This window comes from Gossypium arboreum, chromosome 5 (genome assembly GCF_025698485.1).
Source record: "Gossypium arboreum isolate Shixiya-1 chromosome 5, ASM2569848v2, whole genome shotgun sequence".
NCBI lineage: Eukaryota > Viridiplantae > Streptophyta > Magnoliopsida > Malvales > Malvaceae > Gossypium > Gossypium arboreum.
The window spans coordinates 17147910-17291098 of record NC_069074.1 but is presented as its reverse complement, the minus strand read 5'-3'; the positions used below and the strand labels follow the sequence as shown (position 1 = coordinate 17291098).

The 143189-nt window shown below is 32.5% G+C and overlaps 12 protein-coding genes, 1 long non-coding RNA gene, 1 other non-coding gene and 1 pseudogene across 46 annotated transcripts; 6 read left to right on the top strand and 9 right to left on the bottom strand.

Annotated features, from left to right (window-relative positions):
• Positions 1-49278: 49278 nt before the first annotated feature.
• Positions 49279-51228, top strand: LOC108484807 (uncharacterized). The gene is made up of 3 exons (XM_017788704.2): positions 49279-49722; positions 49832-50170; positions 50256-51228. The coding sequence occupies exons 1-3, from the start codon at positions 49426-49428 to the stop codon at positions 50736-50738; spliced, it is 1119 nt and encodes a 372-aa protein (XP_017644193.2). The 5' UTR covers positions 49279-49425; the 3' UTR covers positions 50739-51228.
• A 1539-nt stretch (positions 51229-52767) lies between these two features.
• Positions 52768-54200, top strand: LOC108485398 (uncharacterized). The gene is made up of 3 exons (XM_017789230.2): positions 52768-53181; positions 53263-53478; positions 53913-54200. The coding sequence occupies exons 1-3, from the start codon at positions 52915-52917 to the stop codon at positions 53976-53978; spliced, it is 549 nt and encodes a 182-aa protein (XP_017644719.1). The 5' UTR covers positions 52768-52914; the 3' UTR covers positions 53979-54200.
• A 4068-nt stretch (positions 54201-58268) lies between these two features.
• On the top strand, positions 58269-59507 carry LOC108486723 (deoxyuridine 5'-triphosphate nucleotidohydrolase). Its single transcript, XM_017790922.2, has 3 exons — positions 58269-58654; positions 58746-58837; positions 58962-59507. The coding sequence occupies exons 1-3, from the start codon at positions 58302-58304 to the stop codon at positions 59204-59206; spliced, it is 690 nt and encodes a 229-aa protein (XP_017646411.1). The 5' UTR covers positions 58269-58301; the 3' UTR covers positions 59207-59507.
• LOC108486725 (uncharacterized) lies at positions 59081-63959 on the bottom strand. Of its 4 annotated transcripts, XR_008283287.1 has the most exons (11): positions 63469-63959; positions 63197-63295; positions 62965-63060; positions 62805-62847; positions 62464-62536; positions 61155-61230; positions 60918-61031; positions 60288-60350; positions 60126-60180; positions 59930-59983; positions 59081-59854 (listed from the first exon to the last, which is right to left on the bottom strand). It is a non-coding gene; the product is annotated as an uncharacterized LOC108486725 (long non-coding RNA). The 4 variants fall into 4 exon arrangements; XR_008283286.1 differs by having other exon boundaries at positions 59081-59983; XR_008283289.1 differs by lacking the exon at positions 60288-60350 and having other exon boundaries at positions 59081-59983.
• Positions 63960-64134: 175 nt separating this feature from the next.
• TRNAE-UUC (transfer RNA glutamic acid (anticodon UUC)) lies at positions 64135-64206 on the bottom strand. Its single transcript has one exon. It is a non-coding gene; the product is annotated as a tRNA-Glu (tRNA).
• Positions 64207-68369: 4163 nt separating this feature from the next.
• LOC108484129 (glucan endo-1,3-beta-glucosidase 7-like) lies at positions 68370-70860 on the bottom strand. Of its 2 annotated transcripts, XM_017787802.2 has the most exons (5): positions 70652-70858; positions 69685-70349; positions 69248-69583; positions 68839-69151; positions 68370-68750 (listed from the first exon to the last, which is right to left on the bottom strand). In XM_017787802.2, the coding sequence occupies exons 1-5, from the start codon at positions 70716-70718 to the stop codon at positions 68713-68715; spliced, it is 1419 nt and encodes a 472-aa protein (XP_017643291.1). In that variant the 5' UTR covers positions 70719-70858; the 3' UTR covers positions 68370-68712. The 2 variants fall into 2 exon arrangements, with proteins under 2 accessions (XP_017643291.1, XP_017643290.1); XM_017787801.2 differs by having other exon boundaries at positions 68370-69151; positions 70652-70860.
• Positions 70861-79338: 8478 nt separating this feature from the next.
• Positions 79339-86728, bottom strand: LOC108484809 (uncharacterized). The gene is made up of 10 exons (XM_053027486.1): positions 85709-86728; positions 84984-85045; positions 83681-84913; positions 83140-83523; positions 82669-83037; positions 82474-82585; positions 81925-82058; positions 81289-81369; positions 80484-80558; positions 79339-79988 (listed from the first exon to the last, which is right to left on the bottom strand). The coding sequence occupies exons 1-10, from the start codon at positions 85851-85853 to the stop codon at positions 79449-79451; spliced, it is 3135 nt and encodes a 1044-aa protein (XP_052883446.1). The 5' UTR covers positions 85854-86728; the 3' UTR covers positions 79339-79448.
• On the bottom strand, positions 80235-83583 carry LOC108484777 (uncharacterized). The gene is made up of 3 exons (XM_017788679.2): positions 82669-83583; positions 82474-82585; positions 80235-82058 (listed from the first exon to the last, which is right to left on the bottom strand). Exons 1-3 carry the CDS (start codon positions 82945-82947, stop codon positions 81883-81885), a joined length of 567 nt encoding a protein of 188 aa, XP_017644168.1. The 5' UTR covers positions 82948-83583; the 3' UTR covers positions 80235-81882.
• A 4306-nt stretch (positions 86729-91034) lies between the features above and the next one.
• On the top strand, positions 91035-94607 carry LOC108486482 (uncharacterized). Of its 23 annotated transcripts, none has more exons than XM_053028095.1 (9): positions 91035-91244; positions 92250-92317; positions 92465-92509; positions 92611-92694; positions 92831-92922; positions 93064-93240; positions 93368-93466; positions 93536-93781; positions 94062-94607. In XM_053028095.1, the coding sequence occupies exons 5-9, from the start codon at positions 92857-92859 to the stop codon at positions 94359-94361; spliced, it is 888 nt and encodes a 295-aa protein (XP_052884055.1). In that variant the 5' UTR covers positions 91035-91244; positions 92250-92317; positions 92465-92509; positions 92611-92694; positions 92831-92856; the 3' UTR covers positions 94362-94607. The 23 variants fall into 23 exon arrangements, with proteins under 23 accessions (XP_052884055.1, XP_052884058.1, XP_052884057.1 ...); XM_053028098.1 differs by having other exon boundaries at positions 92434-92509; XM_053028097.1 differs by having other exon boundaries at positions 92428-92509.
• A 9280-nt stretch (positions 94608-103887) lies between these two features.
• Positions 103888-108369, bottom strand: LOC108485611 (respiratory burst oxidase homolog protein D-like). Its single transcript, XM_017789470.2, has 12 exons — positions 107515-108369; positions 107272-107431; positions 107136-107184; positions 106884-106997; positions 106366-106791; positions 105859-106245; positions 105671-105766; positions 105434-105549; positions 105244-105346; positions 105084-105145; positions 104442-104971; positions 103888-104346 (listed from the first exon to the last, which is right to left on the bottom strand). Exons 1-12 carry the CDS (start codon positions 108161-108163, stop codon positions 104237-104239), a joined length of 2802 nt encoding a protein of 933 aa, XP_017644959.1. The 5' UTR covers positions 108164-108369; the 3' UTR covers positions 103888-104236.
• Positions 108370-121658: 13289 nt separating this feature from the next.
• On the bottom strand, positions 121659-125900 carry LOC108486277 (uncharacterized protein At1g01500). Of its 5 annotated transcripts, none has more exons than XM_053028130.1 (4): positions 125746-125900; positions 124981-125007; positions 123597-124397; positions 121659-122198 (listed from the first exon to the last, which is right to left on the bottom strand). In XM_053028130.1, exons 3-4 carry the CDS (start codon positions 124296-124298, stop codon positions 121965-121967), a joined length of 936 nt encoding a protein of 311 aa, XP_052884090.1. In that variant the 5' UTR covers positions 124299-124397; positions 124981-125007; positions 125746-125900; the 3' UTR covers positions 121659-121964. The 5 variants fall into 5 exon arrangements, with proteins under 5 accessions (XP_052884090.1, XP_052884087.1, XP_017645732.1 ...); XM_053028127.1 differs by having other exon boundaries at positions 124981-125119; positions 125746-125899; XM_017790243.2 differs by lacking the exon at positions 125746-125900 and adding an exon at positions 125293-125706 and having other exon boundaries at positions 124981-125119.
• A 124-nt stretch (positions 125901-126024) lies between these two features.
• LOC108484515 (phosphopantothenoylcysteine decarboxylase-like) lies at positions 126025-127982 on the top strand. Of its 3 annotated transcripts, none has more exons than XM_053028131.1 (3): positions 126025-126375; positions 126665-127037; positions 127445-127982. In XM_053028131.1, the coding sequence occupies exons 2-3, from the start codon at positions 126693-126695 to the stop codon at positions 127724-127726; spliced, it is 627 nt and encodes a 208-aa protein (XP_052884091.1). In that variant the 5' UTR covers positions 126025-126375; positions 126665-126692; the 3' UTR covers positions 127727-127982. The 3 variants fall into 3 exon arrangements, with proteins under 3 accessions (XP_052884091.1, XP_017643818.1, XP_017643816.1); XM_017788329.2 differs by having other exon boundaries at positions 126026-126375; positions 126690-127037; XM_017788327.2 differs by having other exon boundaries at positions 126031-126375; positions 126680-127037.
• Positions 127983-129082: 1100 nt separating this feature from the next.
• On the top strand, positions 129083-129986 carry LOC108485523 (uncharacterized). The gene has a single exon (XM_017789375.2). The coding sequence runs from the start codon at positions 129288-129290 to the stop codon at positions 129702-129704; it is 417 nt and encodes a 138-aa protein (XP_017644864.1). The 5' UTR covers positions 129083-129287; the 3' UTR covers positions 129705-129986.
• A 1767-nt stretch (positions 129987-131753) lies between these two features.
• Positions 131754-134587, bottom strand: LOC108484810 (S-adenosyl-L-methionine-dependent tRNA 4-demethylwyosine synthase-like; annotated as a pseudogene).
• Positions 134588-135292: 705 nt separating this feature from the next.
• Positions 135293-139908, bottom strand: LOC108486721 (probable methyltransferase PMT28). Its single transcript, XM_017790919.2, has 8 exons — positions 138631-139908; positions 138398-138547; positions 137442-137712; positions 137247-137339; positions 136664-136838; positions 136226-136468; positions 135924-136118; positions 135293-135804 (listed from the first exon to the last, which is right to left on the bottom strand). The coding sequence occupies exons 1-8, from the start codon at positions 139480-139482 to the stop codon at positions 135606-135608; spliced, it is 2178 nt and encodes a 725-aa protein (XP_017646408.1). The 5' UTR covers positions 139483-139908; the 3' UTR covers positions 135293-135605.
• Between the last annotated feature and the right edge of the window lie 3281 nt (positions 139909-143189).

Genomic DNA, 143189 nt, shown 5'->3' with positions numbered 1-143189 from the left:
ATATTATGTTTTGTAAGCATTACTTTTAACCTATGAACTTACTAAGCTTCAATAAGCTTACTTGTGTGTGTTTAATATTTTATGTAGATTGACTTGAAGTGAAGTGGGTAGATCGGATCAACACAACAAAGCACACTATCCAGATCAATTCGGTAGCTTTTGTTTTATGTTTGAAGATTTATATGGCATGTATAGAGTTTGAATGAATTGAAGTAAAGATGTTATAAACTAGTTAACAATATTTGTACTAAAATAGTTTTCAGTAAGTAGCAGTAGTTTGACTTTGAAAAATCACTAAAAATAGTAGAAATGGAATTAAATAATGAATAAATTATGAATCGAATCTCGATGAGTCTATTTTCATATGGAAGAAGCAAAACAGGTATATGAGCTATATTTTATGAGATGTTTAAATTTTTGTGAAACAGGGCCAGAGCAATTTCTGGATCCCCTGTTCTGACTTTGGAAATTCACCATAAATTTTACAAAGATAATTAGAAGTCATACTTTATATGTACAGATTCCTTATTGAGTCTAGTTTTATTAGAGACAAACGGCATAGTCATTGAAGCTCTGTACAGAGAGATATCTGATTCGTAATACACAAAGGTCAGAGTAGTCAAACCCTGAAACAGGGAGATTTTAAATAATAAACTGTACTAATTGGCTTGACCAAAATTCTAGAAAAAATTGGTAAGTAGATATATGAGTATAAATTCATAGAAAATTTACGGATTTGGATTTCGAGTTTTATAACTCGAGATATGAATTATTTAGCAACTATGACACAGTTGGACAGCTTGTCTGGAAAGTGTGATATAAATTGTTTGAATTTGTTTAAGTGCTCAAATAAGTTTAGTAATGCCTCGTGCTCGACTCCGGCGACGGTCTCGGGTAAAGGGGGTGTTACATTTTCCTCTCTACAACTTTTTCTGAATTCAAGTGTGTGAAAATAATAACCTAGACTCTCTTTGTATAGGAAGGGTTTAGAAAAAGTTCAACTAAGATTGAAAGAGTCCCACCAAGAGTATAATTTTTCTACTGCATTACTGTAACAGCCAAATTTTTCAGTGGTGTCGGAAACAGTGATTCAAGATCACTAAATTCGACGAGTAAGTTGAGAAATTTTAACAAATAATAATTATAGGCCAAGCGCGAACTTAAAAGAATTATTTTTAATTAGTGAATTTTGCGATTTTAAAAGAATTAATCAGGTAAATTTGGTTGAAAACGAGGTGTCGAGACCTCGGATGTAACGGCCTAATTTTCAGTGGTGTCGGAAATGGTGATTTGAGATCACTAAATTCGACAAATAAGATTGAACAAGATAGTAATTTAATATTTATGAGTCAAGTAAGAATTTAGAAGAATTTGTGAAATGGTGAAATTAGTGAATTAAAAGAATTTATTAGGTCAAACGGGTCAAAAATGAGGTATCGAGACCTCAAAGTTGAAAATCGAGCTATAAATATTTTTATAAATATTTATGGAGTGTCATTGAGTTAGTATTAAAGTTTCGTTAGAAAATTTTAACGTTTGGATGGCTAATTAATTAAAAAGGACTAAATTGAAAATAGCGCAAAATTTGTTAAATTGTGAGTAAATAGCTTAAGTATTTAAAAGATGGATTTAAAGAGCAATTAGACCCAAAGGTTAATGGCTGGACAGTTTGGGTATGAAATAAGCAAGAAAACAATGTGAACAAGGGCAAAATTGGAAATAGCATAAAAGTTAATAGTTAAATAATGATGTAATTGAAAAATCTAGACATTTCTTCATATTTTCTCAGCTAAAACGCCATAGAAGGTCCGGAGAAAGCTGTTTTTCATATTTTACATCATGTGAGTTTAATTCTTACTTTTCTTGATAATTTTATGTTTTTATGACTTTTACAATTAGGTCCACTTGTAGAATTCATTAGTTTTTGATTTTATGGGTGAAATTGGAAGTTACCCTGGATGGATAAGGAATTTTATGATGAATTATTATGAAATTTAAGTTCTAATTTTATATTAAGGTGGTTTTATTAAGTGATTTTGATAGGAAATGATATTTAGGACCTAATTGTGAAAAAGTTGTGAATTGAAGGTTTCTGTTGAAATTAAGAATATAAAAGGTTTTGAAATAGTTTATAATGATAAAATAAAGTGTTAATTGAGAAAATTAGTTCAATTGATGGGTGAATTGAGAAGGGACTAAATTGTGAAAATTGTAAATTTTGGGGTAAAAGTGCAATTTCGAAATTTGAACAGCATAAATTGTGAAGTGAAATAGAATTGAAATGGATGCTAATGAAGGAATGATTTTATAATTATAGATCAAGAAAACGAATCGAATCGTGGAAAGGAGAAAATTCAAGAATAGTCCACGAATTTCTCGACTTTTACAAATTAGTCCAGTAAGTTCATATGGCAAAGTTTAATGTTTTGATATGAAAATATTATGATTGTTAAAGTATTTTATTGTTGATGAATACTATCAATTTGCATTAACTAATGAATAATGTGTAACTAAAAGTACAAATTAGTAGGAACAATGGATTTGAGTGCTTCTATTCATGACCTCGATGAGTTGATGAAACATATGTGACAAGCTGTGCCCGTTTAAGACCATAGCTGGGCTATGGCATCGGTGCAATGTGATAATGTGACTCAGTATAAGACCATAGTTGGGCTATGGCATCAGTATAATGTGATAATGTGATTAGTATAAGACCATGTCCAGGATATGGCTTCGGTATGATATGTGAACTGTAAGACCATGGCAAGGCTATGGCTTCGTGTGTGATGCGTATCAATGTGAAAGTCCATGGTTTACTATGGCAATGTGATAACGAAGCACTCAATTCCTTATTGTTCCCTAATTTGACAATGAAGTAAATGAGAAATGGGCCTAAGGGAGTTAAATTGTGAGTTGCCATATGGAAATTATTCCAATGAGTTATTAATGAAATTGTGATTTGGAGGATGAAATAGTTAAACTAATAGATATATGATTGTGTACGATATTTGATATGATTTGTGTTTATATGCCTATGAGCTTACTAAGCTTCAATAAGCTTACTTGTGTGTGTTTAATATTTTATGTAGATTGACTTGAAGTGAAGTGGGTAGATCGGATCAACACAACAGGGCACACTATTCAGATCAATTCGGTAGTTTTGTTTTATGTTTAAAGATTTATATGGCATGTATAGAGTTTGAATGAATTGAAGTAAAGATGTTATAAACTAGTTAACAATATTTGTACTAAAACAGTTTTCGGTAAGTAGCAGTAGTTTGACTTTGAAAAATCACTAAAAATAGTAGAAATGAAATTAAATAATGAATAAATTATGGAATTGAATCTTGATGAGTCTATTTTCATATGGAAGAAGCAAAACAGGTACATGAGCTATATTTTATGAGATGTTTAAATTTTTGTGAAACAGGGCCAGAGCGATTTCTGGATCCCCTGTTCTGACTTTGGAAATTCACCATAAATTTTACAAAGATAATTAGAAGTCATACTTTATATGTACAGATTCCTTATTGAGTCTAGTTTTATTAGAGACAAACGACATAGTCATTGAAGCTCTGTACAGAGAGATATCTGATTCGTAATACACAAAGGTCAGAGTAGTCAAACCCTGAAACAGGGGAGATTTTAAATAATAAACTGTACTAATTGGCTTGACCAAAAATTCTAGAAAAAAATTGGTAAGTAGATATATGAGTATAAATTCAGAGAAAATTTACGGATTTGGATTTCGAGTTTTATAACTCGAGATATGAATTATTTAGAAACTATGACACAGTTGGACAGCTTGTCTGAAAAGTATTATATAAATTATCTAAATTTGGTTAAGTGCTCAAATAAGTTTAGTAGTGCCTTGTGCTCGACTCCGGCAATGGTCTCGGGTAAGGGGCGTTACATTTATTGGTATCAGAGCTTCGGTTTAGCCGATTCTCGGAATATGTATGATGTGAAAAGTGTCTAGAATTACATGCCATATAAATCGTGATAGTGTGTGTGTATGATCCGATCTAATCCTTGTTTTTATTATAGATTATCTTGATTTGAAAAGATATCGATAGACCAGAACAAACCGAGCAAGAAGAAGTTAATAGCGAGTACAAATCTCTGAACAAGGAACAAGTAGTGAAGCTCGATTTCATTGATGTGAGAACAAGAACTCAAAAATATGATTTATGGATTCATGAATCGGTGGTATAATGAGAATGTGCGAGAAAGAAATCAGACTCATAACCTCCTCCCCTATCTCAACATCTGTAGTACCCCGGTTGCTCCTCCACCTCCTCCGACAACTGAATCGCAAATGTTCTCCATTTGAAAAGCTCGAAAACATGGGGTGAAGAATTTGGGGAAGAACAGACGATGACCCCGTTAAAGTGAATATTGGTTACAAAGTATAATGAGGGTTTTAAGCAAATGGCGACTTACCAGATGATTACTTAATATGTGCCGTGTCATTATTGAAAGAAGAAGCTTATAACGGTGGGAAACAATAGAAGCTGTTGTAAAATTTGAGAAGATCACTTGGGAATTTTTCAAAATGAATTTAAGAAGAAATATGTCGGTAGAAGATATCTGGATAAGAAGAAAAGAGAATTTCTCGACTTGCGACAGGGAAACAAGTTAGTGGCTGAATATGAAAGAGAATTTGTTTATTTGAGCAAATATGCTCGAGATATAGTACCATGAAGAAGAAATGTGTATCGATTTGAAGAAGGGCTTAATGATGAGATTAAAATGATGATAGGGGCATTGAGATACGAGAACTTGTTGTTCTATCGGATCGTGCTCGAAGCTTGAAGAAGTATATAATAAAAGATGCAACGAGATAGAAGAAGTAAAGAATCTTTCAAAAGAAGTGCATCTAAGTCATTTTCGCTTTACCGGTGAAGAAATCTAAAGAGGAATTCAATCGAGCCACTTCAGATCGGAAAGATCGGGAAAAAGTAGGCCAAGACAATCTGATTACAAAGCATCCGACAGACCTTTGTTAGTGTGGGTAGTGTACAAAATACCCAAAGGCCCAAGTGTCAACATTGTGGAAGAAGTCACCCGGTGAATGTAGAAGTAAATTAGGGCTTGTTATAAATGTGGGGCCACTTGATCACTTTATTCGTGATTGTCCCCAATTACAAGTAGAAGAAGTGGAGCAGAGGAGAAACCGAAAATTCTTCCTCAAAAGGAAGACGCCCGTCGAGAGAAGCGCGTACTGAGGGCTACTCGTTCGGGTATGAAAGATCTGCTAGCCGATCGAAGTTAGGGCTCTGCTCGTACTTATGCCATTCGAGCGAGAGAAGAAGCAAGCAGACTCGGATGTAATTCTTTGGTACTTTCTATCTTTATGATGTTCCTGTATGCTTTAATAGACTCGGGTCTACTTATTCATATATTTGCACTATGTTAGCATCTGAAAAGAACTTATTTGTTGAGCCTCACGATTATGATGTACAAGTTACAAATCCGTTAGGTCAAAGTGTGGTAGTTAATTTAATATGTCATAACCGCCCTTTGAAAGTTAAAGGTCGTGATTTCCCATTGATTTGATGCTGCTACCCTTTCGGGAATTTGATGTTATCTTGGGCATGGACTAGTTAATGAAACATGACGCAATAGTGAATTGTCGAGAAAAACGAATTAGTTTGAAATGTCAAACAGGAGACATTATTTTGGTTGAGTCTGGAAATTTGGATGACATGGTTAGAATAATTTCCTTTATGTCTGCTCAGAAATTGTTGCGTAAAGGAAATGAGGCTTATTTAGCCTATATTCTTGATACTCGAAGTTCTGAATCAAAGTTAGAGCAACTATCTATTGTAAATGAATTCATGGATGTATTTCCTGAAGAATTACCAGGGTTACCACCGATAGAGAAGTTGAGTTCGTGATAGATGTGCTTAGAACAGCTCCCATATCGGTGACACCGTATAGAATGGCTCTAGCGAATTAAGAGAGTTAAAACGCAATTGCAAGAGCTGTTAGACAAAGGGTTTATCGACCGAGTATGTCGCCGTGGGTGCACTGTCTTATTTGTGAAAAGAAGGATGGTTCATTGAGGTCGTGCATAGATTACTGAGCAAATTGAATAAGGTAACAATTAAAATAAATATCCTTTGCCTCGTATTGATGATTTATTCGATCAGCTTAAGGATGTTACTGTGTTTTCAAAAATAGATCTCAGATCCGGTATTATCGATTAAAGGTAAAGGAATGTGATGTACCGAAATGACTTTTAGAACTCGGTATGGTCATTATGAGTTCTTAGTTATGCCATTCGGTTTGACAAATGCTCCCGCCGCTTTTATGGATTTAATGAATTGAATTTTCCATCTTACCTAGATAGATTTGTGGTTGTGTTTATTGACGATATCTTGATCTATTCAAAGACGAATCCGAGCATGCTCAAGACTTGAGAATTGTACTACGATATTAAGGAAAAACAGTTATATGCAAAATTTAGTAAATGTGAATTTTGGCTTCATGAAGTGGGATTCTTGGGTCACATTGTGTGGAGTTGATGGTATACGGGTAGATCCGAGTAAGGTGTCAGCGGTGATTAATTGGAAAACTCCAAAGAATGTTACGGAAGTGCGAAGTTTCCTTGGATTAGCTGGTTACTATCGTCAATTTGTGAAAGATTTTTCACTGATTGCTTCACCGATAACTAAATTATTACAGAAGAATGTTGAGTTTGTATGGTCTGATGAGTGCCAACAAAGTTTTTGTGACAGCCCAAAATTGACCCTAGTCGGAAAGTGGTTTCGGGACCACGAAACCGAGTCTTATAAATAATTAATTGTTATATTCTATGTTTATGATGTTAATAAATGCATGTATGAAAGTTTCATGCATTAATTTGATCATTTCTATGTGAATTTATTAAAATGGACTTATATGAAACATTGTAGAAATGTGATAGGCTAATCTATGAGGACCTATTGAAGCATGTAGTGAAAATAGTGGTTTTGCATGTCAAATACTCCTTTTCTTATGCATAGTGGCCGCCATGATGGAGCATATATTACAATATGTGGTAAATTTCCATGAAGTGGTCATTATTTTATGTAAAAGAAAGGAAATAATAAAAGAAATAGAAAAGAAAAAAAAGGCTTCATTCCTTTGTTTCTTCTTGACCGAAAATGAAGAGTGGATGAAGGGGGAGTATTCGCCATCCTAGGGTGATAATGAGGTAAGTAGTCTAGACTAGTTCTTGAAATTTTAGTTGATCTTAGGTGAGATATCAAGCTATTTTGTAGCCCATGTGGAAATTTTGATATTGGAATGAGTAAGGTTTTCGGCTATGGTGATTGATAAGGGTGATAGTTGTTGTTTCATACTAAATCTAGATGAACAAGGGTAGTTGCTTACATCTTAATAATTATGAGTTCCTTTCTTGAATCTACCTTAAACCCATGAAGCATTCGGCCATGGTTGATAGTGAAGGGGGTTGATTTATTTTCTTTATGTTAAATGAATAAGTGTGGATGGGTGAAGCTTGAATTAGTTAAATGTTCAAATAGGTTGTTTGGATGCTAATGCAGTATATGAGGATGTTGAACTTGATTAAACAATATTCGCTAGCATAATAAGTATGAAATGTTAAGTAAATGATAAAATTGAAGGGTGAAGTGGCTAATAGGGACTTTTAATGAAATTATGCCAAGGCGAATGTATCATGAAATAAATAAAAAATGCTAAATTGTGCTTGTATGTGTATTCGCCAAGGAAGTGTGATATGAAGCTTTGATAGGCTTGAAAGATGAATGACCGAATGAGCTATAGGTCATGTATGGGTTAATTTTATGCATATGTGTGTGTGGCATTAGTAGTTAATGGCATTCGGCATTGTTTAACTAAAATTAGAAATGAATCTTAAAAGTTAAATAGGTTGCCCTAGTGGCGAATGTGTTAAAAGCTAATGTATGGACAAATGATACTGAATGAATTGGTTTCGAAATGTGTATGGTTGCCGTATGTATGTGTTAGATTGAGAAGTAAATTTGTTTGATTTAGCTCAAGAGCAAAGGGAACTAGATTGGATAAAGGAAAGGAGAAAGCAAACGAGTAGCCGATTTGGAACCGTTCTACCCCAAACAAGGTAAGTCATTAAGCACGTATTTGATATTGCTTAAATGATTGTAAAATTTATGCAATTGTGTTTAATGGGATGATATATATATATAAATGAAAATGTATGTGTATGGAGTGATGACATTTGTTGAATGTAAAAGAAATAGTGAAATGTGTAGAAAGTTTGCTTTCGGCACTAAGTGTGCGGGCAATACGTGTGTACGGTGACGAGATCGGCACTAAGTGTGCGTGCTGGAAATATATGGCACTAAGTGTGCGTGCTGGAAATATAAGGCACTAAGTGTGCATGCTGGAAAAATATGACACTATGTGTGCAAGCTGGAAAAATACTGACCTTTGGGTGTGCGAGCTCGGAGGGTATGGCACTGTGTGTGCGGGCTTAAATTACGTGGCACTAAGTGTGCGAAATCGAGTAGTAGCACTGTGTGTGCGTACTCTATATATATGGAGGGTGTGTCTCCATTGAATTGAGTATGGACAGCCGATAGGGTAAGTACCTCGAGCTCATGACGAATAGAGAATACGTTCATGCTTGGGGTTGAATTTGATAAGCCTTAAATCTATGTGATGATTGAAATTGTATGGTTGTGCTGGAAAATGAGTTAATGTGTAAAAATGCTTGATTATCTTGTTGTGTAAAATATGAAATGTGGATGTATGATTTGAGTACGAGATTGGACCGAAAGGTCCAAGGTATTATGGTATAGATTCGATATGGATGAGTACCTAGCCTCGTTTGTTGTACATGTTGTAGTAACTTTATCAGTGGATTGATGAATGCTTATGACTTACTGAGTTGTAAACTCACTCGGTGTTTTTCTTGTCACCCATTTTAGGTCTCTCGGACTCGTATTGTTTGCGTGATCGGGACCGTCGCTGAAGTCATCACAACGGTTGAAATCTTGTGGTATTGTTTTTGTTGTTGAAGAACATTTGGCATGTATAGGTTATTATATTTTGTCGAATTGTGGGTTGTAAACTTTAAGCCATGTGAAAATGGCCTATGTGGTCGTCGAGTGGGATGCTAGAACCTATAGCCACGAGTCTTAGAAACTCTAATTTTGATAAGGTGGCCATAATTTGTGTCATGTATGATGGATGATTAAGGCCAAGGAAAATTCATGAAATTGGCATAGTCTCTGCAGTAACTGTTGCGGACAGCAGCAGTGAGATGAGATTGAAAAATCACTAAAAATAGTAGAAGTAGAATTAAATAGTGAGTAAATTATGGAACTGAACCTTGATGAATCTATTTTATATGGACGAAACGAAACGACCATATGAGCAGTATACTGAGAAATATTAAAGTTCTCGTGAGACAGGGCCAGAACGGTTTCTGGGTCCCCTGTCGCGACTTTGAAAATTTACCATAAATTATCCAGAAAGAATTAGGAGTCATGCCTTATATGTACAGATTCCATTTTGAGTCTAGTTTCATTAGAAAAAACGGCACCAGTATTCAAGCCCTGTACAGAGAGATATCCAAGTTGTAACGCGCGAAGGTCAGAGCAGTCGATCCCTGTAACATGGGTGACTTTAACTAATAAACTGTACCAATTGGCCCAACCAAAAATTCTAAAAATAAATCCATGGATGGGTATATGAGTCTAAATTCAGGGAAAATTTACGAAACCAGTTTCCGAGTTTTGAAACTCGAGATATGATTTTTAAGGCGACGGTGACGCAGTTTTCCAGCCTGACTGGTAATGTCAAATTGGTTGGTATCTTGAGAGGATTTGGCCGTTAACCCCTCGTGTCCGACACCGGCGTCGGTCACGAGTTAGGGGTGTTACAGTTTTTATCAATTAAAGAAAATGTTGACAGAGGCTCCGGTGTTAACTCAGCCTGAATCAGGTGTGCCATATGTAGTATATAGTGATGCGTCTCTGAATGGTTTAGGTTGTGTATTGATGCGATCAGGAAAAGTTGTAGCATATGCTTCTACGCTTGAAACCACATGAGAGGAACTACCCTACACATGATCTTGAGTTAGCTGCCATAGTATTTGCTTTAAAAATTTGGAGACACTACCTATATGGAGAGAAATGTTATGTGTATGAGACCATAAAAGTTTGAAATATTTAATGTCGCAGAAAGAGTGAATTTGAGACAGAGGCGATGGTTAAAGTGTTGAAAGATTACGATCTTATCATTGATTATCATCCGGTAAGGCAAATGTAGTGGTAGATGCACTTAGTCGAAAATCATCATTATTTGCTCTTGAGCGTTAAATGCTCATTTGTCTCATTAATGAAAATGGTTCTATATTAGTTGAATTAAAGACAAAACCAGATTCTTTCAACGAATTCGGAATTGCAAGATGAAGATCCAAAGTTGGTGTTGAAACGACAAATGGTTTGGGATAATTTGAACTTAGATTACTCTATTGATAATAGTGGTATGTTATACCATCGTAATAGAATTTGTGTCCCGAATAATCTAGAATTGAAGAAGGATATCTTATCGAGGCTCATAGTAGTATGTACTCGATTCATCCGGGTAGTCTGAAGATGTTTTGTGATTTGAAAAAATGTATTGGTGGCCTGGTATGAAACGGAAATTTGTGAATTTGTGGCAAAATGTTTAATCATCAACAGTAAAAGCTGAACATCAAGTGCCTCTGGGTTTGTTACAACCCGTAATGATTCCGAATGGAAGTGGGAACATGTGACGATGGATTTTGTATCTGGATTGCCGGTGACTCAAGAAAAAGATTCGATTTGGGTGATAGTAGCAGATTAACTAAATCGGTGCATTTTATTCCGTCGTAATGATTTTTCACTTGATAAGTTAGCGAATTATATGTGTCGAAATTGTGAGATTACATGGGGTGCCGACATCAATTATTTCGATCGAGATCTCGAGGTTTACTTGAGATTTTGGAATAAACTACAGGAAGCTTTAGGTACTAAGTTAAAATTTAGTATGACTTTTCACCCTCGCACGGATGGACAATCGAGCGAGTGATTGATTTTGGAAGATATGTTAAGGTGTTGTATACTCGAGTTCGATGGGTACTGGAAAGGTAGTTACCTTTAGCTGAATTTGCTTATAATAACAGTTATCAAGCTAGTATCAAAATGGCACCGTTTGAAGCTCTGTATGGAAGGAAGTGCAGAACCCCGTTGTATTGGTCAGAATTAAGTGAATCGAAATTAGTCGCAGTGGATTTAATTCGGGAAACTAAAGAGAAAGTTCAGATTATTCGGGAAAGTTTGAAAGCTGCTTCCGATCGTCAAAAGTCGTATGCAGATTTGAAAAGAAGAGATATAGAGTTCAATGTGGGTGATCGTGTGTTCTTGAAAGTTTCTCCGTGGAAGAAAGTTTTACGGTTTAGTAGAAAAGGAAAGCTTAGTCCACGATTTATCGGACCATACGAAATCATTGAGAGGATCGGTCTGGTAGCTTATAGATTGGCGTTGCCTCCAGAACTTGAGAAGATCCATAATGTATTTCATGTATCTATGTTGAGACGATATAGATCGGACCCTTCACATGTGATTCCTCATCTTCGAGATAGAGCTACAATCGATATGACTTATTCGGAGGAACCGGTGAAAGTATTAGCTCGGGAAGTTAAAGAACTACGGAATAAACGAAGTACCGTTAGTAAAAGTGTTATGGCATCGACATGGATTGGAGGAGGCAACCTGGGAAACAGAGGAGTCAATGAGATCACAATATCCAAATCATGTTGTGTAACAAATTTCGAGGACGAAATTTTTAAAGGGGAGAGTTGTAACGGCCTAATTTTCAAGTGGTGTCGGAAATGGTGATTTGAGATCACTAAATTCGACAAATAAGATTGAACAAGATAGTAATTTAATATTTATGAGTCAAGTAAGAATTTAGAAGAATTTGTGAAATGGTGAAATTAGTGAATTAAAAGAATTTATTAGGTCAAACGGGTCAAAAATGAGGTATCGAGACCTCAAAGTTGAAAATCGAGCTATAAATATTTTTATAAATATTTATTTATGGAGTGTCATTGAGTTAGTATTAAAGTTTCGTTAGAAAATTTTAACGTTTGGATGGCTAATTAATTAAAAAGGACTAAATTGAAAATGGCGCAAAATTTGTTAAATTGTGAGTAAATAGCTTAAGTATTTAAAAAGATGGATTTAAAGAGCAATTAGACCCAAAGGTTAATGGCTGGACAGTTTGGGTATGAAATAAGCAAGAAAACAATGTGAACAAGGGGCAAAATTGGAAATAGCATAAAAGTTAATAGTTAAATAATGATGTAATTGAAAAATCTAGACATTTCTTCATATTTTCTCAGCTAAAACGCCATAGAAGGTCTGGAGAAAGCTGGTTTTCATATTTTACATCATGTGAGTTTAATTCTTACTTTTCTTGATAATTTTATGTTTTATGACTTTTACAATTAGGTCCACTTGTAGAATTCATTAGTTTTTGATTTTATGGGTGAAATTGGAAGTTACCCTGGATGGATGAGGGAATTTTATGATGAATTATTATGAAATTTAAGTTCTAATTTTATATTAAGGTGGTTTTATTAAGTGATTTTGATAGGAAATGATATTTAGGACCTAATTGTGAAAAAGTTGTGAATTGAAGGTTTCTGTTGAAATTAAGAATATAAAAGGTTTTGAAATAGTTTATAATGATAAAATAAAGTGTTAATTGAGAAAAATTAGTTCAATTGATGGGTGAATTGAGAAGGACTAAATTGTGAAAATTGTAAATTTTGGGGTAAAAGTGCAATTTCGAAATTTGAACAGCATAAATTGTGAAGTGAAATAGAATTGAAATGGATGCTAATGAAGGAATGATTTTATAATTATAGATCAAGAAAACGAATCGAATCGTGGAAAGGAGAAAATTCAAGAATAGTCCCTCAATTTCTACGACTTTTACAAATTAGTCTAGGTAAGTTCATATGGCAAAGTTTAATGTTTTGATATGAAAATATTATGATTGTTAAAGTATTTTATTGTTGATGAATACTATCAATTTGCATTAACTAATGAATAATGTGTAACTAAAAGTACAAATTAGTAGGAACAATGGATTTGAGTGCTTCTATTCTCGTGACCACGATGAGTTGATGAAACATATGTGACAAGTGTGCCCGTTTAAGACCATAGCTGGGCTATGGCATCGGTGCAATGTGATAATGTGACTCAGATAAGACCATAGGTGGGCTATGGCATCGGTATAATGTGATAATGTGATTAGTATAAGACCATGTCGGGATATGGCTTCGGTATGATATGTGAACTGTAAGACCATGGCAAGGCTATGGCTTCGTGTGTGATGCGTATCAATGTGAAAGTCCATGGTTTACTATGGCAATGTGATAACGAAGCACTCAATTCCTTATTGTTCCCTAATTTGACAATGAAGTAAATGAGAAATGGGCCTAAGGGAGTTAAATTGTGAGTTGCCATATGGAAATTATTCCAATGAGTTATTAATGAAATTGTGATTTGGAGGATGAAATAGTTAAACTAATAGATATATGATTGTGTACGATATTTGATATGATTTGTGTTTATATGCCTATGAGCTTACTAAGCTTCAATAAGCTTACTTGTGTGTGTTTAATATTTTATGTAGATTGACTTGAAATGATGTGGGTAGATCGGATCAACACAACAGGGCACACTATTCAGATCAATTCGGTAGTTTTGTTTTATGTTTAAAGATTTATATGGCATGTATAGAGTTTGAATGAATTGAAGTAAAGATGTTATAAACTAGTTAACAATATTTGTACTAAAACAGTTTTTGGTAAGTAGCAGTAGTTTGACTTTGAAAAATCACTAAAAATAGTAGAAATGGAATTAAATAATGAATAAATTATGGAATCGAATCTTGATGAGTCTATTTTCATATGGAAGAAGCAAAACAGGTATATGAGCTATATTTTATGAGATGTTTAAATTTTTGTGAAACAGGGCCAGAGCGATTTCTGGATCCCTGTTCTGACTTTGGAAATTCACCATAAATTTTACAAAGATAATTAGAAGTCATAATTTATATGTACAGATTCCTTATTGAGTCTAGTTTTATTAGAGACAAACGGCATAGTCATTGAAGCTCTGTACAGAGAGATATCTGATTCGTAATACACAAAGGTCAGAGTAGTCAAACCCTGAAACAGGGAGATTTTAAATAATAAACTGTACTAATTGGCTTGACCAAAATTCTAGAAAAAATTGGTAAGTAGATATATGAGTATAAATTCAGAGAAAATTTACGGATTTGGATTTCGAGTTTTATAACTCGAGATATGAATTATTTAGCAACTATGACACAGTTGGACAGCTTGTCTGAAAAGTATTATATAAATTATCTAAATTTGGTTAAGTGCTCAAATAAGTTTAGTAGTGCCTTGTGCTCGACTCCGGCAACGGTCTCGGGTAAGGGGCGTTACATCGGATTTATAAACCGAGCCATAAATATTTTTATAAATATTTATGGAGTGTTATTAAGTTAGTATTAAAGTTTCGTTAGAAAATTTTAACGTTTGGTTAGTCAATTAATTAAAAAGGACTAAAGTGAAAATAGTGCGAAATTTATTAAATTGTGATTAAATAGTTTAAGTGATTAAAAAGGAGGGACTTAAAAGGCAATTGGACCCAAATTGTATGGGCTGGACGGTTGGGCAAGAAAATCAGCAAAAAAAGACAAGGAGAAACAAGGGCAAAATGGGAAATTTTGCAAATTAAACATATAAAACAAGACAAATTTGAAAAATCTAGAGATATCATCATTTTTCTTCAGCAAAAACGCCATGGGAGGTCTGAAAGCTGCTGATTTTTCATACTTTGACATATATCCAGAAGATTCAAATACGAAGCTACATCGAGGAAAGGAAAAAGTTCGGGATTAATAGATTTTTACTGTTTACAAACAAGTATCAAGTGTTAAGAGCTCGGAGGTTGGATTTGGTCGGAGACACATCACACTGTCAACCTCAGGATTTCGGTATATAAAGAAACTTTATTTTGGAAATCAATGGCATGTATAAGCTAACAAAATAAATGTTAACGTGAAATGAATGTAAAGTTAGCCATTAGTATGGTTAACAAACCTGGTTATAGATATGTGATGACGTTATCTTATATAAATGCATGAATCTATCATGAAAATATGTTGAATTGAAAAAAAAAATTAATTCGTAAACTCCGGTAATGCCTCGTACCCTATTCCGGCAATGAATACGGGTAGGGGTATTACAATTACCACCAAAGAACCATCGTCCTCGACCATCTACTGATTGTCAGACCGCCACAGTCGCAGTTGTAACACCCCTAACCCGTATCCGTCATCAGAATGGGGTTACGAGGCATTACTGGAAAAGATACAACTTTTATACATTCACACAATTACTCAGATCATATTCGAAGGTATACCTTATTTGTAACTTCAGTTTATCAATTCTTGAATCATTAATACACAAAGCATAAAACAATTTTATTAAACTCACATATAACCATTTTGTTATCTTATAACATGAATTACTATTCATATGGTCAATTTCAATACAATAACTGAATATTAATACATACTAAATATATATACATTATTCAATGTCAACTTTCATTTTTCTCTATTACTATACACGCATATAACATTTCATATAACCAAACCAATATGTCAATCATAATTTACTTTTCTCATCAAACACATCACAAGTTTGTATTTATACATATAACATAACATACTCTTGTCTAATGCTATAAAGTGTCAAGGCCGAATTTAAACATGATAATATCACTTAATACACAAGCTAAATAGCATGTCTAACCATCATATTATCAAACAATCTACGAACCATTTCTAAGCATAATTATCAAATCTAAACATACCAAAATTTATATACTAAGATCATGACAAAATTACACATACATAATCAATTCATTTGCTCACCTATTCGGCTATTAAAAATTAACCATTAAAGTCATACCAATTCCACCATTCAATCTTAAGTTAAAATTTACCATTTGCATATTCGAATACAAATATTAACTTGTCACTTAATGACTATCCGTTTAGCTAACAAAACATACCTCATACATATTCTTTATTTACTGATAAGTACCGAATCAAAATTGTGACAGCCCTAATTTGACCCTAGTCGGAATGTGGTTTCGGGACCACAAAATCGAGTCATAAAAATTTATTAAAAATTTATTTAAATATATTCAATGTGTGATAGTGCATGTGTGAAAATTTGGTGTTTTAATTTAGTCCTATGAATGTGAATTTTACTTGAAAGGACTTAGTTGAGAAACTTAGAAAATATGATAGGTAAATATTGTAAGGACTAAATAACTACAAAGTGTGAAAGCTTGGGTTTGCATGTCAAAATGCCCAAAAATCTAATAAGTGGCCGGCCAAGTAATGATGCCCCTCCACTAAGTTTAATTAATTATAATATTTTGTTATAAAAAAAAAGATGAATAAAGAAGAAATGGAAGGAGAGAGAGGGTGTTCATCTTCTTCTTCTTCCAAAGCCGAAATAAAAGAAAGAAACCAAGGCAATTCGGCATTTTCTTCTTGCTAGTAGGAGGTAAGTTTGAAGTGTTGGGTTAAATCTTTTTATATGTTTAAGTTAGTTTGTAAAGTGCATTTTGGCAATGTTAAAAAATAATAATAATAATAATTCAAACTTCTATGGTGGTTTGGGCACTAAGCCGTATATCAAGTGCTAGAATTTGGGGTTGTTTTAATGTGGTATTGAATAGGTAGATGATGGATTGGATTTGAACTTGTTGAACTAGTAGTTGGGAAATTCTTTGTGCATTCGGCCATAAGGGGGTTTAAATGGAAGGTCCATTTTAATTGTTATGTCCTTGTATGAAAAATGGTTTATTATTAAGGCCGAATGAATCATGATAGATGAGTTGAAATGCAAAAAAAAAAAAAAAATCATGTCATGAGATAATTTGAGTAATTGACCGAAACATGGGAGAGGGGGTAAGACTTATATTTTCATGTTTTAGGAGTGAAAGATATAATGAAAATGTACTAGGTTTAAGGTGCATATTTTAGTCTAGGTGTTGTGGAGAATTCGGTTAAAATAGTTGGTATATGAATGCCGAATTTAAATTATGATCATGGGAGTGATTATAATGGGCATTAAGATATTGAATGTATGAAATTAGAAGTATACGGTCAAAGTTTCTATAAGGATAAACCATGTGTTAAATGACAAAATGATGAATAATTGTTATTTTGGTAGTGATAATATATTCGGCCTTGAGGCATTAGATGAACATTAGTTGAAGTTTTAATGTCTTGAACAATGACGGTTGTAAGACGTAGTGAGAATCATTAATATTATTGGATATAAATAGCTAGCAAGGCGATTAAACTAGTTACTTTATTTATTTTTAGCTCAAGAACTTAAAGGAGGGGAATCAAGCAAGGGCAAAGCGAAGAGTATCGAGTAGCCGATTGGAACTGTTTTATCCAACACAAGGTAAGTCTATAAGCAATTAAGGTTGGTTATTCTATACATGATTGGTATATACATATCATGAAGAAATTACTCTCGTTTACATATTCTTTTGATTGAAAGGTGGGTGGCCGATTATATTTAGTCAATTAAATCAATCACTTTGTTATAACGAAATGACCTTGGCACTATGTGTGCGGATTTGAATGGCACTATGTGTTTGGATTTGAATCGTCGATATGTGTATGGATTATTAAGGCACTATGTGTGTGGGTTAACATGGCACTATAGGTGCAAATTTCCTTGATGGAGCACTGCGTGTGCGAAATCGGTTGTTGATAAAATAAATACAGGAACTAAATGAAAAAAAAAAAACTATTGTTAAAATAAGAAATGAGAGACATGAAAATTGAAACATATATGCGTGAATGCATCTATTTCATCATATTTAAATATGAGAGGAAAGAATTAAGGTATTCGGTTATATAATACTTTGATTTAATAGTAATAGTTGACTAGTAGTTGAATTGATGATTTAGATAATATATGGACCTTTTTAGTTTCTATTCCGGCACACTAAGTTAATTGTTGCATTTTATTGCTTATGACTTACTGAGTTGAAAACTCATTTGGTGCTTTTACTTGTCTCTTATTTAGATTTCTTTGACCCATTTTGCGTGCTTGGAACCATCGTCGAAGTCATCACACCAGCTTGCAACATTTTGGTACCCTCTTCTTAGTTGATCTAAATGAACATTTCGGCATGTATAGGCTAATATGTATTTTGTTTGAACTTTGATATGTATACTTCCAGCCATGCGAATATGGCTTAAATACTAAGTTTGAATTTGGTTATGTTTAATCATGGTATAATTCGTCTTGGTTATGAGATGAATTATATATATATACATATGTTTGAGTGTTGAAAATGCTAAGAAATATTGATTATGTGTTTTTTGGGGTGGTTCGATTATGACACATTTATATAGGTGATTAATTGTAATTTGGCTATTGTATTTGATCTTAGTATTTAATTTGAGATAGCATAATGGTTCGTCTGGTTATGTCTGAACATAATATAAAATCGTATGATATGGTTGTTATAAGATGAACTTAATGAAATGAAGATGATAGAAGTAGATGCATGAAAATTTTTGAATAAGTATTCGGTTCGGTAATATATCGTAACCCATTCCAGCGATGGAAACGGGTTAAGGATGTTACAAAAATAGCCATATTATTTCTATAATTTGCCATTAACTCTTTATACATATAACAAGTGTAACACCCCCTACCCGTATCCATTGCCGAAATAGGGTACGAGGCATTACCGGAGTTTACTGAACATTTTCAGATAATTTTGATTCATTTATTATTCATATTTTGAAAATAATCATAACGTCTCTCTATTGGGCCCTCGAAGTCTAAAACATACATTAGAAACCAACCAGGATAAAATCGGGACCATAAAAAAAATTTCGCAAAATCTTAAATTATATTTTCATTTAAGTACTTACCATTTCAATGCTCCTTATAATTAAACATGTTACCATTCAATCAATAGCTTGGCACTTGTCTAATCGTCAAACAACAACATTGTTAGTATACTTGCATATATTTCATATAAATTCAACATTGATATACCTATTTTCTCAACATATCATACTTGAGTTTAATAATAGTCTCAACTTACATAATTTCCTTGTATCAACATATCAAAGATAATTATATATGTACATGTCACAAAATATGTTATTCTCTTACTGTTTCTTCATAAGCATATATCATTCATTTCGTTATATCAATATTTCATGCACCATCATTTCCTTATATTTTATGTATATTTATTTGGTAATAGTTCGAATTAAACTTAACATAAATTAAATTCCATTTACCTATACTTATTTCATTTATCTATCTTCTTAATCATTTCATACAACTATTTTGTACATATATTTCCATATGACCAATTCTTGTAAACATTTCACACAACCATTTTGTATAACCAATTCATATAATCATTTGTCATCTGGTACATATTACCTGAATATTAGTCGCTCAACAGAGATCTTGGCGTCTCTCTTCCACGATCTTATTTATCTTCGACATGATGCCATAATATCTTTCAACTATGGTTTTACTCACTTTCTGTCATGTTGCCATGGTATCTTTCAACCATGGTCTTATTCATTTCATGTCACGTTGCCATGGTATCTTTCAACCATGGTCTTACACATTTTATATCATGTTGCCATGGTATCTTTCAACCATGGTCTTACACATTTCATATCAGGTTGCCATGGTATCTTTCAACCATGGTCTTACACATTTCATTTCAAAGAGCACACTCCCGCGAACCTCATCCTTACAGTGGGATTACCAGTCCAAGCTAAATCCCCTGTAATATAAACTCATAGAGTATTGTTGGGATTACCAGTCCAGGCTAAATCCCCTGCAACGACAATTACTCTAATGAGCTTGGATCTGAATTACCAGTTCAGGCTAAATTCAGACCCTAATTCGGATTACCCGTCCTGGCTAAATCCATTTTCCACATATTCTTTGGGAGGGCTATATCAGGATAGGATCACTCGTCCAGGATCTACCGTCAATTCCTTTTCAGAGATCCATCGAATTTTCCTTTCATTCAACCGGGATTTCTTTCCCTTTTATCAAATATATCAATGTTTCATAAATTTCCATATAATGAACATTCAAATCATATTCATCTAAAAAACATGCATCTCAAGCATTTAAGAATATAATTCAAGTTACATGAACTTACCTAGCGAAATTGCAGAAATATCAAAATTCAGGGGCATTTTGGTAATTTACCATTTTCCTGATTTTCATTCAATCTTAAATTGACAATTTCATTCAATTTATTAATTTAGATAATAAAAAATTTCATTCCCTTAAATTTGGTCATTTTTAACATTTTTTACAAAATTACCCCCTAGAGTTTTACTTTTATTCAATTTAGTCCTTAAACCTAAAACATGCAAATTAGCCATACTAGTTGGATATTCATATATATTTTCCTCCTCCTCCTCTCCATTCCACATCCTTAAAGTATATAACACACTTGTAAGTAACATTATCTATAATTTTTATTATTTATTTTTATGAATATTCAAGCTGTCCATCTGTGTTATAGTCACTAAATTATTTATATCTGGAGCTATAGAACTCAAAATTAAGATCCTATAATTTTCCCTGAAACTAGACTCATATATATTCTTACCATAAAATTTTCATAATTTTTGGTTTAGCCAATAAGTACAGTTTATTCTTTAAATTTACCCCTGTTCTGCTGTCTGAAAGCTCTGACCCTTCTTCACTAAAATTAATTATTTCCTCGTAAAGAATTCGAATGATATTTCCGTTTATTTCTATTGAAACTAGACTCATTCAGTATTCTAAACATATAAATTAAAGCCCCTAATTATTTTTATCCAATTTTTTATGATTTTCCAAAGTCAGAAAAAGGGAACCCGAATTCATTCTGACCTTGTTTCACAAAATTTGTTATTTCTCATTATTTACAAATCCATTGTTTACACCGTTTCTTCTATGAGAAACTAGATTCAATAAGATTTAATTTCATATTTTTTTTATCTTCTAGTTCGATTTATACAATTTATGGTGATTTTTCAAAGTTAGTATAATGCTGCTGTCCAATATTGTTTTAGTGCAAGTTGTTTATTACCATTCTTCCCCCGAACTTTAATAAATAACAATTTCATCCATACTCAATTAGCCTCTCAATTGAGCTGATTTTTCTCAATTAATACTTTATTATATCACCTTAAACTACTTTACAACTTTTGTAAATCATAATTTCGGTACTAGACTTTAATTCCAAACATTTTCACAATTAGGTCCTAAAATAAATTTCTGTCAATTTTACTTAATAAAATTATCTTATATCAAAACTAAAGCTTCAATTATATGTTTATTCATCATATACTTCCAGCACTCATCCATAATAACTTTAAAGATTATCCCTTCAACATAAAACTTATGAATTACTTTACAATTCAATCCTTATTTCATTTCTAACTTGAATTTCTAACAATTAAACCCTTATTTCATCATTTTACTCAATATAAACATTATCTAGAAATCTAATAACTTTCAAAATATCAACTTAATTTTATCAAAATCTTGTTCCAAAGCTTCCAAAATATCAAAATTAAGTAAAAAGGGCTAAATTGACTTACCTATTAAACTTCCAAGCTTCACACCTTAAATTTTCCCTTTTCTTCTTTCTTTTCTCTTTTTCTTTCTTTCCTTCCCCTGCTCTCTGTTTCGTTTGCTTTGTTTCTTCCTTTCTATTCTTTTTTTCTTTCTTTTATTCCTTTTTTATATATATACACATATGTATTTATACTTAAATAATAAGTATTATTTATTTATTCATGTGTATATTATTAGTACATTTGTATTCATTTATAACCATACATTTGTCATTATTTAATATATTTATCATATAAAATCTTATAAAATAATTATTTAATGAATAAATATCTTTTATAAAATAATAAATATTTATTTAATATCTAATACATGTATTACAAATGTATGTATTTTTATCCATACACTTGTATATTTTATTTACTAATTTATTTATCATATAAATATCTTATAATATAATTATAATAATTTAATTTAATATCATTTATTATTAATAAATATATATATATATATATATATTATAATTAAAATCTAAGTGAAAATCTTAGGTTTTTTTACTTTATATGTCGCCTCACTTATGCTAAATGGCATAATTGACATTTTGGTCCTTTTATTTTCTTTTAATCTATAATTAAACTTTCACATTTTATTCAATTTAATCCTTTTATCCAATTATCCTTAATTAAGCTAAATTCACTTAATTAAACTCTAATTAACCACTCAATTAACTTTTTAAATATTTTTGATAAATATTTACGGACCCATTTTTTAGTAACGGATACTTGAAAATACACTTTTCCGATAATCGTAAAATTCGGGTTATTACAACAAGAATCAAACATTAAACTGATCATCTTGACCTTTAAATATCAAACCACAAACAAACATGTTACATACACACATATTTAATTTATCTATCATTATTCGAATATGAATGCACATCATTTATAACTAATGATTAAAACTTATAATCATTATCCATATTTACTTCATCACATAACCAAATACCAATAATTCAAATCATAACCATTTACCTAATACATCCCACTTATATATCATACATATCACTCAACAAAAATATCCAACCACAATTTCACATCATACTAAATTTTCCATACGCATATACTTTGGCATAACTTCATCACCATTAGCAAATATATCAACCATGATTCACATATAAACATATAATGACCGAAACATCAAAATCACAACTAAAACATATCCATCAACCATATTAACCTCACTTAAGCCAAATTTTATAATCAACCACCTCACAAAATATACCAAAAATCATACATCCAAAATGAGCTACTTTCATGGCCGATTATGATTCATCATTAACACATCTCATTTTCGAATCATATAATCAGCATCACAAACATTTCACCAAAATACAAATCATACATATCATGTAATATACATACCAAAATAAACTCAAACCATATCAAATATAACCAAAATTCGATCAAACCTTAAAGCAGAACCTAATAAAATAAACAAGCCATTTTCGCATTACTTTAATATATACACATACCAAAGTCCAACATTTCCAAATATTATCTAGCCTATACATGCCATAGGTTCAAAATTTAGCTTATAAAGTACCAAAAACAACCGATAATGTGATAGACTTTGCAGACGATTCCCAAGCTCGTAACTTGACTCCAAAATCTATAAACAGAGACAAACATACACACACAATAAGCTATCATAGCTTTGTAAGTCATAAGCAAATAAATAACTCAATTTAACCAAACTTATACATACTATTATAATCACATTTAATTTCAAACTTACAATTTCATATACAACTTAAACTTTCATTTAGCCGAATATACATATATCCTATACCAAAATATCATTAAATATCAAAACCATAATCTCGTTATTTAACCGAATATATATAAACTCATATACCTATAATCATGAATCATTTCATAAATATTCACATTATATATATTCATAAGGCGAATATATTCATTCATATATGTTTGCACATAGATCACAATAATGATACTACTATACATAACCTTTAGCCAAATGTACTATTCACATACACATATATTTTCACTTACATCATATATAAATTGCATTACTTATTAACTAACAAACTTACCTTATTTTTAAATAGGTAATAACTAACTCATACCTAATCACTTTAGCTTGATTTATACATTCGATCACAACTTATCGTTGCCTGTTGAACTATTCGGAATTGAATAGGATACTCAGATAATCACACATATCGTGTAACATCCTAATTTTTTGTGGTGTTGGAAACAGTGATTCAAGATCACTAAATTCGATGAGTGAGTTGAAAATTTAATAAATTAATACCTATGAGTCAAGTGTGATTATAGAAGTATTTTTTGTAATTAGTGAATTTTGTGATTTAAAAGAATTAAGTAGGTAAATCGGGTTGAAAACGAGGTATCGAGACCTCAGATTCATAAACCGAGACATAAATATTTTTATAAATATTTATGGAGTGTTATTGAGTTAATATTAAAGTTTCGTTAGAAAATTTTAACGTTTGGTTAGTCAATTAATTAAAAAGGACTAAATTGAAAATAGTGTAAAATTTGGTAAAGTGATTAAATAGTTTAAGTGACTAATAAGGAGGGATTCAAAAGGAATTAGACCAAAATTATATGGGCTGGACGGTTTGGGCAAGAAAATCAGCAAAAAGACAAGGAGAAATAAGGGCAAAATTGGAAATTTTGCAAATTAAACATATTAAATGAAGACAAAATTGAAAAATCTAGAGATATCGTCATTTTTCTTCAGCAAAAACGCTATGGGAGGTCTGGAAGTTTCTGTTTTTTCATATTTTTACATATGTGAGTTCAATTTTTACTTTTTCTTAGTAATTTTTATGTTTTTGTAACTTTTACAATTAGGTCCAATAATCTAATTCATTAGTTTTTGATTTTATGGGTGACTTTAAAGTTACCATGAATAAGTGCTACATGATTATGGTGAATTATTATGGAATTGAAGTTCTTATTTTATTATATGATGATTTTATTAAGTAATTTTGATAGAAATTGATTTTAGGACCTAATTGTGATGAATTAAGGTTTGGTGCTGAAATTATGATCTTCAACGGTTTTTTAGTAGTTTAGAATGAATAAATAAAGTGTTAATTTAGAAAAGTTAGCTCAATTGATGGGTTAATTAAGCAGAGACTAAATTATAAAAATTATAAAATTTGGGGCAAAAGTGTAATTTTTGGAATTAAAGAGTATAAACTGTAAAGTAGAGTAAAATTGAAATGAATGCTAATAAATGAATGATTTTACAATTATAGATCAAAAACAGGAAGTGAATTGTGGAAAAGAGAAATTAGCCGATTAGTGCCTGAACTTGTATGACTTTTGCGAATTTTCCCAGGTAAGTTCGTACGGTTAAATTACTAAATTTCAATATCATTTTATGAATGGTGATTAATATTTATGTATGTTAATTGTTGAAAATAAGTAAATTATGTACAAAAGTTACGAAATTGAACTAAGTATTTCAGAGGAACGGAACGCAAAAAATGAGTACGATCGTTCAGTGAAAAAGATGAATTGACGGTAAATCACCCAAGTAAAGCGAGGTTCAGTATTTTTTTCGAATTCTCGTGTTTGCTTTTCATTTAGCTCTTACGAGTTTCTGTTAACTCGTATGAGTTTCAGTTAACCCTTTTGGGGTTTCAGTTCAACTCTGATGAGCTTCAGTTAGCCTTTGGGCTTCCGTTTAGCACTTGTGTGCTTCAGTTAGCCTTCGGGCTTCCGTTTAGCACTTATATGCTTCAGCTAGACTTCGGGCTTCAAATCATGATGTACTCAAATCTGCAAGCCGTTCCTTGAATGGACAAATTGGTAAGTCGTAAATGTAATATGTGGAAAAAGAAATGTAAATAATGTTATCATTATTATTATTGAGCTCAATTTAGTAAAAAAAAATTTAAATGAGATTATGACTTACAGGATGAAAGTAACTTATTTGAAACGTCCATATGATTTGAATTTTGGAAAACTAATATTCGGTAAGATTTATTTTTCTATGCCTATGAGCTTACTAAGCTTTCATAAGCCTACTCTTGTGTTTTAAATGTTCTTTGTAGATTGACGTGAAATCAGTGGATCGGATCAACACATCAGGACACACTATCCAGATTACTTTGGTAAATTTTATTGTGCATTTTAAGGTTTATATAGCTTGTATAGGGTTTAATTGAAAAGAAGTGAATGTGTTATAAACTTAGTTATCAACATTTTTCACTAAAACAGTTTTTGGACAGCAGCAATAGTCCAACTTTGAAAAATCACCAAAGATTGTGGAAATTGACTTAGAGGTTGAATAGAATATGAAATTAAATCCAATTGAGTCTAGTTTTACATATTGAATCTTATTTTATGAGATATTTGAATTTTTGTGAGACAGAGTCAGAATGATTTTGAAATTCCCTGTTTTGAATTTGGAAAATTATTAAAAATGAGATAAAAATATTTACGGGTTATAATTTATATGTTTAAAATTTTTAATGAGTCTATTTTAAAAAGAAACAAACAGAAATATCATCCGAATCCCGTATGAGGAGATAATTAATTTTTAGTAAAGAAAGGTCGAAGTTGTCAAACAGCAAAACAGAGGTAACTTTGAAAAATAAACTGTACTTATTGGCTAGTCCAAAAATTCTGGAAATTTTATGGTAAGAAAATATGTGAGTCTAGTTTCAGGGAAAATTAGTAGATCTTAATTTGAAGTTTCATAGCTCCAAATATAAATAATTTAGTAACTATAACTCAAGAAGATAGCTTGACTGGAATATGAGCAAATAGTGGAATTATGTGTAATTATTCTGTAAACTCCGGTAATATCCTGTAACCCTGTTTTGGCGACGAATGTGGGTTAGGGGTGTTACATATCATACAATGCCAACGTCTCAAACATGGTCTTACATGTAATCACATATTGATGCCACTGTCCCAGACAGGGTCTTACTCGCACACATAAATCGGAATCACATATCGATGCCAACGTATTAAATGTGCTCTTACTCGCACACATATATCGGAATCACATATCGATGCCAACGTATTAAACGTGGTCTTACTCACACATATATATCGATGCCATGGTCTTACTCGCACATCACATATCGGAATCCTATGTCATGACATATGTATCCTAGCTATTCCTAAGGTTCGTACGGGGCTTTCGGACGTCGTAACTCAATTGAATCAAACTCGTACACATAGATTCCAAGCTTATACATATTCAGCTTCCATATATATACTATCACATTATTCATTTCAGCATATATAGTTTGTATTTAATCAAATAAATAACAGCTATTTGCTTATAAACTTACCTCGGACAACAGTAATCGAAACAGGACGACTATTCGACAACTTTGGTTTTTTCCCGATCCAAATCTGATTTCTTCTCTTCTTGATCTAAACATATTCAAATTAAACTCATTCAAACATAATTCTATTCAATTTAGTCCAAAAACACATAAATGAGTAAATTACCATTTTACCCCTGACATTTTACACTTTTTACAATTTAGTCCAAATTGCACAAAACACAAAACATGCAAAATTTGCAAACACCATACTTAGTTCGAATGTTAATCATGTTCATACAAGCCCATACATTTCATTTATTTCACATTTTAGTCCCTCAATTTATTATTTTTGCAATTTAGCCCTAATTACTCAAAATCATCAAAAATTCTAATACAAAACATATTAATCTAAAACATATCCTTCATAATTCATCAACTAATATTACAAAACTCAAATATTCATCAATGCAATAACTCAAAATATTCATCAAAATCAGAAATTCAAGCATGGGCTTTGTACATTACACTGCAATGATCTCAAAAACGTAAAATTATCAAAAACCGAGCTAGTTACATACCTTGATTAAGCTTAACAATGGTTGAACCTTTGAAAGCTTTTTTCTTTCTCTTTTATTTTGACACTCGGTCATGAAGAAATAAAAGACAAATGCATGATGAATTTTATTATAATACATATTACTATAATAACATTTTATTATTCATTTACTAATATAACCTTAATGGTTTAATATAACAACTTAATAATGCATGCCATTATCGTCTATTCATTTATTCAATGTCATAAATGCAACATCAATACTTCAAATTATAAAGACACATTCAATTCGGTCCTTACACATTAAACCATCAAATTTTCATTTTACGCGATTAAGCCCTTTTATTAAATCGGGCACTCAAACGACAAAATTAAAATACGAAAATTTCACAGATATTAATTCGCACATAATAAAAACAGAAAATATTTTTTAAATATTTTTCTGACTAGGATTCGTGGTCCCAAAACTACCATTCTGGATAGGGTCTAAATTAGGTTGTTACAGCAGTCACCATGCCCGGTGGTGTCATTGCTGGCGCAACTTCCCTTTGGCACCCCGAACCATCGCCATTTTTTGTTGAATGTGTAACACCCCTAACCCGTATCCGTCGTCAAAACAGGGTTACAAGTGTTACAAGTTACCAGTTGCAACGCCCCCACACCCGAGACCGTCGCCGGAGTCGAGTATGAGGTGTTACTAAGCTTAGTTTAACATTTTTAGAACTTTGAATTATTTGTTTCTACATTCACGACTTTTAAGCTACTTGCATCACAAATCACAAGAAAATTATATCTCGAGTTACTGAAACTCGAAATTAAGATCCGTAAATTTTCCTGAATCTAGACTCATAAACTATCTACTAATTTTTTCTAGAATTTTGGTTGGGCCAATTAGTACAGTTTATTAGTTAAAGTTACCCCTGTTTCAGGACTCGACTGGTCTGACCTCTGTTTACTACGAACCACATTTCTCTCTGTACAAAATTCATATGACTATGAGGTTTGTTTATACTAAAACTAGACTCAATAAGGATTCTGAGGATATAAAATACACCACCTAATTATATCTTTACAATTTATGGTGAATTTCTAAAGTAGGAACAGGGGATTCAGAAACTGCTATGACTCTGTTTCACTAAAATTCAAATATCTTCTAACATATACTTCCTTTACTTGTTTCATTTGTTTCATGTGAAACTAGACATAATAAGCTTCAATTTGATATGTATTTCACCACCAAATTCAATTTCTATGATTTTTAGTAAATTTTCAAACTCGCGTTAGTGTTATTTCATCCTTTTTATGAGTTTTTATGCACTAAGTATCTTAATAGTTTTCCTTAACATCAAACATAATCTAAACTAACCATTTTCATAATTTATCACTATCAAGCATTTCCTCAACCATTTCACAACCATACCATAAGATCATTTACACAAAATGGGTATATTGCTATACATGCCATACTTAAATTTACAAGCCATTTACCAAAAATCTTACGGATAGTGTGGTGAGCCTTCGACCTATCCCGACTCGAAATGGCTTGTCCAAAACTACAATGAGTAAGAAGGAGGAGTAAGCATAAATGCTTAGTAAGTTCATATGCAAATAATAAGTAACATAACAAGCAGTTATACCGGTCAACATTAGCATACATCACTAAAACACATATCACATTTTAATCATTCTTCATCATCTTATTACCTTATCGTGGTTGTATCAATACTCAACCCGAGGGTTAAATACATACCTGTCCAAAATATCCATTTCATATCACTTACCAATACGTCTCTTTACATATCGAAATTTTCCTCCATTTGAGTAGAACTTTACCGTTGAACACATCGGAATATAATTGGATACATGGATAACTTGCACATAAGTGCCACATATTCAATCAAGCAATCATGTAACCGCCCATAAGCGAACTCGGACTCAACTCAACGAGCTCAAGGCGTTCGCATCCATAAGTGAACTCGGACTCAACTCAACGAGTTCGGATGCCTAGTTACATCTCACGAACTCGGACTCAACTCAACGAGTTCGGACATTCGCATCCATAAGTGAACTCAGACTCAACTCAACGAGTTCGGATGCTCAACCATCCTAGTGACATGTCACTTGTATCCTAATCTATTCCTAAGGTTCAAACGGGCTTTTCCTCGAACACTTATCCTTGCCGTCTTCCGTAGAATGCGAAATCAATACTCGGTAACAATTATATTTAACAAGTAGTTCACATAATTTACATATTATTTGAAATTAACCACAAAGCATACATTTCATAATAAAATTCAGCATAACACATAATTAATATCAATAACTTAAAAATAACAATTATGCTACATTATTTACACATGAACTTACCTTGGTACCAAAATACAAAGATTTTGCAATTTAGTCCACAATCTTTTCTTTTCCTCGATTGAGGTCGATTCCACGTCTTTCTTGATTATGGAGCTTGGAAGCTTGAAACAAACCCTAGCTATGGAGAACCCTTGAAATTTCGGCCTAATGAAGAAGATGGACAAAAATTGGCTTTTAATTTTGTTTTTAATTCATTTTAATAACTAAATGACCAAAATACCCTTACTACTAAACTTTCCAAAATTCCTTCCATGTCCTAATTTTGTCCATGAACTTAAAATTGGTCAAATTGCTATTTAAGACCTCCTCATTAATATTCCAAAACAATTTCATACTAAAAAATTCTAGAATGCAAGTTTTGCAACTTATTCGATTTAGTCCCTACTTTCAATTTAAGCACTTTAGGCATAGAATTTCATCACGAAATTTTCACACAATCATGCAATCATATCATAAACATCAAAATCATTGTAAAATAATTATTTCTATCTCGGATTTGTGGTCACAAAACCACTATTCGATTAAGCCCTAATTTAGGATATTACAACTCTCCCCCTTTTAAAGATTTTCGTCCTCGAAAATCTTACAAATAAACAGTGTGGGTATTGGTTTCTCATAGTTTCTTCAGTTTCCCATGTAGTCTCTTCTACCCCATGCTTTTGCCACAACACTTTCACAAGTGCAACACTTTTATTTCTTAGTTGTTTGACTTCTCGAGCTAAAATCTTAATCGGTTCTTCTTCATAAGTCATATCCGTTGCAGTTCAATTTCGCGGTGAAATTATATGTGAAGGATCCGAACGATACCGACGTAACATAGATACGTGAAACACATCATGAATCTTTTCTAATTGGTGGTAACGCTAGCCGATATGCTACCTGGTCCAACTTTTTCAATTATTTCATACGGTCCAATAAAACGTGGACTTAACTTGCCCTTTCGTCCAAATCTAAGGACTTTCTTCCATGGAGACACTTTCAAAATACCTTATCACCAACTTGAAACTCAATGTCCTTTCGCTTTAGGAGTGCATAAGATTTACATCTATCAAGCGACTTTCAAACAATCTCAATTATCTTCACTTTTCTTGATTTCTTTTATTAAATCAACTCCAACCATCTTCGTTGTCTCAAATTCAAGTCTTTTGTGACATCAAGTACTTAAGACTTTTGTGGTCGGTATATACCGACATTTTTCACCATACAAATAATGTCGCCAAATTTTCAAAGCAAACACCACCATGACCAATTCCAAATCGTGAGTAGGATAATTCCTCTCATGAGGTTTTAATCGCCTCAAGCATATGCCACCACTTTTCCTTCTTGCATGAGCACACACCCCAAACCATTTAGAGAAGCATCACTATACACCACAAATTCTTTACGATTCGGGTTGTACTAACACCGGTGCCTCTGTTAATAACTTTTCAATTCTTCAAAACTCGTTGACATTCTTCCGTCCATTCAAATTTAACATCCTTTTGAGTAATCTAGTTATAGGAGCAGCAATTATAGAAAATCCATTTACAAACCGCCGATAATACCCAGCTAGCCCCAAGAAACTTCTAACTTCGATTCACGTTTTGGTGGTTTCCAATCAACAATGGCTGAAATTTTACTAGGATCAACCCAGTATACCATCACGAAACAATATGACCCAAAAATCCAACTTCCCGGAGCCAAATTCACTTTTACTAAACTTAGCATACAGCTGCTTATCTCTCAAAGTTTGCAAAACTATCCTCAAATGCTCAGCATGCTCTGTCTCATCTTTTGAATAAATTAAAATATCATCTATAAACACCACAACAAATTTGTCCAAGTATGGCCGAAATATGCGATTCATTAAATCCATAAACACAGCAGGAGCATTTGTCAATCCGAATGGCATAACTAAAAATTCATAATGACCATACCTTGTTCTAAAAGCAGTTTTAGGTACATCCGACTCCTTTACCCGCAGTTGGTAATACCCAGATCTCAAGTCAATCTTTGAAAACCATGTCGCTCCTTTTAGCTGATCAAACAAATTATCAATTCTAAACAGCGGATACTTGTTTTTGATTGTCACCTTGTTTAACGCCGATAATCAACACATAATCTCATAGAACCATCCTTCTTTTCACAAATAACACGGAGCACCCCAAGGTGAAAAACTTCGGTCTCACAAAGCCTTTATCACCAACACTTGCAATGCGACTTTAATTCTTTCAACTCTGTTGGTGCCATTCTATATGGAGCAATCGAGATCGAGCTATTCGGTATCAAATCAATACCAAATTCTACTTCCCCGACCGGAGGCAAACCGGCAATTTTTCCGAAATCGTCGCAAATTCACACACAACCCAAGACCGATTCAACTTTCTTTTCAACTTCTTTTGTATTAATTACATACGCCAAATAAGCTTCATAACCCTTTCTCGGATATCTTTGAGCCGACATTGAAGAAATCACACTAGGCAATGCCTCGATTTATCCGATTCAACCCAGAGTTTCACCATTTCCACACTTTAATTCTATAACATTTTCTTTGCAATTACTATAGCATCATGCAATGTCAACCAATCCATACCCAAAATAACATCAAATTCATCAAGCGGCAACAACATCAAGTCGGTAGGAAAGTAATGATCCCGAATCATTAAAGGACATTTCTTACATACTTTATCAACAATCACACATTTGCCTAACGGATTCGACACTCTAATCATAAATTCGTATTCTCAACGGTATATTCATACTAGACACCAATTTCATGCACACATATGAATGAGTAGAACCGGGATCAATCAAAGCAATAACACTAACATTATAGAGAGAAAATGTACCAGTAATCACATCAGGTGAGGAAGCATCTTCACGCGCTTTAATAGCATAAGTTCTTGTAACATTCCGAAATAGGGCCTAAACGGAACAGTGGTTGCGAAACCACAAATTCAGGGTAAAAAAAATAAAATAAAAAATATTTTATAATTATTTTGAGGTTCATGGTATGATTACATGATTGTGTGAAAATTTCGTGATAAAATTCTATGCATAAAGTGCTTAAATTGAGGTTAGGGACTAAATCGAATAGTTTGCAAAACTTGCATTCTAGAACTTTTTAGTATGAAATTATTTTGGAATATTAATTAGGAGATCTTAAATGGTAATTTGACCAATTTTAAGTTCATGGACAAAATTAGGACATGGAAGGAATTTTTGAAAGTTTAGTAAGGAGGGCATTTTGGTCATTTGGTTATTAACATTAATAAAAGGTAAAAAGATGATAAAATTGTATCATCTTCTTCAAGTTACCAGCAGAACCTTACCTCTCTCCATAGCTGGGGTTTCTTCAACTTTCAAGCTTCATAGTAAGTGATTCTAAGCCCCGTTTTTAATGATCTTTACATTTTGAAGTCCCTTAGCTCGATAAAGCTTATGCTAGCAATAATTTAAGTTAGGAATCAAATTTGGAAAAATATCCATAGGTGAAATTTGTGTATTTTGATGTTTTATGATGGAATATGAGGTTTTAAATTATGTTAGACAACTTGTGCTACTTGGTTTTAAGTGAAAACGAGTAAAAGGCTTAATCGGTAAAAATACCTAATAGTCATAAGTACATGTTAGTGTGTGAATTTGATGTTGCCATAGAAGGAAAAATGATCAGCATGTCATAAAACATAAGAAAATAGGATGAAGTTTAATTTACGAGCCTTGGGGCAAAAGTGCAAATATGTGAAAGTTTAGGGGCAAAATGTAATTTTTCCAAAGTTTGAGTAAAGGGTTGTTTTGATAAATGTTGATATTAAATAAGCTAAATTTGCTATTATAGATCAAGAAGAGCGAAATTCGAGAGTAGATCGGGAAAAGAAAAAGTAAAGGACTAAATTGTAAAGTTTAGTCACATTTTGTATCGAGGTAAGTTTACAGTAAATAAATGCAATATTCTTTTATTTTACATTATTATTGTCAATTTCAGCATTTATATATTATGTTATGAAAATATTTAAAGTCGAAGTTAAGGTGAAGTGACGGAGGAAAAGTGTTAGAAAGCCGGTTGAACCCTAGGAATGTTAGGATATTAGGGTTGTGAGACGAGCGAAATGAGCCATGTAAGTCCATATTAGAAATATGGCTTTGGACACAGGATTGAGCCATGTAAGTCCATATTATATATGGCATTGGAGCAGGAATAATTCATGTAAGTCCATGTCAAAGACATGGCATTGGCGAGATATTGATAGCGAGAAGCGACCCTAGTATCCTTAGTATTCCATTGGTTCAACGGGTCAGGATACGAGTTAAATTACAGTGAATTAACAGCAAAGGAAAAGTAGATTATACTTATGAAAAGGAAAGGTCGGGTAAGAAAGAAGGTAAGGGAATAAAGAAGAAGATAGAAATTGAGAAGTAAAGAAATTTATGATGTGAGATGATATTATGCATAATTATCCATTATGTTGAATGTTGTGATTTATTTGCTTGTAAGCTTACTAAGCCTAGTGCTTAATCTCTTTATTTTCTTCTTCTTATAGTACTTATCTAGTCACTCGGGATCGAAGGAAATGTCGGAGGCCGATCACACTATCAAAGAAATAACTCGGTATAATTAGACGTTTTGTTTTGTGTATGGCATGTATAGAAACTTAGCCACTTTTGGTATAATATGAACAATGAATGATGTGTAAATACTTGCTAGTGATTAGCTAATAAAAATGGCTGATGATATGCATGTTTATTAATATGTATGATTGAATGGTGATTATCACATGAAAATTATGAAAAATGTGAAAGTAACCTAAAAACAGATTCAAGTAACAGCAATGACGTAACTTTGAAAAATCACTAAAAATTGTATAAACATAGTTTGAAGATGAATAATATATGAAATTAAATCTGATTATGTCTATTTTCTTATGGAATAAGAAAAATAGGTAAAGGTATTATATTTCATGATATATCTGAGTTTTAGTGAAACAAGGTTAGAGCGATTTCTAGAACCCCTGTTTCAACTTTGGAAATTCACCATAAATTGTAAAAAACTAATTAGAAGGTATACTTTATATGGTTATAATCCTTGTTGAGTCTAGTTTTAATAGAAACAAACGGCTTAGTGATATGAATTTTGTACAGGAAGAAACATGGTTTGTAGTAACAAGAGGTTAGTGCAGTCGAGTTTTGAAACAGGGGAAACTTTAACTAATAAAATATACTAATTTACTAAGTCAAAAATTCTAGAAAAAAATTAGTAGATATATATATGAGTCTAGTTTCACGAAAAATTTACGGATCTTAATTTCGAGTTTTGAAACTAGAGAAATGAATTTTTAAGTAACCATGACGCAGAAAAACAGTTTATTCTGAAAATTAAAATAAGTGATTTAGAGTTGTTTAAAAGGTAAGATAAGTTTAGTAACACCTCAAGCTTGAATCCGGTGATGGTTTCGGGCGTGGGGGCTTTACATTTATTGGTAGTATTATATTTCATGATATATCTGAGTTTTAGTGAAACAAGGTCAGAGCGATTTCTAGAACCCCTGTTTCAACTTTGGAAATTCACCATAAATTGTACAAAACTAATTAGAAGGTATACTTTATATGGTTATAATCCTTGTTGAGTCTAGTTTTAAGAGAAACAAACGGCTTAGTGATATGAATTTTGTACAGGAAGAAACATGGTTCGTAGTAACAAGAGGTTAGTGTAGTCGAGTTTTGAAACAGGGGAAACTTTAACTAATAAACTGTACTAATTGGCTAAGTCAAAATTCTAGAAAAAATTAGTAGATATATATATGAGTCTAGTTTCATGAAAAATTTACGGATCTTAATTTGAGTTTTGAAACTCGAGAAATGAATTTTAAGTAACCATGACGCAGAAAAACAATTTATTCTAAAAATTAAAATAAGTGATTTAGAGTTGTTTAAAAGGTAAGATAAGTTTAGTAACACCTCAAGCTTGACTCGGTGATGGTTTGGGCGTGGGGCGTTACATTTATTGGTATCGAGAGCAGGTTTAGTCGGTTCTCGGAGCAGTTTGTGTGAGAAAAGTCTAGCTATACATGCCATACTTGTATTTTGATAGTGTGACGACTCCGACGATTTTAAATATTTTGTTTTATTGTAATGGATCCCGAGTGAGCTGGTGATGATGATGTAGAAAGTAATCGCCTGCTCCGTAGAAAGGGTAGCGCCATCTGAGAATAGGCCAGTAACAGTTAATCAGGGAGGAGTGACTCGAGAAGCTCTCTTTGAAGCTTTGAATGATTTGTTTGCCGAGTTTGTTCGTACGAATCCGGCAGTTAGACCTCCACCCCCTCATGATTCTCAGGCTACCCATGTAGCTCAAGCTCCCGAATCACAGTGCAGTGATAAGAGAAAAGCCACGGTTGATAGAATCAGAAACAAAGGCGAAGAGTTCGAGCAACAAAAGATGATGATGCGAGAAAGAGCATAATTTTGGTTAGAAAATACTATCGAGTCTTTGATGAGTTATCTTGTACACCGAGGAATGTATGGAATGTGTAGTATCACTTCTTAGAGACTCGACCTACTACTGGTGGAAGACACTTGTATCGGTTGTACCAAAGGAGAGGGTCACTTGGGATTTCTTTCGGGAGGAATTTCGTAAAAAGTACATCATCGAGGTTTATTGACCGAAGAGAAAGGAATTCTGGAATTGAAACAAGGTAATATGACGGATCGATAAGATTGTGCTTAAATTATCGGCAACTTAACAAGGTAACAGAAAGAACAAGTATCCATTGCTAGAATTGATGATCTGTTTGATCAATTGAAGGAGCTCTGTGTTTTTCAAGATAGATTTGAGATCCGGATATTATCGGTTGTGAGTTAAAGAGTCGATGTTTTGAAGCGCTTTCCGGACTAGGTATGGTCATTATGAGTTCCTTGTGATGCCATTTGACTTGACTAATGCTCCTGCCATTTTCATGGACTTAATGAACCGAATTTTCAGACCGTACTTGGATAAGTTTGTAGTTTTGTTTATTGATGATATCTTGATTTATTCTCATGATGAGACCGAGCATGCGAGCATTTGAGAACGATTTCTGATTCGAAAGATAATCGGTTGTATGTCAAGTTCAGCAAAAGTGAGTCTTGGTTTGAGAAGTTGGTTTTCTTGGACATATTGTTTGGTGAAGGTATTAAGGTTGATCCGAGCAAGATTTCAGCCATTGTTGATTGGTAGCCTCCTAGAAATGTATCAAAAGTTAGAAGTTTTCTTGGTCTTACCGGATATTATAGGCGATTTGTAGAGGATTTTCCATGATAGCTACCCGTGACAAGATTGCTGCGAAAGGATGTCAAGTTTGAATGGATGAGAAGTGTCAACGAGTTTTGACAAGTTAAAAGCATTGTTGACTAAAGCTCTGCTTTAGTGCAACTAGAACCGGTAAGGAGTTTGTGATTCTGATGATCGTCCATGAATGGACTTGGTTGTGTACTTATGCGGGAAGGAAGGTAATTGCTTATGCCTCTAGACAACTAAAGCCACATGAGAAGAACTATCCGACACATGATTTAGAGCTAGCTGCCATTGTTTTTTGTTGAAGATGTGGAGACATCATTTGTACGGTGAGAAGTGCCACATATTCACTGATCACAAAAGTTTGAAATATTTGATGACTCAAAAAGATTTGAATTTGAGGCAAAGAAGATGGTTAGAGTTGATTAAAGATTATGAGCTAGTGATCGATTATCACCCATGTAAGGCAAACGTTGTTGCTGATGCTTTGAGTAGGAAATCTTTATTTGCATTAAGAGCTTTGAACACTAGTCTAGCCTTATCAGATGATGGTTTTATCTTAGCTGAGTTGAGAGCTAAACCGATGTTTCTTGAAGAAATTTGTGAAGCTCAAAAAAAAATGACTGTGAGTTGTTAACCAAAAGAGATCGGTCTTGAGTCGGATGTAGAGTCGATTTTTGGATCGATTCGACGGTTGTTTGATGTTCGAGATAGGGTATGCATACCAAGAATGATGAGCTTATTCGAAAGATTTTACAGAAGCACATAGTAGTTCTTTGTCTATTCATCCGGTAGTATAAAGATGTATAATGATTTAAAAAAAATGTCTTGGTGGGTAGGAATGAAAAGGACATTTGAGTTTGTTTTAGATGTTTGATCTCGTCGCGGGTAAAGGTCGAACATCGGTACCTTCAGTTTATTGCGACTTGTGCTAGTCCACGAGTGGAAATGGGATCGAGTTACTATGGATTTTGTGACAGGATTGCCGTTTACGAGAAAGAAAGATGCGATATAGGTTGTGATTGATAAGTTAACGAAGTCGGCTCATTTTATCCCGTTCAGTATGGATTATTCACTTGATAAGTTGGCGAGTTGTATATGTCGAGATAGTCAAACTACACAAGGTACCATTATCGATCATTTTAGACAGAGATCCAAGATTTACTTCACGGTTTTGGAAGAAATTACGAAGGCTTTGGGCACAAAGTTGAGTTTTAGTCTGACTTTCCACCCTCAAACCGACGGTCGATCGAGAGAGAGTTATTCAGTACTTGAAGATATGCTTAGATGTTGTGTAATTGGAATTTCAAGGCGCTTGGGAAAAATATTTACCATTAGTAGAGTTTGCCTACAATAATAGTTATCGATCGAGTTTGAAGATGGCACCTTATGAAGCTTTGTATGGACGTAAATGCCGCACACCTTTATATTGGATGAGCTTGAAGAAAGCCGATTTACGGGTTGATCTAGTTAAAGAAACGGAAAAAAAGTGAAAGTTATCGAAATTGTTTAAAAGCGACTTGCATGCATGTAAGTCGTATGCGATTTAAAAGAAAAGAGATCGAATATCAAGTTGGTGACAAAGTTTTTTGAAAGTATCCCGTGGAAGAAAGTTCTCGGTTTGGCAAGAAAGGCAAACTAAGTCCACGCTTTATTGGACCGTTTGAAGTGATTGAGAGAGTCGGACCATTAGCATATCGGTTAGCTTTACCGATTGAGTTAGAGAAGATTCATAATGTATTTCATGTGTCTATGCTACGTCGTTATTGTTCAGATCCGTCACATGTGATTTCTCAAACAGAGGTTGAGATTCACGAGACATGACTTACGGTGAAGAACCAGAAAGATTCTAGCTCGAGAGGTAAAGCAATTAAGGAACAAAAGTATTGTACTTGTGAAAGTACTATGGAATGACATGGGGTAGACGAGGCTACATGGGAACCCGAAGAGGCTATGCAAAACAGTACCCATATCTCTTCACGGTAAGATTTTGGACGAAAATCCCTAAAGGGGAGAAATGTAACATTAGAAATAGGGCCTCAACGGAACAGTGGTTGCGAAACCACAAATTGAGGTAAAAAATAAAATAAAATAAAAATATTTTATTATTATTTTGAGGTTCATGGTATGATTACATGATTGTGTGAAAATTTCGTGATAAAATTCTATGCATAAAGTGCTTAAATTGAGGTTAGGGACTAAATCGAATAATTTGCAAAACTTGCATTCTAGAACTTTTAGTATGAAATTATTTTGGAATATTAATTAGGAGATCTTAAATGTTAATTTGACCAATTTTAAGTTCATGGACAAAATTAGGACATGGAAGGAATTTTGAAAGTTTAGTAAGGAGGGCATTTTGGTCATTTGGTTATTAACATTAATAAAAGGTAAAAAGATGATAAAATTGTATCATCTTCTTCAAGTTACCAGCAGAACCTTACCTCTCTCCATAGCTGGGGTTTCTTCAACTTTCAAGCTTCATAGTAAGTGATTCTAAGCCCGCTTTTAATGATCTTTACATTTTGAAGTCCCTAGCTCGATAAAGCTTATGCTAGCAATAATTTAAGTTAGGAATCAAATTTGGAAAAATACCCATAGGTGAAATTTGTGTATTTTGATGTTTTATGATGGAATATGAGGTTTTAAATTATGTTAGACAACTTGTGCTACTTGGTTTTAAGTGAAAACAGTAAAAGGCTTAATCGGTAAAAATACCTAATAGTCATAAGTACATGTTAGTGTGTGAATTTGATGTTGCCATAGAAGGAAAAATGATCAGCATGTCATAAAACATAAGAAAATAGGATGAAGTTTAATTTACGAGCCTTGGGGCAAAAGTGCAAATATGTGAAAGTTTAGGGCAAAATGTAATTTTTCCAAAGTTTGAGTAAAGGGTTGTTTTGATAAATGTTGATATTAAATAAGCTAAATTTTCTATTATAGATCAAGAAGAGCGAAATTGAGAGTAGATCGGGAAAAGAAAAAGTAAAGGACTAAATTGTAAAGTTTAGTCACATTTTGTATCGAGGTAAGTTTACAGTAAATAAATGCAATATTCTTTTATTTTACATTATTATTGTCAATTTCAGCATTTATATATTATGTTATGAAAATATTTAAAGTCGAATTTAAGGTGAAGTGACAGAGGAAAAGTGTTAGAAAGCCGGTTGAACCCTAGGAATGTTAGGATATTAGGGTTGTGAGATGAGTAACGAAATGAGCCATGTAAGTCCATATTAGAAATATGGCTTTGGACACAGATTGAGCCATGTAAGTCCATATTATATATGGCATTGGAGCAGAATAATTCATGTAAGTCCATGTCAAAGACATGGCATTGGCGAGATATTGATGAGCAGAAGCGACCTAGTATCCTTAGTATTCCGAGTGGTTCAACGGGTCAGGATACTGAGTTAAATTACAGTGAATTAACAGCAAAGGAAAAGTAGATTATACTTATGAAAAGGAAAGGTCGGGTAAGAAAGAAGGTAAGGGAATAAAGAAGAAGATAGAAATTGAGAAGTAAAGAAATTTATGATGTTAGATGATATTATGCATAATTATCCATTATGTTGAATGTTGTGATTTATTTGCTTGTAAGCTTACTAAGCCTAGTGCTTAATCTCTTTATTTTCTTCTTCTTATAGTACTTATCTAGTCACTCGGGGATCGAAGGAAATGTCGGAGGCCGATCACACTATCAAAGAAATAACTCGGTATAATTAGGCGTTTTGTTTTGTGTATGGCATGTATAGAAACTTAGCCACTTTTGGTATAATATGAACAATGAATGATGTGTAAATACTTGCTAGTGATTAGCTAATAAAATGGCCGATGATATGCATGTTTATTAATATGTATGATTGAATGGTGATTATCACATGAAAATTATGAAAATGTGAAAGTAACCTAAAACAGATTCAAGTAACAGCAATGACGTAACTTTGAAAAATCACTAAAATTGTATAAACATAGTTTGAAGATGAATAATATATGAAATTAAAGCTTATTATGTCTATTTTCTTATGGAATAAGAAAATAGGTAAAGGTATTATATTTCATGATATATCTGAGTTTTAGTGAAACAAGGTCAGAGCGATTTCTAGAACCCCTGTTTCAAATTTGGAAATTCACCATAAATTGTACAAAACTAATTAGAAGGTATACTTTATATGGTTATAATTCTTGTTGAGTCTAGTTTTAAGAGAAACAAACGGCTTAGTGATATGAATTTTGTACAGGAAGAAACTTGGTTCGTAGTAACAAGAGGTTAGTGCAGTCGAGTTTTGAAACAGGGGAAACTTTAACTAATAAACTGTACTAATTGGCTAAGTCAAAAATTCTAGAAAAAAATTAGTAGATATATATATGAGTCTAGTTTCATGAAAAATTTACGGATCTTAATTTCGAGTTTTGAAACTCGAGAAATGAATTTTTAAGTAACCATGACGCAGAAAAACAGTTTATTCTGAAAATTAAAATAAGTGATTTAGAGTTGTTTAAAAGGTAAGATAAGTTTAGTAACACCTCAAGCTTGACTCCGGTGATGGTTTCGGGCGTGGGGGCGTTACAGTTCTAGCCGGAGCCCTTCCTTCAGGTCTAACCGGTGCATCCCTGGCTACATTCTTACTGCTTGTTTCACTTCCAACTTTTCTCGGATACCTTCCCTCGAGTCTGCACCACTAGCTTTTACATTCGAAATTTTTCTTTCTCGGCTCTCTGGGCGTCTCTAATAAAATGATCCGGAGAACCACATCGAAAACATTCATTTGCTCTACACGGACCAAAATGATTTCTACCACACACGGCACTTTCGGGTTTAACAAATCTCGTATTTCCCACACTAGCCCATGATAGTCCGAGATTTAGGACCCACATTTCGCTTCTTAAAATTTCCATATGATTGCCCAGCTGAAACTTGGGAACGAGGATTCATATTTCTTGACTTTCCGGTTTCTTTGTGAGGGTGCATTACTCATTGGTCTTTTCTTCCAATTTCGTGTTTGATTCTACCTTTTCTTTTCCTTGATGAATTCTTCACCTTGCAAGCTCGATCGACAAGTACCACCATTTCTTTTAGTTCAAGGATCCCAACAAATACCTTAATGTCTTCGTTAAGCCCGTCTTCAAATCGTCGGCACATCTTGGCTTCAGAGGAACATATTCCCGCATACTTACTTAATCGAACAAACTCTCTTTCATATTCGAGATGTCATATTACCTTGCTTCACTCAAGAAACTCTTTACATTTCGATCAATAAATCTTTCACTAATATATTTCTTCCAAACTCTTCTTGAAAGAATTCCCAGGTTACCCTCTCTTTCGGTACCATCGAAATCAAAGTCTTCCACCAATTATAGGTTGAATCTCTCAACAAAGATGTAGCACATTTCAAACATTCTTCAGGTGTACAAGATAATTCATCAAATACCCGGATAGAATTTTCAAGCCAGAACTCTGCTTTCTTTGCATCATCATCAATATTTGCTCTAAATTCTTCAGCCCCTTGTTTACTGAATTCTATCAATGGGGTTCTGTGAAATTTTATCATATCCACTCCTTGAGGCATTGGAGGCATAGGTTGAGGAATTGGGGGAGGTGGGGGAGGTCGTACATTTGGGTTCGTATGAACGAACTCAGTGTACCATGCACTCATCATTTGGAGAAAGGCTTCGATCCCTTTCCCTCCTCCCCGACCAACATGAGGGGTGGGTTTTAGTCGGCGCTACTCCATCAGCCGGAGCTGGCGCATTACTCTGTACTTCATCTGCCACAGCTGGATCGGGATCCATTTACTATATAAAAAAAATTTCATTTAAAAAGGTCAGAAGTCGTCACACTATCACAATTCATACATATGGCATGTATAGCAAAATCCGTACATACAACACGTAGTCCGAGAACCGACTAAACCTGCTCTGATACCACTAAATGTAACGCCCCCACACCCGAGACCGTCGCCGGAGTCGAGTATGAGGTGTTACTAAGCTTAGTTTAACATTTTTAGAACTTTGAATTATTTGTTTCTACATTCACAACTTTTAAGCTACTTGCATCACAGTCACAAGAAAAATTATATCTCGAGTTACGAAACTTGAAATTAAGATCCGTAAATTTTCCCTGAATCTAGACTCATAAAACTATCTACTAATTTTTTTCTAGAATTTTTGGTTTGGCCAATTAGTACAGTTTATTAGTTAAAGTTACCCCTGTTTCAGGACTCGACTGGTCTGACCTCTGTTTACTACGAACCACATTTCTCTCTGTACAAAATTCATATGACTATGAGGTTTGTTTATAATAAAACTAGACTCAATAAGGATTCTGAGAATATAAAATACACCACCTAATTATATCTTTAAAATTTATGGTGAATTTCTAAAGTAGGAACAGGGGATTCAGAAACTGCTATGACTCTGTTTCACTAAAATTCAAATATCTTCTAACATATACTTCCTTTACTTGTTTCATTTGTTTCATGTGAAACTAGACATAATAAGCTTCAATTTGATATGTATTTCACCACCAAATTCAATTTCTATGATTTTTAGTAAATTTTCAAACTCGCATTAGTGTTGCTGCGGTATTCTGTTTATGGTAAATTTCATCCTTTTTATGAGTTTTTATGCACTAAGTATCTTAATAGTTTTCCTTAACATCAAACATAATCTAAACTAACCATTTTCATAATTTATCATTATCAAGCATTTCCTCAACCATTTCACAACCATACCATAAGATCATTTACACAAAATGGGTATATTGCTATACATGCCATACTTAAATTTACAAGCCATTTACCAAAAATCTTCTGGATAGTGTGAGTGAGCCTTCGACCTATCCCGACTCCTGAGCTGGCTTGTCTAAAACTACAATGAGTAAGAAGGAGGAGTAAGCATAAATGCTTAGTAAGTTCATATGCAAATAATAAGTAACATAACAAGCAGTTATACCGGTCAACATTAGCATACATCACTAAAACACATATCACATTTTAATCATTCTTCATCATCTTATTACCTTATCGTGGTTGTATCAATACTCAACCCGAGGGTTAAATACATACCTGTCCAAAATATCCATTTCATATCACTTACCAATACGTCTCTTTACATCTCGAAATTTTCCTCCATTTGAGTAGAACTTTACCGTTGAACACATCGAATATAATTCGGATACATGGATAACTTGCACATAAGTGCCACATATTCAATCAAGCAATCATGTAACCCGCCCATAGCGAACTCGGACTCAACTCAACGAGCTCGGGCGTTCGCATCCATAAGTGAACTCGGACTCAACTCAACGAGTTCGGACATTCGCATCCATAAGTGAACTCGGACTCAACTCAACGAGTTCGGATGCTCAACCATCCTAGTGACATGTCACTTATATCCTAATCTATTCCTAAGGTTCAAATGGGCTTTTCCTCGAACACTTATCCTTGCCGTCTTAGTAGAATACCGAAATCAATACTTGGTAACAATTATATTTAACAAGTAGTTCACATAATTTACATATTATTTGAAATTAACCACAAAGCATACATTTCATAATAAAATTCAGCATAACACATAATTAATATCAATAACTTAAAATAACAATTATGCTACATTATTTACACATGAACTTACCTTGGTACCAAAATACAAAGATTTTGCAATTTAGTCCACAATCTTTTCTTTTCCTCGATTGAGGTCGATTCCACGTCTTTCTTGATTATGGAGCTTGGAAGCTTGAAACAAACCCTAGCTATGGAGAACCCTTGAAATTTCGGCCTAATGAAGAAGATGGACAAAATTGGCTTTAATTTTGTTTTTAATTCATTTTAATAACTAAATGACCAAAATACCCTTACTACTAAACTTTCCAAAATTCCTTCCATGTCCTAATTTTGTCCATGAACTTAAAATTGGTCAAATTGCTATTTAAGACCTCCTCATTAATATTCCAAAACAATTTCATACTAAAACTTCTAGAATGCAAGTTTTGCAACTTATTCGATTTAGTCCCTACTTTCAATTTAAGCACTTTAGGCATAGAATTTCATCACGAAATTTTCACACAATCATGCAATCATATCATAAACATCAAAATCATTGTAAAATAATTATTTCTATCTCGGATTTGTGGTCACGAAACCACTATTCCGATTAAGCCCTAATTTAGGATATTACACCAGTACATACAGAACATTTACAGATTAATCAAAACATTACTATTCACTTTCTGAGATCATATATATATATATAACAACCTTTATTTGGGCCCTCGAAGCCCAACATGAACGTTAAAATCAAGTCGGAACTCAACTGATTTCTCATAAAATTTTTCGCTTAATTTTTTTTTTTTTAAATTCTTTTTACTTGTGAACAGTACCCACACGCCCATGTGATTAGGCCGTGTGGATTCCACACGCCCGTGTGGCTTGAGACAAGCTCATGTGGCTTGGGACACGCCCGTGTCCCTTGTCCGTGGAGCTTTCTGTTTATGACATTATCATCAATTTAGGGACACACGGCCACATCGCACGCCCGTGTCCTAAAGTTGTGTTCCATATACGGCTGAGACACACGGCCGTGTCTCTGCCTGTGTGGTCAATATCTAAGCTATTTTCCAAGCCTTGGTCAACCTTAATCTCTTACACACTTATACAAAATCAAAAGCATATAACATAGTATTCATTTAATGATTAAACATTCTCAATTAAACTACAAACATTGCATTTGTATGTCATCATACATGTGTCTCTCATACTCATTTTACCTTGTCTATTATGGTACCACTTATATTTTATACCATGATTATCCTCTTACCAAATATTTTCAGCTTAATCATCAAGCATTCATATTTAAAGCTAGATCATATCTTTATAAAATACCACATTTCGATCATGAGAATAAAATACTTGCCTTAGACATTTCAATCCAACTTCATACCCAACAAGCATCATATTGAAACTAGTCATATATATACATGTCATGATATGTATCGTTCTCATACTGTTTTCTTATAAACATATATCATTTATTTTCCTCATCCTCCTCTCCATTCCACATCCTTAATGTATATAACATTCTTGTAAGTACGATTTCACAATTTACTTATTAATGCTCACATCAAGCTGTTCACACGAGTCATAGTCACTCAATTATTTATAATTCGAGCTACAGAGCTCCAAATTAAGATTCGTAAATTTTCCCTGAAACTAGACTCACATATCATTCCACATAAAATTTTAAAAATTTTTGGTTTAGCCAATTAGTACAGTTTATTCATTTAAGTTTCCCTTGTTTCACTGTCTGACAGTTCTGACATCTCTTCACTAAAAATTAATTATATCACAGTACAGAACTCGGATAATGTTCTGGTTGATGTCTACTAAAAATAGACTCATTAAGGATTCTAAGCATATAAATTTGAGCCTCTAACTAATTTTCTTAAATTTTTGGTGATTTTCCAAAGTCAAAACATGGGAACCCTAATTCATTCTGACCTTATCTCACAAAATTTATTATATCTCATAATTTACAATTCAACTGCTTACACCGTTTCTACTATGAGAAACTAGACTCAATAAGCTTTAATTTAATATATTATTCATCCTCTAATTCGATTTTTACAATTTATGATGATTTTTCAAAGTTAACCTACTCTGCTATCCAAAGCTCTTTTAGTTCAAGATGCTTATTACCATTTTTCCTCTAAATTTCACAGGTCATACAATTCAGTCCTTGCTCAATTAGCCCATCTATTAAGCTAATTTTTCTCAATTAACATTTTATTCCATCATTCTAAACTATTACACAACCTTTAAAAATCAGAATTTTAACACTAAACCTTAATTCACAACTTTTTCACAATTAGGTCCTAAAATCAATTTCTATTGAATTTACTTGATAAAATCATCAAACAACAAAATCAAAGCTTAAAATTCATTTTATTTCATCATAAACAGCCAACACTTATCAATGATAGCTTTTAATTTTGTCCATAAAATCAAAAACTAATGAATTAAACACTTGGACCTAATTGTAAAAGTCATAAAAACATAAAAATCTCAAAGAAAAGGGCAAGAATTGAACTCACATATGTCAAAGTATGAAAACCAGTAGCTTTCATACCTCTCATGGCGTTTTTGCTGAAGAAATATGATGATATCTCTAGATTTTTCAATTTTGTCTTGTTTTATATGTTTAATTTGCAAAATTTTCCATTTTGCCCTTGTTTCTCCTTGTCTTTTTTGCTGATTTTCTTGCCCAACCGTCCAGCCCATACAATTTGGGTCCAATTACCTTTTAAATCCTTCCTTTTTAATCACTTAAACTATTTAATCACAATTTAATAAATTTCGCACTATTTTCAATTTAGTTCTTTTTAATTAATTGACTAACCAAACGTTAAAATTTTCTAACGAAAATTTAATACTAACTTAATAACACTCCATAAATATTTATAAAAATATTTATGGCTCGATTTATGAATCTGGGGTCTCGATACCTATTTTTCAACCCAATTTACCTGATTGATTCTTTTAAAATCGCAAAATTCACTAATTAAAAATAATTCTTTTAAGTTCGCGCTTGGCCTATAATTATTATTTGTTAAAATTTCTAAACTTACTCGTCGGATTTAGTGATCTCAAATCACTGTTTCCGACACCACTGAAAAATTTGACTGTTACAGAATGGGCCTGGTCAATTGCCACCTCCCTGCGAGGCCATCAGTGTCGTGGCTAGGGTAGGGTTGGCCATTTGAATGGTTGGTCATATGCCCAACCTCCCTTTTTTTTCTAATCGACAGGTGCCTGCCTAAGCCAATCGTTCAATCTACCAGCTACACAAGGTACAACATCCCTCGGCTAGGCGTTTGTACGCCTAGCCCGATGCTGCCGATAGGGTTGGCCGAGACCTCTACTAGGCTATTCAAACAACTTGCTGCCATGATCGGGACACCACTGACTATGCATTTGCATCACTCAATGTCACAAAATTAACTATTAAGCTTAGTTAAATTCTTACTCAAACTCAATTCCGTCACTTTTCACTACCTTCTAACTTAGTCCTAACATTGTCAAAATTCATACTTCTCATCAAATCAAGCTCAATTTCTTCAAGTATCCATTAATGACAATTTGCATTTAGCTTAATAATTTAAAAAAACAAATACATGGGCTAACTTAATCAAGTTTATTAGATCACAAAACTATAAAAATTTCAAAAAAAGCACTTAAATACCTTGGAGATTTTGGATCAATTTGTAAAGGAAGTAAAAAGGAAATTTTCTTTCTTTTTCTTCCTACTTGGACAACACAAGCTTGGAGAAGATGAAGATTTCATCTTTCTCTCCCCACTACTTGATATTTATACTAAGATTAATCAACTTAATTAATCAAGCTTAATTTACTAAATGAATACATATTTGTTTATTTATTACAATTATGAAAACTAAGTGAATATCATCATATTTTTTTTTACTATCTCATTAAAAACTAATGGTTAAATAACCATTGAATCTTTTGATTAATTGTCAATTGGGTCCTCAATCATTTTTCAGTTTAAAATTCCATAAAATGATTGAGAGCTGAATGAATTTTAGTGGCAAATGATGCACAATCCATGCCAAAGAACTAAAAAGGAAAAGAAGAAAAAATCGTCTTAATATAATGAAATTTGTTCTTCCTATCTATGGAAAATAATTAACTTAATTGGGTGATTTGATTTCTACTTTTGTAGTTTTGTTATGTAAGTTATAAGCTAAGCTCAAAGTAATCATTAGTTATGATTCATAGGTTAGCATTTAGCATCCGTTTCTTTGTCTCTTAAACCTATCTAAACTATTCGGTAATCGATGATTTGTTAATAATGGATAAATACAAGGCTCGAGTTCTTTTCATTCTTTATTTATTTTAATTAAAAGTAAAAAACAATAACTAAACTAAAACAAAATTTTAACAAATACCAAAAAATAATAAACAAAAAACCCTTAAACTTAATATATTAAGTCATGCCAATGTCCTAAGTAAACCGAAATTCACGTTTAAAAATCTTCCCAGAATCATAGAATCTCGTAACCTATCTCATTTCTCTTGCAAAGGTTGCTTCACATCTTCCCCCCCCCCCCCCCCCTCTCTCTCTCTCTCTTTTCTTGGAGCCTATGCGAGTTGATTTTAAGAATGATATTAATGAAGCTTTGCCCTAACCTTGATAACCAAGATGGTCTGGAAACCGTCTTGGAAGTGCCTATACCCGAAGAAATGTACACCAAAATGGGCAGCAACGCATTTTTGCGATGGCAAAACTTGTGTAATTTCATGAAAGCTCAATCAGCTTTCTGTAACTCCTCCTATCTCCAAGCCAGTTCCGACAACGAGTTCTTGACATTGCTTAAGATTGTCGGAACTCCCCTCGTCCCTTTCCGTGTCGATTTAGAGAATTACATGCATTCAAATCCCATCCAAGATTCTTCCATCGTAACAACTCTTCCATGTCTTCTCTTTATTTATATGTTCACAATTTGAAATACTCGTATATATGAACATGAATAACGAAAATTTTCATTGTTTGTTGATGTACGAACAGGAAGCTTCCACAGCGAAATACATAATACAGCAGTTCGTAGCCGCTACGGGGGGGCATCTGGCATTGAGATCCATTAGAAACATGTATGCAGTGGGCCAAGTGCAAATGCAGGGTTCAGAGATGCTGCAGGGTAATAGTAGCATGCAAACAAGAGTCAATTGTGAGTTTGGGGGGTTCGTATTATTGCAGAAGAACCCAGATTTGTGGTATTTAGAACTTGTTGTGTCGGGTTTCAAAGTTAGTGCTGGGTGTGATGGTAAGGTTGCTTGGAACCAGTCATCTTCACAACCTGGTCATGCACATAGAGGGCCCCCTCGACCCCTACGTCGATTCTCCCAGGTAATTTTTTTAGATTGTTTCTTTGTTTTTTTTAACGAATTGCAAAGTAATTGAAAGATATTTGTTGACTTTGTGGATTGTATAGGGATTGGACCCTAGATGCACGGCAAGCTTATTCATAAATGCGGTTTGCATAGGAGAGCAGGTTATCGACAACGAAGACTGTTTCATTCTCATGCTCGAAACAGATTCAGAGGCCCTCAAGGCTCAAAGTTCATCCCAAGCAGAAATAATCCATCACACCGTCCGGGGATATTTCAGCCAAAGAACGGGGCTTCTCACCAAATTCGAGGACAAGAAGCTGGTAAGGATGAAGACCACCGTTGGAAACGACGTGTTTTGGGAGACCAGCGTGGAATCCCTGATCCAAGATTACAAATACGTCGATGGGATCAACATAGCGCATGGCGGAAACACCATTACGACGCTTTACCGGTACGGAAAGTCCCACAAGCACAAGCGGAAGATCGAAGAAACTTGGACGATCGACGAGGTTGATTTCAACATTTGTGGGTTATGCACTGAGACTTTTCTGCCTCCGGCTGATCTCAAGAGGGAGCAAGAATAACATTGACGAAGTTAAAAGATGAAAGAACAACAACTAATGTACATAGGAAATTATTCTTTCAAAGCTAATTTGTTAAACTTTGAAAGAGAGACACGTTGTTGTTTGGATATAGGTACACAACCAAATTGCTTTCAATTGCAGTTCATCAAACAGGCTTACTCGTTCAGCTCAATGATGACGGTTTTCTGGGAAATTAATAAATATGCATGGAATCATGGAGTCAGAAAGGGAAGGTTACAGAAAAAACTGCAGGCTAAACTTAGGCATGGGAGGTGGAAGTTGATCTTTGATATTGATGGTCCATGGATTGTCAATGACGAACTTTCAGCCTTCTGCCTCTGACCAATTATGGATTAATTTAGTCGCTTTTTTTTTTTTTTTTAGTTTTGCCATTGTGTTTTATTGAAGAGTTTATGAACAAATCCGAATTTAATTATTCAATAGAGATATATCATAAATGAAGGACTCATCTTGGGTTTATTTCATTGCCCTTATTTTAGCCTTTCTTTTACATTTCTTTGATTGGTTGCCTTTGTAAACCGACAAAAATCTAGTTAGGGTTGAAGATGGAAGTTCCTCCTTTCTTCCCTTTGTTCTTGCCGTGTCGTATTAATATGCATGGCGGCGGAGTTGGGACAAACCGGACAAGGGCGTTTACTACCCAACTGCTTTGTATTTGTTGGTTGCTGTGCTTTAATAAGACAAATAAACCCCATTTACAAAATCTAATAATCATTACTTTTTTATATTAAAAAAATCATTACTTTTCAACTTTAAACAAAGACACCTTTTACGCTACTTTTTATAACGTTGTCTAAAGATCAGTTTAGAAAACCCAGACATGATTCACGAGGTTGGTTCGTGTAGGAGAAACAAAAAGCACGATTAATGTTCTTCAACATTACCCTTGCCGTCTTTGCCTCTCACATAATAACATAACAAAGCATGGTTTTAGATCGCCAAAATCAATATGGCTACTGGTCAATTTATAACCCAAATTTACGTTGTGATAGTTTTGAAGGATATTTTCATCAGTTTCTGAATTAGGGTAGAAAACGTATAATCCCATTACCCTAAATAAAACAAATTTTCAAAAAGGCTTGCGTTGCCTCATCAAATTTTATGTTAATTGCTACAAGGGTTAAAATCCATCATCAGTCCCTGCAATTGTATCAAATTTGGGATTTAATTTTTTATACTTAAAAAGTAAAAATGAAGCTTTTCATTTTATTTTTATTAATATTATTGTTATTTTAGAATTTGTTAACTTTGTGTATTAATTAAGTGTATTAACAAAATTATATGACATATGATCGATGAAAATTTTTAATAGAAAATGTTATGCTTAATATAATGAAAAGGTCCTATAAAAAATCTAATAATCAATTGAATCTTTAATTGAATATAAACAATCAATTATGTCATTGAAAATCAATTTTCATGTAAGCCCGGATAGTCGTTATGGTCGCTATATTGCATATAATAGGAAAATCATACAAAATTATAAAAATATAAATTGCCAAAAATATTTAAAATTTATTAAAATAATAGAAATTTATAATTTATATATAATTATGAAAATTATTTTAAAACTATTAAAATATTAAAATGTTTGAAAATATTATAGAAAAATTTTGAAAAATAAATTGGACCTTTAATCTTATTTTTTCAAAAAAATCTATATTTTTCTTTGCAATTTTTATGATTTTAAAATTTTTTAAACATTTTGAGAGAATTTACCATCTTTCAACATATGGCACAATCTTAACTTGTGACGTAACAATAATTAAAACTTATAAAAATTTAATTTTAGATAATTTGATTATTTATATTCAATTAATAATTCAATTTGATACTATTTTGATGATAACTCAAATTATTATTAAAATATATTAAGCTAAAATATTAACAATATTAATTATAATTTTTAAATTTAATAACATGAGAATTTATTATTTAACTTCAAACTAAATTTCATTTTCTGTAAAGATACAGGGACTAACGGCCTACTTTGACCCACTACTTCGACACTTCACCGACCTAATAGTAGCGATTGCTTTCTCCCCCAAAAAAAAAAAAAAAGCGACTGCTTCTCTTTACTCTCTTCTACTTCACTGCCTTTTACATTTTAGCCAAACCAGGGGACGCCCTTGAAAGCTGTGTTTGAGAACTGAAAATGAAGGAGCAAGATTCACCCACAACACCGCCAATACCAATCACTTCACAGCAACTAGCAACGCCGAGTGTTGTGAAGAAAGATAGCTCCGTAACTGCTGGATTCTTGGGTAAAAGTGGGTACAAATTCTGGGTCTTGGCTGCAATTCTCCTGCTTGCTTTCTGGTCCATGTTTACTGGCTCTGTTTCTCTCAAATGGTCTTCTGGTCATCTTACTGCATTTTCCGATGACATCGATTTCTCTGTCTATGATGATCTTGACGTTCTCGTAAGCACCCAATCTTTCCTCCCTGTAATTTGGTTTGATTTTCTTTGGTTTTGGATTGAACAATTTGGTTTTGGAAAATAGGAATTGGAAGAAAGAGAGAAGGTGGTGAGGAAGATGTGGGATGTTTATACGCACAGCGCAAGCGTTCGATTGCCGAGGTTTTGGCTTGAAGCATTCGAGGCTGCTTATGAATATCTATCGAGTGATGTTCCTGGAGTTCGAGATACAGCTATGTCTGAGATTGCTAAATTATCTATGCGCTCCCTAAATCTTGATTCGCCCTCTCTTCGATCAAAGGTCACTCTCTTCTTCTTTCCTTTCTCATTTTTTTCTTATATGATTTGAACCTGCCCAATTGCGCTGAACTCAAGGTTAGAGCTTGGCTACTTGGGTTTATTTTTTCTGCGTTTTTGTGGTAGTTGGTAATTTACACAAACACAAGATTCGTCCAAATGCTATAGAAATTAGATTCATATATAGAATTAAACTCATATTTCCTTTACCTTCTAAACCATTAATTCCTTTTTCTCAAATGAAGCTTGAAAAATTCTACAAATTTTCTTCTTCGAAAGTCTTACCACACTACTTTTGCAGAGTTACTAAATGCTAAACCCATCATTTTAACCCCAAAAGTTCTAAGCTTGCCATGTTGAAAAAAAAAATATATATATATATACAAAGAATCACAGAAACAGGTTTTCTCATAGATGTCATGGTGTTGAAATGTGCAGAGCATCAGTGTAGGAAAAGAGAATTCTAACAGAAAGGAGATATCTGCAAGCAGGAGGAGCTTATAAGTGGAGCTTACAGTCCCTGTTGCTGTAAAAAAAATGGATGCTGTTTCAACCTCTCATACCACTTCATGTTCGGAGGACATAGCATTATCTTTTAAGTCTTTGGGATGAAGTTTTCCACCATTAAACTATGAATTGTAGCTGTAAAAAAAAATGGATGCTGTTTCAACCTACTGAGGAGGATGCTACTCATTAAATATGTTTATGAACTGAACATTTACCGAATTTATTGTCTTTCATAAAAAAAAAAAAGTGTCGGTGCTTAATAGAGTGTCCTTCAGATCTGAAATAATGTCTTGATGCATGATCTGACAATTGAAGGAAATAATCCAAATCCTAAAACATAAAAATGCGTATTTTGGTTATATAAATGACTTATACCGCATTTCAGTTTACATATATAAAAACAAATCTTCTTTTTCACAATTCTGCTTGGTGTATTTTGGTTCAGTGTCAAGGCTTTGCGATTACAATAAAATATTACTTGATGAAATGATGGTATTGGATGGAAAAAGGAAGCTAATGTAAATTTTAAATAAATCTTTACTTATTATAATCACTTAGGTTAAAATTTTCATATTTTGGATCTTTTAGTTTTATTTAAAATTATCACAAATAAAAATACTTTAAAACTAATGTTTATTAGTTTAAAAATTCAACCCAAATTTTAAATAATAGTACAGAATAAGTTTAATAGGAGCTTAAATGTTGCATTTATGTTTTAATGTCTCATTTGGTTACTAGTGTGATACATATTTAGCACAAAAGATAGTTAGACATTAAATAAAAAGAAAAGTATCAATAAAAAAATTTATTCCACAAGCAAGATTAAAGGGTTGCAAGTGTCATATAGTGGTATAGTCAAATATTAAAATATGTATATATATATATATATATATATATATATATATGTTAAAGTTTTAAAAGTTGCTTGTAGAATAAAAAAGTACAATGTACGAATATTTATCCAGACAAAAAATAGTTAGTACAAATTAAAATTAAAATTAAAAGATAAGTAAAAACTCTTATAAAATTAAGATCTCTTTCAACGAAATTTTATCATTCATTTATTAAAAGTACGTTATGGTGTAGCTAAATATTACCAATTAAATTAATTTATTATTAACTAGTGTTAAAACATGTGTAAAATATAATACTCGTACCAATCGTGGCATAAGAATTCAATATCAAGTAACTTGGGTAAATGTCCACCCAATAGCAACAACAACAACAATGATGATGATAACGATGACAGTAATAATTATTTATACTATACAAACATAATTAATTGAGTTGGTGTCATTAATTAACTTTACATCAATTCGATTAGTGAAATTATTTAAAACCAATATTAATAAAGTAATGTATATTAATATAAATGTATTTTATTATTTTTATATAAAATATTTAATTAAAACAATTAAGGATTGAAGTTAAGACTAGAGGTGTGCATGGGCCGGGCCGACAAAAAATTCTAGGCTCGTTTTCTAGGCCCGGGCCCGGCCCGAAACATGGCTTAAAAATTTGCCCAAGCCCGGCCCGAAATAAAATTGTTAAGCCCGAGCCCGGCCCAGCCCGGCCCATATTAAATTTTTTTAACTTATTTTATTAAATAAAAAAATTTAAAATATATTAAATAATCAAATACATTTAAAACAAATATTAAAACAATTCTTAAAACAATACACAATTTGAAAAATATAATAAAAATTGATTATATTAAAATTAAAATTAAAATATAAATATAATTAAAAATAAAATACATATATATATTTATTATATAATTGGGCGGGCTGGCCCGGCTAAAATTTTTTACAGAGCCGGCCCATCTTCTAAACGGGCCTCGTTTTTGTGCCCAAACCCATATTTCGGGCCTATATTTTTACCCAAACCCTCTCATTTTTTGAGCGGGCCTTGACCGGGCAGTAACCCGCCCATGCACACCTCTAGTTAAGACCAATAAAAGTTTTATTTATATGAGTACTTCACTACTCCGTTTATAGACTATTAATAAAATCTTTAAATTTAAGGAGGACAAAAATATAGTAAAATATTAAAAGAAATTCTCATTAATTTTTTATAAATTTTATTTTTACATTAATAAGTGACAACAAACAATAAAAGAAAATTATTGGTGTTGTTGTTTTTATTGTTGACGTAACAGAAAACTATTTGAGTTAAATCGATTATTATAATTATGGATAGATTAAAAAAAAAATATACATTTTTTAGTAGTAAAGTATTTTTTCGAGGTCGATAAAAGGCCAAAATCTTCTTTTAAACAAAAAAGCAATCCCTCTAAGAGCCATAGTTGCCGCCGCTTCTTCCTCGTTGCCAGCGACCTTTCTTTGGCCAATGCCACCATCAAATGAGAGCTGTCCTCCTTTTTCTGTTTGTTTTAGTTTAGTTTTTGAAGAGAACACTTCCAAAGTCAATATAACTCCAATATCTTGAACACAAGAGAAGCCTTCGATCTGCCACCTCCAACGTCGGATCGGAGTATAAAATCATATTTGGCCTCTCCTTGGCTCAAGGGAGCTTTTGACTGTTTGAATGTAGAGAACGGTGCTCTGAGCCTCAAAAATCAAAGGAACCCGAGGTGGATTTTGGAATTTCTCTTCGCATTGCTTGGCTTCTCTACTCCCTTTCATTTCTCGACTTTTTTCATATTTGGCTCCCCATTTTTCTCTTTCTTGAGTCGTCAGCTTTTCTCTTTGTTATTGCGAAGAAATAAAACAATGGCACGTAATATATTATAGTTTTGCTTGGAAGAGCGGAATTAAAGCTCCATCTTCTTATTGATTTACTCGACTAATTGCACTCTACAAAAATCTAAATTGACATTAAATTTCAAGTTAATTGGCCATTCCTGACCATGGAGTGTGCTTTTGAACAAAGAGGAAGGTTGTAGAAACAAAGTGGATTTGACTATGTTACTCAACATCTGTTAGCTTAGCTAGAATCCCAAATGATATTTTAGTGTAATTTTTTAAATCTCATTATTTATTTTCTTAGCTTCAATTGTATATAATTTAATCTTTGACATAAATGGAAATTTTTACTTGATTTTATATGTTTTTAATTTATAGAAAATTTTAGAATTTATAAATATAAATTATTTAAAGAATTGGATTTTATTTATAATTTTGTAGTTTTCTAATATTTTTTGGAAATTTTATTAAATATCTAGACTTTATATATATTTATTTATTTTTAAAAAATTAATCTATTTTTATACTATTAATGACGTGGAATATACACGGTTAGCATTTAGATAATTGTATACAAAAAAGTAGAGGAGCGAAATTGATAAAAAGAAATTGAGATAGTTAGTTTAGCATTAGTTTTGATAATTGTTTATAAAGAATGTTGTGAAAATTGTTTTTGAGAAATTTTTTAAAAGTTTAGTTTAATATTTAAATGTTTAGTATTGTTATTAAAATTACTTTTGAGAAATAAAATATTTATTTTAGATATGGTGTTATAAAGTAACAAATATATATTTAAATAATATTTAAATTAATTAATATTATAATATTTTAGTAAGAATATAAAAATAATTTATTATAATTTCTTGTTAATATTTTAATATATAAAATATAAATTTTAAATCTTTTAAATAGTTGATATTAATTATTTATAGAAATTTAATTAAAATATATAAATTCTATTTTAAATATTAAAATATAACAAAATAAAATTTAAATATAATATTATATATTTGAAATAAATTTCAATAGAAAGTAATTATATACTCAATATAAATATTATATAAAATATTTTATAAAAGTCAAAATTATGGTTTGTTGTTAAAAGTATTTTTTGCCAAAAAAAAGTTAGAAGGTCCAAAAATATTTTTTAAAAGTACTTCTAAGTCTAACATTAAAAATTACCTATTTAATATTATAGTTCCAAAAACGCTTTTTTATCTCAACAATACTTTTGAACAACAATGTTAAAACAAGCCGAACTACAGTTGTAGGGCCAAATTGATATTTAACCCTAATAATAATGAAAACGCCTTCAACTTGTATTCCGATGAACCCCTAGAAAAGGTTAACCACGCAAAAACCGAAGCTTTAGATCCGAGTGGCCCACGTTTCCAAGAAATGCAAATATGCAAAAGATTAAATAGGACCTCCAAATCCAATGCCCCACTAATGGCTAATCCTCAAAAAGTAAGGTAACGTTAAATAATGGGTTGGGCCATTGGGTTTCCAAGATTTTACCCACACACATGGTTTTGGGCTTCGTGAATGGCCCGCAGGCGATTGCCAGCCGAGAGCATTTAAGCAGGGCGGCAGATAGGAGTGGGCGCTCTTGGAAATGGCGGGAACACTTGGCGCCATCAGTTCGTGGGTACCTATAATCCCGGCTTTATTCTTATATAACAATAATCGCTGTGCTTCACGATCTTTAGTCTTCAAACCAGTCTGTTGGAATCGTCCCTCTGTTTTCTCTACCTTTCCAAGATCTCTTCTCACGATGGCCCAAGCAGATCAGATTAACAACAGCCCTGAAATCAAAGAGCCATCCCCGAAAGTCCCAAAACTTGGTCAAAATGGAGTACATGAAGTTACCCATTGTCCAGCCTCCCTCTTGAAAGTCAAAAAGCTTTCTGAAAAAGCTGTGTTGCCGTCAAGAGGCTCTCCTCTCGCCGCTGGCTACGATCTGTCAAGGTAACTCCTCAAACCATTCTCTATAATGGAAATCGCAGTCGATATGCAACAAATTTGATGGGCTTTTTTTTAAAAAAAAATTATGGCACAGTGCAACAGATACCAAGGTGCCAGCCAGAGGAAAAGCGTTGATTCCCACTGATCTAAGCATTGCTATCCCTGAAGGAACATATGGCCGCGTTGGTAAGAATATATTGCTCTACTATATTATTTCCTTCATTAATTCATTATGATTTGATTTCGTTGGCTGATTGAAAATGTGGGTACTTTGTTTGTTTGTTTTTATTTTATTTTATTTTATGTGTAGCGCCAAGGTCTGGTTTGGCTTGGAAGCATTCCATCGATGTTGGTGCTGGAGTGATAGATGCTGATTACAGGGGACCCCTGGGGGTGATTTTGTTCAACCATTCTGATGTTGATTTTGAAGTGAAAGTGGGTGACAGAATTGCCCAGTTGATCATTGAGAAGATCATGACACCTGATGTTTTGGAAGTTGATGATTTGGATTCTACTACTAGAGGTGCTGGGGGATTTGGATCCACTGGCGTTTAAATCTCTGGGTTTTTTTCCCTAATGTTATAATGGATTAGCGTTAGGTTTAGGATTAGGGGTTGTTTTAGAAGGTTAAGTTTGGGGGACTACTGCCTACTGGTGAAACAAAGCTTTGCTTTGTTTTGCTTATCGGTTATTTTGTCTTGTAAGAAACCCTGAATGGGTCAATGGTAGCATCTGAAGCAGCAATCGGCAGTAACTGAGCTCTATCATGGATATTTGCATACTGTTCAACCTGTGCTATTTTGTGGATTTATATGGTTTATTGCCTATGATATATTTGCTGTGCCGTTTATCATGAGCTTCAAGTTCATCTTTCCCCCCTTATTTTTCACATTTTGCAATAAGAACATGCGTGGCTGAGAAAATCATAAAACATTAAAAAATGAGCTTCAAAATGTCAAACAGTGGAAAAAACAGGTTAACAGTTTTGTGTATTTACTCGAAACTCCTATTGGACGTCTGATGTCATAATTTTATTAAATCCAATGGGTAATTTTATAACATTTTAAGTAAACGTGCAGTGTTACTCTCTTCAGTGAATGCTTCGTTAAGTCAAATTTAAGAGAATAAGCTACTCACCTGCCCAATATTGTAAGCATACGAGATGAAAGCAAAAGACAGAGAAGGTCCATATCTAGAGAATGTCTAAGGAATAAAATAATGGTTAGGGCATTAATCTTGTTATGAACTAAAGGGCTTGGGACAAAAGCTAAGAGTCACCTTATGCGGAATAAGATGCTGTGGAACATTCCCCTTCCTCAATTTCTCTACTGTCTGCAGTAAAATCAATGTTTTTAAGAATCATACAGAATTCAGGCAACTGTTTGTGAAAAGAAAATGATTTAGTTGCTTGAAACCTGAAATTGCCCCTATAGTTAAGACAGATAATTGCTACCTACAAAAGCATAAAACATACCTTCCCATAAAGGAGGCATCAATGATTACTCACCACTCACCACTCACCACTTGACCTGCCAATATAATGATAATGATGACTACTTTGAGTTAAAAGACGCAATATAAACAACTAAGTACATGGTCCAGTTAGTAATTGGTACAGTAATAGATTGGATTATACCATTAAGGGGCCCAGCTTAACCGCTCTTGAAATACCAATGAAATCACATAGAATTACACGTCCCTGGCAATGTCAAACGAGAACTTAAAATGCTTATAGCTTGACCTTGCAGTTTAGGACAGCTTGATTCTACAAATACCAAAAGTTGAACAGCCATCCCTACCCCTTGCACTTTACCACTTCAGCATGATAACTAGAGAGTACCAAAAGCTGAATCTATTTATAATATGAGGTTATGCAGTGGCAGAATCGTTTTTTCCATCATAGCTAAAGGTAAAGATTTGAGCAGTTAAGACAATGAACTCTCAAACCCATATTATGGTGAACAACATTCAAAAGCAGTTTTTAATAAACCAATTCAATTTCTCCAAGTACATTTAGTACTTCTTTAAATTTGTCATGGTAACTAACAACAATAATGTGCCATATCTGGCCAGTCTCCAACAAAGCTTTCTGGTCTTTATTTTTTGCACAAGCATCTTATTTTTCCTATGGGCAGAGATCCATAGCTTTGCGGGTCCAGGGTCAAATATATAATTTAGCACCTTCAAGGTGGTCTAAGATGTTATATATGCAACACAAATCTCCTAATATTCTTCTACCATATGCAAGATGCAACAGACAATTCACCTGGTTGACTAGTTGATAAAACTTGTGTTAGCCATTTGTTCCAGATTTGCCTTTCACCTGTCACCAGCCTCGTAAGGAAGCAGCACACCATCAATTGGCGCACAATCTAAATTCCTGTATTAGATTACAGCCAAATCCGTAAACCCATAATAGCTTTGGTAGATGGCTCTATGCTAATATTATGAGCAACAAAGACGCACAACTGCAGTGGGAGTTGATATATATTAAGGCACTTACAGGCATATATAATATATTATTCTTGAAAGGAGCTGAACGGAAATGTTGATCAATGCTTGAAGTCCCCATTAAAAACCTTGAAGTAGAAAACACAAAATATATTCAAGATATTCAAGTATATACCAAAATCATGCAAATTATTATTATTACTTTTTTAGAGGGGGCAAAGTAAAAAAGATGAAGAAATAATTGCCAAAAGAACTACTGTAGTTGGAGATTTAAGAGCTCAGTTGAAACTTAAAACTAATCACACACTCTTAGTTGTCATGGTATTTACAACTGTAAAATAAACAAGTTCTTAGTACAGCGTGTAAAACTGAATTTTGCGATAATAAATGAACTCCATAAATGAAAATTGAAGAACATTTTCATCCTTAAGTTCTGTTTGTTATATTTGAAGTGATTTATTTCCTTAGAACAGTGAGATACTCTTTAAATTGCACAGATCAACATCACCTATCAGATACGGACTCCTAATGGACACTATAAACCATAATTTACAAGTTATAGAAATTCGAAAAGTGAATGCAGCACAACCACAATAAGGGCAGTCCTTTTATGCGGTTGCAGAGATCCACCAATAGCTGTTGGTGTTGGAAGACGCTGCTCAAGTTGAGAAGCTTAGCAGCTCAGTTCATTAACCTACAGAGACAGGTGCATGGATATTTCACGGCCAAAAGTTTATAGTTGGCAACATATGGAATGTGATAAGTGGCAGGGCTGATAAAAATCAGTATTCGGCAGCTTTGGTACCCATTTCATATACCAAAGCTTTCTTTGGTGTCTTGGTTGGCTGTTCAAAACAGACTGCCTACTAAGGTTAGAATTATAAGGAGAGGGCAAAATATTGATGCCAGGCGCAATTCTTTTGGTTTGGAGCTGGAGACAAAGGATCATCTGTTTTTTGAGTGTAGATACTTGGGAGCAGTACGGGAGGGGGCCAGATTAAAAAATCAGTTGAGAGTTTGCAGCAGTAGTTGCAATGGGTGACTGTTAAACTAAGAGGAAAGGCTCTTATATCCATCTTGCCGAGAATAGGATGGAATTCATGCATTTGTTTGATTTGGAGAGAAGGTAATAACAGACAATTCAATACGACTTAGTTGACTGAGCCGGATTGGTTAAGTAGGATGAAATAGGTAGTTAGAATGTTTTTAACTGGCACAAATACAAGGCATATTGATACTGTAAACTTGAGATTGTGCACGGCTTGGGAATCGAATTTACTTCATGGTTAATTATCTTCCACAGCTCTACTACAAAAGGTATTAATCCTTAACAGGAACCAAAGATATTGATAAAAACTTACCACTGTAATGACCACTAACCCAGTCCCAGAATGCAAAAGCATCGTTATGATCAATGCCAAACTTTTTAACAAGCTGCATAGGAAACATTTATAAGCTGAATAGTATAGATACCAGTGTACCATATCATATGTTATATGAAGCAATATTTATAAGAGCTTTAGCAGTTAATGAGAAGTGAAGAAAACAAGCTATGAACGATAGGCTATTCAAGCAAAAGGAGAAAATAGATTTTCACTTTATCAAGTTGGTCCATCTCTTCTTTTTTGACACTAATTACCCAATGGAAGAAACAAAGAACACACAAAAAACATACCAGTTGCAGTAATAAACAACTACTTACAAACATAGATGGCGTCCTTTAGCAAATTCAACAGCCTGAGGGTCTGTGAGTCGTCAAGACTCAAAGAGAAACCAAATGCATCAGCTATGCTTCCTTATTCATGGGTTACAAGTAAAAAGACCAACAACAGTACACAATTAATAACAAAGTGCACCCGCACCTGTTTGGAGAGCCAAATGAACAAATAAAGGACCTAAGAAACTGGCATCAATACCAATTGCAAGCATATCCTTCGGTGGTTTTCGGTAGCTCCAACCTGCCAACATTTACCTGCATATCAGCAATTGAGGAACAACATATTCGACTAGATGTTTAAGAAAACAGGAAGCTCCTCAGGAGGAGCTACTGAGAACTTTCTCTGAAAAATCCAATGATCTTATCCAGAACATTACAAACATCTGGCACCACATGCTTTCCATCGCGAACATAACAGCATCCCACGGTGCCGGGACAGCAACATGAAGAACTGACCTATTCTCTCTTCTATTTATCTGAAAGGTACCAGCAAAACACGATGCAAAGTCTAATACACTAAAAATGAATAGCCATTAAATTATATTCAACAATTATTTCAACATCACTAACTTTCACAACAAAGCATCAACACTAATCTTTCTTTTTTCTTTTACAAGAAATGATGTATAAAGAGAAAGTTGAAACTTACATGCTCGCCGCTGAACATTCACTTAATTTGTTGTTTTTAGAGAAGCATCCTAAAAAGGTGGAAAGATTTAAACAAAAATCGAAAGCTATCCCAATTTAAATCCATAATCCCAGAAACAATAATTAATCCTAATTCACCTCAACTATTTATAGAGTTTATCCATGATGTCAAGAGTAGCACATTGTCTTGAATAGTCCAAAAGCATTCCATCGAACTCACTATAGGAACATGCATATTAATAGTGAAATATTTCATCATTTCTTTTTCGAACCTGTAAGGCTTTTGTGCAGATATCGAATCAGAGGAAATAATGAGCGTTCATCGATTGGCATCATTCTTTGTCGTTCATCAAATCACGGAGATGGGTACTATCAATATCCTCGATATGAGTCTGTAAAACTCCAAAAGAAAGAAATAATTTTTTTGTTGCTATTTGAGCTGTAAGTTTGGCCAGAGCCTAGAAAGTGACTGAAGAAGTTAAATTCAAGTCCTTCAATGACTGAGTATGGTAAATTAGAGTGGTTAATTAGGCACAAACGACACCGTGTGCTGGAAAGGACTCATTGTCAATTACCAAAGCCCCAAGCCCGACCAGTTTGCTGAATTACAAAAAGAGTTAGGCAAAACGACACCCGTGCGTGCCTGGAAAAAGATAAAAAAACCTAATTCCGTTGCCGGGAATCGAACCCGGGTCTCCTGGGTGAAAGCCAGACATCCTAACCGCTGGACGACAACGGAATGTAAGCCGGTGGCACCAAATTAGTTTTAAATTACTTATAAGTATTTTATTTTAAGATAAAGTCAATCTTTCAATAGGTGAATCATTTAATCATGGAATTAGGTTTCTTCAAATAGATGGGTTTTGTCGCGAGTTTTAATCAGCAACCCATGACATTTGCATAAGGACCAACTTGGTAATCTTCTTGCCATGGTGGGTCAGCTAGACTATCAGAACTTGCCTGTGAAGAAAATTTATAACATATCATTTTATTAAAATCCTTATCCCACAAGCTTTTTTACAACTTGTATCTGATACTAAGAAATTTTCTTTTCTTACAGTATATTTCACTATTTCATGTGATAATCAACCTTGTTTTTAATCTATTATCCCGATGTCGTGACGTGATTTATGTCAACATTTTGTTTCTAAAAGGAGTGATATGTATAGATTCTGGTCCTTCACAGAAGTTTTTAGCAATTTTAGAAGGAAAAAAAAATCAGTTCAAGGTGGTAATAATTTTCTTACCTCTAGATATCTGCTTAACAACGTGGTAGTACTGGCATTAAAGCCCTAGACAAGTTCATCTTTTGTTTTGTGATGCATGAAGCTGCTTTCGGACTTGAGAAGCTAGTGACTGCATTTTTAGATATTAAACAGATATTTTAGATTAAGATGGAGAATAATCATACGGAAACATTCAGCAAAAATTTGCATCTTGGAAGTTAGAATCGTATGATTGTACGTAAAGAACATGACGGAATGTTCTCCGTGGGCACATACCTTCCCCAACTCAACTCACCAAATAGAACCTTCCATGGCAGTTCTATGTTCATAGCTCGCCAACAGTTGGGGCAGCCAAGAAATTGTTGTGTTAGACCATACATGTGAAACACATTTTAGCATCAAGTGCTTGTACTTGAAGAGTAAAGCCAGAAGGCATACCGTAGTAGTGACTAAAGCTAAATGAATAATAATGAATCCCTCAACGGTTATACCGGCCGCTATATGCAAAATGCTTCATTAAATCAAATTTAAAGCAAAGAAGCTGCTCACCTGCCCAATATCATACGCACTAAGAGATTGTAGCAAAAGACTTGGAGAAGGCCGATTTCCAGCGAATGTCTAAGGAAGATAATAACAGCTAGGCCATTAATCCTATCATGAACTAGAGCTTGGTACAAAAGCTGAAAGTCACCTTATGCAGATAAGATGCGGTGGAACATTGATCTCCTTCAGCAACTGCTCTGCTGTCTTCAGTAAATCAATGTTTTTAAGGATGACTTAGGCAACAATTCATGAAAACCTGGTGACATAATAATGGGTACTTCATCTGCCAACATAATGATGATGATGATGACAATATTGAGTTAAAAATGCAATACAAACAACGAAATATATGATCTTCGGGTTAGTAATCAGTACAGAAACAGACCGGATTATACCTTTACAAGACCAATGAAATCACATGGAATTACATGTCCTTGATAATACCAAAAGATGAACAACATCCCAACCCCAAACTTTACCTTTTCAGCACGATAAATTGAGAGTACCGAAAACTGAATCTATTTACAAGAGATTATGCAATAACAGAAACTATTCTTAATATATATGGAATATGTTATATATATCAATGTTTTATTTTAGGTGTTTAAAATTTTAGGTTAATAATTTATTAATATTATATTTATTTTAATTTTTATATTAAATAATTACTCATTGTTAATGGCTCGATAATTTAAGCTGAGATAAAATTAGTTCGAGGTTCTATTATTGTTGGATTTATTTATTTTTTAGTTGGTTTTATTTTAGTATGGATACTGCTACTAAATTGCTTTTTTACCCTTTTTCTTTGTCGTGGCTTGATGGATTTGATAGTCTATTTTAACCAATTGTCACATTCAATAATTAGCTGAGAAAAAAAAAAAAAAGAAATTGCATCGAAAAAGCACATTAAAAAGTTTAAAAGTCATTAAAAGCTTTTAAAATTATTTATTTTTCTATCGGTTTCAAAGCACTTAGAAAAATTACAAAATATTTAAGTATTTTAGAAAATTTTGATGCAGTAAATTATAAATAAATTGTAACAATGAACTAAAACTCAAATAGGAAGGGTTTTAAATATACTTAAGTAAATAATAAAAGGTAATTTAAATACTTTTGATAATTGTAATGTCTAAATAGATTAATAAAATAATTAACATATAATAATTTTATAATATAATTTATAATAAAATTAAATGTACAATAATAAAAAATATGTTTCAAAGCGGAATTTATGATTATATCTCCATCTATTTAATATTTAATTAATATATTCACGCCAAAATTATTTTTAAAAATAAATCAAGTAGAAATCAAAATAAAATGATTTTTAAAAATAAATTTAATTTTTAATTATAAAATACTCAAGTTTTAAACATAAGTTTTGTATAGAGTAAGTTATTATATTTTTATAGAAATTATTATCTAATTATATGAAATTTGATAATTCAAAAGGTTAGATTTCAAGTTTCTGAAAATGTCATGAAAATATGCAAATTGAAGCTATAGTTACATAGACGTTATATATATATATATTTGACATTTTATCTAAAATAAGTATAATATGATTGATAATAATATATAAGTAAGTTACCCAAAAAGTAATTCTATCTTCCAAAAAAATAAAATAAATACTTAAAATATAATCCTCATCCAATAGAAGCAAAAGCAATAAATATATTAAAAACCTAAATTCATTGCTTTTTATATTAAACTATTTAGCATATAAATAAATAAATTACTATAATGAGAGGAGATTTAAGTATACATTTTCCTTAAAAAATATATAAATATATATTAAATAGATAAGACTAATTGAAGAACATACTCTTATGTCGATATATCAATATTTTATATTTAAATTTAAAAAATAAAAATTTAAATGTCACACCCGATATAAAACCACATATGTGAATTCACTATTAATCATATAAAGAAAAGGTAAGAAACTATAAGTTTATTGAGAAATTAAATTTTTAAACTTCATACTGTAGTAACCTTTAAAATGATATAAAAGAGTTAAATAGAAACTTAAAGAGTAATTTTTTTTATTTTGAAGTAAATAAAATAAAAGTATATGATATATATATATATATATATATATATATATATATATATATATATATATATGAGTGAAGGAACAATTTGATATAAGCTAGCATGCTATATGTTGAGGCTTTTAAAATTTTAAACAAATCATAAAATATTGAAAAACAATCATGGTAGAAGTATAATTCATATTAAACTAAGATTGACAATAAACCTTCGAGTGAACATTTTTTGTGGTGAAAATCTCATAAAAAAAATTGTCAAAATTTTAAGCATCGATTTGTCTTTCCTTTTTTTTTAGGAAACCATAGTTCTCATAGATGATAAGGAATGAATTTCGATATTTATATAAAGACAAAGTTGAAAATGGAAGAAAATAAAATTATCATTAAAAAACTGTTATGTTTATATAAAATTAATTTTTATAACTTATACGAAATTAAAAGTTAAAAAAAATAACTTCCAAACAATAAAAAATAAAGCATAATATTAAATTAAAATGTAACATATAAATGGATTGTAATCTCTATGAAGTTTAAAGTCATAAGATATTCTTGATTTTTCCCTTCATTTATACAAAATTAATTAGAAAATAACTTAATTATATACAAATATATTTATTTATAAATAAATAAATTAAAATTAAAATTTATAAATAAACTTTTTTTTGCTTGCCTAGATTACATATATAAAAATAACTACAAAGAAAAACAATTATATATTTATTTATAAATTAATTAATAAATAAAAATAATTAAAATATAATGATAAAATTTAAATTTTTATTTACTAAATAAATTTATCACAAAATTTCTAAATAATCCGTATTAGGTCCTAATATTTAAATTACCTTGTGGTTTGCTTCTCTTTTTTTTTCTTTAAAAGAAATGGTGGGTTTGACTAAGCTTGTTCAGTTGTTCCAAATACTTCCAACATTTTAATTTCACTTAACGATGTACGTAGTTGGAGTAGTGACAATATACTCTTCAAGAACGCAATTTATCACGATTATTTACTCTTCTGCAATTACATTTTCTTTTTCGAAGATTTTAATGACAACGTTAAAAGTTACCATTGCTTGCTCCAGTTTCTGAGAAAACCGACGGTTGAATTACTTAAAAAGTCATCTTCAATGTGCCTTTATAAAAAGACAGCACTTCCTATTTTGAAGTAGGACAATAATTTGCCTCAATTCTTAAATCCTTTGCAAATACATGCATACATACATCCATATATATATATATATAATGCAACAAGACATGAGCTCCTAATTTCTAAATTAAAAAAGGTAAGCATTTCTTTCATCTTTTTCGCACTTGAAGAAGTGCCAATCACTCAATAACATTACTGAAAATTGATGAAAATAAAGAACAACAAAAGTTGCCCCCCACTGCCCTTCATTCATCTGCCCGACTTACTACTCTCCTTTTTCATGTACTCCCACCAGGGAAAGTGCAACCATTATAGCCTGTAAAGTGCCAAATATTCATATAAAATGAGATTAACAATTGTACTCATACAGTAAAAAGCAGAGGTCCACTTTAAGAAATTTGTACTTGGGTTGCTAGAAGAAAGCATGGCTGCTTGTGAGAAATCACAGCTCGATGGATCCCGGCCAGAACTTTGATAATAGAGATTCATCGCATATGCTGCATGTGCTGATAGTGTATTTGGCTCGAAACAAGACCCTCCCGGTTGGATTGGACTACAATCTATGCCATGTGCACAAGCATAATCCAAACTTGCCTGCAATTCGGAATCTGTAACATCTTTCTTTGGAACACACCAAGATGCTTTCTTTGGCTCCGGCGATGGTGCCACTGCTGACGGCGTCTCTGGTGTCTTCTCTGTTGCGGGACTTGCCGGAGTCTTGGGGAGAAAAATAAACAAAGATAAGATTCACTGCCAATTATTAACTCTATGAAGATGAGAGCTGTTGAGTAATAGTCGTCGCGGTTTTCTCACCTGGGCCTGGCTGCTACTCTTTGAGAGGCCAACGTCATAAGTCATGGTGAGATCGGCGGATTGGTAAAGCCCGAAAGATCTTTCGGAAGTTGGTCCGGATTTCAAGTTCTCATCGTAGAGAGCAAATAAATATGTGTCGACCGATTTCCCCGGCATCAATGGAGTCCCCACCATTGACCGAAGGTGCGCAATCAAGTTTCCATTGTAAGCCTTGGCGTTCTCAATGCTTGCTCCTACTTCATCGCTGTCTCCTTTGTACGGCCAACCTGTCTCGGCAACCACGATTTCGACGTTCTTAAACTCCATGGCATCCAATGCTGCACGAACAGCGTCCACCTGTGTATAAGTAAAAAATCCATTAAATTAAACGAAAAGAATCATTTTAATTGGGAATTATAAAACATGTTCATGTTACATGCATGGGAGTATGGGACTACCTGAGCGTCGAACATGTTCATGTAATTGATTTTCGTGTTGCCATCCAAACGCCCCGAATTGGGTTGGAACAAGCAGAACGCCAGCGTTTCAGGCCTTGGATCGCTCCGGTAAGCGAAGAAAGGGTACGGGTTAATGGCAAAAGGTGAAGCGGTAGCATTGTTAAATGCTAAGACTCCCTTCAACATGTCTCCATAAGCCGGGTCGAAGCTCCCAGAAGATGGCGGCTCAGACTGTTTCAACAGAGTCATTGAATGCACCGTCGAGACCTTCACCTTAGCCCCCAACGAAGCGGCATCGAGGGCATTCTTGACATTTTGCATGGCGGGCAACAACTGAGATATCAAATTGTTATCACCCGACATGATGACCTCGTTGCCAACGTTAATCAGGATGATTTTACTGGCTGGATAATAAGCAACTACGTTTGTATCCACCCAGTTTTTGGCAAAATTCGGGTCGGAGGCCAAGGCAGGGATGTCACCGTTGGCCGTGCCGATGACGATGCCAATTCCGGTGTTGGCTAGCGCCTTGATCATTGCGGCGTCGGACCCGTACAGTCGGACCTTTTGGATTGAAGTGGCTTGGAGAAGCTTTGCCGTGGCTGCCGGTGATGGTAGATTGTCAGCATGTTGTCCATAATTTACGCCAATAAATGTTTGGGATTCTGCAAATAAAGGCGTATCCTGTTAAACTTCTCTCGGGAATACAAATTTCCCCTTACATGTAGTAAAGTGAACTGTTTCCACTGTTCAACGATGTCTTAGAAGCGAAAACAAAGGAATGAACTGGTTTTTTACATATACGATGTTCAAAGAAAAGTTTGCATAAACAAGATAAAAAAGTTATATTTTAAAATATTGAAAAAAAAAAAACAAAGGAAAAAAGAAGGTTAATCCTACATTTTACCATACAATTAATCTCAGATACTTGGATTAAACCCTGGAAGAAAGGAATGAAGAAACTTACTTGCTTTATTTACTTCCAGTAACAGAGTCAGAAGGAGGAAAGTTACAGTAAAATGAAGCGCAGACATAACTGAAGGGATGATCTCTCAGTTTTGCACGTTACAAAGTCTGATATCATTCATTCGTGAAAGAATCGGAGCGATAAATAAACAAGCAACGGGAAGGGAAGAAGGGTATAATCGTAAAAGAGAACTTTCGGTGGGAAAAGGATTTGAGAAAGAAAAGGATAAAAACTTCGAAATTAGTATCACGTGTTTAAGGGCCCACGTGTAATTCTTTACAATCAAATGAGTTCTGAATTGGTAGACGTGGCGAACATCACGTAGGAAACATATCACGTATGAGTAAATTCATTGATTACAATTTTTGTTAAGTGCTAAATTTTAATATAATTTTATATTATAATTATATAATTTTAAATTTGTAACAAAATTTTGAAGGTGAAATCTATTTTATATTACATATATTAGAATATTTTGGATTCCAATTATTTTAAAATATTTATACGAGGATGTTTTAGTTTTTAAAAAGAAACTAAAAATAATTATACATTTTTGAACGATGTATTTGATGAATTTTGAATATATAAGTAAAATATTATATTTATCACACGTTCTTGTTACTTATATTATATTTTAATATTTATATTTTATTGCATTCATTGATTGTATATTTATACTTTTATAGTTCTATATCATTATTTAAATAATTAATTAAGTTAATATTACGAGTTAATTAAGTATCAATTTAATTAGGAAAATTACTTTAATATATTTTCATGTTTAAAATAAATTATATTATTTGAGGGTATTCTAATCTTATTCTTTAAAACAATATATATATATATATACATGATGAAATTTCAATCCACGTCGATTGCATTAATCCAATATTAGATCGGCTACTTAACCAAATCTGTTTTATTGCTTTTAATAAATTTTAATATTTATATTTTTACATCCATCAATTGTATATTTATACTATTATTGAAGTCCTAACACAGTTAGTGTCACAAGTCAACCACGCATCAACTTGATTAGAGAAATTTCTTTAATATCTTTTATATTTAAAATAAATTTTATTATTTAAAAATATTTTAATTTTTTATAAAAAAATTCACATTATTAAATTCACATTATTAATTAGACATCAATTAAAACTATTTAATTATCCCATAAAAATATTTATATGAAGATCATATAATTCGAAATTATTAAAATATTGTTCAACTTTAACTAACCCAAAGTTCATTTGGTTTGGAGTTTGGACATTGATTTGTATTTGTGTCTCTTGTTCAATGGCCGAACCGAAAGTTGCTTTAGTTCGATAACTTTATGGTTCTCCATAAATGCCCTCCATCATTGTGACCAATAATGCCCAATGTTTAGATTTTAGGTTTTTTTACTCCATTAATACCAAAAAAAAAGTTTTTTTATTCCATTAATAAAAAAAAATTATCACGAATAGTATGTACATTAGACTTAAATTTTTTTTTTATTGGTGGGGTCAACCTATACTGTAGCATTAGTATTATCTGACAAAATACGAGTAAAATACGGATTGGAGGGGTAAAGAAGACTTGCTAGGCGACAATTAAGTGGAGGGAGTATGTCAGGTGATACTTTTTTTTTTGGATTATAATTTATTTGTTTAAAATTTTGTAATATTTATTATTTGTTCGATTTTGTAGTTTGTGAAGGTAAGGAGGCAACAACAAATTTTATTTGAAATGTACTTTTTTTTCTTCCAAGCCAATTGTTTTTTTTTTTTTTTCTAATGGCGGTGCTACTCTTTTTCTCTATTCTATAAACTCATTTTTTTTTCTCATTTACTCAATGTGCTTTCTCTCCGGTTTGCAAATAGCGGTGTCTGTCGTCACTGAAACTCTAACAGCCACATGTAATTCTCTTGAAAAGTGGATGACTCTTTATCGACTTCTTAATATTTTTTTGTTTTGAGAATACTTTGGAATAATAAATAATTTCACGAGTCGGTTTGGACTTATGTTGTATTAAGTTTTATATATATTTTTTTGTCAATAAGTCTTCACTTTTAAAAGTTTTTGTCTGCTATTCTAGTACATTTTTTTTAGTTTTGTTTACGCATATAGTCTTATTTTTGCAAGTAATTTTGGGATGATATGTCGTTTCCTCTCTAATTTAGTAGATGCTCGATTTTTTTATCAATTTTTGCTCGCTGCTTTGAATTATCTGAAGCTAATTTCCTTATTGTATTAAATGTTTGCAATTATATGTTTTATTGATATTGAGGCTGAAGTCATTGATGGACCTTGCCCCTCAACACCTACTACGGATGTTTGTTGTTTTTTTTCCTTGAATTATATGGCCCCATTGATAGAATGAATTAATGAATTTTATTTTTAAAATAATAATAAAATTTAGATTTTTATTTATTTATCTATATTTACAATTAAAAATAGAATACTTTATAGATTCTTAAAATATTTAAATTTGTTATAATTTTCAAAAATAAAATAAAAATGATTGTGGTAGGTATATATTATTTTAAAGATTACTTTATTATGTTTAAATGTAGGATTAAATATTTGCACTTACATATATTAACCCTCTATTTTTATATTATAATTAATTAATTCAAATCATTGATGCTTTTAATTACTCCAGTTAAAACGATGGAAATTTTTCATCTATTACAATTTATCATGCCTAAATAGATGGAAGATTAAAATAAAAAATCATATCAATACTTACTGGCGTTGAATTAACTAAAAATGAAACATACTATTCAGATTCTAAATGTAAGCATACTGGAAGATTAAAAATGTAACACTCTTAACCTTTATCTGTTGTTGGAATCGGATTACGGAGCATTACCGAACTTTTCAGATCAATTTCGAATATTTACATAATCAATTAGCATTCATATCATGAATTAATCATATTGTCCCTCTATTGAGCCTTCGAGGCCCAATATACGTGATAGAAACAAATCCGGACAAAATCGGGTACTATAGAAATTTTTCGCGATATTTCAAAAATTTCCCTAGTTGCAGGGCACACACTCCCGTGTGGCCAAGAGACATGCCCGTGTCTCTGCTCATGTGAAATTACCTTAGCATTCTGTTTTGAAATTCTAAGGTTGCAGGGGACACACGGCCAAATTACACACCCGTGTGTTAGTCGTTGTATCTCACACGGTCCAGTCACACGCCCGTGTGTCTGACCATATGAACTCAAAATGAGCCTTAAGCATCAAGTTTACCATACCCTGCAATCTTTAACAACAAGCAACTCAAAAACCAATTGTTCAACCACTTCAAAACACGATCAAACACCTTTAAAACTTGTCAAAACAGACATTCTAAATGCCTAACCAATGTACCCTCTTAGGTACCTTACTCATGTTATAAAAATAGTCCAATAAATCACCATTTAAGCAAAATTCTAAATTCATATCAATTTCATTCATATTTACCTAAATCATGATCATTTTATACACTAACTCAAGCACATCATATCATAGCCTCAACACAGTACACATATATTCATGTATATAAGTAACCAATATCATCTTACAACATCATTTACAATCATTTTTCAAATGACGATCATAAGACATCCTAGGTACATGCCATTACCAAAAAGAAATATACACCACCACGTTTTAAGTTAGGGATTCCTTATGGATGCTAAATCTGCAATCTGACTTTAACCTAACCTGCGCACGGAAAACAAACCGTATGCTGAGTATAACTCAGTGGTATTTCTATAATCCGAATACTTTAAGTAAAATAATTTAACATGCACATTAAATCATACATTAATATTAGTCATTCAATTTATCAATTTATTCATAATACATTCAATTCTCATCATTTGCTATCTCAAATAACTTTTCACACTATGTCACACAATTGATATGTCTCATTTCCATTTCACATTTGGTATTATCAAATACCTTTCATAATATCATTTCTTTTAATTACCCCTATTAACACAACTCGGACTCGAACGCATACACGGATCCAACCAAAACACACCAGTTTGGCACCCAATGCCTCATCAGATAATTCAAAGTAATAATTTGACACCTAGTGTCTCATCGATTAAACCAAAGTAAATTGGTACTCAGTACCTCATTGAATTAATCCGAAGTAATAGATTGACACCTAGTGTCTCATTGACTCGAAGTCGAAATATCCCTGAACTCTTCCAATCTTATGGCATGCCATCTATATTCGACTCAGCTTGATACAATTAATAGAGTTTCAATCTTTCAATTCAATTAAAATCAAAATCCACACCAATCATAAATTCACATAATCTCAATTCAATATCAAGATGATAACACTCACCTCATATACTTATCATAACATTTAATCAAATCACAACAAATAATAATTATTAGATTCAGATTATAGAAATACAAACCGAAATTTTCGAGCTACGGAATTGAAACAATTGAAATTCATCAATACAATACAATTTCACATTGAATATTTCAATTTATATTCAACTTTTGCCTAAATTCTAATTTAGTCCCTAAACCGAGACTAACTTGTTTTTTTTAAAACTAATTCCATATTTTCATTCAATTTCCATTTTAGACTTAATTTAACTCTCTAATTTCACTTAAATACCTAAATTTTAAAATTTTCTCAATCTAGTCCCTATTATTCAAAACTTATAATTTATCTTACAATTTAATCCCTTTTTCATTTCTAACTTAAAATTCTATCAATTTAGTCCCAAATGCTTAAATTATTCAACATGAAAAACATCTAAAATTCATTATTTTCTAAAATTTCAACATAGATTAAGTAGTATTTGATATTAAAATTCTAAAAACATAAAAATTACAAGAAAATAAACTAAATTGACTTACCAATTAAGCTTTAAAACTTAAAACCCTAATTTTCTACTTCTTTTCTTTCTCTTTTCTTTCTCCTTTTCCCCACTATTTCGTTCTACTCTCTGTTTCTTTCTATTCTTTTCTTTTCTTTTATTTACTTTGTTTTAATTAATATAATAATATAATATAATATAATATTTTCTTAAATAATAATAAGTATATATAATTATTACAAGTATATGTATATAATTATTACACATTTCACGTCGAATACCAAACACTTGTCAATTTATGGTTTAATTCTTATTTAGCCCCTTCACTTTTTTCTAGTCTATAATTCAACTTTTTTCCTACATTCAATTTAGTCCTTACACCTAATTACTCTTAATTTAAATAAATTCACCTAATCAAAACTTAATTAACCACACCACTAACTTCATAAATAATTTTAATAAATATTTACGAATTCATTTTACAAAAACAGAGACCCAAAAGTACACTTTCTGATACCCGTGACTAACGGGTCGTTACAAAAAATACACTTTAACGAACTCCATATAGTGGTTTGATGATCAAAGGAGTTTTTCGCCCCAAGTGTGGCTTGCGTTTAAGTTGCACTAGTCGCGTTTGTTGTTTGGGCTTTGCCCTATTATTATAATTAAAAAAAAACAATTTAACAAGTATGAAAAAAACTTTTAGACTTGGGTTTGGTCTATGCATTTAAATGATTTGTTTTACTTTATTAAAATAATAAAAAATAAAATCATTTTAATATTATTTAATTTAAAATAAATTAAATTGAATTGAATTAAACCCAATAAAAACAAATCAAAATTATTAAACCAAATGAATCATCTACATGTAATATAAAAGCTACATGATTTAATTATATAACACAAGTTTTCTCTGATATTTTTTTTTTCCTGGTAAATGGGGATTACAGTTCGGAAGACCGAAATTAAAGTGAATAAATTTGCTACCAAATTCATACAAGTAAATCACGAATATAATATATGTATCTAAAGTATAACGCCGTATAACATGATACCTAAAGGTTAAACACCACCTCGGATTAAAGCATAATTTGAAGGTTGAATTCTGAATTAATCCAATTATGGGATTTTTGATCCATTTTAATATCATATTGTCTTTCAAATGTCAAACTGAAAAAAGTTGTCAATTATTAAAACAGGACATTCAAAGGAAAAAAAATGTCGAACAGACAAACATAAATACGGGAACTGCATGGATGTTGACTTTCCGTTATTTGTTTTAAAAAAGAAATGATCCATAATTTGGACAAAATATTACGGATTTTGGATCAAAGATTCAAATGTTGAAACTCAGAACGAGGAACATATTTTAGTATATTTTAAAATACTTGAGTGAAATCAGTTGAAAAGGGCAAAGGAAAGATGAGTGGGAAGTGAAATTAAAGGGCGCACAAGGGATATGTGGTTTTGAGCATTTTCATGCTTCTTTTTTCCTTACCCATTAAGAAACAACAAGACAATTCAAACACACTAAAGAAAAGAGGAGCTTTGAAAATAACTAAGAAAGTAAAAGCATATTCAAACAAAACCAAAGAAAGGAAGAGCTTCTCACGTAGTTGTAGAATATAGATTGTGGTGGTCATGGACAAAAAGCAATAAAGGTGAAGCAACTTTAAGAAAGGAGGAGTAGCATGATTGCTAATTGGGTCACATATATTAAAGTGATTTAAACCTTCGAAATTAAGTTTTCTACTTCCAAATAATTTGAGCATGTAAAGAAGAAAGATGACCCTACGTCGATTAAAGTGATTTTAGGTACCAAATACATTAATCCACCAACGCCCAATATTTTTCAACCATAAGTAACACCAAGTTTCCAAAACCGGTTCGAATTTGATTTATTATTTAATCATTTTGTTTTCAATTCTAAATTAATTTTTTATATATTTAAATATTTTAAGACGATTTTTATACTTTCGTATTGCGGAAATGTGATTTATTGGTAATATGATTTTTAGAATGTTTATTTTTCACTATATTTAATATAAGATTAATATTTGATGTATATGTTTAGTTTTACATACCATTAGTTAATAATAAAATAGCATATTATCATCTGTGTAAATTAAAAATTGAATGATGTTAAAATAAAGGATATTAATTTTATTAAGCATAATTAAATATTAATGTATAATTATTTTTTTCTTTCGGCTTTTAGATTTTAGGTTTAGATTTTTGGGTTTTGGATTATGATTGAGGTTTTGGATTCCAAATTTCGTATTTAATTTTTTTGTATTTGTTTATGTTTAACGATTATAATTAATATTTATTTTAAGAAATATAAGAATTGTTTGTATTTTAAACCCTTTAATATTTTTTGTTTTATACAAGTGATGATATGTCATCTTATTATTAACTAATCAAATATTTTCTATTTGATATATATTAAAAATATTGATTAAATTTAAAAAAAATAAACTATAACAGTTGGTTCCCAAATAACTTGAAGATATAATGGTAATTTATAAGTTTATCTTGATTAGATAATAAATAATATTAATGTGTTTTTAATATATTATAATGATGTTTATTCTTAACAAATATCTACTTTAATGTTAAAATTATTATTTTAAGCTATGTTTTTAATCCACAATAAAGACATTTTAAACTTGTCTTGTACGAAATATATATATACACTCTAAATAGGGCGAAGCCAAAGTTGTTGATAAGGAGGTCAAATTTTATATAAAATATACATATTGAGGGCTAGATTTATTATGAACAATGTATTTTTAAATTTAGGATAATTTTGATCATTAAAATTTTAAAAAATAAATTAAGTGAATTTCTTGATTTGTATTATATATTATAATTATTTAAGTTTATTTTATCTAATTAATATTTAAATACTATTTATACTTAAATATTGTAATTATTAAATTTTATTTTTTCAACTTAATATTTAAATACTACTTTATATTACTTCAATCAGATTAAATTAAAAAATATTACTAAATTTATCATTAAAAATTATAAAATTTTATAAAAATCAAATTTAAATAAAACTTTAAAAACATTGACAACTAAATACAAATTTATCTTCTTCTTCTTTTTAACATTAATTATAATATTAAAGTAAATAAAAAAATTCAAAACTCAAACCGCCTAAAAGAGTTTACAAAATTTGGGGGGTGCCTCCCCCGACTGGTATTTGCGTCTGACTCCACGTCATGTGTTTTCTTTTGTAGAAGTGGTCACAAAATATTATTTTAATCCCATTTTACTGAAAATGCAAGGCATTCAATAAAAATATGCTATGTGTCATATTTTTATTAATTGATGTTGTTGTGGTTAAAATATTTCACAAGTTTTTATCTTCTTCGTAAAATTAGAATTTAATTATTGTAATTTTATTTTTAGGAATTTAATTTTTATCTTTTAAATTTCAAAATTTAATTTAATTTGTTAATATTGTTAAAATTATTTTGTTAAATCTAAGTTCAATTACAATGTTCTTTTTAGTTATATGACTACCAAATGATTTTTTTTATATATTTTTAAACAATAAGCTAACAAATTTAGCAAAAAAGAATGGTATTAACAATTAAATTATAGGAAATTTTATTTGATATATTGTTAATGAAATCTTTTTAACTTTATATTCAAGATAGAAAATTACCGTATGTACTATTTTTTCTGTTTTTTATTGTCCTGCACGTATCTTCGGTTTAACATTGTGAAAATTTAAGGACTCCTTATATGCATGCTTATTTAGATAATGTGGATCAATATAATATTTAGATTTGTACATTCTTCTTGCTATCTACAATGAATTCAAAACGAAAACAAGTATTAATCCGCTCTATATTTTTGTACATAACAATCTTAAATATGTAAGTCATTATAAGATACAAACAGAAATGTTAAATCAATTTGCTTAAATAATTTGGATTTTCTGAGAGAATATTACAGTTAAACTGACACACTTACGCCTGTGAAAAGATCTCTGGTCATCTCATCTAGAAGTCCATTAAGCACATACTTCTCCGCATCCCTTACAACATAATCTTTCTCGAGAAATGCAAACATCACGCTGTTCCAACCCATGTCCCACATACAATTCAGATGAGGTTCCTTGTTGTTCACATCGGCTTCAAGCATTTTTGGTAGATAGTCTTCGAAGGGGGAATTTTCTCTTCGGCCCCTTCTGTATAATTTCAACTTATCGATGTCTTCACACATTTGCTTGACCAATTCATCCAAAGTTTTCTTCTTGTTTGGAATGATAGTTACCTTTAGAAATGGGTGAACACTTAGCTCCTGCCTTATTCCTTTACTCTTCATTACTTCGTAGCCACAGTCTAAAACGAGCTTGCTCTCTTGGTCCTGATGGTTGTGACTGTTTGTATGAAGAATGTTGAGTTTGAAAAGTGCTTCTGCTGTGTTCATAAATTGTACACTTTTCGTACGTATCTCCTCGGGGTGATTTTCACTCTCTGTCAGTGGTTCTGGCTGTTGGAACATTGGCAGCAGCAAAACACAAAATAAACAACAAATTTGCTCAAGAAGATCAAGTGAAACCAAGAGCAAAAATGAGCACAAACTTGAGCTAAAGTTGAAGGAAAAATCAGCAACAAAAGAAGGAAACAGAGAACAAAGAACAATGAAACAAATGCAAGAAACAAAGAACAAATTACTTGCTCACAAATGTGAAGCAAGGAAGCAATCGACTTTAGCTAAGAAAATTGATTTGCTTACGATATGCTTACTCATTCAATAAAGAAACAATACATTTATAGAGAAAACACATTACCAAATACTACCTACTCCCACTTAGTAGCCTAGGGACTTGCTAAGCATTACTTGTACACATCAATAAGTGAATTATCACTCAATCATCACCTAAACACATCAAAACGTCAAGAACTTAGTTCATTTTCAACCAAACTAAACTAAATTGCAACTACAATAGACAACATGTTGTCTGAAGATGCAAAGCATGCATACAAGCCGTATGCACTCAACAAAAACATAACAGTAGCATGGATGGCCAATTTCCAACACTCCTCCTTGGACTCCATGCTGCAAATGTCATTCATTCATCAAGTTTTTGAACTTGGCAGTCCTTAGATGCTTTCTTTCAAGTTGACCCTGCACAAGAACTTCATTCTCAACTTATCTTCAACCTTGGCCTCATTATCAACAGAATCTCACTCACACACTTGACAATCCCAGTCTTTTGTGCCTAAATATTCGTTGATCAAATGGAGTCTTCTCCTCCTTCATAGCAAATCTGACTTGCACACTTGACTATCCCAGTCTTTTGTGCCAAACATTTGCTCATCAAATGGAGTCTTCTCCTCCTTCATAGCCTCGGTTGACAACACATCTTGCCTAGCTTGTTCATTTGTTCATTACTGTCCTGTTTTTTTTCTTACACAAACAGCTTGCAAGTATAGTTTGCTTGCCTTCAATCTACAGCTTGCACCCTCTCGAGCTTGCATTTAGACCGTCCGCCACACTTTGGCTTGCACCCACTCGGCTTGCATTTAGACGGGCTCTCACTTTGACAGGCTCGCACTTGGTTTACTGTCTTCAACAGGCTTGCAACTTTACAACTTGCATTGAACTTCACCTTTGACAGACTTGCTCTTCACATACTGTCTTCCTTGAAACTCCTCCTTCAGCTTATCCTAAGCTTGTTTGAGAGTCTCACAGGGGTGAGTTGCTGCTGTCTTCTCCTCCTTCAACTTATAGTCTCACAAATGTGAGTTGCTGCTACCTTAACAAATAGCCCTCAAAGATGTTAGACTTTGGCAGCTTCTTTCTTAACAAGTAGCAGAAGCAAAGACAAGCCTTCAAAGATGACAGGCTTCAACGGCTCCTTGCCTTTCTAGCAGTAGAAGCAAAAATTCCAAAGGCCCTTTAAGATCATAAAAGCTCTGGATACCATTTGTTGGAACATTGGCAGCAGCAAAACACAAAATAAACAACAAATTTGCTCAAGAAGATCAAGTGAAACCAAGAGCAAAAATGAGCACAAACTTGAGCTAAAGTTGAAGGAAAAATCAGCAACAAAAGAAGGAAACAGAGAACAAAGAACAATGAAACAAATGCAAGAAACAAAGAACAAATTACTTGCTCACAAATGTGAAGCAAGGAAGCAATCGGCTTTAGCTAAGAAAATTGATTTGCTTACGAGATATGCTTACTCATTCAATAAAGAAACAATACATTTATAGAAAACACATTACCAAATACTACCTACTCCCACTTAGTAGCCTAGGGACTTGCTAAGCATTACTTGTACACATCAATAAGTGAATTATCAGCTCAATCATCACCTAAACACATCAAAGCGTCAAGCAACTTAGTTCATTTTCAACCAAACTAAACTAAATTGCAACTACAACAGACAACATGTTGCTGCAGCATGCAGCATGCATACAAGCCGTATGCACTCAACAAAAACATAACAGTAGCATGGATGGCCAATTTCCAACACTGGCATCTCTGAATCACAAGTTCTTTGATGCTGCGACTGGGGGGTGCAAGGCATTTCTCTACTCTCTTCACGAGTTCCTGAAATGCAGTAAACTTTAGCAGATAATCTTCTTTCTTCCTCCCTTCCCAAACCACCCACCCAAGGCGAAACATTAAAAGAAGCATCTGATGCTGCCACTACTATGGACTTAATTGTTTGAAAGATTGGAAGTAAATTAAGGTTTTCTCAAGAGAGCTGGATAATATAGATAAGTCAACCTTTTATGATTCAGTCTCCATATTTAATAAAACAGGGCACCTTATGCATGGTCATCTATACGTGCTTGTCTCATTGGGCGTGCTAATGAACATTTATCTCAAAATCATAGAAATTGGTTTAAGCTAATGTTCATAGTCCTTTTTAGTTAAATAAAAGCATTTCATAAAATAATAATGGATAAAGGTCATCTTTTGAAAATGTGAAAATAGGCATTGGGTTCAAAATTGTACTTACCATGTAGTGGTTCAGATATGTTGTTCTTAAACTTGAGCTCTTCGTCTTTGCCAAAATCAGGTTCTTGATCTTGCTGTTCTTTTGTAACCAATGGCACTGATCTATTTTGACACTGCATGAGACGAAGAGAGTTATTTTGGCTCCACCAATAAGTACAAAAGTGGCTTCATCTGATAATTGGTTAGGGGATCTTACACTCTCTCTCCAAGCCAAAGCTTGTAGTTCATTTAGGCTTTGGCATCCATCTTCTAGAGGACTGCACAAAATAGAATTTTTCTGTGCTTCTACACTTGATATTTGTTTGCTTGCTACTGATTTATTGGATCTAATGATCTGTGGTTCCACTTCTTCAAACCTGCTGGTTTTCATTTGATCTGCTTCGCTTGAGATAGCAAGTTTCTCCTGCCTTGCCTTTTCCGTATCTTGTGAAATGGAACTCCCATGTTTATACACATTTATGGTTCTTGCCTTCATTGTTGTTTGCCCTTGAACAGGTTTCTCATCCACGGCAAACAGGTTTTGATCTTTTAGAGATTCAGATTCAATAACTCCTTGAGTGTAATGCTGACCAGAGTTTCTGTCTAATTAACCTTTAATTTTTGAACTCCCAGTCCTGGCTAGGTTTTGGTGGTGCCTGCCATCTGGGAATCCATTTAATTTTGTTACATCAATATGTTTGCTGGGGCCTTTCCTACTAGTTTCTGCTTGTTTCATTTGTGGCTGCTTCTTTTGCAAATTGGTGGCACCTGACATTGGTTTGGAGAATAGTTCATTTCCCTTTTGTTTCTTCCTCCGCAATATCTGTTCAGTACTTTGTTCTTCCTTCAGTTCTGACTGTTGCTTTTTGCCACGAAGCTCTGATTTTTGGAGCATTTGCACCTCTTGAAATCCATGATTACTTTGCAGCTTTTGTTGATTGCCTAGGAGAAGCTTGTTAGCATGTCTGCTTTCCCTTTGAGGTATGCATTCGCTATACTCTGGCTTCTCTTGCAATGTAAGTGCAAATTCTGATGTTTTTTGCACATGTGGTATCATGTGCTGCATCCCATCCTTGAGAATGAGAAATGGTTTCTTTATGTCAATTCTTTCAATGCCCTTCTTTTCCCTGCACTTTATACTATTCTGTTCGGCTCTCCTTTTCCTGGATTTCCTTTTTATTTCCAGAGTTAAGATTCAAGTGGGCAATGTCACCTTGTTGTTTGTCTACCTCGATCAAGGCTTTTCTCAAGCTCGTCACTGGTTTGTTGTCTTTGAAGTTCTTTTGTGGTGGTAATTTGTCATGAGCGGCAACCCTTGTGCTGCCATTTCTAGTTGTCAAAGTTTTTCCAGCTTGTGCCGTAACTTTGTCCTGAGTCAATGGAGTCTTGCTGGCTGTTGTTGCCTTTTCTTTTACTGGTGGGAGATGATGAGCCAGCGCTGCAGAATCTTTTGTTCCTTGTTCAGCCTTCTTGGTATCCTTTGCTGGTGTCTTTGTAACCACTCCTACTACCTTTTGATTTCCCGCCACCTTTTTGGTGACCTTTGAATCTATGTTTCTGGGATGTTCATCAAGCCCCATCAGTTTCGTGATTACGTTTGAAATTCTGGACTTTCCTTGTTTGAAGTGCACTGAACTGGAGCGGCTTTGTTCTGAGAACGCAGTGTTAGATTTGGTGTCTGGAACATAGCTAACTAATCGCTTGTGAGAATGTGAATTTGAGGAAGCTAGAACATCATTCTTATGCTTGGAGTCACTAACATCTGAAGAGTAGGTAAGAGCTGCCAGCCTCAGCCTGAGATCAGTCCTTGCAACTTCTTGAATGTCATTATAATTCGAAAATCTTGGTCTTCCCAATTGCATTTGATCAACTATTTTGACAGTGTTCTCATCATCATCTTCATCCTCCTCTAGCAATGTTATCCGACTTTTTCTCCGTGGCCTTATCATGTACTCTGAATCCTCCTGCAGTTTTACGAGCATCCCTAGAGATTCCTCTGAATCCCTTGCTCCTTTTGATAGTTCCCTTCCAATTTCTATTGAATATCTGTCAAAGTTGAGTCCATTAGAGCAGGCTTTGAGGATCTGATTCAACTTTTGTACACCCCTTGATATTTCTTCAATATGGAGATGTGAGAGGGTAGGTAGTTGGCTACTTGAAGGTTTATGACTATTTACACTACTGTTTCTTCTTTCCATCTTCCTGTAACCCAACTGTTTCCTACCCATGCTATGCAGAAAACTGAAAATTGAACTTTTGCCCGAAGACTCTGCTCTTAGCTTTCCACCATTTCCAATTTCAAAAGCCAGGGCCATTGACAGATTTCCTATTTGTTCTGACTTCTGGCCTCTGCCAAAAGGAACAATTTGGTTCGATACCTTCTCAGTGGTGTCTGATTTCCTGCCTCCACTAGCCATCTTTTGTGTGCTTCCAACTCTAAAACCAGTCTGCATGAAGCCAAACATTTTAACAAAATGAAATAATTAATATGATGCAGGAACCGATCACTACTCTTGATCTTTGGAAACTTACTGTTCTGAGTGTCTTTGATTCCCTGGATGATTTATAGGCTGTCTTGGAGTAAGCATATGCATCTGCTCAAGTGCAATAAAAGGAACAAAGCAAATTATGCATTTCTGTTGCTTATTGATGGGTTTTGCTAGCCAACTAAAGCTCCATTATCATGAGTCTAGTCTTTATATTCTCATGTGAAATAAACTGTTTTATCATCTCTTAAGTTTTATTTACATGCAATGCTTTTCAAACATGGTCTTCTAGATATTAGTCTGGATTCTGGAAGAGGGTAGGAGAGGAGCAGTTATGCTGAATACAACCTATACCAGACAAAACTTGATACCGTTTAAAGCAAAAGTGCAAAAGATTCCTCACTGTCTTAGCTTCTTCAATCAATGTCTCCAAGAGAAAAGAATTGTTGCTTAATCACGAGGCTGGTTTTGTTAGGTAAGGGAATACAATTAACAATATGTATTTCCATATGGGAAAGAAAACAAAGAACAGTGGTTAATGCTCAAATTATGCATTTCATCAATCGCGTATGCTTGATTTGCATATTTGAATGATCGTTTTCTCATTAGCATTAATTAGCTTTGAAATGCGCATAAGTAATGCCTCCAGTTTTTCTAATGTCTAGAAGAAATTGAAAAAGAATCATGATCCACAAGATTTTTTATTGCAGGGTTTTAAACTGATTTGTTGAACGATGTTGTAAACTTGTTATTTAATACATGTTCCACTACAGGTGCTTATTGCGTAGGTTTCAGGAAAATGCTCAACTGCAACCGTTGGATTTGTACCCTTTGAGCTCTGAGAGGCAGCCATCCGTTCCTTCCGCAACCGAAGGTCATCTAACAGCTTCTGTGCAAAATCCGATCTCATAGCCATGTTGGTACTCTCAACAAGGTACCTTCAACTCTCAACATAGGATTTCTTTATTTAGTGTTTTTCCCACTACAGATAAGTGGTGGGAACTAGGAACAGGAATGCTTTTTTTGTTTTGTTTCTTTTTCTAGTTGGAAAGTTCGTTTCAAAGTTGGGTGAGTTGGGAAGGTCTAGCCTCGTAGTCAATCAAAATGGAGGTTGAAAATGTATCTTAGATGGGTAAACATGAATGTTAGCTCTCCTTTTTTCTTTCTAGATGTTCTCTATAACTATCACGAGTATCCCCGACTCTGATTATGATTATGATTATGATTATAATACAAGCAAATGACAGAAAGTTTCACTCAAAGGGCTTCCATCCCAAGGGCTTCTTTAATATTCCCAGTCCATCTTCATTCCCTTTAGCCACGTGAAACGCCTTTGCATCAAACTGATGCTCAATAAGCATCATCGCCCATAGCCATGGGCACATGTCATTACGGGAACGCTAAAAAGGAACTTCGGAATTTTGAAGGGAAAAGAAAGGTATCTATCTTGCCACTCTTTCACACAAAGAAAGGTATCTATCTTGCCACTCTTTCACACTATCTTTATTGTTTCTTTGGTATCCGAAATCATAAAAGTTGTGCACTCTACAATGAAGCAGTCGATTTGGTTCTTATTTTGTCGTAAGATAAGAATGGCAGGCTTTTGAAAAGGTGATGTTGAGAATGAGAGGGAGCGGGTGTGCTAATAGGAGCAGTCTTTTGGAGCTTTAAACTGACCCCACCATTATCAAAGAAGCAAGAAATGGGCGAAGGGGCATCAAGTATTGAATGATAAGTTCCAGTTAAGAGAGAACGGTCTTCTCAGACTACAAATTGATTGGTTTTTTAAATTTTCTAATGTTGTGTTGTATGTAAATTTAGGCCTTTAATTTTTAAGTATTGTTTAATGATAATTTTTCTTATAAATTTGGAATTATATGAGTAAAAAAGAGAGTAAATTATAATGTTAGTTGATGATAGATAGAAAAATATTTAAATTAAATACTATTTTTAATAATAGTAATTAAAAACAATTATTTGAAATTTAATTTTCTTTTCAAAATAAACTCACAAAACATTTTTCATCTTCTATAGATAAAAAAAACTAGTTTTAAGTGCTTGTTTTACATAATATAAATTTATAAAAATAATATCATATTATGTCATATCAATTAATTTAATCATCAATCATTCTTTGATTTCATTGTTGTTCAAATATGATTCAATATTATCTTTTTGAAGAAACATGATTTTAATTCTTTATTTTTATATAATTCTCTTATTATTATTAAAATCTCCATTTGTTAAGGTACTTTTTCTTAAATGCTACTTGATTGAATATACTTAATTACATGTTACTATTTATAAAGTTAAACTTGAATTTTAATTGGTATATACCTCTAATATTAATTAAATGATAATTAATATGCTCACGTAATAATTCCATTTTACATTAATAACCACATTTTAAAAAATAAAGATAACACAACTTTGGTACCATTAAATTTAATAGTTAATATCTTAGAAATCATCTTTGTCAAGTACACGAACCAATTCAATATTTATAAATCTATATTTATCAAACAATTTAATTATACTCAATAATTAATTTTAAGTGATATATCAAACAATTTTATTACTTAAACTCAATAGTTAAATTTTCAATACTTAATTTTTCAACATTTATTTTTCAACACTTACAATTTTTTTTAATTTATCAAATAACACCTTATCTAATATAGATTAATTTCAAATTAAATTTATTAAATAATAATACTTAAAAGTTGTATTCATAAAATATAATATCAATATATTTTATATTATTAATTATTAAATCCAAATTATAGTAATTGTTCAGGGAGGTCGAATATGACTACTAAATTGGTGTAAATACACAATTCAATCTTTTATATAAATAATCGCTATCATTTAAAAATAAAATAAAAATTAAATTTCTCTTTTAAACAAATTGAATTTTCATCCAAAATTAATTTCCTAATGAATGTGGGAGCAATGCCGTTAAATATATCATTTAAACATTAAATAAATTAATTATCTCTTTTAATAATGTTACTTCTAAGAGTCGAATTGCATTGTTTCGTTAGAAATGTAATATATCATATCACTATGACAATACTTGTTGATATAAAATAATTTTATTTTTTTAATATATTTAATTAATAAACCAACATATTACAAGAATTTATATAAAATAAGTAACGTAAAAAATATAATATAAAAAATAATATATATAAAGTTTCAAAAAATTAATATATAAATACGTTAAAATATACCTAAAATAAACCAAGACCCATTTTTTGAGTTTTGATTGAAGAATAATTAGTCTAAATTTAAATAATTAGTTTTTGATCTATAAAATTATGAACCCTAATTTCTTTTTCTTTTGTGCTTGTCCCTTAAGCAAGAAACCCTAATTTAAAGGTAGTCTTCGTTTTGTTATATGAACTCCTTTTGTAGTCTTATTAGACTGTAGTTGCTATTAGAGTCGAAGGATCGAGAGTGTGAAATTAACATAAGAGGTGAAAATTTTGAGGGAAAAGAAACACTGACTGATTTTGGTGTTATCAGACCTTTGCCATGACAGGTGCGCTTGCATGGCAGGTCATAAACCCTAATAAAATTTTAATTTTCTTTGTTTTTAAGGGGGGATGGGGATTGGCACGGGATATATATAATTTTATTTTCCCCCGGCTCTGCCCCCTTTCTGTCTTGGCATTATTGTCTCTTCTACTTGTCTCCTGCATCTCCGGTTGCCTATTTGTGATTCGTTCTTTTATGTAAATCCATGCATTACTGCTCGCAATTGAAGCATGCCCATTTGATAGACTGCAATTGCAACTGCAACGAACAAGGTACATTCCTTCATTTCAATTTTAACCCAAAATGTTCAAAGCTATTTAGACAATCGGGTCATTCCTGGTTTTGAGTTGATACCGACGTTTAATTATATTACCCGTTTACATCTCTATATAGACGATAGTTGTGTTTATCTCACTGCTACGATTTTCACCAAAATTATACCGCATGTCCTTCCTGGTTCTCGTTTTATTAATATCTCTATGCGATAGTTGTGTTTATATCAGTGCTATGCTTTTCATACTTTCAAATGTTCTTGTTTATATATGATTGTAAATTGAGGTTAAATAAATGCCCCTGTGAATTGTGGTGATGTAATCAGTATAGATGCTACTTCAGCATCTAGTTACTACCTTTTGATAGAACATGAACTTAAAGTGAATGTTTTTTATTATAACCCATGGGTGTTGGTCCTCTACTGTCTAGAATTCCCAGTAGTTTGTTGTAAGAGAAGTGGTATTGGTCCATTGTAAATTGTTAGGAAGACTGGGTCTTCTTATTTTAGCATTGCTGGTTATGGATCAATATATTATTTCATAAGTTGTCTGCTTCATTGATCCAACTAATGGCTTCCTTTGCAATCGAGGCTGTGGCAACTTTATATTGATGGTGAAGCAGTTTAGAGGTTTTTATATTCTCGTGCTTCCTAATCCCCTTTGAAAGGTGAGGAACTTCTTGGATCTTTATTTTTGTTTTACATTAGCTATCTGTTGATGGCATATGTATTAACTTGTTGAGTTGACTATGAGATAAACTCACTTCTTCAGAAAGCTTAAGCACCTTATGCAAGCTCATTTGCAGAGGAAAAGAAGCTTGCCCCAAATATTGTCAATTTGAATCCTTTTATGATATCTAGTCCACAACTCTACATCATTAGAAGCATCAAACCATACGACTTGAATGAACCTTTTCTAAAAAGGTTCTGTTGATATCTTGGTTCACTTTCGAACTTCAAAGACACTGGTAATATGTACAAGTCTTTTTCCTCTTGTGTTTTTTATGTTTTAAGTTTCACGATTTGTCTAATCATTTTGGGGACTTAGCATGACATTTTCGGACAATATAACTTTAGGATTGCTGACGGTAAAAAACTTCGGCAGTTTTAACACCAATGCTATATGTAACCAAAGTTCATCCTACACTGCAGTCAGACATGGAAATCGACAAGTTTGTAATAATGTTCTTTTGAGTTATCTGGAACTTCTCAATCTTTTACTCCAATTTACTATTTTGGTTTGTTCTTTTTGTTGTAGACTGATATTCTATGAAAGTTGGCATTGAAGTCATCGACATAACTGTATTTTTTTATCCCATTTGTTATTTTTCGTTTGTTATGATAAAATGGTGGTAAGGGCGAAAAAAAACTTAAAAATAAAGGACCATTTTACTTACAATTTGTGGAATAGCTCAAGTTTCAACTTGTTTGTTGGTACGTTGTCCAGTGGCTTATTGTATGCGAGTCACTTGTTTGTATTGGTTTAAGTCCGGTGTAGGCTGAAAAGCTCAATTTTTGGGGCCTTATATTTAACTAACTTACATGTCTTATGGGCTATTAGGTGTCGTAGGAATTCGGCCGTACATCTGTCGTCCTTAATATGGATCCATAAGCTCAAAACCGGCAGAGCGCTCAAACATTGTTGTTTGGGAGGCTGGTGGTTCGAATCCACCTGGATCCTTAGTTTCTTATGGTTTTAATTCCAACTTTTGATGAGAAATATACATGCAAAAATATTCGATAGATCTAAAAATAACAAAATAGACGAAATCAGGTTTATCTTTTCGTCGAACCTAAATGTTTTTTGTTTCAACACAATAACATGCTGTTTTAATAAATTGTGTCCAACAAACAAAAATGTAGGGGTGAATGTAAAGAAATTTCAGATTAATTGAGTTGATGAGGATTTTAATTTAATTTGATTTTTTTTTTGAATTAAATTGAGATAAATAAAATTAGAGTTGAATTGAATGAAATTATTCTAGTTAATTTAAAAATTTAAAAATATCAAATTAAAATTTTATTACAATATGATTAATTCTATGTTCAATAGGTAAAATAAAATTGAATTGAATTTTTTATAATTTTGATTAAAAGAGATCAATTTAATCATATTTAAACATCTATTTTCACTAATCTATTATTTAAGTAATTTGAGTCCTTTAAATTATAAAATTAAATTCGATTCAAACTCTAAACATATTATTATTTTTTCAAATCGAAATCTATAAGAACAATAGGCTATGGTAAAATTTAAAACGTTATCTCTAATTTTTAGAAGTAATACGATTGCAAAGCGACATTGGTACTTCTGGAATGGCGTGGAAAATCTAAGGCCAAGGACAAGAAGAAAAAATCTATAAAGAAGAAAAAGAGAAGCTCGCACGGATGAATTGACAGGCCACGTGTTTATGGAGACTTTTTCTTTTGGAAAGCCATTAGTCTAGTCGGTGGCGGCCTACCTTCCATTTTCAATCCCGATTTGCTGTTTCCATTGTATTTATTTTCCACTCTTGCTTTCCATTCTGTCCACTATGTAATAATGTTGACATTGTTTCCCTGTATGTCTGAATCATTTCCTTGTTTACTGAAAAGCTTAATGCATCAGTTATGCTATTTCCCACAAAACGACGACAAAATGTGGCCGTAGCACTTTCTCAACACCCGAAAAGAAAGAAGCTAAAGCCATAAAAGTTGGCTAATCAAGATCCGATCATTTAAACTTTTAACTTTCAATCTTCCTGTTGAATTAGCTATACCTGCTCGTGTTTTAGAAGCCCATGCCACTTTCCTGATCAAACATCCACCCGTCTCATTTTCTTTTCCCTTTCTCTCTATAGCAGAACAGAGTTTTTGCCCTGTTTCTTTTCACAGGCCACTTCTGAAGCACAGCTATTGGGTTTTCTTTTTTGTTAGGTTTTCTCCCCCGCATATTTGGCTGCCTTTTTTTTCTTTGTATTCATTGATCTATATTTCATTTCCTTTCTCTTTCGATATTGACTTTTTTTTAATAATGCAGAAGCTTTTCTGGGTTACTTTTTATTGGAGTTAACTCTTACATGTTTTCTATTATAAAAATAAAGCTTTTATTACGTTGATGGAACAAGCACTAGGCTTTGGCCAAAGTAGTTGAAGTAAAGACTAGGACAAGCCAAGCGTTTATTGTTACTAGTTAGGACGGTGTCAAAGGCATCATCTTTTGCTCCCTCCTTTGTGACGTGTGGGCGTTATGGAATAAAGAATCTTATACTTATTTTCTTCCATTTAAATTAAAACTCTGTTGCTATTCTGTTTTATGAGATCAGAATTCATCAGATGTTATTCTGTCTTCTTTTGTAAGTTTGTAGCAGTTTGTTGAATCATGCTTCTTCCGTTGATTTAACTTTGTAAATTGCGTGAACAAGTCTAAACCTTTACTGCTTTTTATACGACTGCAAGTTAACTCTCGCGGAATCGATCCATAAGGAAAAGGCTAGTTAATGGTAATTTTGATGTCAACAGATCTGACGGAATAAAATGAAACCTGGTGGGTGGGTCTTCTGAGGCGTGGTGTCCCAGGCCTCATCCGTGTATGTGATTTTGCAGCACTATCTTCTGTTCCCCTAATTTTTTTTTCCATTGTAGCATCTAATAGCAGGTCCAGGCACTTCGCAATGTTCATCTCATTTCAATGACATAGCTGCAGCTGTAATTCACTGCTGATTCTTGTGATCCAGGCATGCATGCTCTGTTAGCGGCTTGACTTGCAGTTGTTAACTTTGGTAAAGTTTGCTTTCTTTTTATACTTTATTGTGGGTGAATATTACAATGAAGTTATTGATTTCTTGCTCTTTTTTTTTTTTTTTTTATGTGTTCCTCTTAGACTGTAACTGTCTGGTTATTTTTGGGTGGGGAGGAAGTGGAAGCATATTTTCTCTGCGATTTCTTTCACTGCTAAGTTGAATAGGTTAATTTCTCCTTTCTCAAATCTTTATTTTTTTATTTTTTATTTTACTTCGGAAAGCAGTTTACCAGCCATTTCAGTTGATTAATTCCAAATTAGAGGTCCCAAATCTTACGCAACGTAATGCTGGTTGACCTAGGTTCTTAGATTCTAGTATTAGTCACAATGTTTAGTAGATGGAGCAATTCACATCACAACAAGGAGAATGATTCTTTGCAGCAAGAATCCAAGGTAATAAAGTTGGACCAATTAGTGAGTTATTTAATTTATGGGAAAACCTTTGTGCTGTCTACTCAAAATTTTTTTTACTCAAGTCTTTAGATTGTGCTTACTAGTTGGTTAATAGTTGCTGTAATGCGGAAATACAATCAGATCAAGGAGCTTCAAGCTGCAATCGGACCACTGTCTGGTCGAAGTTTGAAATATTGTACTGATGCCTGCTTGAGGAGATACTTGGAGGCAAGAAACTGGAATGCTGATAAATCGAAGAAAATGCTGGAAGAGACCATAAAATGGAGATCCACCTATAAGCCTGAGGAAATACGTTGGGTAAGCTATTACGTTCAATGTTCATAAAGAGAGTTGAATATTGGTGAATGGTGATTGATATAATAGTAATGAATAGCTCGTGTTTAAGAATATATTTTGCCTAACCGAATTTGATGTTTGGTTGCAGCACGAAGTTGCAGTGGAAGGCGAGACTGGAAAAGTATACAGGGCAAGCTTTCATGACCGACATGGTAGAACAGTTCTTATACTGCGACCAGGAAAGCAGGTAATAGGTTTAAACTTGAACTAAAACCAAAAACTTTTTTAGTTACTAACATGGACTGAAATGTTACAGAACACCACATCGTTGGACAATCAGCTTCGCCATTTGGTGTATCTGATAGAGAATGCAATCCTAAACCTTCCAGAGACCCAAGAACAGATGGCATGGTTGATAGACTTTACTGGGTGGACATTGAGCACAAGCGTGCCCATCAAGTCGGCTCACGACACTATTAATCTATTACAAAACCACTACCCCGAGAGGTTGGCTATAGCATTTCTCTACAATCCCCCGAGAATTTTTGAAGCATTCTGGAAGGTTTGAGTTCTGTCCACTTAACAACTTTCCCTTTCGTATTTTTGTGTATGTTAGAGGATGCCAAGGTTGAACCCTATTTTTTGAAAACTAAAACTCCAGCGTTCTCCCTTTAATGTCTTTGGACATTTCTATTTATGCTTAGTCATGTTTAATAATGCTTAAACCAAGGTTTGTGAAGCTAAATGAGATGATATTGATGCATTGCACTATAAATTGCAGCTCATACTGATTGATCTATTCACATATAGTAATCAACTTGCTTTGCTTTCGTTTTTTGCAGATTGTTAAGTACTTCATGGATGCAAAAACCTTCCAAAAGGTGAAGTTTGTGTACCCTAAGAATACAGAGAGCGTGGAGCTGATGAGATCGTATTTTGACGAGGAAAATCTACCAACTGAATTCGGAGGAAAGGCTGTATTGGAGTACAACCATGAAGAATTCTCGAAACAGATGAGCCAGGATGATATCAAGTCTGCCAATTTGTGGGGATTTGATGATAAACTCCAATGTATCGGCAACAGGCACTCTGGATCCGACGTTGCTCCAGAGCCAGTCTGCCTTGCACCATCAGCCAGTTGATCTACCTGCCTTATGCCAGTTATGTAGGAATAAAATTCATATATACATATGTATATTGTCTATGCGACTGAAAAGTGAGCAGCAGGTAGGAAGCAGTGAAATGTCCTTTTTGACTAACAAGGGCTACCCCTGCAAGTGATGCATGGGGATTATTTTCTGTCATTCCCCCGATGATGTACGGTACCTGCCACCGCCTTTACCCTCCTATATCTAGTAAAGAGAAACATGCATGTGAGATGCCTACAAGGAAGTTGCCAAATCTAAACCTAACACGTAAAACATAGTAAGATTTTGTGAATTTGATTCTGTCCAAAAAGAAGCAAGAAATTCTGCTACAAGAAGAAAAACGAGCCACTACAAAGTAAGCCCACAGCAGGTTGGAGATGCAAATAAGCTTTGATGGCTAAAGTTTATAGGGTCTAAAAGGAATAAGGTTTGAGCCTTAAGGCTCATCCATGAAATTCAGTTCAGTATGATTTATGATAGTACTTGAATTTGATAATGATGTATTGAAAAATAACTCGTTGGTGCAACGTTTTCAATGGGCGAGCTCATAATTGCATATGTAGTAGGACAATTTTCATTTTCACCCATCTTTAATTAAATTAATAATTAGTAGAAAAATAAACAAATACATATATATTTTTTATAATTAAAAGTGATTTGATTCATTTTACAGTTTTAATCTAGTCTTATTCGGGTCGGAGGTAAACCCTTCAAACAATGTCAAATTTAAGATTTGGACCTAATCCAAATTCTTTTCCAAAATAAATATTTTAGAGCTCTTTTATAAAAATATTATTTTTAGTTAATTTAAATAAATGATCTAAATAATAAATAAAAGAGTCTACTTTTTATATCATTTAAAGTGAGAAATATTATAAAAGAAGTCTTTTTTTTTTACTTAATTTACTGGATTCATGAAAAGAGTCACCTTAGATCATTTTGCACAAGAAACTTAGAAGATTTATGAAAAACGTCGCATAATCAGTTACGAAGAAAACTGTTCAATCGACAAAAAACTTTTGTTCAATTGAAAAAAAAAAAAAAAGACTAAACCTCAATCCTAATTAATCTACAAAAAAGAGATTAAACTTGATTTTAAAATCAAGTTTAGAAGGCCTTTGAAATATCAAATTGAAACAAAAGAATATAAAACTTATTCTTCGATATCAAGTCTAAAAGGTCGTTGAAGCAAAGTCATCTATGCAATATCAAGTCTTAAAAATGCCTGGATTCATACTCTCTCCATTCTTGTATTTAAAGATCAAGCTTTGACAACCTTTTAAATAGACTTTTTTAATTCAAGATCAAGTCTAAAAGACATTTGAATGTAAATTAAATCAAATTCTCAAACAAATATCTATCTAATCTTAAGTCTCGATGACTCTTAAATAAAATTAAATCTAAATAACTTTTAGATGAAAATTCGTTAAAGAAAAGAATCAAAATAAAATTATTTCATTAGTTTTAAGTTATTAAATTTTATTTGAAATTAATAATACAAGTGAAAACATCTTAGAAAGTAAATCCAAGGCATGCTCTACCCAAATACAATATTTTTTGTTGGATTATTGACAAATATAGTGTAATACCCCTACCCATATTCATTGCCGGAATAGGGTACGAGGTATTATCGGAGTTTATGAATTTTTTTTTTTTTAGAAAAAACTCAATATAATCCCTTTATAGATATCTAACCTTCCCTGCAATATTATATCGAGACCAATCCAAATCAACCAATCCAATTCAACATATTTTCAAGATAAATTCATGCATATTTATAAAATAACGTCATCACATACCCAAAACCAGGTTTGTTAACCATACCAATGGCTAACTCTACACTCATTTCACAGAATCATTTACTTTATTAGCTTATACATGCCATTGATTTCCAAAATAAAGTTTCTTTATATACCGAAATCTTGAGGTTGATAGTGTGATGTGTCTCCGACCAAATCCGACCTTCGAGCTCTTAACACTACAAAATAGGGAAAAAGGAAACGGGGTAAGCACTTTGTGCTTAGTAAGCTCATGTAACAAGAATTATACTTACCTAATATTTTCAATACAATACAATAAACATTCCTATATCCATTCAATGCATTATTACCCTAATATGCACAAACTCAACATTCAAGTTAGTACAATAATTTCCATGTACCAATAATATATACTATGATTGATGAGCTCATCAATACCATGATTTCCATTTTCTTGTTATTTTTCCATATTTATCCCGTTGAATTTCTTGGAATTTTCGATGGATTTTCAGAGATACACTTTTAGTGTATATTTCCGGGTCTGTCAATTCATATTCATGCGCTTTATATCCATTTCGAGAGCGCACTCATGAACCTCAACCTTGTAGCGGGATTACCGGTCAAAGCTAAATCCCTACAACGACAATTACTCTAATGAGCTTGGATCTGAATTACAGTCCAAAGCTAAATTCAGACCCTAATTCGGATTACCCGTCCGAGCTAAATCCATTTTACACATATTCTTCGGGAGGGCTATATCAGGATAGGATCACCCGTTCGAGCTAGATCCTTTTTACCGTCAATTCCTTTTCAGAGATCCATCGAATTTTCCTTTCATTCAATCGGGATTTCTTCCCATTTTATCAAATATATCAATGTTTCATAAATTTTCATACAATGAACATTCAAATCATATTCACATAAATAACATACAATCTCAAGCATTTAAGAATATAATTCAAGTTACACGAACTTACCTTGATACTAGTTTGTAAACAAAAAAAATCTACTAATCCCGAACTTTTTCCTTTCCTCGATCTAGCTTCGTATTTGAATCTTCTGGATCTAAATAAATAAATTTAATTATCAATTTAATACATTTCATATTCATATGCAACATTCTCTATAATTCAACTATTATTTATAGTTCATTCAAAGCTATCTACTTGAGTCATAGTCACTAAATTATTTTTATCTTGAGATACAGAACTCAAAATTAGGATCCGATAATTTTTCCTAAAACTAGACTCACATATCTTCTTACCATAAAATTTTCAGAATTTTTGGTTTAGCCAATCAGTACAGTTTATTCTTTAAAGTCACCCCTGTTCTGCTGTAGACAGTTCTGACCCTTCTTCACTAAAAATTAATTATCTCTTCATACAGAATTCAAATGATGTTCTCGTTTGTTTCTCTTAAAAATAGACTCATTAATAATTCTAGACATATAAATTTAAGCCCATAATTGTTTTTCTTAAATTTTTTATGATTTTTCAAAGTCAGAACAGGGGAACCCAAATTCATTCTGACCTTATCTCACAAAATTCATTATATCTCAAAATTTACAAATCCATTGCTTACACTATTTCTTCTATGAGAAACTAGACTCAATAAGCTTTAATTCCATATTTTTTTCATCTTCTAATTAGATTTCTAAAATTTATGGTGATTTTTCAAAGTTAGTCTACTGCTGCTGTCCAAACTGTTTTTGTGCAAGCTGTTTATTACCATTTTTCCCCTAAGCTTTTAATAAATGATAATTTCGTCCCTACTCAATTAGCCTCTCAATTGAACTGATTTTTCTCAATTAATATTTTATTCTATCACCTTAAACTAGTTTACAACCTTTAGGAATCAGAATTTCAGCAATAGACTTTAATTCTAAGCATTTTCACAATTAGGTCCTAAAAATCAATTTCTATTGAAATTACCTAATAAAATCATCTCATAAACAAATTAAAGCTTTAATTTCATTCTATTTCATGATAAAATTACAGCACTAAACCATGGTGACTTTCAATTTCATCCATGAAATCAAAAACTAATGAATTTAATAGTAGGACCTAGTTGTAAAAGTCTTAGAAACACAAAAATTACAAGAAAAAGGCAAGGATTAACTCACTTGGTGCAAAAATTATGAAATACCAGCTTATAGAACCCTCCTATGGCGTTTTTAGCTGCTGGAATTGAAGAGAAATGAGAGAAATCTAGATATTTCCTATTTAGTCCTAGCTTTATTTAGTTAATTTTGCAATATTTCAATTTTACCCTTAATTTATCAATTTTTCTGCTGATTTCATACCCTTGCCATCCAGCCCAAATAACTTTTGGGTCTAATTCCTTTTAAATCCTTTCTCATTAGACTCTTAAGCTATTTAATCATTCTAGCAACTTTACACCTATTACAATTTAGTCCTTTTTATTTAATTAACTATCCAAACATTAAAATTTCCTAACGAAATTTTAATACCACACTAATAACATTTCATAAATATTTATAAAATTATTTTCGACTAGGTTTTACAAGATAGAGGTCCCGATATCTTGTTTTTACCTAATTTCTTTAATAATTTCTTTTTCTAACTAACCACTAAATCGGTAAAATTTTTCTATCAATATTTTCATACGATTTTCCTATCATATCAATTTTCATGCAAAAATATTGAAATAAATTTCTCTTTAAATCGGATTTGTGATTATGAAACCACTGTTCCGATAACCTTGAATTTAGGCCATTACATATAGGCTTGTCTTCACCCTTCAATTTCAGTTCCAATGTATAACAATTAACAGCCTCTACCGATCGGAAAATCTCTTATTAGTTTTTAATATCTTATTAGGAAAAGCATATTTTTATAGGCTTAATTTATAAAATAATATTTAAATTGGCTTTTATTTTTTAAACTTTTTTTTTAAAAATCTTTTAACAAACCATACAACAGCTTTTAAATTAAAATTAAATTAAAAGAATTAAACTAACAGTTGAGATAATTTAGATGACGGAGTATGATTTAGATCGTAACTTAAAAAAGGTATGATTTAAATTATAAAGTTGAAATTTTATTTTTTATAAACTAAATTATTATTATGGTTTTTCTTTGATATTTTTAAGATAAACTATTAAAATAGTTACTTTTGTTTGTCTCAAGGTTACATTTTAATCATTTAAGTTTGAAATGTTACGTTTTAGTCACTTATGTTTTCGTGTTGTAACATTTTAGTCACTGAGCCGTTAATTGTCATTAACGCTGTAATAATAAGCTCATGTGGCACGTTAAATTATCATTTCAAACAAAAATTTTAGGTTAAATTATACAATTGGTCCCTATATTTTTTCATTTTGAGCAATTTAATTTTTTTCTTTTTTTTTCTTTATTTTTGATTCTCTTCTGCTTCTCCCTCCGTTTCCTCCCTTCTCCATCTCTTTTATGTTATTTTAACTTTCCTTCTTTTTTTCTTTTATGTTCCCTTTTCCCTTCCCTATATTCCAATGGCAGTTTCAAAAGTTCTTTTAAATGATTTTTGTGTAACCGAGCCTTTATATCCATCATATAGTTAAATGCTACTGTAACTACCCGGTTTAGACCCTAATCGGAATAGTAGTTTTGGGACCACAAATCCGAGTTAGAAAAATATTTTAATATTATTTTCTGTGTTTACAGCATGATATATTATATGTATGAAAATTTCGTGTGAAAACTTTATCGTTTGTGTGCTCGATTTAAAAAAAAAAAAAGACTTAATCGCATAAAATGTAAAAGTAGCTTTCTATCTGTTACAGTGCTTAATTACTTTGAGGAATTAATTATGGGGTCCTTATGTGGCAAATTGGCCATTAACTAATGGCATGGCTAGTTTTGGGCTTGAAATATATGGTTGTTAATTAAATTTATAAGGTTAAAATGGTAATTAGCATATTATAATGTAATTAAATAAAATAAACATAAAATGGCCATGCATTTTAGTTCATCTTTGGCCGAAAATTCAAAAGAAAAAGAACAAGCTAGGTTCGGCCTTGTCCAAGCTTGATTAAGCTATGTGTTTAGCTTAGTTTTTGATGATTTTTACGTTTTTGAGATCTTTGCTATGAGTACTAGCTAGCCCATGCTTGAATTTTTAAATTTGATGATGTATTCATGAATTTATATTGTTGATAGCTTGATGATTTTTGTGTTTGATGATGAAAAATAAATATATATTGTTAGATTGCCAAGTTTAATTAAGTGATTTTTGATAAAAATGTCTATTTAGGACTAAATTGTAAATTTTGCAAATTAAGGGGCCAAAATGTAAAATAAATGAAACATATGGGCTTATATGGACTAGAGGTAAATTCGGCCTAACATGAATGTGGTGAAATTTTGAATATTTTGTGTTTTGTGAAATAGGGACTAAAAAATGTGAAATGTCAGGGCAAAAGTGTAATTTGCCCATTTATATGTTTTTGGACTAAATTGAATGAATATGTTAATAAAAAATTTAAATTTTTATTAATTTAGATCAAGAAAAGAGGAAATCAGAATTGGATCGAGGGAAATCTAAAGTTGTCGAATAGTTGTCCCGGTTCTTTCATCTTTGTCCGAGGTAAGTTTATAAGTAAATAAATATCATTAAATTCGATTGTATATATATTATTTGTGCAGAATTGAATTATTACTTGTATATATATGTTCAAGCCGAATTTGTATAAGTATGGGAGAAGTATTTACGAGCTTGAATTGATCGAGTTACGACATCCGAAAGCCCCATATGAACCTTAGGAATAGTTAGGATACATATTTCATGACATAGGGTTTCGATATGTGATTTCGTGTAAGACCACGTTTGGGACGTTGGCATCGATTTGTGATTTACGTGTAAGACCCTGTCTGGAATAGTGACATCGATATGTGATTACGTGTAAGACCACGTTTGGGACGTTGGCATTGTACGAGCTTTTCAATTATCCGAGTATCCTTATTAATTTCGAATGGTTCAACGGGCAATATCGAATATTGATCGAATGTAAAATCAAGCCAAGAGGTCAAGTATGTGCTAAGTTTAAAGGTTGGGAAAAATAAGGTAAGTGTGTACTTATGATATATATATATATATATGAAATATACATATAAAAGTTAGTAATATTCATGTTTATGAGTATATGTACATTTGGCCATTGATATTAGAATGTTAATATTTATGAGATATGTTTGAACTTACAAGAATGATATATGTACATTTGGTTAAGGTTTGTTTGGTTTGGTCTACTATAATTAAATTAAGGTTGTTATTAAAAATAATTTATTTGCTTTTGACTTACTAAGCTATTTTAGCTTATTGTGTGTATTCGTTTGTTGTTTTATAGATTTTGGGAGTTGATTACGAGCTCGGGCATCGTCAAGGAAATTCGTCACACTATCGATCGTTATTTCGATATTACAAAAGTTTAAAACTATGAACTTATGGCTTGTATAGGCTAGCCTTTGTGTTAGTATATTTTGAATGTGTATATATTTAGCTATGCGAAAATGACTTAATCTTGATATTAATGCTTATATGCATTCAGTTATGGCATAGGCTTGTTATTAAAGTATATTTCATGGTGTATATATGTGTGGTATTTGGCTATATGGTTCGGCTTGATTATTAGGTTAGTTGATGGTTTAGTAATTTGACATGGGAAAAGTATATTTTGGTAAGTATGTTCCATGACATGTTTGAATGGTGTTTTGGTTATATGTTTTAGTCGAGTATTGATATGAATGACCTATAAATTAGTCATGTTGATAAACTTAAAATATGACATATATGTTGTGGTGTTTGATCATATGTTTCGGTAATGAGAAATGTTCAATATGATGTTTATATATATTGGCTTTATAAGTGACGTTTTGGCTTATTACAAAGTATATAAAATTTGTATGGTTATTGTGATTAATTTTACTACCCGAATTGATAAGAAGCAAGTTGGTCTTGTGTTATATTTTGGTACAATGCATAGTATGTGTAATTAACATGATTTGATTCGGCATTTGTACATATAAATTAGGATGAATTGGTTTGATTTCATGATTATATTATAAACATGTTGTATTGGTTATATGACTAGTTAATAGTGAATTAAATGCATGATTATATTCGGGTAGTAATAGGTTTAGTTAATAAATTATGCTTACATAGTCATTGGTTGTGAAATGATCAACTTTGTTATGATTAGAAAATGGATTATTTAAACTTGTAGTTGAATGGCGTAATTTGTACTATATATGTGGTTAACCTTGATAGCCGAATAAGTAAGGAATGGATTTGTTAAGTGTGTTTGAATTTTGAAATGTTATTATAGATAATTTTGCATTGTTTATTTTTATAGTGACTTGCGCATATTTCAATAAAGTTTTAAAGTAAATAAAATTATGTTATAAAATTAGTTAATGATAATATAACCATGTGATATGGATTGATATGGTTATTTTGTGCTTAGTATATAAAGTGAAACATACATAGTTTAATTTAAATGTTTGAATATCGTAGTATAATGATAATTAAAGCATATCGGGTCATGTTTTTATATTATCAATGCCGCACAAATGAATGAAAAATTTTAGTAGTGAAATATGGTTTGTTAGATGCTTAATTTGTAATGTACAAAAGCTTTATAATAATATGTTTGATAATCGATTAATGGAATAGTTGTTTGTTTATATGTTTTGTATATGTTATGATCTAAGACTCGATATTTGATTAAGTTGCGAGCATTGATGAGATTGGATTTCGAGATGTGAAATGTGATGTTTATCTGTATGAACTGTGATAAGACCGGTAACGCCTTGTAAGCCTAGTCTGGCGATGATACGGGTTAGGGGTGTTATAGCTACACATTAACAAGTAACATTTAGTTGACTGTTTGACATAATTTGAAGATGCCTCATGTTTGAAATCTCATTTCTTTGAATTAAATTACGTGGAAAATAGAGATGGAGAAGGGAGAAAAACAAAAGGGAGAAGCATAAGAGAATGAAAAATATAGGGAAAAAAAAAGAAAGTTAAAAGAACATAAAAGAAAAAAATTAAATTGCTCAAAACGAAAAAAATATGAGGACCAAATATATAATTTAACCAAAAAAAATTTTTTGAAATGAAAATTTAATGAAAATATAACGTGTTACTTTAGCTTACCGTTATATCGTTAATGGTAATTAACAGCTCAGTGACTAAAATATTACAACATGTTAATGTAAGTGAATAAAACGTAACATTTCAAACATAAGTGACTAAAATGTAACTTAAAATAAGCAAAAGTGACTCTTTTCATAGTTTACCCATATTTTTATATAACTTTAATTATTATAAAAATAAATGAGATGATGTAAATGATATAATTTTAGTCTATCAGATAAGCATCCTTTTTTTTTTAATCTAAAAATATAATATGGTGGCATTTTAGTAAAAAAAAAAAAACAAAACAAAATCAAAAGTGACTCACGCAACTAATTAACTTGACCTTGATATAACGGTTCAACATCCAATTTGTAGTAGATTTGTGCACCACAAAAGGTGGCCGAAAACAATTGCCAATTGCCATATACATCATTACATCCTCATAATAGCCACTTTTTTACTTTAGCCGTTTACGTTACGGGACTCTGCGACTTTGCATTTCAATCTGGTTTTTATATTTTCTAAAGTTTGGAGAATCGATGGATAGTTGAAAACTGCGTAATAATAGTTGATAGTATGATTTAAGTGGCAGCCATTGAGAAAGGTAGTAGTAATGATCAAAATTCTAACAACGAAGTGGTTGACAAACAATGAAGTACTTTCCCACTCCAAAAACATGACTTCGATTACATATATAGAGGCGGTTCAATTGTTACAATAATTTTCAGTGTGCTAGAGAAATGTAAGTGTAACCAAAATTTCTATATTCAACAAGAATAAGGCCATTTTTATGAATGCGTGAATTTCACATACAAAAAAAAAAAAGAAGCTAAATACCATATTCATATATATATATATATATATATATATATTTCTGAAAGCTATATCCACTTAAATTTATTAAATCATATACAAAACTTTAAAAACCATTTAACTTAGAAAAAATAAAAGAAAACACGAGTCTGGATTTTGTTAAAAGTTCTCTTTGTGAAAATCAAACTTTGTGCCTGTCTTGTGAGAGAAATCCAAAGCTAATTGTCTTAGCTCTTTGGTTAGTGCGGGTGCCCCACAGTAGAAAACACCTGCATCATTGAATTCATCCATGGGAAAACAATGTTTTAGTAAAGATGGGTATAGATTAGAAAAAAGGATGGTTAGATGAAAAGCGAAAACTGACCAATTCTTGCGCCTTGATGATGTAGAGCAATGTTCTTATAGACTTGACGCCAATTCGGCTTGGCAAAGTGGGATTTGACCCTTGTTCCCGACACCACGTCCACACCGTTCTTGGCATGGTGCAATGATTGAAGCATGGTTATGAGAGCCGACCTGGCGTCTCCTTCCTCATACACGCTGGTGCAGTAGTTGTGGAGCTCGATCACCCACTGCTCGTCCATCTCCGCTACTTCGTTCATTATCCCTTTGAACCACTCGAACGACCCTTGTTCCCTTGTTACCCAATAGAAGTAGGCTTTCCTTGTTTTGAACCCTTTGTTGTTCTTCTTGTTGTAGTTCCCGTTCTCCAAGCCTGACCCTGGAAACGAATCCTCTTCCATTTCTTCCATTTTCATGTTGTTGATGATGTCCTTCACGATGCTGATCATTGGGGTGGCACCGATTCCGAGCCCTACTAGGAGGACCACGTCATATTTCTTGTAGTCTTGCGCTGGAGCACCGTATGGACCGTCGATCAAAATCTTAGGGAAGCTGTAGATCAGTGAATGCAACATAAAGCAATTCAGTATTAACACATTAGACGTTTGACGTTATTAATGTTGGTTCCTTCAATGACTTGAATACGAGGATGAGGAAATCTTACCTTGTATTGGTTCCTTCTGCCCTAAGCAATCCACTTTTCCCAGCAGGTGGAGGCTGACAGACCTGTTTAATAACCAAATCCAATACGAGCAAAAACCAATAAGGCATTTGATTCCAGATTCAAGTTTTAACGTCATAGGAGAGTAGGAACATTAACCAACCTCAGAGAAAACTGTTTTGAGCTGCCTTGTCCAATCACCCAGAGTTCGAATATGAACGCTAAGGTAGTCATCTCCTGGTGCTGAAGTGATGGAGAATGGATGCCTGGACTTGCCGATGGTTCGCTCAGTTAAACTAAATGGTAGACTTGAAGCAAAGTGAGGAATGGAACAAGGATCGAAATGTACATACCACTCAAATGAGGAGACTGCAGAGCAGTTGACAAACATGAATTGCCCGCTTTTGTATTTGAATCCTTGGGGCTTTGACATGTGCAGTGACAATACGTTTCCAGGGTATACAGCAACCTTCCATATTGTCAAGAAAACAAAACAGCATATCAGTATGTTTCAAAAGAAATGTGGACACTTTCAGTGCAATTGGCTGCAAATGTTGGATACTTGAAGCATATAGAATAGGCTTTTATACCTTGAGAATTTTAACCGCCTTGATACTGGATCTGAAAGCTCGAATCAACCTTTCGCAAGCATAAAGTGTGATTGGCACTGCTAGATACATCCATGTCTGTAATTAAGGTACAAAGATTGACTACTGTCAATGAATGTACTAATGAAGGGAATCGAAATGAGAAGAAGAACAAAGAAGAAAAAGCATACCGTTTTCTGATACCATTTCTTGGTGAGGTACAGGTAAATACCATGAACAATGAGGAGAGAGTAGACAATAACAAAAAGGTGATGGGAATACCAAAATGCATTGAATCCAGTGAGCTTCTTAAGGAACTTGGGAAGATTGAGCTTGTTGCGCCTGAACCATGGAGTGGCAAGTGTGAAAGCTATGGCCATTAGCACCACCATTATAATACCTGTTATACCTTCAACTCCCTTCAAAAACCACCAATAGTTTGGAGGTTGCTCTTCCCCAAAGAAAGGTTCCATTGGTTCATATTCTTCTTCAGTGGCATGAAGAAGCCTTGGAAAATCACAAGCTAAATGAGCAATTCCGTGTAGGGCTACCCCAATGCTGATTCCAACAGCAATAACCTGAATGTTACATTACATTAGAAAAGAACGATTTGATTTCATATTTCAAAGTTGAAATAGAACTGTCACAATTCCAGAAGGCAACAAAGTTAAAAGACTTGCATTAATAGTATCACTGACCTTGTGGAAATTCAAGTTGTCATCAAAAGGAACAACAGCGCCCAATTTAGTCTTGTTTCTAAGCCAAGTGATGGTGTTTCGGCACACCGGTAATAAAATCAAAGCCATGTTGAATTTAAGAGTCTCCGCACTTCCTTTAGCAACACAAACACAGTAGCCCATCACATCGAAAACGGCCTTGTTCCGGTACTGTACGAACTTATAAGCGAACAAGCTTCCCATAATGCCAAGCCACAGCATCATAACCCAGATCCTTTGCCAGTTATCAATTATAAAGTACTTAGTCTTGTGATACCACCTTTTTAATGGGTTGTTCTCTTGAGTAGGTTTCAGTTTCTGGCTTAACATTTGACTCAGAATACGGCTATCGCCTACCCTCACGGATTGGTTCGGAGCTTGCAATAGGAGAGTTTCCAGGTTGTGAATCTGTTCAGTGCCAAAAACCAATAACCATTAGGAAATAAAAATAGCAGAAGATAAAAGCAAGCAAGATAGATTTGTCTTTAGGGTATTTTTACCATGATGTATCCAGCATTATCTGGATCCAATTCTTCCATGATCAAAGCTGCATATTCTTCAGCCTGTTTCTGAATGTTTGAAAGTCTGTTTGCAGAAGCACTGAGACTGATAATCTACAATATGAAGTGCATACAGTTAGAATTTGTCTTTTTAAAATGACAAAATATTCAAAAAGTAACTTAATGTGAACAAAAATTGTCATTTCTAGTTAGTTGAATGAGGTCGGCATGACCAAGTACGTAGACACCTACCTCCTTGACTTCCGCTTCGGTGATCCTTCCGTCAGCATCTTTGTCCACCCTGCATAATTACAAATTACATTTAAGAACAAATTCATGTGGTAAAAATTCAATTCGTTTTTGAAAAAATGGAGAAAATTAGCTTTACATGTCAAAGAACGTTTGGAGTCTAGAATCAAAGCTTTCGTCAGAAATCTGGTCCCAGAACTGTTTGAGTTGTATTTTATTGATGGAGTCACCAGTTACATTGTGCCTCCGAGCTAGTGCTTGAAACAGCTCACCGGCAAATTCTTTAGACTGGTTCATCCCTGTGTTTGAAAGACGAAGAAAGTTTTGTAAAGCTTTAGAATTGATGGTCCTTATGTGATATTTGGGTCATGAAAATACGTACCAATGCATTCGGCGAATTGGGAGCGGTGAAGGAGGCCATTAGTAGGGGCAGTTAAATCATCGAATCGTTTCTCGACCGAGGACCATCCATTTCCAGATGCCCCTGTTTTTGTAGTGATGAACTTGAGTCCTTTCAAGGCATGAGCTGCAGCAGATTTGTTTCTATCGAATCTCCTGCCTGCATTAGAAGATCGTCTCGAAACTGCACGTTTCAGTTCCTGAGAAAACTGCTTGATTCGAGCCGACGTGTTCCTCAACAGATAGGAACGAAAAGAAGCCGACTTGTTCTCTAGAGTTCGCTTAGCTAACAACGATAACTCAGGGTCTTCGTGGCCTCCATCGGCACCTTGAACGCTGTGAACCGCAACGGAGTCGTCGAGGATATCAAGGGTGATTTCGACGTAGTCATCATCGCCTGCAGCTGCAACGGCCGAAGAATCGAAACTAGCGACGGTGCGCGCGGAGTTAGCCTTGGACATGGTGATTTCGGGTGGAAGATTGAACGTTGCACTCTTTTTGGAAGCTCTTTTGTTGGAAACAATGCCAACACCTACCCCTAATGGTCCACTAAACGTCGCCCTTTCGCTGGCTATGCTTTCTGTATCGGAATTGGTCTCCGAGTACCCTCCTCTCCAATCTTCATTCTTCATTTTTTTCTGGTGTTATTGAACCAAAGGGTGGGAATTGTCAACTTCAGATTAACAGACAAAGGGTTCAAAGTTGGTTCCTTTTGCACTAAATTGACCAATCAAAAGATTTGGAGATTCCGAAAAGAAATGAAATGAAAAGGAAGATTTTTCTAAAGTTTGTTTTGGTTTTTGAAAGAGAGCAAAGAGCTTCGTTCCTTATAAATAGTAGACACAGTCTCTCAAGGGAAACAAACACACTCTTATACGCAAATGCAATGAGAAACTCAACAGGAAGTCATGTTCTTGGCGCCGGTCAAAGTCAAACGCCGTTTCACACCCCAAATTTATTTATTTATTATTTATAATTATTCCAAAATCGATTAAAATGAAAACAAAAAGTATTATTTGGGTTATTTAGAATATACAACTCAAATTCCTTTTTGGATAACTTAGAATCCCAAATCTTGATTTTCACTTTAAGTACACTTTTTCATTTGTTTGATTAAAATCAGCAGGTTAGCGAAAGTCTGATATGTTTGGATTACTGAGTTCAGTAATTAAATTCAACAATTAATATATATATAAAAAAAAACTTAATTCAATTGTAAAAGTAATAATGATTATAATTTTATTCAAAAAAAGTAATTATAATAATGTTTTGGTTTCCTCTATTTCATGTTTTTAGTTTTTACTTTATAATAATATTTTGGTCTGTTTGATTTTTCTTTTCCTTTTGTTTCTAAATAAAAGCATAAAGCAATGGAAACCTATGAATTGTGCATATCTCATAAAGTTAAGTACGATAAAAAAAAACATTAAGAAGTTTCTATTTGGTTTAATACGATTATTTATATACATCTTCCTTTATTATTTGGCTTAGGCTTGATGATTATTTAATATGAAGTATTGAGATTTTTTTATTACAATTTGAAGTTGTTTAAATCAATAAAAAAAAAATCCAAATAATCATCCTTATATCAACCTACCACGAAGAAAGAAAAGCCCGAAAATAAGAGTAGGTTTGGTTGAAGGTAATTATTAGAACCAATTTTTCCTTTATTCACCCCCAAATAATTTGAAAAAAATGTAAAATTTTCTTTCATGGGGTTGCCCTCCTTATCTGTTAAAGGTAGCAACAAATAGCAGTATGTATGTTACCCGGATAAAATATAACAACTATAAATGTACGTATGTTATCCGATGAAGTACGTTTTTGCAACAGACGACCTGTATATGATTTGACAGAAAACTTTTTTGACTAGATAAAGTTAGTCAAGTACTTTCCAGTTTTAGACAGGTCCTAGGTTATCATTAGGATGAATTTAATGTTTGTTCACTTCTACAAGTTAAAAATATTGTTGTAGTTTTATATATGTACATCATACATTTGATGAATTAATGTAATGAGAATAGCCAATTCTTGTTCTCTTAGTTTTCTCATCTTTTTTGCTTCTGTTTTTGGTTGCTTTCCTTGCAACTCTCATTTCTTTGAACCTCAAACATATTTCATATTTTATCCAGAATTATTGCTTTGTTGCTCTAGCTTCAACAAGAGCTTCATATTTTATCCGGATAAATTAGTTCTATTTTTCTTCCAGTGTGAAAAACCCAACATTATCACACATTACAGTTTTATTTAGTTGTGTTTTTTAAAAACATTTTTTATTTTGAGGCTGTGTTAAATAAATTACTTTTGTTTAAAAAATTTTATTTTTAAAAATACTTTTGCTCAGCTGAAAAAAATTAAAATTTTTAACTTTTTTTTGAGCTAAAAACACTTCTGATTTTAACTTTTTCATCTCTCTATTTTTTTTCTCCCAAAACACACTGTACTTCCATTTTCTTTTTCTTTTCTCTTTCAAAGTTAAAATTCTCAGATTTTTTTTTGTAATGTAATTTGTATAATGTAATATAGTAATATACAATATCTTTTAATTTATATAATATAAATTTTATAAATATTAATTGCTTAAAATTATTTAAAATTTATATTTTATATATTAAAATATTAACAACAAAGTTATAGTAAATTATTTTTATATGCTTGTTAAAATATTATAATATTAATTAATTTAAACATTATTTAAATATATATTTGTTACTTTATAATATCATTTCTATCCTGTCTAAAATAGACATTTTATTTCTCAAAAGTACTTTTTATAATAATATTAAATACTTACATCTTAAACAAAATTTTTCAAAAATATTTATCAAAAACACTTTTCAAAATAATACTAAACTTGGATGAAAAGCTTCAAGAATTTTGGTTTCCTTTTATGCTAAATCACTGGTACATAGTTATGGATTGAATTTTAAGGAATATGAATTTATGTTGAGGGACATTTACTTTAAAAGTGACACAATGATTGATTTAAACTAAATGGTTGCTGTCTTTCACAAGTAACATTTATATTTTGGCATAACATGATTTATATTTAAATTTAAAATTGACATTCATCAATTCGACCATTAAACCACTTTATCATATCCTTAAAAAAACAAAAAAAAATTGTTAGTGAGAATTAGAAAGAAAAACATAAAAAGTAAATTACATACTTAGGTGTTTTGAAAACAACATATTTTCAAATTTTCCTCTTCTTTCGTATAGAATAAAGACTATTGACTATAACTGAATTTAAGATTGGTTTAAGGATGAACTAGAAACAGTCGACCTAACAAAATTAAACAAACTATTTAGCTTATATAATAAATTGGTTAAAATTAGACAAACCATTCAGCTTATATAACAAAGAAATATGTATATTTTTAATTTATATATATTATCATGCTAAGTTGAGTGATGTAATAAATATATTTATTAAAATATTATATGAAAATTAAATAATTTTTATTAAAATAATAAAATTAAGTGTCACTTTGATTGAAATAGTAAAGTTTGTATAGATTTTATATATAAAAATAAATTTTAATAATTTTTAACTAAATTGATTTTGATTAATTTATGAGATCTAATGACTTAAAATAAAGATGTAAATATATATGTATGTGTATGTATGCATGCATGCATACATGTATAATTTTCAGTTGTTTTAATTCAAATTAATATATTTGGATATATTTCTTGGTTTTATATTAATCATATATAAAGTTGTAAATGCAAAATAATAAAATATTAGCATAATATTAAATTTAGCTCTTAATGTTTATATTATTGTCAATTTTATCCTTATTAATTTTTTGAGCTAAATTTAACTATCAACATTTTAAACATAAATAAATTTAACCATCAACCTATTACAAAAGAGTCGAAATAATATTATTTTAATGAAAATATTAAATAAAATGTTAAATTTTAAACATAACGGTTTGCATGATACTCTAAGTGTACTCCATACTAGTTCTTTTTTTATGAATTTTATATTTAAAATTTTAAATTTTTTATTGTTATAATGTTTTGAATTATTTGTTGATGTGTGACATAATAGACAAATGATGTTATGTTAGTATGATATGCATATGGATTATCATGCTAACGACGTTAAAATTAATATTTCAGTTATCATTTGGCCATTAAAAAAACGATTTGACTCTTTTTGAAAAGTTAAAGATTAAATTTAACTAAAACAATAATGACCAAATTGATGAAAAGATAAACATTAAAGGTTAAAAATATCATTATACCTAAAATATTACATATATCATGTCAATTTCGTTAAACATTCTAGATTATGTTAAAAGTGAAAATAATAATTATTAATAATAAAAGACTGATTAACGACTAATGGTGCAAGCAAAGTATTCCATGGACAACCACCAAAAAATACATAAACAAGTTTGTTAATGGGTACCAAAGTATTCATGGTATACAGACATTTTGTTTTACCCTAAGTTCTTAATGGGTACCAAAGTATATTAAAATGCCTTGACAGATGAATTTGTTAACTTTTTATTTATTAAAATTAAAAAGTCAACATTTCTTTATAAATACAACCACAAATATTGACATATAATTTGAGGTCTATTAATTAATTTGAGCAACTACTGCATTGTTGTTGGTTTTTTAGGGGGGTAATTGCATTGATGTTTCAAGAACATTTAATTATTGGAGTTAGCATGCAAGTGTTCCTAAATTATATGGTTAGTTTATTTATTGCCTTCCTAAGAAAAACCTTATTATTTTAATAAGTAAAGATAATCTAAAATTTAACTAGTTAATAACTTCTTTAACCTAATGGCAGTTGTATTGTTGGCCTGGGATTTGGATTCAATTCTTAATATCTTTATCCTCAAGTTTAAATATTACAAAAATAAAATAATCGTACGAGTGTTTAATCAATGTTTGGCTAGGTGGAAAAGTAAAGGAACGAGAGAAATGAAAGAAAAAGTGAAAAGAAAATGAATTTTGAGTGTAGTTGGTAGGAAAGAAAATAAGAGAGGAGATTATTTTTCATCTTTATGCATATAAAATCAGTCATTTTAAATTGAAATAATAAGAGAGAGATGTACGTATTAATTCAAAATTATGCATTTTTCATATGTTTTATTTTATTTCCTTCTATTTTTCTCCTTTACCAAATAATGAATAGAAATAAAAAATAAATTTCTTTTCATTTTTCATCTCTTCTACCAAACACACCTATAGAAAGAAAATTATATTTTTCATCCTTTTAATTTTCTTTCCTCTCCATCAAATGAAGCCTAAGAATGTATTTAGGTAAGAGCTAGATTTGAAGGAGAAAATTTATTTCTATCAAAATTTTTGAAATGCCAAAACTGAATTTCCTTATTTGAATAAAAATGATAAAAATTTCAAAATTTTTAAAAGATCTTAAAAAGTAATTTTGAGTAGCTCAATTTATCTATTTAAATTCCACTTAAAAATAAGTAAAAAATTCCACTTAAAAATTAGTTTTCAAAATTCTTTTATTTTAATAGAAATAATCCCACTATAAAATAAAAACATAAACTTCAAAATATAATTATATTTTTATTTAATTACAATATATGTTTTTATATTTAATATTATTAAAATATTTATATATTTTATCAATATAACTATATTCATAGTGTTTATTTTTACATATATTTATTTTTAATAATATTATTTTATAATTGTATTTTAAATTTATGAAATTTCAACAGCATATTTTTATTAAAATATTTATCCAAACAAAATAGATGCATTTTAAAGTTTTCTGAAATTTTAAAATCCCTCACCTTAAATTTCAAGACTTGAAAACAATACCTTTTTATTAAAGTTATTCTATTTAGACTATAACTCTTATAAAAACATAAAACAAATAAATATTTATTTTGATTCAAATCAATATTATTGTCAATGTTGAAGAATACATTAACTTTGACTGGTTTGGTAAGAATATTATGTACACGATCGTATTCTTAATGAATACAATTACCTGTTTGGACATGACAATCACATTATACGTTTTTAAACATCAAGAAAAAGCATTCGAGTCAAGATGAAAGGAATATTTCGAACCGTTTTTTTCTTATCTTAATATTATTTCTCTAATCATTATCTGGATATCCAACAAGTTGAGCATGAATAAATAATTTTACCATTATGTGTGCATTTATATATTTTAAAATATATTTGAAATTATAACATGAATAAATAACATGAAATTATCCAACAAGTTAAGAATGAATAAATAATTCAAAGCACTGGAATTGATTTAATAAATAATTATAACATGATTGAAATTATATAGATAAATTGAAGACATGCGAATTCATCACGAGCAAAACATTAGCATTTCTTGTGCGATACAAATTATAGTTTATTTTTTTAATTTAAGTACATTATAATGTAATAATTTTTGTATGAGTAAGTATTTTTTAATTCAAAATGTTACATTAATAAATTTAATATTTTAATAATTAGACTTAAATTTTTAAATTTAAAAATGTAAAATTAAATATTTAAATTTATAAAAATATAAAGACTTAAAACATATTCTAATTTTTAAAATTGTATTCTATAGTCTAATATAAAAATAAAATTAATCTAACACGATAATATCAAAGTTTAGATTTTAATTTGCTCATAATTCAAAGTTTTCCATTTCGCCCAAACTCATTTAGACATAAACCCTATCCGACCAAATACACGGAATGCATGCAGTTGTTCGTGTGAATGTACACAAGTGGCAACGTCTGAGAATAGATGGAACAGAAAAAGAAAAAACAGCAAATTTTAAAGTAAGGTAAAGAAATACACGTGCGTAAATACAAGGGAGTTGAGGGATGACTTGGGCCACGCCTTGATCCAAAAAGTCATTAGTGTTTTGGAATCGTCCAGTATTTGATCTTTTTGGTCAACTTTATTTGATTTATTTCGTTAGTTGGGTTCGTGTCAACAACGCCGCTGCCGCAGGCTAAGCACTTTGCCGTTACTTCTCGCATTTCATTGCGCTGAAATTTCAAAACGCTCATCGATTGTTTTTGTGTGCCGCGTTGTACGCGTTACGACCCCAGCAAACGGATCCCAAGATGGTCTTTCATGAATAATTTTTGGATTGAAAAGAAGGGACTTGAAGTTGGTATTTAATTTCTTTGGTAATTCATTAACTTATTTAAAATTTAAAAATTGTAATAATAAATATTAAGTGGAACAATAAAATATATTATATTTATAGAAAAAATTTATGTCGGAACTCAACTTTAAAAACAATATCATTAAAAACATAATTATGAACTCTTTGTTAAATTGTAAAATAAACAATATTACTGGAGACTTTTTTTTTCCTTGCATAAGGCAGTTTAAAATTTTAATTTTAGAAATGGATATATTTAAACTTTATTTTTGAAAAAAGACACTTTGATTTAATTGGATTCCATATAAGGGTGATCTTTTCATGTTATGGTATTTTCCCTAAATAGAGGGTTAAAAGTTACAGGTCTCACTCATTTGAGTTTTTCAAGGAAAAAATTCGTACAATTTCAAATTGGGGACAGAACAACTTAATCAAAATTTCAAAGGTTTTTACTATTTGTTTATATTGGGTTTTTTACCTCAATATTATAAAAAAAAAATTATACACCAAAATGGGTTATTAGTCAGATTAATTACGAAAATAGTATACTTTTTGGGGTCATGCCTACTTGACAGGCACAACCTATTATTTTATTATTTTTTTGTTTTAAAAATTATTATTATATTATTTTAATATTTATATTAATATATGAATAAAAATACGGGTTTTATCGGATAAAAAAATACAAAGGTCAAGCTGTCGGTAAGCACGACTAGTCGTGCCTAACAGACAAACACAACACCTCTACACATTTCCTTTTCTTTATTTGCATTTTACAAAAATTAGTCTTATATCACTTTTGGTCCCTCTACTAGGCCTAAAATTAAAATTCAATCTTTATACTTGAATTTCTACAATAATATTTGGTCCTATTTTTATAATTTTTTTCCAAATAATTAATATTGTTAATTACTCTGTTAAAGTTTTTAACGTGTTTTTTAAACAAAATATTAGTTTAACAAAACAATGATATGTTGTTGTAATAAGTTTTAAATAATAAAATTTCTAACAAAATGTATTCCAACTTAACATATCATTGTTTTGTTAAACTAATATTTTGTTTAAAAACACGCCAAAATTTTATCGAGTAATTAACAAAATTTTAAGACAATTTTGTTAGAAATTTTATTATTTAAAACTTATTCCAACTTAACATATCATTGTTTTGTTAAACTAATCAAAATTTTATAGAGTAATTAACAAAAATTTTAATACAATTTTGTTTGAAATTTTATTATTTAAAACTTATTCTAACTTAACATATCATTGTTTTGTTAAACTAATTTTTGTTTAAAAACACGTCAAAAATTTTATCGAGTAATTAACAATGTTAATTATTTGGAAAAAATTATAAAAATAGAACCAAATATTATTGTAGATATTCAAGTATAAAGATTGAATTTTAATTTTAGGCCTAGTAGAGGGACCAAAAGTGATATAAGACCAATTTTTTGTAAAATGCAAAGAAAGAAAAGGGAAATGTGCAGGGTGTTGTGCCTACCTGACAGGCTTGACCCGTTTCGGGTATTTTTTATCCGTAAAACCCGTATTTTTATCTATATATTAATATAAATATTAAAAATAATATAATAATAATTTTTTAAAACAAAAAAAGAAATTTAATAATAAAATAATGGGTTGTGCCTGTCAGGTAGGCACAACCCCAAAAAGTATACCATTTTCGTAATTAATCTGGTGACAACTCATTTTGGTGTATAATTTTTTTATAATATTAGGTAAAAACCCGCTTATATTCATTCCAAATATTTATAATTTTTAAAATTATTTATTTTAATTTTATATATTTTAATTTCAAAATAATAATATAAAACAAGTATTTGGTACTCAAATTTGACAAATTTTTTCTAATGAACTATCTATGTTATTTTTTTGGTTTAATCTTATATTTGTATTTAACAAAAGTTATATATTTTGATAACCAAATGTAACGATGTTAACTTTATAATGTTTAATTCAGGTTTGAGAGTAGATTTGATAAAAGTTAGTTGCTAATATTATTAAGTTTAAAATTTTCATGATTTTTAATAGAATAAATTTAGTGTTTTAAGTGTGAATTTGTTTAATTTGTCAAATACAGTTCAATGAATGTAATTTAATTGAGTTTTAAGATTGGTAAGATGAAAGTTAATTGCTAATATTATTATCTAATTATTTTTTTATCAAATCAACTCTAAAACTCGGGTTAAATACTAAAAGTTAACAGTATTATCTTTAAGAACCAAAATATATAACTATTTTTAAATACAAGTATCACATTTAACAAAAACTACATAAGTACTACATTAAAAAAAAGTGTCAAATCAATACCAATTTATGCCTTAAGTCTTATAAAAATAAAAATATATATATGAAATAACTAATTAAAAATGAATTTGAACAAATTTTATAATTTGTCTTAGTTGATTCCCAGTGTGAAAAAAATAATTATTTTTATAAAATTTAAATATTTTAGATATTTTCTTTTTTTAATGACACATGTCGGGTTGTCATGTGTTATCATATTATTAATTATCAATGCCATGTTAGCATATTTTAATGATATTACTACAATAGTAACATAGTGTGACTAAATTGAAGTTTAGGTATCAATCATATAAAAATGTACTGATTAAATATAAGTAACCAAGTTTAGGAGACAAAATATATACAGTTAATCCTCTCTATATTAGCTACCCACTATAACAACATTTAATTATAACAATCAAGTTTATAGTAAAATTGATTTTTACATTTTATTTTAGCCTTTTATAACAATTTTTCACTTATAATAGCAACATACATAGTTTTTAAAGTAATTCTTTATTAAATTAATTCTCTACAAAAACATATTTTCTAAAATTTTAAGTAAAATTATATCTATTTCATATAAACAAACCTATTAATTATAGTTTATTAAATAAAATGATATTAATTAAAATATTATTTCAATAAAATATTTAAATTTTATGTGAAAAAATTTATTAATCATATTTTATTAAATGAAAATAATATTCAATTAGTGGAATTAAATGTAACACCTAATTTTTAGTGGTGTCGAACAGTGATTCGAGATCACTAAATCCGACAAATGAGTAGGAAATATTATTAATTTAGTGAGTATAAGTTAAATGTGAAGTTAGGAAAAATTTTGAAATAGTGAAATGTACAAAATATATATATTAAAATAATTAGAATTGAAAACGAGGTATCGAGACCTCGAGAATTTTAAATCGAGCCATAAATATTTTTATAAATATTTATGGAGTGTTAATAAGTTAGTATTAAAGTTTCGTCAATAAATTTTAAAGTACTGATAGCTAATTGAACAAAAAAGACTAAATTGTATCAAATGCAAAATTGTGGGAAATGATTAAATAGCTTAAATGATAAAAGAAAGAGGGTTTAAAAGGAAAATAAGGTCTATTTGGGCTGGACGGCAAGAGCATGAAATTACCAAGAAAATAAGGGCAAAATTAGAAATTTGTAAAATTTACTTAATAAAGCTAGGACTAAAGTGGAATTATCTAGATTTCTCTTTATTTTTCTGCATTCTCATCAGAAAAAACACCATGGAAGAGTTCCCTTAAGCTGGTTTTTCATATTTTTACTGCAAGTAAGTTCAATTCTTGATTATTTCTTGAAATTTTTGTGTTTTTGTGACTTTTACAACTAGGTCCATTTGTTGAATTCATTAGTTCTTGATTCTATGAAAGAAATTGAAAGTTTCTATGAATATGTGCTGGAAGTATATGATTATTTGATATAGAATTAGAGCTTTAAATTGTTTATATGCTGATTTTATTGAAAGAATTGAATAGAAAGTGAATATTTGGGACCTAAATTGTAAAAGAGTTTGAAGTTAGAGTTTTATGTGGAAATTCTGAATTTCAATAGTTATGAAATAACTTATAATGTCTAGGAAAAGTATTAATTGAGAAAATTAGTTTAATTGAGGGGTTAATTAAGTAAGGACTGAATTGTATGAACTGTGAAATTTGGGGCAAAATAAAAATCAACATTTTGCACTAAAACAGTTTTGGACAGCAGCAATAGTTTAACTTTGAAAAATATCCAAAAATTGTATAAATATAATTAGAGGATGAATAAAATATGAAATTAAAGCTTATTGAATCTAGTTTCTTATAGAAGAAACGGTGTAAGCAATGGAATCGTAAATCATGAGATATAATAAGTTTTGTGAGACAATGTCAGAATAATTTTGGGTTCCCCTATTCTAACTTTGGAAAATCATAAAAAATTGGAGAAAAATAATTAAGGGATTAAATTTATATGTTTAAAATCCTTAAAGAGTCTATTTTCAATAGAAATAAGTGGGAACATCATCCGAATCTCGTACGATGAGATAATTAATTCTTAGTGAAAAAGGGTCGGAACTGTCAGACAGCAGAACAGGGGTAAATTTAAAGAATAAACTGTACTTATTGGCTAAACCAAAAATTCTGAAAATTTTATGGTAATAAGATAAGTAAGTCTAGTTTCAGGGAAAATTAGCGGATCTTAATTTCAAGTTTTGTAGCTTAAGATATAAATAATTTAGTGACTATGACGCAAATGGACAGTTTTGAATATACATAAGTAAATAGTGAAATTATTGATAATGTTACTTGTTGCATGTTATATAAATTAAGGATGTGGAATGGAGAGGAGGAGGAGGAAAATATGTATAAATATTCAGCTAGCATGGCTAATTTGTATGTTTTAGGCTCATGGACTAAATTGAATAAAAGTAAAATTTTATGGGAAATTTTGTAAAAAAATGTTAGAAATGACCAATTTGCATGAAATAGATTATTTTATTATTTAAATTATAAAATTGAATGAAATTATTAATTTAGCTCAAGATCAGGGAAAAACATGTTTTAAGGATTAAATTGAAAAGTGTTGAAATTATGAAAAATTCTGACATTTTATAGAATTCATAGGTTGTTATCAATTTGTGTGAGAATAACGGCTGGAAATAAGGATTAAATTGCAATTATTTTATTTTATTTTAACCTAAGGATGAAATCGTCATTAATAAAAAGTTTAGGGGTAAAATGATAAATTTGTTTAGAGCATTAGTTGAATGTATTATAACATGAAATAAATGAAAACGACGATCAAATTTCTTTATAAAGATCCGGATGACTTGAATACGAGACTTGAACGTGGAAAAGAAAATATATCGGATTAATGAAATATCTGATAAATGAATCGGTAACTCCGGTAATGCTCCGTAACTCTATTTCGGTGACGGATTTGGGTTAGGGGTGTTACATTAAATATATCAGTTCAATAAATTATTAAGTTTCCTAATTAAATGTTCTACTATGAATTTGGAGCATTATAAATTTATAAATTGATTCTTTAATTTAATAACTCGTGATAAATTAATTATTTTAATTTGATAACTCATAATGATTAATTGATCTTGCTAGATTTATGAACTTCATAATTAATCATGTGAAAGAATGTAAAATAAAATATGCATAAATAAATAATGCATACACTTGTAATATGTCTTTTAACTTTCCTAATTTGATTATTACTTTCAGTCAAAATCTTGATAGACAAACTGGATTGTTATAGATTCTCTCCCCCCGGTCCCCTGTCTTTGTCCCCGGTCAATTGGTGTCTGTATGTTAATAATAAAAATAACCAACACATTGAATGGCTAAATGTTCAAATCAGGACTTAACCTTTTAAAGGTTATTTACATAAAGATCAAACATTTTAAAATAGTCATATAAAGCTCAAAAAAGTGCACAAATAAGAATTTTATGCACTTTCGGTCTAGTTACGGTCTAGTTATAGTAAAAATTAGGAGGATGTTGACTTATTTAGAATGGAATGCATGATAGCAAAATCAAATATTACATAATAACAAAAAAAACATAAAAACATAATTTAAAACTTGATATACAACATTTGAAAAACCCATTATTTAAACACTTTCGAAAATATTTAGTCATTATTTGACTATTTTAAAATATTTAACATTTATATAATCATTTTGAAAAGTTTAACCCTTATATAAACAACCTCTAAAAATTAGAACCTAATTTAAATATTTAACCCACATCAAATACCAAAATGCAGGCAAAATTAAAACCAAGCTAAGAAAAATATCTTGTTTTGAGCCTCCATTTTAGCCAATGAATCTACGAATTTCTTGAAAACAATTTTTTATTTATTTAACAAAGACACTATTTTAAGAATTCGACTGCATTGATCAATCGGATAAAAAATTGATTAGGAATCAATGTAGAGAGAGAGATTGAATCGATTGACCTGAACTAAAAAATTAGTTGAATTAGTAATTGAATTAACGGTTGAATCAATTTAATTAATTTTAATTTTTAATTTTTATGAATTTTTAATAATTTATTTGATAAAACTAAAAATGATAATCTAATCCATTTAATCATCAATCCAATTTTAAAATCTGACTGTCACAATTTAAATCAAGTTTGGCTCTTATTTTCATTTTGACAAATTCAACAGCAACCCCTAAAAAATTGGGTCATAATTTGAGCATTTAACCTACAAAAATTCATAACTAAAATTTTCTAGTTTATCCAAATATTCATTCCGAGTGTCTATATATAAAACATAGATATTTCAATTTCTAAAATTTCTTTCACATATAAATTATTTTATATATTTAGAGTCTTGGCGAGGATATCTTTTATATCTAATTATCTATACAAATGTTGACATAATGGAATTAAATACTTTTAAGTAACATACGGGTTTTTCCATCAGTGCACGTAAGTAGGGCTAAAGCTTATCTAACCAGAAGATTTCAGCATTCCAATTAAGTTTCCACATCCAGGTCATAACTATCACCCTAATTATCTGATATCACAACCATGACTTATGAATTTATTTATATATAATTTTATTAATAAAATATAAATATATTTGGAAATTTTATAATAACAATGAAATAAATGTATAACAATCCTCCAAAATTGTGACAAACCAACCAACCCTTGTACAAAAACTAAGTGTACTTTTTTTTTTTTTTTTACCATGAAAACAGAACACACATCAGTTGCCTCAAAAGCAGAGTTATATACAGGGAAATACAAGTCATACAGGCTTTAACATGTAATACCTAAACAATCATTTACTTCCCAATAGCAGTAATAAAACTATCTAACAAACTAATTGCAAAGCAGCGCGGGGAGCTACTCAGTCAAAATCTGTACTGAATGATGCATCCTTGTATACAAGATGGCGTTAATGCTTTTGGATCTCAACAGAGCGGGCTGTAATACCGATTTAGATGCAAGGGCTCAGATAAGCCGCCTTTTGAAGCTTCGAGTGGTAGCTTGGTAAGTACGAACCAACAATCCAACTCCTATACCGACGCCAAGACAAACACCAAGACCGATCCCTACACCAACCCTTACACCTGCATTGAACCATGAGAGCTCACCATCTTCGCCATCCATGTACTCTGTCCTCCTCCAGAAAATATTACTGTAGTCTTCTTCGTTTGGTGGTTTGTAGTTTCTGTATTCTGAAAACTATAAAAATGGAACGTAACATGAAAAGTTAGAGATGAGTGAAATGTGTCGCATGAAAGAAAACAAACTATCGAAATAAAAAACTTGAATTTAACAGGAATGTTAATTTTAAGGATTTGTCCCGTGGCTTTCTTGTCTCTCCATCTCAAACATATACTGCACACAGGTAAAAAGGCAAAGCTTTATGATCCTCGCTAAGAATCATATCTTAAGGATGAAATGAAAGCCTGAACTGATTCAGCAGATATCCAATCCTGACGGGGTGAGAATATTCTAGTTTGCCAAAGACCAAACCTTATACCATCGAAACTAAGAGTGGCATTATACCAAGGAATCGAATGACATAAAGATAACGATAACCAATCGAAGAGATGCCAAAGAAGAAAACAACTAATACAAGTACATAAAGTTTTAAATAAAAGAGGGTTCAACACATTAGTTTCCCCGCGATATGATTTGTCTTCAAAGAGGAAGAGATCTCTACTTTCATTGTATAAGGTGAGTTAAAACAGCAAGCAACAACGGAGGTCTACAAAATATTAGGTCATGCTCAAACAAAATTTGAGAAAATATGGTAGTATGTTTAGAAACTCCAACCAGTTTTTTGGTAGCAAGAGTTCAGTATATCCATTCATGTAATAGGAAGTTTTGTGCAAAGTACAAAGCCTAAAGATCAACAGCAACTTTTTTGAGGCTGGTCTGATACAGGTTCGCAAAACAATTCCAAATTAAATGTGTTGATTCAAAGACAGCATTCAGCTTATAAGCAAGATAAAGTAAACAACATTGACCCTCGATTGGCTAGCAAGTTGCTACTTAATCAAATACTTGGATTGCAATGCACTCTATAACACAGCATTTGCTTAGAGAGAAGAGAATGGGGTACCCCCCAAAAAACAAAATGGCAAGAAACGGCCAGGAAAAGTGGCCTCTACATGAAACCAAACCAGTATGGCTCTAGTGGGCCTATAGCTGTCACGATTGGCAGACCAATTATATTGGAAAGTACACAAGAGAAAAGGAAAGGGGGTATATCCTAATCTACTTGTCCATACACTGATGACACATATAGGATAAAGATTCTGTTTCCAATCCATTTCAAATCTTGCAAGTATGGACCATATTGCAAAAAGAAACATGTTTCGGAACAGGAAGCACATTGGCAGCCACAACAATGAGGAAGGAAACTAACAGAAAATAAAAGAAAACTTAATGACTTTTAAATCACAGTAATTTGTCAGGATTAGCCAACCTTAAATATACAGAATATGAGCTTCTAAAATGGTAAGATTAACAATGCAGCACCAAAGCATGGCTCAAAGACAGTAAATTAGTCCGCTAAAGAGAACAGAAAAGATACGAACTGGAATTTTAATGGTGATATATCAGGTATGTTACCTGCATATCAAGTTCAGGTGACATATCTTTCTGGCATTCAGTGCTCTCGTATTCCGGGATTGCATCTAATGTTCCCTTCCGATTATGCTTCTTCCGGTAATTAAGTTGCAATGTTTTGGTCAAGATGATTGGTTTCCCAGAAAAACACCCCGCAACATAAACCTCAATGGTTGGTGGTGATAATTTGGGAGAAGAAATGAGCTTTCCCTTCAGGAAACCCCTGCCAGATGTGATATTTGATTCACAATTCATACTCCATTGCTTCATGTTATTTTTCGATTCCCCAATGAAGCCATTACTACTAGACATTTCCAAAATACCAGAGAGAATAAGATCCTTTTTATCAAACACCTCAAATTTCACACTTCCTGTCAGCCTAACATTATCTGTGCTCACAAAGGTGACTTCTTCCGATCTCTTATCTACACGATCCCTTCTAAGGAGTATAGAGACCCCATCAGAGTATATGCTGCTTCTAATGCCATTAACTTCCAAAAGGGTGTCAGGGTCTAAGGGGATATGATTGAGAGTCAGAAACTCGGGGGTTGAATCATCAACCTGAAATTTGCTGACTCTAACATAGAAGACTCTCATATCAAACCAAAGTAATGATAATCCGGTAGAGGATGGCAAGTACTGAATATTCCGAAGGTCGGGATCTGCTACTTTACCATTTTCTGGTGTTTCACAAAGACCTTCCATGATTGAGGAGCTTAATCCTCAGTGAACCCCTCCAACATCAATTAGAATCAGAACAGCCAAAGAACCATAGAAAATGGTATTTGAAATGCCTGTAAAAACCTGTTATAACAAATTGAGATTAATGCCAGTCAGATAATCACAAGGAATAAGCCATCCGAATCAGCTAGGTCGAAATTACGGGAGAGAGAAGGGTATAGGAACAAAGCATATATGAGAAAAATTCAAGGGAGATCTTGATAAGAGGTTTCCAAGTCAAAATCTAAATAAATGCCTAAACCACAAAAAATTTAGGAACATAGACCCTTGAAATATGGAGGAAAAACAATAACAGAAAAAAAAAAAAAAGCATAAGCAGTCAAACAAGTAGTAAACTCCTTGCCATAAAAAGAAGATGAGTTTCCAACTTTACAATATTATGATCATCGCTAATACAGATCAGGGAAAAGTCCAGATTTTTTTTTCCTTTGAAAATATACACAATTAGTTGTTAAGTAATCCCAAAGTGATAAAAAAAAGTTTCAGATTGCACAAAAAAGATAAAAAAAAATCAACCTTCTATTAGCTTACTTGAAATTTCCATAGAACAACAAAAGAATTAAGACAACCAAGTGGGAATTTAAAATAAAGATCAACTTCAAAATAATAATATTCATCATTTGGAAATTGAAATAAAAGTACCCACCACCACCAGCAGCTTCCCCAGGGGATCCTACAGATAAGCAAACCAGGGGTCAGCTTTCTCTTATCTCCAAGTTTGGAATGATAGCAAGCAAGAGGATCTAATTGAAGCCCTTCTTTGAGTTTTTAACTATCTTCCTCTCCTTCCAAGAGAAAATTAATTAAAAAAAAAAAACCTTTGAAGAAGCAAAAATAACCAGGCACATGACAATTAACAAATATTAAACACACACGTCACACAACCAGCCAAATTATGAAAATATCAGTTACTCTAGAAATATAGAGCACCACAAAATCTGCAAAGGAATTTCCTTACCAAGGAAATAATCTTTACCAGGAAAATCTTCCATCCACAAAAATTCTAACTTGGGGAAATGTATAAATTGTCTTCTATTAATCGAAAAGAAAAAAATCTACTTTGCTAGTCACTAACTATTGACCTCTCAAATCGCTTTCAACCTCTAAGATTATCGCTTTTGATTTCCTAAATAAAAATTGTGGATAAGCACATATACAAAGACTACGAAAGCCCAGAGTCTCCAAATATACAAGAAACTTCTAGCCTTACATTATATATACTGCTACAGTGTTAATTGAAATGACTTGTCCCAATAATCTTAAAATTGAATGGGTGATGGGACTTTTAGATGACTAATCTTATTTAGGATTTTTCTCTACGAGTAAATTTGTCAAATGGTTGAATATACTGAGAGAGATGGGTTACCTCTGTGACTTACGCTACCTATGTATTATAATATATATCGATTACCTTATCCGATTAGCACCCCCAGATTATTACACTTTACGAGGCTGGTGCCGTTTGAAAGGGATGTTCTGCCTTGTCCCTGCCTTGCCCCGCTTTGATGATTGACTGAGGGACAATCTGCAGCTATGTCAACGTGGCCGTCGCCCGTTGCGCCATGAAATCATTAGCATTTAGATGTTAGTCTCCTCGGACTTATTGGGCCTTCCTACTTTAAACTTGTACAAAGAAGCCTTTTAACGTATTAAAAACCCCAAAGGAGAAGCTTCGGTTTAGTAAGAGAAGCCCAATTCTTGAAACCAAGAGACCAAAAACCAAATACCCATTGTCACCTCTAGTGCTGGTTAGAAAAAAAGAGTGGGCAGAGCAACCGAGGAAATCCCCTTTTTTGTGCAGTGGCAGTAAAAATTACCTACCATAAAAAAAGGAGTAGGATTGGTAAAGTATTGCAGCGCTCCGTAAAGGCATTTTGGTATAGCAAGTAGCAGCAGATCATCAAAAGGCAGCATTTCTTTTTGTACCAGGGGCCCTTTCGAAAGCTCAACTCTCGCGCTTCTTTGCGTTTCAAATCTCTCTGCAAGTCGCAAGAACATCTGAAGCAGAAAGCCCAGATTCCTCTCTAATCTTAGATTCCAGGTAAGCACCTCGTTTTTCTACGCAATGCGAAAGCTCTGCAACTCCCACGCTCCTGCTTACTTCATATTTAATCTCGAATTTTCTCTATCGTAATTGATCTGTATCATGAAATTTTGAAGTGGGTTTTGGGTTGCAAATCCTTAGTGGGGGAAAGTTCCTTTCTTTTGGGGATGGATTTGGGGTTTTACTTTCGATTTATTGTGGTGGCTGTACTTCCTTTTTTCTGGGATTAATTAACTGATAGTTGAATGTAGAAAGAAGACTGACAGTTTTGAAAGGTGTAATCAAGGTTATTCTTGCTTAGATTTGCATAGGTTATGGCGTATCCTGAGCCTCAAGGTGCAGATAGGGAGATGGTTAAGGTCAATCCTACCCCAAGAAAACCCCGGGTTTTACTCGCTGCCAGTGGAAGTGTAGCTGCCATAAAGTTTGGGAATCTCTGCCATTGTTTCTCTGAATGGGCAGAAGTAAAAGCAGTTGCCACGAAAGCTTCTTTGCATTTCATTGACATAGCATCACTTCCTAAGGATCTAAAGCTTTACACTGATGAGGAGGAATGGTCTAGTTGGGGGAAAATAGGTGACAGTGTGCTTCACATTGAGCTTCGTCGATGGGCTGATATTATGGTCATTGCCCCATTGTCAGCAAACACACTTGGCAAGGTAATCTTATTTTCCCGTATTTTGGTATATATTTGTTCCTCTTTTCTTGTACATTGTATTAATTGTTGAAGGGACGCTCAACATTCATTATATGTGCATGTCAATGTAAAGAGAACTGAAAATGCGTTGAGACTTGGGACTATTATCCCTAAAAGTCACCTAATTTTGAGTGATTAAGGTGTGAGTACTTATTTTATGCTTTATGTCAATTATAATTTTGGTTGACCATGAGTTTATAATTTATGCTAAGCATTCATGTACCTGAACATTTTTTTTCCTGCTGTCATATGCTTTTGATATTACCCTTTTCGTGAGCTGGTTTGTTGCTTAAATGATCTTATTGCACGATGCAATTGCAACTCTTCTCTTAAGCCTTTTTATTATTTTCCTAATATATGCTGATGCAGATTGCTGGAGGATTATGTGACAATTTGTTAACTTGTGTCGTACGAGCATGGGACTACAGCAAGCCAATGTTTGTGGCACCAGCTATGAACACTTTCATGTGGAGCAACCCTTTCACAGAAAAGCATCTCATGACAATTGATGAGCTTGGTATTTCTCTCATCCCCCCTGTCTCCAAAAGACTAGCTTGTGGGGACTATGGGAACGGCGCAATGGCAGAACCTTCTCTAATCCACTCGACTGTAAGATTATTCTTGGAGTCACGACCTCAACCAAGTGACTGAAGAATCTATTTATTCGCCATGAATTACAAATATTATATTAGTTGTATGGTAGCCCAGTTGACTCTAGGTTGGGTGTATGTCTATTAGCTGTCTAACAAGCTTTTTGTACATTTATAGTTGCATTTCCGAGTTTGCTTAGCTTTGCATATCATGAGGAATGGTCTTTGAATACTACTGAAAATTTGATCCTGTAAGCTGATGATACTGATGAGAGTTGGCAGAATTGTAGTAGATTAACTATTGTTTGTGCCTTCAATTTGCCATAATTAATATCTTTAGCTGGCCCTGAACCACAATGATTAAGTCCAGTGGGAGGGTTAAATGTTTATGAATCTCAGCAGGGGTATATAGCTGGAGGGCTCCATGGCCGTATAGCGACACAAGTTGTCAGACTGAGACACTGGATCTGACTTCTGAGTCATTGTACAGTACACTCCAACCCTTTAACCACGTTATAGGCAAAACCCAAACCACCCTTATTTTATAAACGAGAATTGAGGATCACAAGTCACAACACACTGGTTTCAAACCCCTAGTCATTATTTAACCATGGTTATCTTGGCGATTCCTCTAAAGTCATAATGTATTGGTACCAGTATTCTACTGTTTTGCTATATTGAATTGTTCCAATCAGTTTAGTTGGTGTAATCGGTTTGGTTAAATTAAAATTTCAAAAAAATTTAAAAAATTCAAAAATCTTGGTTTAACCATTGATTTATCCAGTTTAATTGTTGGTTTAATAGGTTCGTATCAATTTTTAATCTAATTTGTTTAAAATCACTTTTCAAATTAATTGTCAATCCAACTAATTTGATTGATTAATTTATAGGTACAGAATTTTAATTCCACCAATGCTCGGTTATTTATGAGAGAAACAATTCTTCTTGCCAAAAAAGAAAATAAAAAGATATACACAAACAATTCTAATCGTTTTAACCATGGCTTGTATAGCCACTTCATTTTGCTTCATTTTCTTAGTTCTTGAACTATCCATGTTGAACAATATAAAAAGAAAATTTATGAGGGTGCGGGGAAAAGGGTTAGCTTTCGACCATATTTTCTCCTGCTCGTCTTTTCTTTTGCTGCAAAAGAATAGCATATATATGCACACACACGCATATATTAGGATGGATGGATAGGGTTGGTAGATAAAGAAAAGGAAAGTAAATTTAATGGCTTTTTTAGCTTTGTTTATTCTTTGCAAATAGAAGCATTTACTATTGATATTGGTATTTGGTAGTAGATTGTATAGTATATAGAATAGAATAAAAGGGAATTAGAGGAAAAGAAACCAAAAAAAAAAAAAAGAAGAGATTTGTATTAATGGGGTTTCCAGAATCTTGATATTGGTCAAAGATATTGGTCCAGTTGCTTTAAGGTGTTGTATAAAAAATAATACACCTAGGGGGCATATTTGAATGAATTAATTTTGGATTCAATAAACAGAAAGCTTCAAACATTAAAAAAAATATAGTAAAATAAAAACAAGTCATAGAAAGATTTGATATTGATGGTTTATTTCTGGGTCGTTGAATGAAAGCTAATTGATAAGGAAAGATTGATGGGTAAGAAGAAGAAGCCTCAAAAGACAAAGGAACTTTCAGTAGCAATAGCTGAGGCTTCATCAGCTGGTGAAGAGGTCCCTCAACAACAGTCTCAGCAGCCTCTCACTCCAAGAAAGAGAGGTAGACCACGAAAGACTGTTGAGAAAACTGAAACTGAAGAAATAAAAGAAGAGGAAGCAGCTGAAGTTACTGAGACCCAATCAAAGCAACTAAGAATTACTGAGGAACATCATCAAAAAGTTGAAGAAGAAGATGAAGAGCAACAAGAGCAAAAGCCACAACCAAAAGCAGAGGCAGAGGCTTCATCAGCTTCGATGGGAGGCATGAAGAGAGGAGAGGAGCAATCAGTGGCACCTAAGCAGCCTCCAACAAGGAGAACGAGAAGAAAAAGTAAACCAAGAAAGAGCAGCTAAAATTGCTTCAATTTGCCTTTATAAAGTCTGGTAAAATCCATTTTTTTCTGCTTCTTCTTCTTCTTCTTCTTCTTTACTACATATATGGTAGCTCCAAGAAAGGAAGATTTTAAAATGAATTTAGCTTGTCATGCTTGAGTAGGATAAAGATAAAGCTTCCAGCTTTTATGATGAAAACTTCTTGCTTTCATCAAATTTGTTGCTTTATCAGTTTATCCGTTTCAAATGTAAACACAGAAAAGCATAATACAAAGGGCCTTGCTTTTTCTTTTCCTTTCTTAATTGCAGTATTTGGGCTCTCTTAACCATCTTTTTCCCATAAATTTTCTGTATAAACAAAACATAGCTTAAACCAGAGATGGTTTTTATTCTTATACCATTGCATGAACTTTATAGCAGATTAGGGTTGTTACAACTATTACTATTACGTATTTTTCTTGTTAAACTGTTTCTTTTCATTCTGATTATTATTATTTTAATTGACTGTATTCTTTTCCTTTGCTGTTGGACTTAATTACTCAAACAAAGTAAAAGAAAGCCTAGCTAGTAGGTACTGTATTAATCATATTGGAAGTTGAAGAAACTTGGAGCCAAGAAAAGAAAGGGATTTGCTTAGTTAACTCCATAATGTAGGAATTTTAATGTTTGGTGACATTGAATGAGGGGGTAAAGTTGAAAGCTGAAAGCAGAATTAAATTCTGAAGGTGGGGAAGATATGAGGCACTTTGCTGGTGCCAGTGCCAGCTCTGCCTTATAAATCATAATTGCAGTGAACAAGAAAGTAACTAGAGACTGCTGCCAACACATTAGCACCTGATATCAACAACACAGCCACAATAACTCAATGCGCAGCAATGGAGGCAAATCTCTTTTATTGCTGTGCTCTTTCTTTACCACGAAAACTTGAGCGGCAAGTGATTCCCGAATGATATAAAGGCGCGTGAGAGTTTTATTTTAATTAGAGACACTAGTGATTGACAAAAGTCAAAACAGTTGGCTAGTTATTGCAAGAAACAGTTTTTCTAAGTAGCTGCAGCAAGAAGTGAAGAGGTTTTGCCATTTGCCACACCCAGACGCGCTCTTGCCAGTAGGACCCTCCTTATCTGTACCCTCTGCATAGCTTTTGACAAGTCGTTTGAGTAAATAAAAAATCCCCACCCGAAAATCTCAAGCAACACTACTGTTTGATTGAAGTTGCCCAATTTTTTATCAGCAATTTTCTTTTATCTCTATCTTTATTATTGTCTGTAAATGCAAAAACCCAAAGCCTGAGTTGAGAAACTGAGATGTCACTGTTTTTACAACAGAAAGATATATACTAGAAGTTAACTGGCAAGTAGTATATTATAGTGCGGTAGATGTTGCACAGCGCAGGGGACTGAGCTTGTCATCCAACACCAATCTTGCTGTCATCCAACTACACGTTTCAATGATTTGATTTAACATTTTCAGGGCCACATTTGCCAATCTGGTTTCTTGTATATACATCTCAATCAAAGATTTACACACATGCATTGTGAAAGTCCCGACTCTTTGAGCGCAAGGAGTGCTTTTAGAAAGAAAACATTCCCTAAAACATTCCCTGATTCAACCTTGATAAATAAAGAAGTGGCTTTTAATACACTGTAATCTGTATTCGTCTTTTACCAAATACTGTGACTGGAAAATGACCATTTAGCCATTTTTATGCTTAGGGAAGTTAAATTTAAAAAACATAAGACGAAGTCCGACAAAAGGAACAAAACATTAGGTTTAAATAAGAACTGATGGGGACATTTCTGAGTAGGAAAATGTCCCCACCTCTCAAATGTAAGATAAATTTGTAGGTTAATTGGTCTGCTGCTTAGTACTGTCCAATCAAATTGTCTATCATACAAGGCCTCAATTTCTTCTGAAAATGATGTTTTTTTTTTCCGTTGGCAACTGGTTATCATGTTGCCATTTTCAAAGGTCGGTTCTAAAATTGTTTGAGCCCAAAACATCCGCAGAAACCAGATGATTATTTAATTAATGCATTCCCTATTCTTGGAATCAAATTTAAGAAATGGATTTTGCGCTCCAAAGTTAAATTTAATTCATATAACTATAAATGTAAAATCTAACTACTTCAGATTTGAAACTCTAACCTCATTTGTACTAAAAACACATAATTGAGCCACTTACATCATGAGCTCTACAACTAAAATGACTGAAGTTAAAATTGTTTTCAGAGAATATGACTACAATAAAACTACAGGCAGAAAACTGTCATTTGAATCAGACTTTTTATCCGTAAGCATAGCCACATAAAGCAAAACTGTAAAAATGCAAAGAAAATGATAACCCGAAATGGATTATGCTGCCCGATACTGATATAATTCTGAATTACTTAACTTTTTCACTTTTGATGTCACTTTTTCCTGTACCAGGATTGATTGGGATAATATCTACTTTCCTCGGCTCCATAGATGGCCCAGGATGGAGTGAGAGCCATATAATCCTCGCTGTTGAAAGGTCTTCCTGAAGCCACCTGAACCATCAGTGAGAAACGATGTTTAAAACCAAGAAAAAAGGATGACTCCAGATACACTCCAAAAGACAATAATGATGCCGTTACTAACCATGTATACAATAGGACATTGACCTTGAACTTTCTGGTTTTTGACAGGACACTGCATGAGTGTGCATGTTCACATAAACCCTCATACTCCCCTTCACTTTTAAGAGTCAATGCCTCTGAGAAAACCTTCACATTAGAATGCCATTTAACTTTGATGTGGCAGAACTGTAAAAAAGATCATCATGAGTGAGCAAAAGACTTCCGATCCACAGTTTGTCTTGATTTCAACAAAACTAGGCTTCCCAATGCTTTTTACATCTACATCTTCTCTATTCCACCCTTTCACGACAGTCAAGCGATATACAGTTTGTTGTTTCTTTTCTTTGAGAGCTGTCAAGGAATCCTAAAAAAACAGATGTTAGCAATAAGAAAACAGTAACGCCATGCCAGCCAAAGAAAAATCATCAAAAATGGCTGTTAGAAAGGTGTTTCAAATTGAGATTTAAGGCAACTGCCAATATTTCCTCCATAGCATGGTAAGTTCCAGATCGAATCAATATGAATTCAAGTTTGAAGAGGAAGTTCGTTCCACAGTCCCCATGTAAATGTTTGAGCTCAAGTTTCTAAGCTTTCAAGAATGAAATACTAACAATGAATCTTTCCTAGAAGTCCCCAAAGAATGGCCTATCAATTGCCTTCGAGCTATCTTTTGTTGCAGCATCTACACTCACATATAACTGCACAAGGCAAATAAGTTGACTAGGTTAATCAAGAGCACAGCATTTTAAATTGGCTAAATGCTTAAATTGGAGCCCGACCTTTTAGGGGTTGTTCATATAAGGGCCAAACCTTTCAAAATACTTATATAAGGGCTCAACCTTTGCAAAAGTGCTCAAATGAAAGCCAAACCTTTCGAAGTGCTCAAGTAATGGCCAAAACATTTGGGAAGTGCTCAAATAAGAGCCAGACCTTTTTGAACTCAAATAAGGACTTCCTAAATGCCTTATATCAGGTCCCAAATTATGTTTTTATTGTTTTCTTTTATTTTCAAGCAACATCTGATTAAACCGTCATATATTTTATTCTAAATACGTTTGAATTCACCTAATTTTTATTCAAATTGAGCTGAAGTGCATGAAAAGTCCTTATTTGAACATTTTTATGCAGGTTAGGTCCTTATATGAGCATTTTCAAAAGTTTGGCGCTTATGTGAGCAACTCTAAAACGTTGAGCTCTAATTTGAGCAGTTAGCCTTTTAAATTTTTAGGCTAGAGCAATTTAATCAAATAAATTTCTTAACATAAATTCACAAGCAATAAACCTGGTTAAAGGCTTCACCATTTTAATTTCTTTCAGGGAACTGTACATTAGTGACTAGAAGTGTAGAGATTCGCCTTTTCTGCAGCTCATCCAAAAATATACTAATCTCTAGATACATAATTGGTTCACCAACAAGTGATAAGGCACAGTACATAGCGGATAGACCTTCCACCAGTCGCTCTTGTGTAACACCAGTAAAATTCTCTGCATGAAATAGAAAGATCTATGCTGCAATCTCTGTCCATGAATCTAAGTTGTAAAAAATAATTTTGAGGACATTCTAATCCTATCAATTATTACTAAATGATTATGAGATACGTAAGAAGGGCATTGACTAAACTGTCAGTGTCAGAAACTTGGTAAAAGAAAATGTTAATTGCAATAAATCCCATATTCCGAACGGGATGGTATAATCAGGAGAAATATATGACATTTACCAGGAACTCCTTTCATTTGGTTAATCTCGGTATGAAGGTCAGCGGCAGTATTGAAAATCTCTAAGGGATCATCCATCTTCCGTTGCCAACTTTTTTCCTACAGGATTCGAATGGTGCCTCCAGCAGAAAACATATTATCAGCAGATGCCACTCCAGGGGTAGCCTCCATGCATCTGTTCAATTCAAAAGTTTAACAAAAATGAATTGCAGTCTACAGCTGCCCTGCAAACACGAAGTACAGTGTGCACCTACTTAAATGTGACTCACCCGAAAGCGTCCAGAGACACTTTTGCTGTCTGGCTCTTAACAACACTAAGACACACATATAGTATGGCGCCTTCCTTCGCAGATCAATGCTCCTTTTTTTGCACTGCCTAACGTATTACAAGAGTTTTAGTGCCTAGAGTGTGCCTTGTGCCCTCGTCAATACTACTTCCCAATTGAGGTGCGAAAGGAAAATAGCAATAATGAGCATCAAAGGATGGCAAATTTACAATACGGGAGTAACAGATTCCTGGCGCGAAGTCGGTGCTGGTTTCGGTAAAGCCAATTGAAGAAGAATTTTGAACTTTGAGGAGGGTTTCCATCTTCCCACGTGGAAGCAACGATAACGATTAGGGATTCCATAGGGAGGCCCTCGGGCTAGTAGTTTTCGGGATGAACGAGGTCGAAGGAGATGTTGGAAGAGAGGAGGTTGACGAAGCGTTTGGCTAAGGCTTTGGATGTTCCTGTTTGGCTGATGAGGAAGAGTTCGCCTTTTCTATGGTTATGGTTTAGAGGTGGTTGCTTAAGGGGTTTTAGACGGCGGCTGTATTTGCATAGGAAGTAAAAAGTGGCGGCAGAGAGAACAGCCAAGGGGGGGAGGGGTAGAGAGCGAGGATGGGGACGTGTTGGGACTTGGGATTTACTGTTTTCCTTTTTTGGTTCGGGTTTTTGGAGGGTTTTAGGGGAAATGAGCACGTAGACGCCGCGGCACTCGTCGCGTTTGTGAATGAACTCGGTGGTGAATTGGCGGAAGACGGCGGCGAGCGAAGAGATCGTGGGCTGAAACCAGAATATACGTTTAGGTTCAATAGACCACAATTTGCGGTTAAGATTCTGGGCTTAAAGAACAAGCATCTTTGGGCCATATTGGACTTAGAGATCATGATTTTTCCCCCTCCGATAGGGCTTGTTAGAATTACAATATCTAGGCCTAGCCTTGCTAACCAGCATTCCCTGTTTGATCATACTGGTTGCAACATTTTTAGCATTCTATTTGATCAAACTGCTAGTAATCCTGTGCAGCTCAGTTTTACCAGCAAAAATCATTATGTATTTTCACATAGAAAGGTAATCAAGGAGTGTGTTCAAATAACCCCATAAGGTATTCTTACAAATGAACTTTGGGAAGATTAAATTGAATCAGCCGTGTTAAATGTGATGATTAATTTACAAATATCTCGCAAAATTTGAATACTCAGCGACCCTTCATGGTTCGTAAATTGAGCCTGGACGTAAAGAACAACACAAAGGAGGCTTCTAAATCATGATTCTGCAAAAGAAGAGAAAATGTATTGTGTTTTGTGAAATTCGTGAATGTACAAATATGGAGAAATGTCATTGTCAAGGTCGCCATATGGTCTTTTGTGCACATATGATACCCTCCTTGTTCTGAGAATAAGTCATTCTGATCTCCCAACGTAAACTTCTCAAAATTGCCTCTAGGGGATCAAGTATCTCGACCTTATCACGCACAACCACCCAACCACCAGGACGTAGAATACGATCCATCTCAACAACAATCGAAACAGGGTGCTTACACCTGCAAAATATGATATTTTTGGTGTGGCACAATGACTCGATGAATCCACCAATGAGAGTGATAAGAGTGCAGACAAAACATCTTTATACAGATGACAGTAAAGTTCAATGGTAACTAACCTGTTTTTTAGCCTGGAGAAAAAATGATCAGCGTGCAACAGATCATACGATCTGGGGTAAGTCCCGAAAGGCTCACACCAATCGTGGTAGATGCCAACGAGTCCGCGTTCAAAAATGAAGGGAAGTGTATCCGGTGCATGGACAGGGACCACGTTCATCACCCAAATTTTCTGTTGTAAAAGTGCAGCAGCAAATCTGTTTCAGAACATAAACATTTGAACATCATTCCATGATACATAATATATTTGCAAAACTGAGAGGGCCCTTAATATTCCAAGAATTTTGTTGTGCCATAATTATACCCTCCATAGGTGGCTTTCATGTCCATCACATTCCTGATGGTTGACCAGACAATGCCCAGGCCAGTAAGATAGGACTTGTCAACAATATCTTTCCAGTGCTTGGTATCATCAATCGCTTTTTCTTTGTTGTTCAACCAATCCGGATATGTTTCAAGCCTCTTAGGCCATTCCTCGGGCCACTCTGTCCCATGTTGTTCAATTGCAGATGGAACAGTATGCAAGCAAGTTTTCATTGGAATATACCTATCAGGAAAACATTTACAGCCACCAAGTAAATTAGGTTTAAATTATCAAATATGTGAAGGTTAAACATGGTTATGTTTCACCGAAACTCAGTTTTGGATTGGTCAGTTAAATGAGTATATAATCAAGTGCAGGAACTTGCATAGCATTAAAACTGAAAGATACACTTTGTGTAGCAATCACATCTGAGCTTACCAGGAAGCATCAGGATTTTCATTCTCCTTGCATAAAGGCGGATTTATCCTCCTCCTTAACACATATATATCATTGGATTCAGGCTTCTGATATATTTTAACACCCACTTCACTGACATCATCGGTTTTATGCGCCAGAATATTCCAACAGATTGAAGAAGTCAATGTGTTCATTGCTGGAAAAAAAATATCATTAAAATCAGAATATCATAGTATAAAGCAAAAGAGAAATTCCTTTTTGTAGATTAATAATCAAGCACTAAATATGAAAACCGAAAGCACATAAAACACATGGCCAGGGGCAAAATCATTGAGAGTGGCAGATAGACCGACCATAATATAGCAGCAGGATTCACCGATGTTCTATGTAGTTAACAAAATCTTTCTACCACACAGAAAGTGAAATCCAACAGAAGACACTCAATAAATTCCATGAATATTACAAAGAAGTCAAGGTGGTACAAATCCTATGTTCATATTTGGTATGCATTGTCAGACAATAATTTTCAAGGGAAGGCATATGGCAACATTATTCCTGTATTCAAAACATAATAAAGAGTAAAAAAGAAAAGACGAGGCCTAACCATTTTCCTCCTCGATGCTGTCATGTTTAGTTGACAAAATAAAGTATCCACCAGGCCTCAAAATCCTATTTATCTCTAGAAGAAGCTTACCCTCTGAAATAAATAAATAAAAAGCAGGTTTCATATTATCAAATAACGATGAGACTTAAAATATGAAATAAAATTTACAGGACAAAAAAAGAAGGGAACAAGTACCATGGGCATGCCAGGGAATTGTACATCGACCACAATGAATAGCATCAAAAACTCCACTGGGAAAAGGAAGTCTTCTTCTTGCAAAGGGGCTAACAAACGTAGCAAAACCACGTTCAAGGGAAACCTGTGCTAGGTCGACAAGATCATCCTTCAAGCCCAGTGACAATGTTAATACATCCTTATCAAGAAGAGAGGCCACAAAGCTTGAATCTGAGCATCCAGCGTCCAGCACTACACGTATATTCTTTCCCCATTCAATATCTGGTACCATCTAAGAAAATCCACCCAAAACTTTAAAAATGCTAAATGAGGAGACAATTGCAACATAAGGGTTCTCTGGCTAAACAGTGAAGCTCACTTTCTATACCAAGAAATCAATGAGAACAATTTAGGCAGAAGAAACTTGAGAAATATCATTTTTGGTTAGGTAAGTGCAAAGTTAAAGCATGTTTTTCAGAGGGCCAAACAAAATCAGGAAGAAAAAGGTGTTCACGATATTCATTGAACACAAGAGTACTAGTTCAATTTCCATTATGCAAGTGCAGTAAATAAATGAGCAATGCAAAAGCATTGTATATACCATACTTTGCTCTATTACAATATTTGTTTTAAAAGAAGCCCAAAAATATTTTCTACACAGATTTCTTATCCTTCAGAGCAATCATAGGTAGGAGATGCAATCCAAGAAAAGTTCTCCCTGAGATAATTTTCACGTAGCTTTGCCGTTTCCTATATTGGCCGTGACATTAGATGTTAAACACAAACAAGAGGTAGAGTAAGTCCACTTTGAATATGATAACAAAGTTATTATATAGTGACAACGACAGAATGATCTCTTATCCAGTAAATTTATGCTCTACTAATGAATGGTTCTTAATATCTATCGAAGGGTGGAACTTAAGGAAGTGCAGATAATCCATAAAATTTCATTAAAACATGCTACAATAAAGGCTCACCTCTTCAATGGATTCAAGGTAGTGAACAACTCCACCCTTGAATTCAGATTGGTTCTGAGGGAACATTAAATATTCCCCAGATTTAATCAACCAATTATGGTTCTTCATGTACGCTGCTAGCTTTGGATGAGCCACATTCTTGTACAATACCTGCAAAACAATTAGATTATTACAAAATCAGAACTGAAAATGCATCAGCATAAAGTCAAATTAACCACACTCTATATATTTACCTTCAATTTGCTCTCAGGCCAGTGCACGGGAGAATCATAACCATCATGGGGAAGGGGAACAAGACACATTGGAGGAGCTTTCGGGCAAGTCCTCTCTCTATGCCTATAGCCGTGCAGCCTTGTGAAGCCACTTTCAACATCAATACATGGGATATAATTATGCTTGCTCCTTGTGCTACATTGTTTCCAACTATAATGTGCTTTCGGATCGAAAACCGGACCTTTGATCTGTCTCTTCTTCCCTTCATTCTCATTTTCCACCATCTCCTGTGTCTCTTGATCTACTGATTCATCCACGTCAGCATCACCTTCCATCTCACCCTTTTCTTCACTTTCACCATCTAATCCTTCTTCCTTGTCATCCACTACCACTTCTTCCTCATCTTCATTCTCCTTCTCGGCTTCTTCACCCTGAGATTCTTCTTGCTCCTGATTCTCTTGATTTTCTTTTGATACTTCGTTGGATAACTTTGACTTATCCTCGTCTTTTTTCCTCTTTGAAACATGTTTCTCATTCTTTTTCCCAGATTTATGTTCATGAGCAGGTAAAGGCAAAGATCCATTAACCTTTTTCTCATCTTTTTTCTTTAAACTAGATTCAACCTTCTTTTTGTTATCATTTGCATCATGTTTTTCTATATCTTTTCCTTTAGATTTGCTTACTATTGTGCTTGAAGCTACAGGTTCAGCGATGTCATCAAAGCTCTCCCTTTGAACAGTGACAGAATTAGAAGGAGAAGAAAACATAGACCAAACAAAAATAAAACAAAGACCCAAGATTGCCACTGCCGTCATCTTCACACAAACCCCATGCTGGCGCTTAACTTGTCGACCAAACCGAGCCAAAGCCATGTCCTTCTGTTTTTCAAAGCTCTCAATAAATGCTCCTTGAAGTAAGCAAATTTGAAACAAAACAGCACACCAAACAATGAAATCTAGTACTCAGATGGGAGAAAAACAAAGAATAAGCCCACCAAAAAGTACATATTTGTAACAAACAAAAAAAGAACTTCAAGAAAGAAGTAAATAAGATCTGTCGAGATCTGAAGTGGAGCTTTAAAAAACTAAAAGCCTCGGACACTCAAGCAAGCATTATAACGAAAGAGAAAGAAAGAAAAAAAAAAGGTTTTAATAAAGTTTTTTTTATTTTTTTAAAGATTAGGCATTAGCTTTCAAAGAACTGAAATTTTGGAGTACCCAGATTTAGAAAACGGGTAGAAGCAAAGCTGACGTTTATATTTTTAGCTTTTGTTCTATTGAAAAATAATTAAAGTTGAAGACTGAAATTCCACCCACCAAATTTATAAATAAATTTATAGGCATCAGTCACCCAACTTTGGGTAGCTGACAAAACGGTCACCTAAGTTTTATTTCAGTTATTTAACTTTTGAAAAGTTACAAAACAGTCACTAATATTATGAAAAAGTGATAAAATAATCACTCATTAATAGTTTTCGTTAGGGGGTTAACGGGACCGCTGACGTGGCAAGTTAACCAGCTGATGTGGCAAGTTAACTTGCCATGTTGGTGAAGCAGCTGAGGGGTTTGGTTTAGGGCGGGTTTAGAGAAAAATTTGAAGGGTTTTGGACTAAATATTTTAGGGTTAGAAATAGATTAGGATTAAGGGGATTTAGGGGGGAGAAAAACGATTTCTGGAAATTTTGATTGTGATTTTGGGTTTTTTTATGGTTGAAACTAATTTGGGAATTGATTAAGAAAGCTTTAGGGTTAGAAATAGATTCAATAATCGATTAATAGGGTATAAGGGTTTAGGGTATGATTGGTTTATTTTGTTTAGGGAGAAAAGAAGACGAAACCAGAAATCATTCAGTGTTTTTTATTCTCAGCAACAATGGGCAATAGAAGAGAAGCTACCAGTGTTGTTACATTCACTTTAACAGGTAAGTTGTTGCATTTAGTTTTAAATTTTTTGGATTTCAATGTTGTTATTTTGATTTAGGGTTATTTCGATTTCAATTTTGATTTTGATTTTGATTGTTATTTTGATTTAGGGTTATTTAGGGTTTTTTCGATTTCAATTTTAATTTTGATTTCGATTCTGATTTTGATTTTGATTTCTATTTTGATTTTGATTTCAATTTTGAAACACTAACTGATTTTGATTTTGATTTTAATTTTGATCTCGATTTAGCTTTAGATTTTGATTTTGATTTCAATTTGGATTTCAATTTAGGGTTATTTCGATTTGTATGACACATAATGTGTATTGTATGCCATGTGCATGATGTTTACTGTTTGTATCTGCCATCGTATGGATACCATTATCAAACTGATGTTTATTGTTTGTATCTGCCATTGTATGGATGCCATTATCAAACTAATGTTTATTGTGTATATCTGCCATTGTTTGTATCCAAGCTACTATATTGTATGTGGCAAAATCAAAATTTGAATGCCATTATCAAACTAATGTTTGTTGTGTATATCTGCCATTGTTTGTATCCAAGCTACTATATTGTATATGACAAAAATGGTTGTGTTTGTATTAAATTATTTTTGTATTGGTTGTTGTCTGCCATTTGCATAACAGTAATGGTTGTGTTTGTATTAAATCATTAGGTATTTTGTATTAGTTATTCTGACAGAAATGGTTAAAGTGTTTGCCTTTGTTGTCTGCCTTTATTGATGAGTACTTTGTTTGGCAGGTTTAATTGATGACAATTTTAATGAGAATGAAGAAGACATGTCTGGTAGTGATGTGTCTGGTAGTGATGCATCTGAAAGTGATGTGTCTAATAGGATAGGTGTTAATTTAGATGGTTTAAACATGGATGGCATAGGAGTAGATGAACTGTGTGATAGTGATTATTCTGGAAGGTTAGATAGTGCACATGAATCTGACTCAGATGGCCAAAATTGGCCTCAGTTCAACTTAGAGAATGACATGAGTAATCCTATACTTAAGGTTGGAATGTTATTTAAGTCTAAGGACAGTCTAAAAGAAGCTGCCAAGCAGTATGGTAGGTTGAACAATTATTTTATTAAGTTTCCCAAAAATGATTTAAAAAGGTTAAAGGCAGTCTGCAGTGAAAAATGTCCTTGGTTCATATGGGCTTCTAAACTAAACCCTAATGACCCTACTAACCAGACTTGGCAAATTAGGAGTTCAAACCCTAACCATACTTGTTCTAAATTATATAAAACTAAGAATGTAACCTTAGCTTGGATAGGTGAACATTATAAAGAAAAATTCATTGTTGATCCTGATTATTCTCTGAAATTAGTGTTGCATAGTCTCACTAACAAAATGTAGAAAGGCTAAACTTAGGGCATTGGAATTAATTGAAGGAGCTCGTAAAGCTCAATATAAGAAGATTTATGAGTATTTATTGGAGGTTAAGACACAAAATAAGGGAACAACAACAATCTGTTATCTGGATAACTGGTTGTTTCAAAGGATGTATGTCTGTCTACAGGCATGCAAAGATGGCTATAGGGCTGGTTGTAGGAGGATAGTAGGTTTAGATGGATGTTTCTTGAAGGGCTACTATGGTGGCTACTTGCTTGCAGCTGTTGGGATGCTTGCATCATGGCTTTGGTTCTTGGAGTTACTTGCAATAGACTTGAAAATTGTGAGCTCATACTAAATATCTTTCATGTCTGACAAACAAAAGGTAAAACTCTATTTCTTTATTTTTTTATGTTGTTTCTATTCAGGGATTGACAATGAATTAAACTATTTTTTTCTAATTGCAGGGACTTTTAGCAGCAATATGTATGTTGTTTCCTAATGCAGAAACAAGACACTGTGTTAGACACCTACGTGCTAATTTCAGCAAGGCTGGTTTCCGAACAAAAGAATTGAAAGATTTGCTTTGGAAAGCTGCCAGAGCAAGCACAATAAGGGATTTTGAGGATGCCATGGATGAACTGAGAAAAACCAATCAGCATGCTTATGATTGGTTGAAGGAAAAGAACCCTACTCACTGGTCAAGGTCCCACTTCTCAATTAGGAGCCATTCTGACATGTTGGTGAATAATCTTTCTAAATCATTTAATAAGGTAAACCCCTATATTTTATGTTTCTTACTAATCATTAGCAATTCACTAATTATTTATATTGTTTACTGATAGATGATACTAGAAGCAAGAGGGAAACCTATCTGACCATGATGGAAACAATAAGGATCAAGATTATGTTATTTATTATCAAGAAGAAAGAAAAAGTTGACAAATAGAAAGGAATGTTGTGTCCAAAGATCAAGAAAAAGCTGGATGTAAATATAAAAGATTCCTTGAGGTAAAGTTACCATTTTTAATCTTCTGATGTCGTTATTCTGACTTCATGTTGCCTTTATTCTGACTTCATGTGTAACACCCCCTACCCGTACTCATTGTCAGAATAGGGTACGAGGCATTACCGGAGTTTACAATTTTTTTTTATATTCAATATAGCCCCTTTATAAATATCTAACCTTCGCTGCAATATTAAATCGAGACCAATCCACATCAACCAAACCAATTCAACATATTTTCAAGATAAATTCATGCATATTTATAAAATAACGTCATCACATACCCAAAACCAGGTTTGTTAA

Excerpts from the sequence above, each read along its gene's own strand:
- LOC108486721 (XM_017790919.2), bottom strand. The coding sequence starts at position 139,482 with ATGGCTTTGGCTCGGTTTGGTCGACAAGTTAAGCGCCAGCATGGGGTT. Across the intron at positions 137,340-137,441 it reads AATTCCCTGGCATGCCCATG|AGGGTAAGCTTCTTCTAGAG; the intron begins GTACTTGTTCCC and ends TATTTATTTCAG. Across the intron at positions 136,469-136,663 it reads GAAAATCCTGATGCTTCCTG|GTATATTCCAATGAAAACTT; the intron begins GTAAGCTCAGAT and ends TTTTCCTGATAG.
- LOC108485611 (XM_017789470.2), bottom strand. The coding sequence starts at position 108,163 with ATGAAGAATGAAGATTGGAGAGGAGGGTACTCGGAGACCAATTCCGAT. Across the intron at positions 106,792-106,883 it reads ATAATGCTGGATACATCATG|ATTCACAACCTGGAAACTCT; the intron begins GTAAAAATACCC and ends GGCACTGAACAG. Across the intron at positions 104,347-104,441 it reads TCATCAAGGCGCAAGAATTG|GTGTTTTCTACTGTGGGGCA; the intron begins GTCAGTTTTCGC and ends TCAATGATGCAG.
- LOC108484515 (XM_053028131.1), top strand. The coding sequence starts at position 126,693 with ATGGCGTATCCTGAGCCTCAAGGTGCAGATAGGGAGATGGTTAAGGTC. Across the intron at positions 127,038-127,444 it reads CAGCAAACACACTTGGCAAG|ATTGCTGGAGGATTATGTGA; the intron begins GTAATCTTATTT and ends ATGCTGATGCAG.
- LOC108486723 (XM_017790922.2), top strand. The coding sequence starts at position 58,302 with ATGGCGGGAACACTTGGCGCCATCAGTTCGTGGGTACCTATAATCCCG. Across the intron at positions 58,655-58,745 it reads GCTGGCTACGATCTGTCAAG|TGCAACAGATACCAAGGTGC; the intron begins GTAACTCCTCAA and ends ATTATGGCACAG. Across the intron at positions 58,838-58,961 it reads AGGAACATATGGCCGCGTTG|CGCCAAGGTCTGGTTTGGCT; the intron begins GTAAGAATATAT and ends TTTTATGTGTAG.
- LOC108484807 (XM_017788704.2), top strand. The coding sequence starts at position 49,426 with ATGATATTAATGAAGCTTTGCCCTAACCTTGATAACCAAGATGGTCTG. Across the intron at positions 49,723-49,831 it reads CCATCCAAGATTCTTCCATC|GAAGCTTCCACAGCGAAATA; the intron begins GTAACAACTCTT and ends ATGTACGAACAG. Across the intron at positions 50,171-50,255 it reads CCCTACGTCGATTCTCCCAG|GGATTGGACCCTAGATGCAC; the intron begins GTAATTTTTTTA and ends TGGATTGTATAG.
- LOC108485523 (XM_017789375.2), top strand. The coding sequence starts at position 129,288 with ATGGGTAAGAAGAAGAAGCCTCAAAAGACAAAGGAACTTTCAGTAGCA.
- LOC108484129 (XM_017787801.2), bottom strand. The coding sequence starts at position 70,718 with ATGTCTGCGCTTCATTTTACTGTAACTTTCCTCCTTCTGACTCTGTTA. Across the intron at positions 70,350-70,651 it reads ACTGGAAGTAAATAAAGCAA|AATCCCAAACATTTATTGGC; the intron begins GTAAGTTTCTTC and ends CTTTATTTGCAG. Across the intron at positions 69,152-69,247 it reads AGAGTAGCAGCCAGGCCCAG|ACTCCGGCAAGTCCCGCAAC; the intron begins GTGAGAAAACCG and ends TTTCTCCCCAAG.
- LOC108484809 (XM_053027486.1), bottom strand. The coding sequence starts at position 85,853 with ATGGCTATGAGATCGGATTTTGCACAGAAGCTGTTAGATGACCTTCGG. Across the intron at positions 82,586-82,668 it reads CTTTGGCTTGGAGAGAGAGT|TGTCAAAATAGATCAGTGCC; the intron begins GTAAGATCCCCT and ends CGTCTCATGCAG. Across the intron at positions 81,370-81,924 it reads TTGTTGAGTGCATACGGCTT|AAAGGCAAGGAGCCGTTGAA; the intron begins GTATGCATGCTG and ends TTCTACTGCTAG.
- LOC108486277 (XM_053028130.1), bottom strand. The coding sequence starts at position 124,298 with ATGGAAGGTCTTTGTGAAACACCAGAAAATGGTAAAGTAGCAGATCCC. Across the intron at positions 122,199-123,596 it reads CACCTGAACTTGATATGCAG|TTTTCAGAATACAGAAACTA; the intron begins GTAACATACCTG and ends CCATTTTTATAG.
- LOC108484777 (XM_017788679.2), bottom strand. The coding sequence starts at position 82,947 with ATGAAGGCAAGAACCATAAATGTGTATAAACATGGGAGTTCCATTTCA. Across the intron at positions 82,586-82,668 it reads CTTTGGCTTGGAGAGAGAGT|TGTCAAAATAGATCAGTGCC; the intron begins GTAAGATCCCCT and ends CGTCTCATGCAG. Across the intron at positions 82,059-82,473 it reads CATATCTGAACCACTACATG|GAACTCGTGAAGAGAGTAGA; the intron begins GTAAGTACAATT and ends ACTGCATTTCAG.
- LOC108485398 (XM_017789230.2), top strand. The coding sequence starts at position 52,915 with ATGAAGGAGCAAGATTCACCCACAACACCGCCAATACCAATCACTTCA. Across the intron at positions 53,182-53,262 it reads ATGATGATCTTGACGTTCTC|GAATTGGAAGAAAGAGAGAA; the intron begins GTAAGCACCCAA and ends TTTGGAAAATAG. Across the intron at positions 53,479-53,912 it reads CGCCCTCTCTTCGATCAAAG|AGCATCAGTGTAGGAAAAGA; the intron begins GTCACTCTCTTC and ends TGAAATGTGCAG.
- LOC108486482 (XM_053028095.1), top strand. The coding sequence starts at position 92,857 with ATGTTTAGTAGATGGAGCAATTCACATCACAACAAGGAGAATGATTCT. Across the intron at positions 93,241-93,367 it reads AGCCTGAGGAAATACGTTGG|CACGAAGTTGCAGTGGAAGG; the intron begins GTAAGCTATTAC and ends GTTTGGTTGCAG. Across the intron at positions 93,782-94,061 it reads TTTTTGAAGCATTCTGGAAG|ATTGTTAAGTACTTCATGGA; the intron begins GTTTGAGTTCTG and ends CGTTTTTTGCAG.